This window comes from Heterodontus francisci, chromosome 17 (assembly GCF_036365525.1).
Source record: "Heterodontus francisci isolate sHetFra1 chromosome 17, sHetFra1.hap1, whole genome shotgun sequence".
In the NCBI taxonomy this organism is placed as follows: domain Eukaryota; kingdom Metazoa; phylum Chordata; class Chondrichthyes; order Heterodontiformes; family Heterodontidae; genus Heterodontus; species Heterodontus francisci.
This window is the reverse complement of record NC_090387.1, coordinates 46,572,407-46,706,720: the sequence shown is the minus strand read 5'-3', so window position 1 is coordinate 46,706,720 and position 134,314 is coordinate 46,572,407. Positions and strand designations below refer to the sequence as shown.

Below are 134,314 nucleotides of genomic sequence, written 5' to 3'. Positions count from 1 at the left end.
CTGGGAGCCAATGTAGGTCAGCGAGCACAGGCGCTATGGGTGAACAGAACTTGGTGTGAGTTAGGACACTGACAGCAAAGTTTTGGATGACTTCAAGTTTGCAGAAGGTAGAAGATGGGAGGCTGGCAAGAGTAGTAGACTCACCAACTTTAAGGGCATTTAAGTGGTCATTGGATAGACATATGGATGAAAATGGAATAGTGTAGGTCAGATGGTTTCACAGGTCGGCGCAACATCGAGGGCCTGCGCTGTGATGTTCTATGTTCTAAGTGCATTGGAATAGTCAAGTCTAGAGGTAACAAAGGCATGGATGAGGATTTCAGCAGCGGATGTGCTGAAGGATGGAATCAGGAGATGTTACAGAGGTGGAAATATATGGTCTCAGTGATGGCACAGGTATGTGGTTGGAAACTCATCTCTGGGTCAAGCACAACACCAAGATTGTGATCAGTCGGGTTCAGCTTCAGACAGTTGCCGGGGGCAGGGATGGAGTTGGTAGCTAGGAAATGGAGTTTGTGATGGGGCCTGAAGACAATGGCTTTGGCCTTCCCAATATTTAGTTGGAGGAAATTTCTGCTCATCCTGTACTGGATGTTGGACATGCAATCTAATAACTTAGAGACAGTGGAGGAGTCGAGAGAGTTGGTGGTGAGGTACGTCATCGTACATGTGGAAACTGATGCTGTATTTTTGGATGATGTCGCTGAGGGGCAGCATGCAAATTAGAAATAGGAGGGGGCCAAAGATAGATCCATGGGGGATACAAGAGGTAATAGGAGTGGGAAGAGAAACCATTGCAGGGGATTCTCTGGCTATGCCTAAATGGATAAGAATGAAACCAGGCAAATGTAGTCCCACTCAACTGGATGATGGTAGAGAGGCGTTGAGAAGGATGATGTGATCAACTGTGTCAAAGGCTGCAGACTGGTCGAGAAGGACAATAGGGGATTGTTTACCTTTGTCACGGTCACATAGGATGTCATTTGCATCTTTGATAAGAGCCCTTTTGGTACTGTCGCAAAGGAGGAAACCTGATTGGAGGGATTCAAACATGGAATTCTGGGAACATTCAGCACAGATTTGGCAATAGCATGTTCAAGGACTTTGGGGAGGAAAGGGAGGTTGGAGATGGGGTGGTTATTTGCAAGGACAGAGGGGTCAAGGGTTGGTTTTTGAGGAGAGGGGTGATGACGATAGATGTGAAGGTACCTGAGGAGAGAGAACTGATAACAACATCAGCTAACATGGAAGCCAGAAAGGGAAGTTGGGTGGTCGGCAGTTTCATGGAAATAGGGTTCAGGGAGCAGGAGTTGGGCCTCGTGGATGAGATGAGCTTGGAGAGGAATGCTACAACATTAGCATCTACCCAACAAAGTGGAAAATTACCCGGGTATGTCCTGTTCACAAAAAACAGGACAAATCCAATGCAGCCAATTACTGCCCATCAGTTTACTATTAATCATCAGCAAAGTGATGGAGGGTTTTGTGATAGACTACTTCCCACTTGCCTGGGTGAGTGCATCTTCAACAACATTTAAGAAACTCAACATCATCCAGGACAAAGCAACTGCTTGATTGGAATCACATCCACCCCTTAAAAAATCACTCCCTCCACCATCGCCGCACCATGGCTACAGTATGTACTATCTACTTCAACAATATCTTCCTAACCCATGACCTCTATCCCTGGAAGAAAAAAGGCAGCAGGCGCATGGGAACACCATCACCTGCAAGTTCCCCTCCAAGTCACACACCATGCTGACTTGGAAATATATTGCTATTAGTTCATCGTCACTGGGCCAAAATCCTGGAACTCCCTACTTAACAGTACTGTGGATGTAACTACAACATATGGATTGTAGCAGTTCATGAAGGCGGCTTACCACCACCTTCTCAAGGACAATTAAGGATGGGCAATATAAATGCTGGCCTAGCCAGTATCGTTCACATTCCATGACCGAGAAAGGAAACTGGACTAAAATGTAAGTTCAGGGTTAAGGCAGGGGAATCCTTACAGAAAGTTTGGCCTAGTGGGTTAGGGGAAAGGAGGGATGAACAGATGGTCTCAATCTTGGTGACAAAGAAGTCCATGAGCTCTTCGGACCTGTTGTTGGATGTGAGGGCGGAGGAGAGAGTGGAGAAGGGTTTGGAAGACTTTGCACTAGACAAAAGAAGTTGAGATTACCTTTGCATTCCAGGATGATTGTGGAACAGTGAACAGTTAGATGGAAGCAGGACACGATAGTGCTTTATGTGGTCCAGCCTGATCTGGCAGTGAATGGTTAAGCCTGTTGTTTGCCATATCTGTTCAGGCCTGCATCACTTGGATTTAAGGGAGAGGAGATGAGGGCCATTCCAGGAGGAACGGCCATGGTGAAAGAGAAAGGTACAAAGAAAATTTCAAAAGTATGCTCACAGCTTCTTAAAAATAATCTAATATAGCACTGGCCAATAACAAAAAACAATACTATAGATAATTCTGATGTGTTTTCAAAAATGTAATTATAAAATGCTGTAAGTATTGTTATGACCAGGTGAGAGGGGTCTAGGGGTTCCCTCTCAGCCTTTGCCTGGTTTAACCGTAACAGGGTTTTATTTTCTTAAAAACACCGTGTTTTAGCTCCCCCTTAGTGAATCCTTGTTCACCACTTTCCAATTGTAAGGCAAAGAAATCAATTCAGACAGGTTTTCTTAGATTTTTAACAAGAAAGGTAGAAGTTTATTAATGTTAAGCACTAATCCGGTTACCGACTACAAATATGCAACATGAACATGAACATTAGCATGCTTACGCGATAAACACACATGCAGATAGAGTTAACAGTTAGTTTAGTGTATGTTACCTGGGACCACTGCCCTCCCCCAGCCACACCTGCTCTTTGTTTTCTCAATGAAATTGATCCGGATGAAACTGACGAGAACAGCTGCCGATACTTTAATCTCCGATCCTGCTGTCTTCACAGTCCAGAGTGTCTGCAGCCACGGCATGCGGTAAGTCCATTGAGGTGAAGAAGGAGCTGCGGGACCCGAGAGAAGTCCTGTGAAAAGGTGCCCCGAACACCCAAAACATCCACGAACGGCCCCCCCGGCCGCAACTTCAAAGCGCCCGCGGGAGATGGCTCGGAGAGCATCTGCAGCGCACTGTCGGCAATGCTGCATGCCTTTATTTAAACCACTGCAAAAAAAAAAACCCTTAGCAAATGTAATCACCTCTAAGTCTGCCAAATGATGCTTCACCTCCCGAAGGACGTGGATGAGCTTTCCGGACGTCGATGGTGGGCACTGAGGAAATGGCTTATTACCTGCACCAGATTCCACCCCCCCTCCACCCCCCCTTCCACCCCCCCCCCCCCCCACCCCCGTCCCCTTCCCTGCTCCACCCTCTCAGCTCACCCCCTCACAACCCCGTCCCAGCCCGCCCCCCCCTCGCACCATCTTCACCCCGCACCCCCTTCCCCTGCACCCCCCCCCCCACCCCCTCCCTCTACCCCTCCCCCTTGCATCCCCTCCTCCCACCGGCACCATCCTACACCTGCGTAGAGGCCTCAACAACCCCACTGCCTTGTGGGCGTCTCGGGAGAGACCAAGGCTAAGGGAGTAAACCCTAACAGAAAATCCGGAGCGGAACCCCGTAGGCGGTCATGTGTCACCTTTGGCATGTTTCCGGCAGTTCCTGCAGCCATACTGGTGCCAAACGTCGTGTCCTGCACTCCTTTGGACCCCACCAGAAAGGCCGAGAGGGGGGTTTTGACGACTGGGCAACTCTCAACCTCCATAAATTTGCCCAGGCATGCGCCATGGAGAGGTCACTCCATAGTTGCCTCACAGCGACTGAAACAACACGGAAGGCAGCAGTTACGGGTTATAAGTCCAGATAAATTGGCGTAGAAACTGGGCGCCACGGGTTGCCTTTGTCGGTGGGAGAGGTCATTGCACCTCACTGGACAGCTACCGCCCGCCTCAAACCGGGCAGCCCCCGGTCAATAAGGTTCTGTCCCGCCACAGTCTGCCTGCTTCAATGGGTGCTTGGAGCTCAGGGTCATTGCCCGAAAGGTGGACTGATACACCGCACCAAACAACATGAAAAAAGGAAAGAAGGTACCAGCCCTTCGCTTTGCAAGCTGGAACGTCAGAACTATGTGTCCTGGCCTGTCGGAAGACCTTACACAAATCAACGATTCTCGGAAGACCGCCATCATTAACAACGAGCTCAGTAGACTCAATGTGGACATTGCAGCACTTCAGGAGACTCGCCTCCCCGCGAGTGGCTCTCTAGCAGAGCAAGACTACACCTTCTTCTGGCAGGGCAGGGATCCTGAAGAACCAAGACAGCATGGAGTGGGCTTCGCCATCAGAAACTCCTTGCTCAGCATGATAGAGCCTCCCTCAAATGGCTCGGAACGCATACTGTCCATCCGACTGCTCACCACCTCTGGTCCAGTACACCTACTCAGCATCTATGCTCCAACACTCTGTTCCGCACCTGAAGCTAAAGACCAGTTCTATGAACAACTCCATAACATCATTAGCAGCATCCCCAACACCGAACACCTATTCCTGCTGGGGGACTTTAATGCCAGGGTTGGGGCCGACCATGACTCATGGCCCTCCTGCCTTGGGCGCTATGGCGTTGGAAGGATGAATGAGAACGGGCAGAGACTGCTTGAGTTGTGTACCTATCATAACCTCTGCATCACCAACTCGTTCTTTCACACTAAACCCTGTCACCAGGTTTCATGGAGGCACCCAAGATCACGTCGTTGGCACCAGCTAGACCTCATTGTCACAAGGCGAGCCGCCTTAAACAGTGTTCAAATCACACGCAGCTTCCACAGTGCGGACTGCGACACCGACCACTCCCTGGTGTGCAGCAAGGTTAGACTCAGACCAAAGAAGTTGCATCATTCCAAGCAGAAGGGCCACCCGCGCATCAACACGAGCAGAATTTCTCACCCACAGCTGTTACAAAAATTTCTAAATTCACTTGTAACAGCCCTTCAAAACACTCCCACAGGGGATGCTGAGACCAAGTGGGCCCACATCAGAGACGCCATCTATGAGTCAGCTTTGACCACCTACGGCAAAAGTGCGAAGAGAAATGCAGACTGGTTTCAATCTCATAATGAAGAGCTGGAACCTGTCATAGCCGCTAAGCGCATTGCACTTTTGAACTACAAGAAAGCCCCCAGCGATTTAACATCCGCAGCACTTAAAGCAGCCAGAAGTACTGCACAAAGAACAGCTAGGCGTTGCGCAAACGACTACTGGCAACACCTATGCAGTCATATTCAGCTGGCCTCAGACACCGGAAACATCAGAGGAATGTATGATGGCATGAAGAGAGCTCTTGGGCCAACCATCAAGAAGATCACCCCCCTCAAATCTAAATCGGGGGACATAATCACTGACCAACGCAAACAGATGGACCGCTGGGTTGAGCACTACCTAGAACTGTACTCCAGGGAGAATGCTGTCACTGAGACTGCCCTCAATGCAGCCCAGCCTCTACCAGTCATGGATGAGCTGGACATACAGCCAACCAAATCGGAACTCAGTGATGCCATTGATTCCCTAGCCAGCGGAAAAGCCCCTGGGAAGGACAGCATTACCCCTGAAATAATCAAGAGTGCCAAGCCTGCTATACTCTCAGCACTACATGAACTGCTATGCCTGTGCTGGGACGAGGGAGCAGTACCCCAGGACATGCGCGATGCCAACATCATCACCCTCTATAAAAACAAAGGTGACCGCGGTGACTGCAACAACTACCGTGGAATCTCCCTGCTCAGCATAGTGGGGAAAGTCTTTGCTCGAGTCGCTCTGAACAGGCTCCAGAAGCTGGCCGAGCGCGTCTACCCTGAGGCACAGTGTGGCTTTCGTGCAGAGAGATCGACTATTGACATGCTGTTCTCCCTTCGTCAGATACAGGAGAAATGCCGTGAACAACAGATGCCCCTCTACATTGCTTTCATTGATCTCACCAAAGCCTTTGACCTCGTCAGCAGACGTGGTCTCTTCAGACTACTAGAAAAGATCGGATGTCCACCAAAGCTACTAAGTATCATCACCTCATTCCATGACAATATGAAAGGCACAATTCAACATGGTGGCTCCTCATCAGAGCCCTTTCCTATCCTGAGTGGTGTGAAACAGGGCTGTGTTCTCGCACCCACACTTTTTGGGATTTTCTTCTCCCTGCTGCTTTCACATGCGTTCAAATCCTCTGAAGAAGGAATTTTCCTCCACACAAGATCAGGGGGCAGGTTGTTCAACCTTGCCCGTCTAAGAGCGAAGTCCAAAGTACGGAAAGTCCTCATCAGAGAACTCCTCTTTGCTGACGATGCTGCTTTAACATCTCACACTGAAGAATGCCTGCAGAGTCTCATCGACAGGTTTGCGTCTGCCTGCAATGAATTTGGCCTAACCATCAGCCTCAAGAAAACGAACATCATGGGGCAGGATGTCAGAAATGCTCCATCCATCAATATTGGCGACCACGCTCTGGAAGTGGTTCAAGAGTTCACCTACCTAGGCTCAACTATCACCAGTAACCTGTCTCTAGATGCAGAAATCAACAAGCGCATGGGTAAGGCTTCCACTGCTATGTTCAGACTGGCCAAGAGAGTGTGGGAAAATGGCGCACTGACACGGAACACAAAAGTCCGAGTGTATCAGGCCTGTGTCCTCAGTACCTTGCTCTACGGCAGCGAGGCCTGGACAACGTATGCCAGCCAAGAGCGACGTCTCAATTCATTCCATCTTCGCTGCCTTCGGAGAATACTTGGCATCAGGTGGCAGGACTATATCTCCAACACAGAAGTCCTTGAAGCGGCCAACATCCCCAGCTTATACACACTACTGAGTCAGCGGCGCTTGAGATGGCTTGGCCATGTGAGCCGCATGGAAGATGGCAGGATCCCCAAAGACACATTGTACAGCGAGCTCGCCACTGGTATCAGACCCACCGGCCGTCCATGTCTCCGTTATAAAGACGTCTGCAAACGCGACATGAAATCGTGTGACATTGATCACAAGTCGTGGGAGTCAGTTGCCAGCATTCGCCAGAGCTGGCGGGCAGCCATAAAGACAGGGCTAAATTGTGGCGAGTCGAAGAGACTTAGTAGTTGGCAGGAAAAAAGACAGAGGCGCAAGGGGAGAGCCAACTGTGCAACAGCCCCAACAAACAAATTTCTCTGCAGCACCTGTGGAAGAGCCTGTCACTCCAGAATTGGCCTTTATAGCCACTCCAGGCGCTGCTTCACAAACCACTGACCACCTCCAGGCGCGTATCCATTGTCTCTCGAGATAAGGAGGCCCAAAAGAGATAGAGACAGAAAAAGTAGAAGGAATAAAGGGGAAAAGTTTGAGGCAATATCTGGTATTTACAGTCCTTTAAATTCAATGTGGAGTCTTTGGTTGCTGGGCAGTTCTGCTGTTGGTTGGGGCCCAGTTCACGTTTCAACTTGTTTTGATGTCGGAGTCTTTTCTCTCTTGAGGTGTACCTATCTTCTGTGGGTCCGACGGCTTGGGAGAAAGCAAGAGAGAGAGAGAGAGAGAGAGAGGCTTTCTTGTTCCAGCTTCCGTTTCCAACAGCCTTCTGCCGTTTCTCTGTGGCACAATTAAAAAAAAACCAGGTTGCCCAGCAGGTTAGTCATGTGACTAGCTGGTTTGACCACTTCTGTTTGTGGGTTCTGCCATCTTAGCAGTCATCCTGGAATGTCAGCGTCCTCACCTTCAATATCTGGTGATCAAAGTCCATTTTGGGTTAAGTGGACCATGGAATAGTCCTTTGTCTCCAGCATCTCTTAGTATGCTAATGCCCTTCCAGCCCAAATGTCTGGTGATTTTTTTAACAAGTTATTTCTTCACTCCAGCAACAGTTTAAAATCAATGTTCAAATGACAAAATTAATATGCCTCATTCTTGACAGGTGGGGGTCTGCATGACAGTATACAATGCAGTTTTTACAGGCCCAATATATTTGTTTTCATTTTCAGGATGTGGGCATCACAGGCAAGGCCAGCATTTATTCTTCATTCCTATTTGCCCTCGGTAAGGTGGTGGTGATGGGCCTTATTCTTGAACTGTTGCAATCTGCGTGGCAAAGGCCCTTACACAGTACTGTTAGTGGTGGGGAAAGTTCCAGAAAGTTGATATAGTAACAATGAAGAAATGTCAATGTATGCACGAATGAGACTGGTGTATGTCTTGGAGGGGAACTTGGAGATGATGGTGTTCCAGTGCACCTACTTGTCCTTCCAGGTGTTGGAGGTCATAGGTGTTGGAGGTGCTGTTGAAGAAGCCTTAGTGAGTTGCTGCAGTGCATTCTTTTGCTAGTACTCACTGCAGCCGTGGTACGCTGATAGTGGAGGGAGTGGATGTTTAAATCAGTGGATAGGGTACCAATGAAGTGGACTGCTTTGTCCTGAAAAATATCAATCTTCTTGACTGTTGTTGGAGCTGCAGCGATCTAGGCAAGTGGAGAGTATTGCATCATACTCCTGATATGTGCCTTATAGATGGTAAACAGACTTTGGGGAGTCAGATCGTGAGTCACTCATTGCAGAATGTCCAGCCTCTGACCTCCTCTAGCAGTCATGATATATATGTGACTGGTTCATTTCAGTTTGTGGTCCATAGTGAACCCTAAAATGTTGAAGGTGGGGGACTTGGTGATAGTAATGCCATTGAATGTCATGCTCAAAGGAAGTTATACTCACTCTTGTTGCAGATGGTCATTGTGAATGTTACTTATCATTTATCAGCCTGAGCCTGGATGTTGTTCAGGTCTTGCTGCCTGAGGTTATGGACTGCTTCAGTATTTGAGGAGCTACGAATGGACCAAACATTGTGAAAGGCCCTATTTCTGACCTTATGATGGATGGAAGGTCATTGACGAAATTAGCTGGGTCTAGGACGCTGCCTGGAGAAACTCTTGCAGCGATGTCCTGCGGCTATGATGGGTCTTCAATAACCACTGCCATCCTCCTTTGTGCCAGGTATTACTCCACCAACTGAAGAGCTTTTTCTCTGATTCCTGACTTCAATTTTACTCAGGCTCGTTGGTGCTCCTCCTGGCTCCACTAAAGCTTATCAAAAACAACATTACCTATTTGTTGGTGGTGGCTGGTAAGGCTGCAGCAAACTCCTGAAAACCTGCATGATGAATTTCTCCAAGGGGTCCTTGAAGAGTCATTTGGCCTCTTATTAACCTATGCAAGATGACTAATTTTTATATTAGGTAGCTGCCAGAGCTGCCCAAAGAATGGTGCTGACAAATTTGGGCGGCACAGTGGTGCAGTGGTTAGCACTGCAGCCTCACAGCTCCAGCGACCCGGGTTCAGTTCTGGGTACTGCCTGTGCGGAATTTGCAAGTTCTCCCTGTGTCTGCGTGGGTTTCCGCCGGGTGCTCCGGTTTCCTCCCACAGCCAAAGACTTGCAGGTTGATAGGTAAATTGGCCATTGTAAATTGCCCCTAGTGTAGGTAGGTGGTAGGAGAATGGTGGGGATGTGGTAGAGAATATGGGGTTAATGTAGGATTAGTATAAATGGGTGGTTGTTGGTCGGCATAGACTCAGTGGGCCGAAGGGCCTGTTTCAGTGCTGTATCTCTAAATAAAATTTTAAAAATAAATTTAACAGCCACTTAAATGCATGCGTAAATTAGGCATGAGTTGTCACACAGCTAAATTCGTCATTGTTACGCCCATTTTATGCCCATAAAATTGGTGCAAAGATGTACAATATTCCCTCACAATTCCCATCTAATCCTATACCTTTTTGGTACAGCAGATTCTAATGGCCATTAGATGTGTTGCTGGGTGATTTGCTCACTTTTCAGCTCATTGCACTGAATGACCTATTCCTGTAGACTCTATATAATTCTAAGTAATTTATTATTTACTGAAAGATATAATTGAACCTGCTCTAAGTTCCAGCTGAAGAAATTATTTATGTCCAAAGGTGTGATAGTAAATTCTGATTTTGCTCTACACTGTGACATCACAGAACATGTCATGGTGATTCTTGCAATGTGCCCACTCTTGACATTAAACAGTATGCTCTTGAGTTTAATTACCTCCCTGTAGCTATAATTATCATTGAAGATAGAAGTCTGGAAGGCATCAGATGGTTTTCTTCTCCCATTATTTTCAAACTTATTTCTTCTGTCAAAGTGGCACCTGCTTCATTTCTCTCTGAGTAATGATATACAATAGACAGCAGACTGCATAGTGTCCCTTATATCATCTCCTCTATACTTGTATTTGGGTGGGACAACTGCAGTATCAACATCACTGATATACATTATATGTTTTTCTATCTATTCATTTATAATTTCCCTTTGTGTTCCCTACTGTTGTCTTGGCAGCAATCTAAGCCAATGCTTTGTGCAATGTCTCTGGCTTCTGGGAAGGCAGTTTGGTCTGTGTTGCTATTAATGTTATTTTATAATTGGCTGACAAACTGTAATACTGGTCCTGCCAATTTTCCCACAAAATTGTCAAACTAATGATTGAGTAATATCAAGTTTGGCCAAGATTTTAGGTGGGGATTATGATCTCAGAATGGAGTCATCGGATCCACAGTTGAAGCTAGAAGGACACCCTAGTCTGCAATGCTTACCATCAATAAGCTTCTATTTTAATTGGACCAGTGTATTATAAGAAAAAAGTAAAACTGATATTGATCTGTTTGGAACCTCGTCAAAAACAATAATTTAATATTAGTTCCCCAATTTTGTCCAATTTTCACCCAAAACCGCTAACGCTTTTTGGAATATGGGGGGAATTTTACACATTGGTTTGGACTGGTGACATATGTGCAAACCCAGAATGAGCGGTTGGAAAATTCAAGGAGGGAAATGATTGCTCCAAAAAGTGCACCAGCAATGTGCTGCCCCTTACTTTCCAGCAGGGCTGCTGTGCTGATGTTAGTAGGGATTTGTAAAAATTAGGGTAAGCAATGGAAATAGCAGTTGGACTTCCATTCCCTATATAATTTGTTGCTGTATAAAACTTAAACACTCCCAAACTCACCTCGTGGTCTTTAGGATTGAGTTTCTTAATGTTGTGTTTAGCTGATTTCTGAGTGAGTGAGAGCTACTATTAATTTTACGTTATGGTTTGTTCTGTTATATTCTGTTCAGTGCATTGTTACTATTCTGCATTTCAGAAAGAAATTGTACATTTCCCTAACTTTTTCACCACAACCATTAGGGGAGTTTCACTGCCAATTAAAATTGAAACTAATACAATGACCTATCTTCTGGGGAATTCCTCTTGCCTCCATAAAGTTAGGGGAGAAGGAGGAGGTTCACAAGAATGAATAAAGTCTACTTGCATCTGTGGGGCACTGCATAGACTCTTTTCTTAATTCTTTCATGGGATGTGGGCATCACTGACAAGTCCAACATTTTTGGCCAACCCTAATTGCCCTTGATAACTGAATGGCTTGCTAGGCCATTTCAGAGAGCAGTTAAGAGTCAACCACATTGCTGTGCATCTGGAGTCACATGTAGGCCAGATCAGGTAAGGCCAAAAGATTTCCTTCCCTGAAGGACATTAGTGGAAAAGATGGGTTTTTGCAACAATCAATGATAGTTTTATGGCACAATTACTGAGACTAACTTTCAATGCCAGATTTTTGTTAATCAATTGAAATTATCGTTCAACATCCTGGGGTTTGTCATTTACCAGAAACCAAAGTGAAGTAGCCATATAAATACCGTAGCTACAAGAGCAGGTCAGAGGCTAGGAATCCTGCGGCGAGTAACTCACCTCCTGACTCCCCAAAGCCTGTCCACCATCTACAAGGCACAAGTCAGGAGTGTGATGGAATACTCTCCACTGACTGAATGGGTGCAGCTCCAACAACACTCAAGAAGCTTGACACCATCCAAGACAAAACAGCCTGCTTGATTGGCACCCCCATTCACAAACATTCACTCCCTCCACCACCGAAGCACAGTGGCAGCAGTCTGTACCATCTACAAGATGCACTGCAGCAATGCACCAAGGGTCTTTAGACAGCACCTTCCAAACCCATGACCTCTACCAACTAGAAGGACAAGGGCAGCAAATGCATGGGAACACCACCACCTGCAAATTCCCCTCCAAGTCACACACCATCCTGACTTGGAACTATATCGCCGTTCCTTCACTGTCTCTGGGTCAAAATCCTGGAACTCCCTTCCTAAAAGCACTGTGGGTGTACTACCCCACATGGACTGCAGCGGTTAAAGAAGCCAGCTCACCACCACCTTCTCAAGGGCAATTAGGGATGGGCAATAAATGCTAGCCTAGCCAGTGACGCCCACATCCCAGGAACAAATTAAAAAAAATTGAATTTATGAATTAAAATTCCACCAACTGCCAAGGCAGGATTTGAACCCATGTCCCCCCAGCATTGGCCTGGGTCTCTGGATTTCTAGTTTAGTAACATTACCACTACACCACCGTCACTGGTGGTTAGCAATTCGTCCAGAGCTACTTGGTCATGCTTTTTGCCTCCTACACATTATCAGAGAGCCTGTTGCCAGGATTGGTGCTTCCAGGAATGATGAGAAGGCTGGCCTCAAGGCCATGCACCTCATGCAGTTGCACAGCCATTTGGCTAACAATCAAATGGGGGCAAGTGCTCCACCACTCATCTGCAATGGGTTCTCTGGGCTGAATTTTACTGCGACGTGCGCTGTGAATGTGGCAGCTTTCTGACACAGAGGTGCTGCCACCAAGCCCCTCCCGATATTACGCGCGAGGGCTGTTTTAAATAGAGGGGGTGGAGCGGCCGCTCCTGATGACGTAGAGGGGGTGGCCGCCACATCCCTGACAATGGTGCCGGCACCACTGCGCAGGGGCCAGCGCCATTTTTAAAGGGCTTCAAGCCCTTAGCAAATATTTTACATTTTTAAAGCCATATTACATTTAATTTGTTTTTAATACCTAATTAGAAGATGGAAACCCTTTCCCAACCTCCTCCCCACAATGACCTTTTCATTACCCTCTATTCTGAAAAGTTATTTTATTCCCGACCTGAACTTTCCCCCGCAACCATCTCACATTTGCCCTTGAACGCCTTCCCACCATCCCCACAGGCAATCAAAAGTGTTTCCCTGATCCCCTACTCCCCCCACCCCACCCTAATAATTTGATAATTTTATTCCTCCCCCTTCCGGTGGAATATAAAATCGGCGTGGGACAGCTGCCTTCAGTAGGTGAGTAAATTTGCATTTCATTACTGCTCATTTTAATATTTAGATGAAGGCCCTGCCGCCAAGCGGCAGTGCGGGGAGTGGGGGGGCCACACCACAGTTCTCCCCCACCCCCACCGCTGCCAGTAATATCCGGCGGGACCTTCTCAACGTTGGGGGTTGAGGCGGGCCGCTCCCGGCAGAATTTTATGGGTCCCCCCGCCACATCCCCCGACATCGAGGGGCTCATTAAATTCAGCCCTTTGCGTTTCAGTTTTGCTTGGCTCTTCATTCCCACCCGTCCCTTCCCCAGTCTTGGAAAATCTGAAAAACAGCTAAAAGGAACTTTGTAACTTTATAAAGACAGAAGCAACATTTGTACCCAAATGCATTCACTTGCCCTTTAGTGTATATGCCCCCTTACATTTGACAGGCTGCCAAATTTTGACCGTTCTGCTTTAGACTAACTCCTTGTGTTGGTCTGGTAGTCTCATTATTGTAGTACTAGACTAGTTCATAATACCAGCATCACATGTTGTGACATTGAATTCGATAAATCTGATAAATTATGACCTACCCCCAGGAAATGACCACAAAAGCTGCTTATTTGTCTTAAAAACCCACTAGTTCACTCATATCCTTCTGGAAAGGGAATATGCCATTCCTACCTGGTATGGCCTACATACGACTCCAGTTACACACTATGCCCACATTCCCACTATGTCCCGGCTTCTTTTCTCTACTCCAAATCTTCTTCTTAAACCCCTTTTCCCTGTCTCAACAGCCCGCGAGACCATCCGATTAGCTGCCTCTGCCACGTCCCTCCCTTCCACTAGCCCAAACGTCCTCTAATGTTCCCCCCTGCCCTAGCCCTGAACTCACATCTTTCTCTAGTTTGTCTCCTATCTCCCCTTATGCCCTCTCTGAACTTATCTTGTTCATGAGATCCACCTCCTGCTCCCTTGATCCTATTGCCACTAAACTGCTGACCACCCAACTTCCCCTCCTGGTCCCCATGTTAGTCGGTACTGTTAACAGTTCTCTCTCTTCAAGTATTGTTCTTCAGGTGTTGTTCAGGGGCATTTTCAAGTTGGCAGGCTTCAGATGAACTACCAGAAAGATCAGTGCTAGGGCCTCAACTATTTACAATCAATATTAATGACTTAGACGAAGAGACCGAGAGTAATCTATCTAAGTTTGCTGATTATACAAAACTAGTTGGATATGTAAGCTGTGAGGAGGATACAGGAAGCTGCAAAGAGATATAGATGGGTTAAGTGAGTGGGCAACAAGGTGGCAGATGGAGTATAATTTGGGGAAGTGCAAGGTTATTCACTTTGGTAGTAAGAACAGAAAATGAGAAGATTTTTTTAAAGGTGTGAAACTTCTAAATGTTGATGTTCAGAGAGATTTGGGTATACTCATACATCAAAGACGAAAGGTTAGCATGCAGGTACAGTGAGCAATTAGGAAGGCAAGTGGCATGTTGGCCTTTATTGCAAGGGGATTGGGATACAAGAATAAGGAAATCTTGCTACAATTGTACAGGGTTTTGATGAGACCACACCTGGAGTACTGTGTGCAGCTTAAGTCTCCATATTTAAGGAAGGATATGCTTGCATTGGAGGCTGTACAGCAAAGGTTCACTGGATTGTTTCCTGGAATGAGAGGGTTGTCCTATGATGAGAGGCTGAGTAAATTGAGTCCATACTCTCTGGAGTTTAGAAGAATGAGAGGTGATCTCATTGAAACATATAAGATTCTGAAGGGGCTTGACAGGGTAGACACTGAGAGGTTGTTTCCCCAACTAGGGAGTTCAGAACAAGGGGACACAGTCTCATGATAAGGGTCGATCATTTAGGACTGAGATGAGGAGAAATAGCTTCACTTAAAGTGTTGTGAAACTTTGGAATTCTTCAGAGGATTGTAGATGCTCCATTGTTGAGCATATTTAAGGGTGGGATAAACAAATGTTTGGTCTCTCAGGGAATCAAGCGATATGGGAAGTGGACAGGAAAGTGAAGTTGATGCAGAAGGTTAGCCATCATCATATTGAATGGCCGAGCAGATTCGAGGGGCCATATAGTCTACTCCTGCTCCTATTCCTTATGTTGTTATGTTCTTCTATTCTCCCTCTGTCCTTAAATCTGCTGTCATCAGCCCTCTCCTCAAAAACCCAATCCTTGACCCCACTGTCCTTGCAAGCTACCATCCCATCTCCAATGTCCCTTTCCTTGAACATGTTGTCGCCTCGCAAATCCATTATCATCTTTCCTGGGACTCCATGTTTGAATCCCTCCAATCAGGTTTCTACCCCTGTCACAGCACCGAAACAGCTCTTATCAAAGTCACAAATGACAATCTAAGTGATTATGACAAAGGCAGCCTTTCCCTCCTTGTCCTTCTCTGCAGCCTTTGACACGGTTGACCAAACCAAGCTCCTCCAAAGCCTCTCCATTATCATCCAGCTGGGTGTGACTGATCTCACAAGGTTCCATTCTTATCTATTTAATCATAGCCAGAGAGTTCCTTATAATGGCTTCTCTTCCTCCTCCTGAACCATTATCTCTGGTGTCCCCCAAGCATCTATCCTTGGCCCCCTCCTATTTCTCATTTACATGCTGCCCTTTGGTAGCATCATCTGAAAGCACGGCATTAGTTTTCAGTTGTATGCTGATGACAGCCAGCTCCACCTCATCACCACTTCTCTTGACTCCTCCAATGTTGCTAAATTATCAGACTGCTTCTCCGAAATCCAGTGTTGGATGAGCAGAAACCTCCTCTAATAAATATTAGGAAGACTGAAGCCATGGTTTTTGGCCCCCGCTCCAAACTCCGTTCTCTAGCTATTGATTCAATCCCTCTCCTTGACAATAGTCTGAGATTAAGCAAGTCTAGTCACAACCTTGATGTCACATTTGAGCCCGAAATGAACTTCTGACCTCATATTCTCACCATCACTAAGATCGCCTATTTGCATCTCCATAACGTTGCCCAACTTTGCCGTGTCTCAGCTCAGCTGCTGCTTAAACCCTCATTTATGCCTTTGTTACCTCTAGACTTGACTATTCCAATGCACTTCCGGTTGGTCTCCCACATTCTACCCTCCATAAACATGAGGTCATCCAAAACTCTGCTGTCTGTATCTTAACTTGCAGTAAGGCCCGTTCACCTATCACCCCTGTGCTTGCTGACCTACATTGGCTCCCAGTCAAGCAACATCTTGATTTTAAAATTCTCATCCTTGTTTTCAATTCCCTCCATGGCCTCTCCCTATCTCTGTAGATATCAGCGCTTCTCTCATTCTGGTCTCTTGAGCACCCCGATTTTAATCACTCCACCATTGGTGGCCATGTCTTCAGTTGCCCTAAGCTCTGGAATATCCTCCCTACATCTCTGCCTCTCTACTTCGCTTTCCTCCTTAAAAACACTCCTTAAAACCTATCTCTTTGACCAAGCTTTTGGTTATCTGATCAAATATCACCTTGTGTGTCCCGGTGTCATATTTTGTTTTATAATACTCCTGTGAAGTGCCTTGGTTCATTTTAATAGACTAAAGGAATTATACAAATATAAGTTGTTGTTATTGTTAATTTCCTCAGAGCAACTAGGGATGGGCAACAAATATCGCCTTGTCAATGTTATCTATATCTCAAGAACTTTTTTAAAAAAAAGATCCAAGTTTTCAAATGAGCTCACTACTGAATATTGAAGGCAGACTGCTTACTGTACTCTAGCTAAGTCTGTGCCAATAGATGGCCAGAAAAGACTAAACTTAGCCAGGAGTGAAAAGTCAGCCCTCATGCTGGCTTGGGTGTGAATGTTTGTCGAACAGATTATTTGAACTGAGGAAAGACTGAATTTACAGTATTATCATCTTACAGTAATATAATTAACAAATATCATTATTGTGAAAATGATGTCATGCAAAGGTAAATATGCTCTATACAGTGCATAGTGTACTTTTCTATATCTATAAACTGAAATTACTCTTCTCTCAAATACCTGATGTTGTCTACCTCAGGTTCCTTTTATAACTCCCAACTTATTGTTGCTAATTTTCTCCTTTCTTGCAGCCACTGATACTTGGTTGGTTATGGGTTCACAGGTGCTGGTAGCTCTCTGACACCTTTCTTCAAGTGACCGCTCTTCATATCTGAGCTTCGGCAGTGAATGTTGGAAGTTTATCTGCCCATGGAGGACATCAAAGTTGAATGTGCATCTGTGTCACTGCAAGAATATACAATGGAGCAGGTTCACATCAGATTGAACTGTCTGACAATTCTTCATGGCAATTTATTTTAAAGTAAGTTTAAAAGGGGCAGGAGGAAGATTGGGAAAGCAATAATGATAGGGGATTCTATAGTTGGGATAACAGACAGGTGATTCTGCGGTTGCAGACGTGAATGCAGGATGTTGTCTCCCTGGTGCCAGGGTCAAGGTCAAGGGTCAGGGTCAAACTTTCATGTGGCTATCTGCACCTACAGCTCACCAACCTTATTTACCACACTCCGTGCATTCACATACATGCACAGTAAACCTAATTTAGATATTATTGCATTCCCTCTTACTCTGACCCCACCAAATACCTTACTATTTCTTACTCTAGTGCTATTTGTCTCTCACAATTCTTTGTACACCTTTTTTTCCCTCTCTAATGTTACCTCCTGGTTTCCATCCCCCTGCCAAGTTAGTTGAGACCCTCTCCATAAAACTAGCAAACAGCCACGCAACAGCATTAGTCCAGGCTCTGTTCAGGTGCAACCCTTCCAGCCTGTACATGTCCCATCTCCACCAACCAGTCATTAAGCGGATGAAAACCACTCTGTGGCGGTGGGGGAGGGGGGTGGGGGGGCAGAGTTAACAGCCAGCTGTTGTGGTCCATATCGGTACCAATGACATCGGTAGAAAAAGGGATGACGTCCTGCAGGCAGATTTTAGGGAGCTAGGAAAAAAGCTAGCAAGCAGGAGCTCAAAGGTAGTAATCTCTGGATTACTCCTGGTGCCACACCTGGGGAGACGGTGGCGTAGTGGTAATGTCACTGGACTAGTAATCCAGAGCCCAGGCTAATGCTCAGGGGACATGGGTTTGAATCCCACCACAGCAGATGGTGAGGTTTGAATTCAATTTATTAAATCTGGAATTGAAAAGCTAGTCTAATGATGACCATGTAAAAAAAAAATCTGGTTCGCTAATGTCCTTTAGGGAAGAAAATCTGCCATCCTTACCTGGTCTGGCCTACATGTGACTCCAGACCCACAGCAATGTGGTTCACTCTTAAATGCCCTCTGAAATGGCCTAGCAAGCCACTCAGGGCAATTAGGAATGGGCAATAAATGCTGACCTAGCCAGTGATGCCCACATCCCATGAATGAATTAAAAACAACTTTATAAATAGGATAAAGCAGATGAATGCATGGCTGGAACGATAGTGTTTGAGGAAGGACTTTAGATTCCTGGGACATTGGGACTGGTTCTGGTGGTGCTGGGACAAGTATATGCTGGAGAAGTTGCACCTGAACAGAGCTTGGACTAATGTTCTTGCGGGGCTGTTTGCAATGCTATTGGAGAGGGTCTCAACTAACTTGGCAGGGGGATGGAAACCAGGAGGTAACATTAGAGAGGGAAAAAAAGGTGTACAAAGAATTGTGGGAGACAAATAGCACTAAAGTAAGAAATAGTAAGGTATTAGGTGGGGTCAGAGTAAGAGGGAATGCAATAATATCTAAATTAGGTTTACTGTGCATGTATGTGAATGCACGGAGTGTGGTAAATAAGGTTGGTGAGCTGTAGGTGCAGATAGCCACATGGAAGTTTGATATTGTGGCAATAATGGAGACCTGGCTCAAAGGAGGGCAGGACTGGGTACTAAGTTTTCCTGTATACAAGGCATTCAGGAAAGATAGGGAAGGAAAGAAAGGAGGAGGTATTGTAGTATTGATAAAGGATAATATTACAGTGCTGGAGATAGAGGATCCCCTAGTGGGGTCAAAAATAGAACGTATTTGGTTACAGCTAAGAAACTATAGAGGTACCATTACACTACTGGGTGTATTCTCTAGGCCTTCAACTAGTGGGAAAGATATAGAGGAACAAATTTGCGGGGAAATTACAAAGAGGTACAAAGATTATTGAGTAATTCTAATGGGGGACTTTAATTATCCTAATGTTGGCATCCTTCCATCTATGAAAGATAATGGACATGCAGCAAACAATCCATTTAGATGGGGCGTCTTCTCTTGGTGCACCTTTGGTGATGGCTGTGAAGGCTAATCCTTGACAGGCAGGTTCTTCCACAAGTGTCACACATGAAGCTGCCAAGTGACACTGTGAGTTGTTTTTGGTGTTGGTACCTGTCGCCAAGCTGCTGTAGCCACTGGTCATCGCGCTGATGCACGCCAGTCCACTGGATATGTAACCATTTCCCTCTTTCACCAGCAAGTGCCTTCCAGCTGCAATAGTCGACATTTAGGGCCTTCATGTCACACTTGCAAGCATCCTTGAAGCTGAGTTATGGGTGCCCCACTGGTCGTCTGGCCCCGGCTACCTCATCATACAGAAGGTCCTTGGGTATGCAACCGTCTTCCATCCTGCGGATGTGTCCGCACTTAGGAGCTGTGCCTTTGAGAGGACTGCCATGTTTGTGATTTTGTCCTGACATAATGCACCGCAGACAGTGAAGATAGAAATTATTGAGCTTCTTTTCCTGCCAGCTGTAAGTCACCCATGTTTCACAGCCACACAGCAAGGTGCTGAGAACACAGGCCTTATAACCCATCAGCTTGGTCCGAAGGGTCAGCTTGGTGTTATCCCATGTGTGTTTTGTGAGTTGGCCAAAGGTGGTAGCTGCTTTCCCTATGTGTGTATTAAGCTCTGCATCAAGGGACAGATTGTCTGTCACCGTGGACCCAAGGTAGAAGAATTTGCTAACCACTTCCAGTGGGGCATTATTTAGTATGATCAGGGACAGAGATGCAACACCTTGACACATGACCACAGTTTTCTTGATGCTTATAGTCAAGGAGAGCAAGTTACAGGTATAGGAGAGACAGTCCATGAGTCTTTGTAGCTGAGTTTCCATGTGAGTGACTAATGCAGCATCATCAGCGTAGAGTTCTCTGACCAGGACATGATGTGTTTTTGGCTTCACTTTCAGCTTGATAAATTGTAGAACTTGCTGTCTGACCTAGTGTGCAAGTAGCCTCCTTCCATATCAGTAGGGAAGGCAAAGGTCAGGAGCATGGAGAATAAGATGTCAAACAGAGTGGGGGCTGGGACACAACCCTGTTTCACTCCATTCTTTACACCAAAACTGTCGGAAGTGGAGCCATCAAACTGTATAGTGCAGTGCATGTTGTGCATGTTATGCTGATATAGACTGGGATAGTAATAGTGTAAAGGGCAGAGAGGGGGAAGAGCTTCTAAAGTGTGTTCGGGAGAATGTTCTACATCAGTATGTTTTCATTCCAATCAGGAAGTAGGCATTGCTGGATCTGGTTCTAGGGAATGAGGTGGGACAAGCGGATCAAGTGTCAGTAGGAGAACATTTAGAGGACAGTGATCATAGTATCATAAGGTTTAAGTTAGCTATGGAAAAAGGCAAAGAGCAATTCAGAATAAAAATAATTAATTGGGGGAGGGCCAATTTCCATGGAATGAGAATGGATCTGGCCAAGGGGAAACTGTAATTGAACAATGGGCTGCCTTTAAAGAGGATAACTGGAAACATTTGAAACAGTTTGTGTAACAAGACAAAAATTATAACAATATATCAAAATATAATACAAAAATATATCAGTAACAGCCTAGTGACTGGTGCTGGAAATTAATAGACTTATTATGGTGCCAGAGTGCTTAAACTTCACTTGTGTGCCATGTGTTTGAAGTTTTCCGCTACTAACAGAGGGTGGATAATATTTACTTTATTTTTGCCAAGCTGAGTTTTCACAGCCATTTATTTTTGTACATCTTAACCTTTTGTATTTGAAACAAGGTTTATCAGGTTGAATCGTTTATACACAGCTGGTTTGGTGAGTTATATGTGAATGATTCTTATTCTCCATGAAATGCTGTCAGACCAGCATTAGGAGCTGCAACTGTGAATGCCAGACGTGTTCCTGCAGGAATGGCAGATTAGTTTGTTATGGTCAGAAAATTTGTAGTAATGTGTATACTTAAATTTGTCAGTGCATGCCTCCAAAAATGAGCAATTTCATTGTTAGCTATTGCCAGGTCATACTGGCTGTGTTATCAAGCCTGACCAGGCCGCAGCTCTCTGTCTGCTGATTGAGATATCCCTACTGCGGTGGTTTAGTTGACATATTGGTTGTTCTATATATAAAAAAAGTATTAGATTACACAGTGCTTCCAGATTCTATTTCCTTCCAGTCCTGAAATGTGCTCTGCCTGCAATGCAGTATATTTAATGTTTGCTTGCTCACTGTTTCATGACCTTATATTCCTTGGAGGGCACCGAGGCCCTGATATTAACAGAGAGGATGAAGGGAAGGCTGAATGCGGCTGAAGAACCTGGCGAGGCTGGGGATGTGGAGATCCTACTGATCTTAAAGGATGGACCTGATTTTTGTTTTTTTCCTCTGTTTTCTGCCCAGCAGCCAGCCAAATTGACAAGTTAGCTGGTGGCCAGAAGGGTACACCAGCAGCAGGGGGCTGCAGTCGGGGGCCTGTGGGAAAATCGGGAGAAGTGGAAGGTTGCCGATCGGGGCTTGAGGGGTGGGTTGGGAGGGGGGAGGTCTCTGATCGCAGGAGGGAGAGATAGAGAGATAGAGCATGATCGGCAGAGGGGAGGCCAAAGGCTTCCTTGAGGGGCCAGGGGAGCACTTTCCCATCTGTTGTTTGAGGGGCCCTTAATAATGAGGCAATGAGGTTCAAGTCTTGGGTATTGCTGGGAGTTGAAGCTAACATCCTAGACTTAAAAATGAATGGAGTTGATATATTTTTAATTGCAAATTTTTGCCGGTGTCTTTTTCCCCTGGGATTTCAATCCTGAACATTGACTACGAGAGCACACTGTTAACTTTGCCATCTTTGTGTTTGCTGCTAGTGATACTCCTTGGCTAGTTGGAATGAGATGCAACCTAATGTGGCCCATCTCTTGCTGATTTTTAGTATTCTGTGTTGGTACTGGACTCATCGCTTTGTGCTATAGCCTATTTAACAGCTGCAATTTGCAACCTGGGCAAGTGAGAATATGAATGTCAGCCAAGATGGTATTTAATTCATACTTGGATTCTTGAATCTGATTCTTCCCCACCAACTCCTCTGCTGAAAGTGCTACCTCATGATGAGATACAGTTCCATAATTACCACTGCCCTGTAGTACCTTGACCAATAGACCAGTTTCCACTTTTGAGTCAGGACAAGCTTTTTGATCATGGGGGCATCACATCCAAGTCCAAATCTATCCTCCTACAACTTCTATACATGCACCATTTTTCCAGCAAGAATCATAATGATTAACAACCTAAATCTTAGGTGAATTTTATCACTCTGAACGATGGGTTTTAGGCCAATAGTACTGCTCCCATTACTGCTGCAAGCGAAAAAAGCTGAGCATAGATGGGATTTTTTTTCCCTCTTTGTATGCCCAGTCACATTTGAGCCATTGGGGGAGTTCAAAGTCAGGATGGTGTGTGACTTGGAGGGGAATTTGCAGGTGGTGGTGTTCCCATGCATTTGCTGCCCTTGTCCTTCTAGTTGGTAGAGGCTGTGGGTTTGGAAGGTGCTGTCTAAGGAGCCTTGGTGCATTGCTGCAGTGCATCTTGTAGATGGTACACACTGCTGCCACTGTGCATTGGTGGTGGAGGGAGTGAATGTTTGTAGATGGGGTGCCAATCAAGCAGGCTGCTTTGTCCTGGATGGTGTCGAGCTTCTTGAGTGTTGTTGGAGCTGCACCCATCCAGGCAAGTGGAGAGTATTCCATCATACTCCTGACTTATGCCTTGTAGATGGTGGACAGGCTTTGGGGAGTCAGGAGGTGAGTTACTCGCCGCAGAAACCCTAGCCTCTGACCTCCTCTTGTAGCCACGGTATTTGTATGGCTACTACAGTTCAGTTTCTGGTCAATGGTAGCCCCTAGGATGTTGATAGTGGAGGATTCAGCGATGGTAATGCCGTTGAATGTCAAGGGGAGATGGTTAGATTCTCTCTTGTTGGAGATGGTCATTGCCTGGCACTTGTGTGGCGTGAATGTTACTTGCCACTTATCAGCCCAAGCCTGGATATTGTCCAAGTTTTGCTGCATTTCTACATGGACTGCTTCAGTATTTGAGGAGTCACGAATGATGCTGAACATTGTGCAATCATCAGTGAACATCCCCACTTCTGACCTTATGATTGAAGGTTGGTCATTGATGAAGCAGCTGAAGATGGTTGGGCCTAGGACACTACCTTGAGGAACTCCTGCAGTGATGTCCTGGAGCTGAGAAGATTGACCTCCAACAATTGGAGATTGACCTCCAACAATTGGACCTCCAACATATTGAGAGGAGTTATGGGGAGGTAGTCACACCTCAGGTAAAAGAAGTAGGTAGATGGATTACCGTCAGGGGAAGGAGAGGGAACCAGCAGGCAGTGCAGGGATCCCCTGTGGCCGTTTCCCTCAACAACAGGTATACCGTTTTGGATACTGTTGCGGGGGACGACTTACCAGGGGTAAGCAATGGGGTACAGGTATCTGGCACAGAGTCTGTCCCTGTTGCTCAGAAGGGAAGGGGGAAGAGGAGCAGAGCATTAGTCATTGGGGACTCCATAGTTAGGGGAACAGATAGGAGGTTCTGTGGGAACGAGAGAGACTCACGGTTGGTATGTTGCCTCCCAGGTGCCAGGGTTCGTGATGTCTCGGATCGTGTTTTTGGGATCCTTAAGGGGGAGGGGGAGCAGCCCCAAGTCGTGGTCCACATAGGCACCAACGACATAGGTAGGAAGAGAGATGGGGATTTAAGACAGAAATTCAGGGAGCTAGGGTGGAAGCTTAGAGCGAGAACAAACAGAGTTGTTATCTCTGGGTTGTTGCCCGTGCCACGTGATAGCGAAGCGAGGAATAGGGAGAGAGAGGAGTTGAACACGTGGCTGCAGAGATGGTGCAGGAGGGAGGGTTTTGGTTTCCTGGATAATTGGGGCTCTTTCTGGGGTAGGTGGGACCTCTACAAACAGGATGGTCTTCACCTGAACCAGAGGGGTACCAATATCCTGGGGGGGAAGATTTGCTAGTGCTCTTCGGGGGGGTTTAAACTAATTCAGCAGGGGAATGGGAACCTAAAATGTAGTGCCAGTGTACAGGATGTTGAGAGTAGTGAGGTCAGGGATAAGGTTATAAGGACGCAAGAGGGCACTGGCAAGCAAGAACCTGGTTTAAAGTGTGTCTACTTCAACGCCAGGAGCATCCGGAATAAGGTGGGTGAGCTTGCAGCATGGGTTGGTACCTGGGATCTCGATGTAGTGGCCATTTCGGAGACATGGGTAGAGCAGGGGCAGGAATGGATGTTGCAGGTTCCGGGATTTAGATGTTTCAGTAAGAACAGAGAAGATGGTAAAAGAGGGGGGGGTGTGGCATTGTTAATCAAGGAGAGTATTACAGCGACAGAAAGGACGTTTGAGGACTCGTCTACTGAGGTAGTATGGGCCGAGGTTAGAAACAGGAGAGGTGAGGTCACCCTGTTGGGACTCTTTTATAGACCTCCAAATAGTTCCAGAGATGTAGAGGAAAGGATAGCGAAGATGATTCTCGGCAGGGGCGAGAGTAACAGGGTAGTTGTTATGGGGGACTTTAACTTTCCAAATATCAACTGGAAATACTATAGTTCGAGTACTTTAGATGGGTCAGTTTTTGTCCAGTGTGTGCAGGAGGGTTTTCTGATACAGTATATAGACAGGCCAACCAGGGGCGATGCCACATTGGATTTGGTACTGGGTAATGAACCCGGCCAGGTGTTAGATTTAGATGTAGGTGAGCACTTTGGTGATAGTGATCACAATTCGGTTAGGTTTACCTTAGCGATGGGCAGGGACAGATATATACTGCAGGGCAAAAATTATAGCTGGGAGAAAGGAAATTATGATGCGATTAGGCAAGATTTAGGATGCGTAGGATGGGGAAGGAAACTGCAGCGGATGGGAACAATCGAAATGTGGAGCTTATTCAAGGAGCAGCTACTGTGTGTCCTTGATAAGTATGTACCTGTCAGGCAGGGAGGAAGTTGTCGAGCGAGGGAGCCGTGGTTTACTAAAGAAGTTGAAGCGCTTGTCAAGAGGAAGAAGAAGGCTTATGTTAGGATGAGACGTGAAGGCTCAGTTAGGGCGCTTGAGAGTTACAAGCTAGCCAGGAAGGATCTAAAGGGAGAGCTAAGAAGAGCAAGGAGAGGACACGAGAAGTCATTGGCGGATAGGATCAGGGAAAACCCTAAGGCTTTCTATAGGTATATCAGGAATAAAAGAATGACTAGAGTTAGATTAGGGCCAATCAAGGATAGTAGTGGGAAGTTGTGTGTGGAATCAGAGGAGATAGGGGAAGTGTTAAATGAATATTTTTCGTCAGTATTTACAGTAGAGAAAGAAAATGTTGTCGAGGAGAATACTGAGATTCAGGCTACTAGGCTAGATGGGATTGAAGTTCACAAGGAGGAGGTGTTATCAATTTTGGAAAGTGTGAAAATAGATAAGTCCCCTGGGCCAGATGGGATTTATCCTAGGATTCTCTGGGAAGCAAGGGAGGAGATTGCAGAGCCTTTGTCCTTGATCTTTATGTCGTCATTGTCGACAGGAATAGTGCCGGAAGACTGGAGGATAGCAAATGTTGTCCCCTTGTTCAAGAAGGGGAGTAGAGACAGCCCTGGTAATTATAGACCTGTGAGCCTTACTTCGGTTGTGGGTAAAATGTTGGAAAAGGTTATAAGAGACAGGATTTATAATCATCTTGAAAAGAATAAGTTCATTAGCGACAGTCAGCACGGTTTTGTGACGGGTAGGTAGTGCCTCACAAACCTTATTGAGTTTTTCGAGAAGGTGACCAAACAGGTGGATGAGGGTAAAGCAGTGGATGTGGTGTATATGGATTTCAGTAAGGCGTTTGATAAGGTTCCCCACGGTAGGCTATTGCAGAAAATACAGAAGTATGGGGTTGAAGGGGATTTAGAGCTTTGGATCAGAAATTGGCTAGCTGAAAGAAGACAAAGGGTGGTGGTTGATGGCAAATGTTCATCCTGGAGTTTAGTTACTAGTGGTGTACCACAAGGATCTGTTTTGGGGCCACTGCTGTTTGTCATTTTTATAAATGACCTGGAAGAGGGTGTAGAAGGGTGGGTTAGTAAATTTGCGGATGACACTAAGGTCGGTGGAGTTGTGGATAGTGCTGAAGGATGTTGTAGGGTACAGAGGGACATAGATAGGCTGCAGAGCTGGGCTGAGAGATGGCAAATGGAGTTTAATGCGGAAAAGTGCGAGGTGATTCACTTTGGAAGGAGTAACAGGAATGCAGAGTACTGGGCTAATGGGAAGATTCTTGGTAGTATAGATGAACAGAGAGATCTTGGTGTCCAGGTGCATAAATCCCTGAAGGTTGCTCCCCAGGTTAATAGGGCTGTTAAGAAGGCATATGGTGTGTTAGCTTTTATTAGTAGGGGGATCGAGTTTCGGAGCCACGAGGTCATGCTGCAGCTGTACAAAACTCTGGTGAGACCGCACCTGGAGTATTGCGTGCAGTTCTGGTCACCGCATTATAGGAAGGATGTGGAAGCTATGGAAAGGGTGCAGAAGAGATTTACTAGGATGTTGCCTGGTATGGAGGGAAGGTCTTACGAGGAAAGGCTGAGGGACTTGAGGTTGTTTTCGTTGGAGAGAAGGAGGAGGAGAGGTGAATTAATAGAGACATATAAGATAATCAGAGGGTTAGATAGGGTGGATAGTGAGAGTCTTTTTCCTCGGATGGTGATCGCAAACACGAGGGGACATAGCTTTAAGTTGAGGGGTGATAGATATAGGACAGATGTCAGAGGTAGTTTCTTTACTCAGAGAGTAGTAGGGGCGTGGAACGCCCTGCCTGCAGCAGTAGTAGACTCACCAACTTTAAGGGCATTTAAGTGGTCATTGGATAGACATATGGATGAAAATGGAATAGTGTAGGTCAGATGGTTTCACAGGTCGGCGCAACATCGAGGGCCGAAGGGCCTGTACTGCGCTGTAATGTTCTAATTCTAATTCTAACCACAACCATCTTCCTTTGCGCTAGGTATGACTCCAGCCAGCGGAGGGTTTCCCTCTGATACCCATTGACCTCAGTTTTGCTAGGGCTCCTTGATGCCATACTCAGTCAAATGCTGCCTTGATGTCAAGGGCAGTCACTCTCACCTCACCTCTTGAGTTCATCTCTTTTGTCCATGTTTGAACCATGACTGTAATAAGGCCAGGAGCTGAATGTCCTGGCAGAACCCAAACTGAGCATCACTGAGCAGGTTATTGCTAAGCAGGTGCCACTTAATGGCACTGTTGATGACACCTTCCATCACTTTACTGATGATTGAGAGTAGGCTAATAGGGCAGTAATTGGCCGGGTTGGACTTGTCCTGCTTTTTGTGTACGGGACATACCTGGGCAATTTTCCACATTGCCGAGTAGATGCCAGTGTTGTAGCTGTACTGGAACAGCTATGCTAGGGGCGCAGCAAGTTCTGGACCACAGGTCTTCAGTACTATTGCAGGAATATTGTCAGGGTCCATAGCCTTTGCAGTATCCAGTGCCTTCTGTCATTTCTTGATATCACGTGGAGTGAATCGAATTGGCTGAAGTCTGGCATCTGTGATGCTGGGGACTTCAGGAGGAGGTCGAGATGGATCATCAACTCGGCACTTCTGGCTGAAGATTGTTGCAAATGCTTCAGCCTTATCTTTCGCACTGATGTGCTGGGCTCCCCAATTATTGAGGATGGGGATATTTGTGGAGCCACCTCCTCCAGTTGGTTGTTTAATTGTCCACCACCATTCACAGCTGGATGTGGCAGGACTGCAGAGCTTAGATCTGATCCGTTAGTTATGGGATCGCTTAGCTCTGTCTATTGCATGCTGCTTATGCAGTTTGGCATGCAGATAGTCCTGTGTTGTAGCTTCACCAGGTTGACACCTCATTTTGAGGTATGCCTGGTGCTGCTCTTGGCATGCCCTCCTGCACTTTTCATTGAACAAGGGTTGGTCTCCTGGCTTGATGGTAATGGTAGAGTGGGGGATATGCTGGGCCATGAGGTTACAGGTTGTGGTTGCGTACAATTCTGCTCTGCTGATGGCCCATAGCACCTCATGGATACCCAGTTTTGCATTGCTGGATCTGTTTGAAATCTATACCATTTGGCACGGTGGTAGTACCACACAACACGAAGGACGGTATCCTCAATGTGAAGGCGGGACTTCGTCTCCACAAGGACTGTGCGGTGGTCACTCCTACCAATACTGTCATGGACAGATGCATCTGCGGCAGGCAGATTGGTGAGGACGAGGTGAAGTATATTTTTCCCTCTTGTTGGTTCCCTCACCACCTGCCGCATACCCAGTCTAGCAGCTATGTCCTTTAGGACTCGGCCAGCTCGGTCAGTAGTGGTGCTACCGAGCCACACTTGGTGATGGACATTGAAGTCCCCCACCCAGAGTACATTCTGTGCCCTTGCCACCTTCAGTGCTTCCTCCAAGTGCAGTTCAACATGAAGGCGTACTGACTCATCAGCTGAGGGAGAGCGGTAGGTGGTAATCAGCAGGAGGTTTCCTTGTCCATGTTTGACCTGATGCCATGAGACTTCATGGGGTCCAGAGTCGATGTTGAGGACTTCCAGGGCAACTCCCTCCCTACTGTATAACACTGTGCCACCACCTTTGCTGGGTCTGTCCTGCCGGTGGGACAGGACATACCCGGGAATGGTGATGGCAGTGTTTGGGACATTGTCTGTCAGGTATGATTCCGTGAGTATGACTATGTCAGGCTGTTGCTTGACTAGTCTGTGGGGCAGCTCTCCCAACTTTGGCACAAGCCCCCAGATATTAGTAAGGAGGACTTTGCAGGGTCGACAGGGCTCCGTTTGCCGTTGTTGTTTCTGGTGCCTAGGTCGATGCTGGGTGGTCCGTCCGGTTTTATTCCTTTTTATTGATTTTGTAGCGGTTAGATGCAGCTGAGTGGCTTGCTAGGCCATTTCAGAGGGCATGTAAGAGTCAACCACATTGCTGAGGGTCTGGAGTCATATGTAGGCCAGACCAGAATTGTCTAAAGTGCAACTGCATTTGCTGCAAAAAATGAAAGATTGCTTATCAGGTTAGACAATGGCATTGCTAATATCTACTATAATTAAGGGGATCTGGCTTTTTCGGGGATAATGGAATTTAGCAGATAATTGATTGTCTCCAAATTTAGTTATACATATGGGTCAGCACAGCCTTCATGGGAATGAAGACAAATGTAATAAAAATGCCATAAATTAACTTAATTTTTCTTGGCCTGTTGGGTAGATTTATGTCAGACAAAAGGAGGTTGGTGTTACTGGACTTCAGGCTTTGTTTTGCAAAAGTTCCAGTGGATATATGTTCCCTCATTACCCATTTTTCTGATTATCCACTAGTATTTTTGCCACTGACCACCTCCAGGCGCATATCCATTGTCTCTCGAGATAAGGAGGCCCAAAAGAAAAAGAAAGAACAATGCCTTAAATCCAGTTACACAACCTTCTTTTGTATGAATTTCTTAAGTGTTAACTCTGCAGAATTTAGTTTTGCGATTTGGTTTTATGATAATGTGGCAGAGAAACAGAGAAAACGAGTCAAACGGACCAGTTTTCCTAAAGAAAATGATGCTTGAAGGAATAAATCCCACTGAAAATATTGAAATTGTCTAAAAAGTGAGGGAGAAATGTATTATTTGTCGATTGAATAATGTCCATAGTATTAGTTAATGTTAATTTATAATAAATCCTTTTCAGCTGTATGATTGCATGTTAGAAATTCTGGATGTTCTTGTCTCAATAACAGCCCTAGTAATTAATGTAAAATATTGAAATGACATGCTTCCACTCTGCTGGTGGCTCATATTACAGTCATTCCTGGGGCAACAGAACCTGGGATTCAAATTTTTTACTGTCTCCCCTTCTCTAGTTACAGGCATTGTTTGCCATATTCTTATTGAGTGTCTGCTGCATTCTTTTGAAGTGGATTATCTTGCTTAAATCTGTATTTTATTCAGCTGTTTACTTTACAATCTCTAGGCCTAATGTATACCTTTGATGACCCTGTTCTTTAAATATGTTCTGGCAGATAATAAGTTCATATTAAATTACCATTTGCAAAGTTCAACAGCTTACCTGTATATTTTAAATTTCATTGACAAAATGAAGTTCCTCTCTTTTTCCTTCTGAACTGTTGAACTGCAAAGTGGAAACGGGATAGATTTTAACTATCAGGTGGCCAACTGGTGGCCTGTTGGCAATAGTGCTCCGGTGTGTTTTGTGGGTTGGGCCTTGATAACATATATATGTGGTGGGCTGTGGATGACAAAATGAAAGTTCCAATTCAGCTCATTGACTCTGAGCCGGCACAATATTGGACAGCCTGGATGTCAACCTGACCAGGAAAAAGGAAGGTCTGGAGATGGGAGAAGTTTGCAATTGTAGTAAAAAGGGGAGCCTGTGGTGGCAGCAATTACATTATTCTTGTGGAGCCTAGATGAGAACTCCTGCTCCTCCTAGCCCCACAAAAATAATTTTAGCAATTAGATTTTCAGGCCTCTTCTGTTGTTCTGGCAGGTTTTACTAAACAAAGCATCCACCCACTAGGCAGTTCAAATGGCATTGGTGTTCCACATACGTCATAGGATCCCCAATTTGCATAGATTAATGAGACTCTCACTTACTTCAGGGAAGCATCTCTGCTGCCTAGCAGAAGGTCCTGGGATAAATTGTGGTGGAGTGGGAACAGCTAGTAGGTCCATACCTTCATTTTAACTCTGATGTCGCCCCTTTTCCCCCAATGAGTAGATGCTGTAATCTGTTGGAAATGTGGTTTATTTAGGTTGTGAAACTTACAATTCTTTTTTGAACAATAGTTATGATTTGGATTTTTCTGCGTAATGTGCATTTGCTGCATAATTGTACATAGTGGTAATAGCATTCCCCTATACAGGCAGAATAGGTGCACTGGGGAGAGTCACCTGATGCTCTGAGAGAGCTGATTTTAAACACAACTGGCCTTCTAAGTTACCCTTGTTTCTCTTGCTGCCAACATGATAAAATGGGGAAAATCTCTAGTAAATTTGTTGTTCAGAGTTTCTGGCCCTAGTTTTGTTTTGCAAAATTGGTTCTGGAAGGTAAGCAGGAGGCTAGGCTGGAAGATAGTTAACGGATGAAAACTAGGGGCTGGATTTTACAGCAGGGAGCGGAAAATGCCTCCAGCAGAGGCCCGCCATGGGCCCTGATGCCAGGAAGGCCAGGCCCCATATTGCCGGCAGCAGCAAGGCCTCGTGGTGGACCCCTGCTGCTCAGTGACGGGAGCCAAATCTAAATATTTAAATAAATGTAAATTAATGAATAAATGTCTTACCCGCTCCTGCTGTCCAGAGATCTGAGGCGGGACATTTGTGGGGATGGGGGAGCAGGTAAATTTCTCTGTGTGGGGGGGGTGGTGAGTGGGGTCAAACTCATCCAATTGGTTTAGGGGATGGTGGGAAGGGATAAAGTGCATAGTTTGTGAACTTTGAGGGGGGAAGGTCAGGTGCACAAGGTAAATATTTCGGTGGGGAGAGGGCAAGGAATGAATTATATGGTTATTGGGGTGGTGGGAGAGGGGCTAGAAACATTTATTTAATTTTTCCAAATCAATTTCAAATCACAGTTTCTTTAAATATTACAATTGTAACGATAGGGCTCAAAGCCCTTTAAAAATGGCATCAGGCAGTGGGGCCTGACGCCATTGCTGGGGACGGACCATCCACCCCCTCCACATTCTTGCGATGGCTCCAAGACATGCGGTCCACACGGGCAGACCACCGTAGTTTACGTCAGCCACCAATTTCGGTGGCAGACATGTAAAATACAACCTTAGAAAGCCAGGACAAGTGGATCTCATTTTTCCAAAAAAGACCAATTGATTTAGTGAACTGGATTTGCCACAACTATCATAGGATTATTAATCTTCTTACCAACAGAATGGGAATACAATCATAAATTCCCTGCCTTAGCCACTATCTGTTGAATTCATAGTAGAGCAAGCATCTAGTCACTAATATCTTAGCAAGGCCTTGACTAATAGTATTGTGTAGTCATAGCCTAACTTTTCCATTATAACCAGAAAGGATCCTTCAAATGTCACACATTTAAGACCAGGAATTAACCCAAGCAAATTATTTGAACTTAAGTACCACAATGTGCTTTTTGATGGTGAAAGCAAGCTTAGACCACTCTTGCAGGAAGGAAATATCAGAGCTGTAGATATGAGTTGACGCACATAGGCCTGGCCATATTTAAGCAGAATTTTTGAAATGCCAAATAAAGTGCCTGATAAGATGAAATACTTGGTGCGTCACATTAGCCCCAATCAAGTAAACATTCATTATGGACTTGAAGACTGCTTACTGTCTGCCCTGTACAGGTTTATGAATACAAAAGGAATAATGGAAATGTTGTATAAAGACTCACAGTTGTATAGATCTATTCGTCTCAGTACTGGAGGATTTAATGTCTCTGACTATATAAAGAGATTTGCGGTAAGACCATCAAAGTTTACACTCAACTAAGAATGAATATAACAGAATAAATAAGCCTGTTAAAGAGAATCTAGTCTCTTATGCTGTATGAAAACCATTTAGAGGTGTAGAATGATACAATTACAATGTCTGATGATTAAGCCTTTACTTTTTTATTTGACTTTATTTGATAAAAGAGCCTCTGCTTAGTAATGCAGGTGGTTGATTTAGGATTATCCATTTGCACTGTTATATTGTAATTCCGTCATTAATAAAATGCCTTCACATATTGATTTAAAATAGAAATGATAAGGAACAAAATAAAACACGTTTTTGGCTTCAATCAATGAAACATAATAAAGGCAAACTAGACAAACAATATAGAATTAGGGTTTATTTTAGTAAAACTCAGCAAATAGCAATGAGATGGCCTGATCTATATATTCACCAGGGCCACTGCTAAATTGGCCCTGAAACCTTTTTAGGTGGTTGCCTGTAAGAAGCACAACATTGATTTAAATATTAAAATGAGGGCCATGCATCTGAATAAGGACCGTTTGCTAAATTTGTGCATGAAAGCTCCTGATTCTCTGGGTTTTAACCTCAAACAGGAAGTGGGTGCCTCACCAGTCGGGAAGCACGCCACAGAAGCACTATTTAAAGGAATACTCACATCCATAAGCTTCTGTAAAAGCAAAATACTGCGGATGCTGGAAATCTGAAACAAAAACAAGAAATGCTGGAATCACTCAGCAGGTCTGGCAGCATCTGTGGAAAGAGAAGCAGAGTTAACGTTTCGGGTCAGTGACCCTTCTTCGGAACTGACAAATATTAGAAAAGTCACAGATTATAAACAAGTGAGGTGGGGGTGGGGCAAGAGATAACAAAGGAGAAGGTGCAGATTGGACCAGGCCACATAGCTGACCAAAAGGTCACGGAGAAAAGGCAAACAATATGTTAATGGTGTGTTAAAAGACAAAGCATTAGTACAGATTAGGTGTGAATACACTGAATATTGAACAGCAGCAAGTGCAAACCTGAAGAAAAACAACCTGAAAAAAACAGTGGGTAAGCAAACTGAACAAACTAAGATGAAATGAAATAAATGCAAAAAAAGATTGTAAAAAATGTAAAAAAGAATGTAAAAAAAAGGAAGAAAAAAATAACTAAAAATGAAAGTAAAATGGGGGGCTGTCATGCTCTGAAATTATTGAACTCAATGTTCAGTCCGGCAGGCTGTAGTGTGCCTAATCGGTAGATGAGATGCTGTTCCTCGAGCTTGCGTTGATGTTCACTGGAACACTGCAGCAATCCCAGGACAGAGATGTGAGCATGAGAGCAGGGGGAAGTGTTGAAATGGCAAGCAACCGGAAGCTCAGGGTCCTGCTTGCGGACTGAGCGGAGATGTTCCGCAAAGCGGTCACCCAGTCTGCGCTTGGTCTCCCCAATGTAGAGGAGACCACACTGTGAGCAGCGAATACAGTATACTACATTGAAAGAAGTACAAGTAAATCGCTGCTTCACCTGAAAGGAGTGTTTGGGGCCTGGGATAGTGAGGAGAGAGGAGGTAAATGGGCAGGTATTACACCTCCTGCGATTGCAGGGGAAGGTGCCCTGGGACGGGGACGAGGTGGTGGGGGTAATGGAGGAGTGGACCAGGGTGTCGCGGAGGGAACGATCCCTTCGGAATGCTGACAGGGGAAGGGAGGGTAGTGGTAGTGGCATCACGCTGGAGGTGGCGAAAATGGCGGAGGATGATCCTTTGGATATGGAGGCTGGTGGGATGAAAAGTGAGGACAAGGGGAACCCTGTCACAGTTCTGGGAGGGAGGGGAAGGGGTGAGGGTAGAGGTGCGGGGAATGGGTCGGACACGGTTGAGGGCCCTGTCAACCACAGTGGGGGGAAATCCTCCGTTCTCTCAGGTCTAACCCCGACATGGTCATCAAATCTGCAGACAAGGGTGGTGCTGTTGTTGTATGGCGTACCGACCTCTACCTTGCAGAAGCTCAACGCCAACTCACGGACACTTCTTCCTACCTCCCTCTGGACCATGACCCCACCACCGAACATCAAGCCACCGTCCAAAGGACTGTCACTGACCTCATCTGCTCTGGAGTTCTTCCCTCTACGGCTTCCAACCTCATAGTCCCACAACCCCGGACAGCCCGCTTCTACCTCCTTCCCAAAATCCACAAACGGGACTGTCCCGGCAGACCCATTGTGTCAGCCTGCTCCTGCCCCACTGAACTTATTTCTTCCTATCTAGACTCTGTCTTTTCTCCGCTGGTCCAGTCTCTTCCCACCTACATCTGTGACTCTTCTGACGCCCTACGTCATTTTAACAATTTCCAGTTTCCTGGTCCCAACCGCCTCCTCTTCACTATGGACGTCCAATCGCTCTACACCTCCATCCCCCACCAGGATGGTTTGAGGGCTCTCCGCTTCTTCCTGGAACAGAGGCCCAACCAGTCCCCATCCACCACCACCCTCCTCCGCCTGGCTGAACTTGTTCTCACATTGAACAACTTCTCCTTCAACTCCATGCACTTCCTTCAAGTAAAAGGTGTCGCTATGGGTACCCGCATGGGTCCTAGTTATGCCTGTCTTTTTGTGGGATATGTCGAGCATTCTTTGTTCCAGTCCTACTCAGGCCCCCTCCCCCAACTCTTTTTCCGGTACATTGATGACTGTATCGGTGCCGTTTCCTGCTCCCGCCCCGAACTGGAAAACTTTATCAACTTTGCTTCCAATTTCCACCCTTCTCTCACCTTTACATGGTCCATCTCTGACACTTCCCTTCCCTTCCTCGACTTCTCTGTCTCCATCTCTGGGGATAGGTTGTCTACCAATATCCATTATAAGCCCACTGACTCCCACAGCTACCTCGACTACACTTCTTCACACCCTACCTCCTGTAAGGACTCCATTCCATTCTCCCAGTTTCTCCGTCTCCGACGCATCTGCTCTGATGATGCTACCTTCCATGACGGTGCTTCTGATATGACCTCCTTTTTCCCCCCACTGTGGTTGACAGGGCCCTCAACCGTGTCCGACCCATTCCCCGCACCTCTACCCTCACCCCTTCCCCTCCCTCCCAGAACCGTGACAGGGTTCCCCTTGTCCTCACTTTTCATCCCACCAGCCTCCATATTCCAAAGGATCATCCTCCGCCATTTTCGCCACCTCCAGCGTGATGCCACAACCAGTCGCATCTTCCCCTCCCTTCCCCTGTCAGCATTCCGAAGGGATCGTTCCCTCCGCGACACCCTGGTCCACTCCTCCATTACCCTCACCACCTCGTCCCCGTCCCAGGGCACCTTCCCCTGCAATCGCAGGAGGTGTAATACCTGCCCATTTACCTCCTCTCTCCTCACTATCCCAGGCCCCAAACACTCCTTTCAGGTGAAGCAGCGATTTACTTGTACTTCTTTCAATGTAGTACACTGTATTCGCTGCTCACAGTGTGGTCTCCTCTACATTGGGGAGACCAAGCGCAGACTGGGTGACCGCTTTGCGGAACATCTCCGCTCAGTCCGCAAGCAGGACCCTGAGCTTCCGGTTGCTGGCCATTTCAACACTTCCCCCTGCTCTCATGCTCACATCTCTGTCCTGGGATTGCTGCAGTGTTCCAGTGAACATCAACGCAAGCTCGAGGAACAGCATCTCATCTACCGATTAGGCACACTACAGCCTGCCGGACTGAACATTGAGTTCAATAATTTCAGAGCATGACAGCCCCCCATTTTACTTTCATTTTTAGTTATTTTTTCTTCCTTTTTTTACATTCATTTTTACATTTTTTACAATCTTTTTTTGCATTTATTTCATTTCATCTTAGTTTGTTCAGTTTGCTTACCCACTGTTTTTTTCAGGTTGTTTTTCTTCAGGTTTGCACTTGCTGCTGTTCAATATTCAGTGTATTCACACCTAATCTGTACTAATGCTTTGTCTTTTAACACACCATTAACATATTGTTTGCCTTTTCTCCGTGACCTTTTGGTCAGCTATGTGGCCTGGTCCAATCTGCACCTTCTCCTTTGTTATCTCTTGCCCCACCCCCACCTCACTTGTTTATAATCTGTGACTTTTCTAATATTTGTCAGTTCCGAAGAAGGGTCACTGACCCGAAACGTTAACTCTGCTTCTCTTTCCACAGATGCTGCCAGACCTGCTGAGTGATTCCAGCATTTCTTGTTTTTGTTCCATAAGCTTCTGTATTGGCTTGATATGCTGAGAGTGTTTTGGTGATTTCTGATGAATATCTGCCTCTCCCATGAAGCCAATGTCATTCTCATGGAACTGCATCTCAGCACTCTCAATCTGCATGAGAGTACAGGATTGCTAGGAATCCTGAGGCGAGTAACTCACCTCCTGACTCCCCAAAGCCTGTCCACCATCTACAAGGCATAAGTCAGTCGTGTTATGAAATATTCTCCACTTGCCTGGATGGGTGCAGCTCCAACAACACTCAAGAAGCTCGACACCATCCAGGACAAAGCAACCTGCTTGATTTGCACCCCATCTACAAACACCCACCAGTGGTTAGCACTGCAGCCTCACAGCTCCAGAGACCTAGGTTCGATTCTGAGTACTGCCTGTGTGGAGTTTGCAAGTTCTCCCTGTGACCACGTGGGTTTTCGCCGGGTGCTCCGGTTTCCTCCCACAGCCAAAGACTTTCAGGTGATAGGTAAATTGGCCATTGTAAATTGCCCCGAGTGTAGGTAGGTGGTAGGGAATATGGGATTACTGTAGGGTTAGTATAAATGGGTGGTTGTTGGTCGGCACAGACACGGTGGGCCGGAGGGCCTGTTTCAGTGCTGTATCTCTAAATAAATAAATAAAAATAAATTCACTCCCTGCCCCACCGACGCACAGTGGCAGCGGTGTGTACCATCTACAAGATGCACTGCAGCAATGCACCAAGGCTCCTTAGACAGCACCTTCCAAACCCGCGACCTCTACCAACTAGAAGGACAAGGGCAGCAAATGCATGGAAACACCACCACCTGCAAGTTCCCCTCCAAGTCACACACCATCCTGACTTGGCACTATATCGCCGATCCTTCACTGTCGCTGGGTCAAAATCCTGGAACTCCCTCCCTAAAAGCACTGTGGGTGTACTACCCCACATGGACTGCAGCGGTTAAAGAAGGCAGCTCACCACCACCTTCTCAAGGGCAATTGGGGATGGGCAATAAATGCTGGCCTAGCTAGCGACGCCCACATCCCATGAATGAATAAAAAAAAAGATATGATGCTGTAAAACTCCCTACCAATACTGTCCTGCATGCTTTGCAAACCAGAAGACATGCTGGAGTCCAGAGCCATGCCTGAGGTTCCATCAAAGCTGTCAGAGCTTCCATCGATGGTGCCTTCATTGTGATTCCCAATGCAGTGCTGATAGAGTTGGACATTCGCTCTATGGTTAACTGTATGGTGTGAATGCCATGCGAGAAGACCCCAGACAGATTGGTGTTGGACTCCTTCATTATCTCTGCCATTGCATGCTGGTAGGCTGATCTAGTGCAAGTAAAAGTTTTGCTTTAGAGCCACCAGTTCTTTTCTGTAGGTTGGTCTTTGAGGTCTTCATCTCTGCCTTCAGCTGCAGGTCTAGGCTGAGTGGTTTCCCTCCAGCAAATTGCTTCCTGGGATGTCCTTTCCATTTTCTCACTTGTGCTCGGTGAATCTTGCAGTGCAGACCTCGCTACATAAACCTCTAAACTATACAAGGTGCCACTCTCTGAGCTGCTGCTTGCTTGGGCATGATTGAGTGACCCTGGATATCCTGAAGCAATGTTCTGCTCTTCCTCCAGACCCATTGTGCCCTCTAGTGTCTCAGGATCTGAAGTGGAAGAGAGGGACAAAGGTTAGCAGTTAGTTACGAGGGTAAGCAGAGACAGATGAGTGACTGCTGAAAGTAGCAGCCCTTTGTCATGCAAACTGTGTGCGAGGGTACGATTTCAGTCGGTTGGGCAAGAGAACGAGTTGGCTAACAAATACTGTGGGACTTCTTCAAACTCTCCAGAAGTCACGATCATGATGCACCCCTGCCCACAATGCCCATGCAATCTGTACCAGAGGAGATAGGATGTGCATAGGTGCTGTGGCTGCCTGCTCCCTGCTATTGTGTGCTAGCTTCTCCTATAAGAAATAAGGGAGTGTGTTAGTGTTCACCTAGTGAGATGTTCTGAACATGTGCAAGTCAGGGTAGAATAGTCGCTAATGTGCAAAAGATGGCAGAGGTGTGAGAAGTTGAGGGAAGTGATAATGAAGACAGCAGTAGCAGAAGGAGGTAAAATGAGATGTGCAGCAGTGATTGGAGGAGAGGTGGAAGTCTGGAGAGGGAAAGGTTGTGAGTGCTGAGGCTACTGGTAATGCAGGATTAAGCAGAGAGTATTGAGAGATACAAATTAAGAGTCTTCCCTTAGTGTTCCTTCCCAGATCATTGAACCTTTCCTGCATTACAGCCAGGTTCTTGGAGCAATGTTTCTGCCACCTCTGGCCATTATTGCCTCAAAGCTAGCTGGGATACCTTCTTACCATCGGTTGGAAAGATGATGTCCTTCCTCCACCCAATCTTCTCCACAAGAATACCCCAAAGTTGCATCTGAAAAGTGGGAGCTCTTCCAGGATCTCTACTGCCTACCATTTCAGAGGAGTTCAGAATGAAGCTGATTGCAGCCATAGTGCAGCTCACCTTTAAGAGAGCTTGGCTGCTTCTAACTGACACCAATGACATCTGATATCCCACTCCTCCATTAGACAAGCTGTCAATAAAGAGTGTGAGTAGCACTGGTAGCTCACTTATTTCATGCTAAATGGGCAAAGGGACCAATTTAGCATGGTCCCCGAGTCCACATGAACCAGTACATCATTGGAGTGTGCTGAGCATTTTGCTTCCAGTTTCAGCCAATTACAAATTTAGGCTCCTGTATATCCTGTCAGTGCAGCACAGAAATCAACAAAGCCAAGGGAATGTTGAACCACTTAGCCATAAAAATGTCTTGAGAGGAAATAGTGACCAAAATGTACAGTGCTCTGATCAGACTACACCATGAGTACTGTGTTCAGTTCTGGTTGTTGAGAAACAAGACAAACATTCAACTACAATAAAAATAACTTGCATTTATGTCGTGTCTTTATCTTAGAAATACATCTCAAATTGTTTCACAAAGCTGTAATCAAAAAATGGATTTCAATCTGAAAAGGAAATGTCCGAGATGTGATCTGATAGACATATTATAAGATAATAATTGGTAAGGAAAGGGTTAATTGGAAATACCATTTAAAATCAAACTGTGGGAGTAGCACAAGGAGACACAGATTCAACGTAGTAAAAGGTACCTTTGGGACAGATATCAGGAGGTTCTTCTTCTTGCAAAGAATGGTCAACAAAAATGAACTTCCAGGCAGTTACTGCACACAGTGTGAATGTGTGGTGAGACCACTATTTTCTGTTGGTTTGGTAGAAGCTGCTGACTTGTAATTTGGGCGTGTCATACTATAGTTTGGTTTGGCAGTAGTGTTGTGCTGATTTGAACAAGTTTCAGCAAATCTTCTGACAATGATGTTTGGTGGTGAGAAGAAAGGAAATAATTGCAGAACTTGTGCAAAACTTCAGATCTGAGATCATGTTGTAACAGAATGCCACCGGGTACAATAATATGCATGTAAATAATGGTCCTGATGGGCTTTGTTACACAGCCAGGCACATGGTGCTGAAGCTGGCAGAGTTGCTGCTGAATAGCGAAAATGGAAGTACAAATATGGCCCTCAGGAACTAAATGCCTGTCATTTTTTATACAGTGTCCATTGTCTTATGTTAAAGATTTTAAAAAGTTATGAATGCTAGAAAATTTAAATAAAAATAAAATCTTGTTCGAAATGTTAGAAAGTGAAAAGATGGGTTCATGGTAGTTTTATCATAGTGCACTGTCAGCATGTAATGGAGATCCATCAATAATATATATAAAATCTTATGCTTGCATGCACTTCTTGTGCAAAATCTTACTTCCAGTTGTTGATATTTTTACCATGATAAATTCCTATGTTCACATTTGTAACAAAAACTGTCCCTAAAACAGCCAATGCAAATTTGTCATGATTACGCCCTTCCAGCAGTGGTTGTGCTTTAATGCATATTGTTGCATATCTTATGTGCATATCTTAGCATTGCATATCTTAGCTTCTCAAAATGTCCTGCAGAGAAACTACTTGGGGGTATAATTTCCTTAGAGCTTCTCCCGCTCTGTTATTGTTACTTCTGTGGAAACACTACTTACACATGTAAAAATGGGGTTTCTGCTGAAGTTATGGCAGTGGAGTGGGAGAAGTCCTGAGGAAATTCAGCCACCTGGGCTTCCAGCCAATTTTACTCTTCAAATTGCATTCCATTCTCTCAAAGTATGGTATAAAATAAGGACAGAATATATGATCTGAAAAATAGGGCCTAAATTGTCTTTGGGTGCCCTGCTCCAGTTTCTCCTGCCTTCAACACCCATTCATCTCTTCCTTTCCCATGTGCAATGCCTTTGGAGATTGACAATTAAAAATCTTGCAAAGGGCATTCACTTCCTGTCCACAAACCTTACTTCCTGTTGTTACGATTTTTTGTCATGTTACTGACTCAACATTGCCATTGTAAATTGCTATGTCAACCTTTTCCATTACATTTTGCTGTGTCAACTGTCACAATGTAGTGTGACGGAAACCACACCTGCCAAATGGAAACATATTAATTTTGTCAGATGGAACACTACTTGAACCCTTTCACTGGACATTGCACAGAACTTGTTTAAAAAAAAACCTCAGAGTTAGAAAGCTGAAACATGGCTACACATTTGCATTCTGAGAGACAGTTGAATAGAGAGACAATGGGAGTAATGATTCAATTAACAAGACCTGTGTGGGAAATCATGATACCCAACATTCTTTGTCTGTGTAAGAGCCAGAGCCCCATATCCCACCGAGTGTGACTGGAGAACTTTGAGAATCAACAACCCTCGCAGACGATGCTGTTTCAAACAAAGAGCTGGTCACGTGACTTACCTGCTGGCCAGACTGGGAACTGTTTGAATTGTGACTCACAGAAAGATTTTGGGCAGACTGCAATTTGAAGACAAAACAGAAGGAAGGTCTCTCCCTGTCTCTCTCTCTCGCTCAAGCAAAGTCCCAGGAACCCACAGAAGCAGCTTAAGCCTCAAGGCAGAGGACCTCTACAGCCTTCTAGTACCAGAGAAACAAGTTTAAAAGTGTGCACTGGGCCCCAGCGAGAACTGCAAGACCTCAACTCCAATCAGGGACTTTACATCCAAACCGAAAGACAGTAACTGAATTTTATTTATTGTCAACCCTACTTAAACTTCCCCCTTTAATTCTTTCTCCCACTCTGTATCTATTTGTGTGTGTGTTTATCTCGTATGCATGCTAGCGTGGTGGCATTGCGCATTTTTAGTAATTTTAACCGAGTTAAGGCTAACAAACTTACATCTTTCTTGTTTAAACCTAAGAAAACTTGTCTGGTTGGTTTATTTTGCAATTACAATTCGAGAGCAGTGAGCAAGGACTCATTGAGGTGTTAAGTTAAAAACACTGTTTTAAAAATTAAACCCTGTTACGGCAAAACCAGGAAAGGGCCAAGAGGGGAGCCTGAGACCCCTTCCTCACCCAGTTGTAACAGTAGTCAAAGGCTTTGGCCATTAGCTGGTTCCATGGAGGAAGTTTCTGAAGTGTATCTCCCAACTCCATCAACTCCTTGTATATAAAAAAAACTTCTAAAATTCAGCTGATCATGGGCAACATCATAGGAAACATTCTTGTAATAATAAGAAAAATATGGGGAAAAACCTGTGCATGCATGATTACTGTCAGCCTTGGCTGTATTGTGACACTCTTGTCTCTGAGTCATGAGGTAGTGCTTTCAAGTCCCATTCTAAGACTTGAGCAAATAATCTAGGCTAAAGCCTGGCTCGAGTATAAAGTTAAAACCTGACCTGGGCCAGACCCGACCACAGCCAACCCGAACTCAACCCGGGCACGAGTCCTTCAATTTTTTTTCATGCCCAACTCAACCCTAAAATGTCAAACATGTTATTGGTACAGAAAAAAAATCGCATCAAAACGTAGATTAAAAAGAAAACAATAAAAAACAAAACCCGACCACAGCCAATCTGAACCCGACCCAACCCGACCCGAGCCCGAATGCTGGACACAGAATATAGACCTGACCCAACCCGAACCTGACACATGTAGTCGGGTTTGGTCGGGTTCAGGTCGGGTAGCCAGGCTTTAACCTAGGCTGTCACATCAATATTGAAGGAGTACTGCAATGTTGGACGTGCTAATCTATGGATGAAACATTAAACTATGGCCTTGTCTGCCTATTCAGGTGGATGTAAGAAATTGCATGGCACAATTTGAAGTAGAGTAGGAAAGATCCCCTGGTATCCTAGCCAAAAATGAGGCCTCAATCAACGTCAGCAAAAAAGGATTAACTGGTCATTAATTTCAAACCGGTTTATGAGATCTTGCTATGCACAATATGGTTGCTGCATTTTTCCCACATGCAACAGTGACTACACTCCAAAATTGGTGCCACTGTATTGATTCAGGCACCAGGATACACTTACTTTATTAGCTTTAACCACCTAAGATGATCAATGGAGCACAGAGGCATGGGTGATGCAAGCTAAATCCACCACTAGTATCCAAAATCATGCTGAGGTAACCTTTGGATGGATCAGCAAATTTCTGCCAGCATTATTGCTCTCCAGCTTATAATGTCAACCTCCTAAAGGTCCATTGTGGAACAAGATATGTGGCACAGAACCAAAGCATATAGTACATTTTTTGTATGAATCCATGATGAAGTCAAAATGTGCAAAATTAAGTTTCCTTATTATGCTGATTACATTTTACTAAGTGCTGACAGGAAAAATAAGCTTATAAGGATTAAACACTGAAATTACTATTTTAGAAAAAAAATCTTTAAAAACGAAGATCTGCAGATGGAAGTGTAATGCAATAATTCAGATGAAATTTGTAGCAGAGGCAGAAAACAGAATGAAATCCCAAAGGGAATGTGGGCGCATGCCCTGAAATCTGTACCACTTGAGAGATATGCATGACACGGGCTTCCTGCTGTGGATGTGTCATTCTGAATCTCATGGTGCTTGATGTACTGCTTCCTCTGTACTGCTGGAAATTTACTACAGATAAAGATGGGAAAGGAAGGGATAGGGTTTAATGACGTATTCCACCATGGCACGAGTGGACAGGCAACAAACAGTCATGTTGTGAGCAATGAAATAAATTGGACATTGGACTGCAATGCATGTGGGTCATAGGTGTCACTTTCCTAAACATGTAGTGCTGTTGTAAGAAAAGGTATGACTCTAATGAGGAAATCAAGAAATTTAAAAAATTAACAAAGGGATAATTGTATTGAGACCAATTTATAGAAAAAACCCAAAAAGCCAATCTTCCATAATAATTGATTAGCTCTTTTGCACATAATATTCAGTGAGAACAGTTTGAAAAAATCCTTCTTGTACTAGAACTTTGAACTGCTTTATTATAGGAACTAATATATTACAGTCTCTGCCCTAGCACAGTGCTTCAGTACTGAGCATTAACAGTAAGTGGTGTAAAAGATGAGTTACATGGGCAGTGATTATTTTGCTGCCTGTGTAATCCATTAAATACTCCTGCAGCTCATAATGAAAAAAAAATCAAATGGTTGTGGGAAATGTACTCAAGCTCAGAAGAAGAAAGATGGACAGTTTAGCTTTAAATATGTCACACAGAGGGAGAGTGTGTGTTTGCCAAGTGCTCAGTCAGCTGGAATGGGCTGGTATGGTGTTTTCGCTTTTTAACATAAATTTAGGACACTCCATTCAGAATACAGATAGGAGCAGACTGCCATATTGTTATCAAAAAAATCTATGATCTTCCACGGGCTGGCGTTAAATGGCACAATGAAATTACAAATATTTTTAGGTAGCAGAAATCAATTGCATAATAGTGATAATATTTTAGTGAATGAAAGCTCCATTTCCAGATGTGACGTGCTCAGCCCTATGATTGATTATGGATTGCTGATTGCCAGATGTGTACCCAATAGCAGCTGAAAATTACAAGCATGATTTTAGTTTTTATTTTGCAACCTAAAATACTACCACCTAATTTTACTACATATTCTGGGTTGTACAGGCTGTTTATTTTCTTGGCTGAGTATAGCAATGCAGCTGTACTCATCCCTCTCCCTGGCAACCATCTGAGGCTGAGCAGACTGTTTGCAATCTCGGTGTCATATTTGACCCCGAGCCAGATCTGTCTGGACCATTTAAAACACTATCACATCCTGTTCTCGTCTGCTAAAACTGCTCACTATACTATATCTTGGAATGCAAAGATAACCCCCGGCTTCTTTTCTCTACGCAAACTGTCTTCTTAAACTTCTCTCCCGTGTCTGCTCCATCCTCACCTCCAACAAAAATAGTGAGAAGCTTAAAGACCTCTTTGTCACTAAGATCGAGACCATCTGATCAGTTGCCTCTGCTGCTTCCCTCCCTTTCACTAGCCCATCCTGCCAAACTTCCTCTAAAGGTCCCCCGTGCCCTAGTCCTGAACTCACATCTTTCTCTAGTTTCTCTCCTATCTCCCCTCATGCCCTCTCGAGCTCATCTTGTCCATGAGACTCACCCCCGGCTCCCACGACCCTGTTCCCACTAAACTGCTGACCGCCCAGCTTCCCTTCCTGGTCCCACGCTAGTTGATATTGTTAACAGTTCTCTCTCTTCGGTTTCTGTCCCCCTCTCCTTTTAATCTGCTGTCATTACTCCCCTCAACAAACCAACCTTAACACCACTGTCCTTGCAAACTACCACCCCATTTCCAACTTCCCTTTCCTCTCCAAAGTCCTTGAATGTGTTGTCGCCTCCCAAGTCACAGCCCATCTTTCCAGGAACTCCATGTTTGAATCTCTCCAATCAGATTTCACGCCCTGCCACAGTACCGAAACTGCTCTTATCAATGTCACACATGACATCCTAGGTGACTGTGACAAAGATCATCCTTGTCCTTCGCAATCTGTCTGCAGCCTTTGACACAGTTGATCATTACCATCCTCCTCTAATGCCTCTCCACTGTTGTCCAGCTGGTGGAACTGCACTCACTTGGTTTCATTCTTATCCAATCGTAGCCAGAGAATCACCTGCAATGGCTTCTCTTCCTGCTCTTGCACTGTTACCTCTTATGTCCCCCAAGGAACTATCCTTGGCCCTTGTACTATTACTTGTTCCTTTGATGTGTGATCTATTGTAAGACTCACAGGACTACAAGTAATATCCAAACAAAACATGGGTTTTATTATAACTTACTAGAACATATATATACACTTACTGCACAAGCACACCTACAGGTGTTGGTGTTGGGCTCCACCCACCGCAACTAACTGGTCATGTGTGATGTGACATCACTTCTTCTGGTGACCTTCAATTACAGCACTTAAGGTGGTCCTCTCTTAAAGTCATCCCACAAAAGCCCCCTCCTATTTCTCATCAGGTCCTGATTCCTCAGCGACATCATCCGAAAGCACAGTGTTACTTTTCACATGTATGTTGATGACACCCAACTCTACATCACCACCACTTTTCTCAACTGCTCCACTGATGCTAAATTATCATACTGATTACCAACATTCAGTGCTGGATGAGCAAAAATTTCCTCTAATTAAATATTGGGAAGACTGAAGCCATTGTTTTTTGTCCCCAATCCAAACTCCGTTCCCTAGCTTCCGACTCCTTACCCCTCCCTGGCAATAGTCTGAGATTAAGACAGTCTGTTCACAATCTTGATGTCACATTTGACTCCGCAATAAGCTTCCGACCTCATATTCATGCCATCATTAAGACTGCCTATTTCCACCTCCGTAACATCGCCCAACTTCACCCGTCTCAGCTCAGCTGCTGCTGAAACCCTCATTCATGCCTTCGTTACCTCGAGACTTGACTATTCCAAAGCATTCCTGGCTGTTCTCCCACATTCTACTCTCTGTAAACTTAAGATCATCCAATACTATGCTGCCTGTGTCTTAACTCACACCAGCTCCCATTCCCCTATCGCCTCTGTGCTTGCTGAGCTACATTGGCTCCCGGTCAAGCAACATTTTGATTTTAAAATTCTCATCCATGTTTTCAAATCCCTCCATGGCCTCGCCCATCCCTATCTCTGTCATCTCCTCCAGCCCCAGAAACCTTCAAGATAACTGCGCTCCTCTAATTCTGGTCTCTTGTGCATCCCTGATTTTAAACGCTCCACAATTGGTGGCCAGGTCTTCAGTTGCCTAGGCCCTAAGCTCTGGAATACCCTCCCTACACCTCTCCACCTCTCCAACTTGCTTTCCTCTTTTGAGACACTCCTTAAAACCTACCTCTTTGAACAAGCTTTTGTTCATCTGACCTAATATCTCACTTTGTGGCTTGGTGTTATACTGTGTTTTGTAATGCACCTGTAAAGCACGTTGGGAAGTTTTAAAGGTGCTATATAAATTTAAGTTGCTGTTGTTATTGAGATGAGCTTCAGACCACATGCTGTCATCGATATGAGGGCCATGGAGGGACATACAAGGGACATCAGGGAGAACCTAGGTTATGCATGTTTCAACCAACAATAAGTCACATCATCAAGGAATGTTGGGAGGAGAAACATAACAAATCCCCAGAGAAATTCGCTTTTGCATGTGGTCTTATTCTCACTGCAATCTTAACAAAGCATTGCTGCACTTTCATGTGATTGGCATGGGAAATCATCTATGGGCTACGACTAAAGCAAAACATTAGCAAGAGTGGATCAAATTTTGCATGAAATAAAAATGTATTAATAAATCTTTTCAATCATCACAATTTGTACATCACCTGTGCCACCTTTGTGCTCAAAACTCTTTCAATTTCCTTTTTCTAACACCACATCTAGATGCTACCCCGACATTAGCAGCTGAGGTGGAGGCAGTCTGCTCAGTGCGCTGCCCCCTTGCTGTGGATGACTGTGGCAGGCGTTCTCTGCAGAAACGGGGCCTTGATGGCTCCATCCTACTGGGGGTCTGCAGCAATGGTGCTTGAGTAACCCCCGTGTGCTCGCCTGCTGGAGGTAAGGGGGATATTGGGGGGGAGGACAAGACGCCATTTACCCTGGGGGTGTCCTGAGAGGAAGGCCCGGGGCAGCTGGCACACGCTCCTCCTCCATCTGTGTGCACGATGGCACCTGCCTGTCTCCTTAAGGGGAAGGAGTACCTGGTGGGAGGTCCTGATTCCTCGTCCCCCTCTCGCTTAGACTCTGCTGCATGGAGCCCATGGCAACAGCGATGGAGTACAAGTCAGATCGCATATGGCTCGAGTGGTCAACAAGACTTGCCACGGAGCTGACCAAACTCTCGACTGTAGAAGCCATATGCTCAAATGCCTGGGACATGGCAGACATCATGGCCGTGGACTCCTCCATGGTACGTGCAAAGCCATGCATGATCTCAGGCATCTCCGATACATTTTCCACATGACTTTGCTGCACATCCAGCAGACTTCTCGTGGTAGAAAACAGAGGATCATAATGAGCATGGGGCTGAGCAGGGGCCTGGTCCCCAGCAGTCCTCTGATTGTCAGGGGACCCGCTGGCACATGCTCCCTCAGCTGCTGGGACATGTCTGTGTCATGACCACCACCTTGTGACCCAGATTCTAATCTTAAACTCCCCGATGACCATGTGGATGTATCTGCGCTGGTGGCAGTGGAAGAAGAGGCGGGTGACAGTGCACCCCCTGGGGCATTGGCTTTTTCTTCCTACCCAGAGGAGGAGTCTTGGGCCACGTGGCATTCTGCTACTCGAGTGCGGGCGCCTGCAGTGCAGACTCAAACAGGCACTTTAAGCATGTGCTTCACATGAGTTCAAACAATTTCCTTCAGTTTCCACATATGGCTGCAAGTGCAGAGATGACACTTCATCCTTACGCCTTGTGGCTCCTGCCTCGCCATCTCCGCTCGCCCTGCCTCCCTCCTCTCTCGCGATCTCCTCCTCAGCCATGGTCAGCAGCCTTATTTCAGGGACCCCTCCTTCCGTCACGCTCATCCTGGTTGTGGCTTTGTTTATCCTGCAACAGATAGTGCAGAATTAATGACATAACAAATGATGCATCACAACTGTTGCATACATGCATCAATATCACTCATTCTGCATTGGCTTTCGCACGACACATCCAATCACATAAACAATGCCAATCTTCATCATTTAATAAATGGCACCAAGGATGCTCATGCATTCCACTGCATTCCTTGTGTACCCTCTGCCTTAAAGGCATGGAACAAGGAAGGAAAACAATGGAGCTGCTTCACCAGGAGCACTTACCCTCGCTGATCTGAGCAAGTCATTGATGCGTTTGTGGTATTGCACCCACAGTTCGAGACATCCTCTGCTACTCCATCCAGGCCATTTCAGTGCTGTATCTCTAAAACTAAACTAAAACCTTGGTTAGGCAGGAGGGTCTTCATACTCCATCTGCAGGGAAGAGGACCTTCTGCCTTTCCCTGACGGCCTGGAGGAGAACCTGCAGGGAGGCATCACTGAACCGTGGGGCAGGTCACTGCCTGCTGGCTGCCATTTGATTCACTCTGGCTGCAGGATAAATAAATGGTATCAACTTGGTGGTGACTTTCACAAAATAGGGGAGGTAAAAACATTTTGATTTAAGTAAAAGCTTCAATTTAAGTTAGTCTGAAGATACTTATATGAAAGGAAGGCTGCTGAACCTCGAGGCTGCAAGCACAGAATGTTTTATATCTGTGGCCATCATGGTGCTTGGGCAGTGACAGTGGGTTCCACCAATGAAAGGCCACCTCTGCCACATGTTCCACGTGTCCCTCATGTTTGTCTCTGCACGGCTCATTTACATACAAAATCGCATGTGAAACGGGAATTGTGGTGGAAGCTTCCGGTCCTGCCATTGAGAATGCTGCAGCAATCATAAGATTCCACCCCTGGAGTCTAGACTCAAGGACCTGGCAGCAGTGCCACAAGAAGTCTAATGATCTCACGTGGGTGGTCAAGGTCAGTGAATGCATCCTCACCTGACATCTCCTACCCTCTGCACCACCAATCGCTCACGTTGCTCAATGCACTACACCCAACATTCACCCAGCACCAGTCCCTGATACTCAGGAATCAACCAGATACTCCATCTCACCCTCATGCACCTTCCTGTGCTGCCAACCTCACACCAACCTCTTGCTGCCTCCACATACTGACAGCTATTCATCTGTGACCCGCACAATCCCCACCCACTGCACTGATATTCTTCCCTCTCTCTTGCATGGCATGGTGGCACACAATATAAGGGAACAGATCAGACTTGGTAGGAGACCAGGATGCCTGCATCTCCTGAGCCCTGTGGAGGAGAAGTTGCCCGCATCATGTCTGTAAAGGGATCCCTGGCATCCAGCATTCTCAAGAGCATAAAAAAAAGAAAGACTTTCATTTATATAGCACCTTTCATGACCATTGGATGTCTCAAAGCGTTGTGGAGCCAATCAAGTACTTTTCGAAGCGTAATCATTGTAATGCAGGAAACACAGCAGCCAGTATACACGCAACAAACTCCCACAAACAGCAGTGTGATAATGACCAGACAATCTGTTTTTGTCATGTTGATTGAGGGATTAATATTGGCCAGGACACCAGGGATAATTCCCCTGCTCTTCTTTGAAATAGTACCAAGAGATCCTTTACATCCACCCTAGCAAGGAAACAGGGCCTCAGTTCAACATCTCATCTGAAAGACAGCACCTCCAGCAGTACAATACTCCCCCAGTACTGCGCTGGAGTGTCAGCCTTGATTTTTGTGCTCACACTTGGAGTGGGACTCGAACCCAGAACCTTATGACTCAGAGGTGAGAGTGCTACCAACTGAGCCAAACTATTGAGGATAACTGTATGTGCCAACCTTATGCCCCTTCTCAACACCCACCGCACTCTCATTCTGCTATATGGTCTGATAAGCAAGCTGCTGATGGTGCAACCATGGACCTCCTACTTCCCAACCCCACTTCCTGCACACCATCCTTCCCCTTCGGAGCTCCTGCTATCAGACACCCAAGAACTGCCTCTTGCCCAGCCACAGCAGCTCAAGGAGGAAGAGAGAGAGCAACAGCACAGCACAGATGAAGAGGCTTCATCACTTGATCTCACAATCACAGCCACCAACTCAGATATTGGTACTGTACATAGCTTGGAGGTTGGTATGGAATTGGGATTAGCATGAGTTGAGTCATGCAGGTATGATTGGGTTGCAGGCAGGCCAGAGATAAAGGATGGTTCACTTGCCAGCTCATTGTAGGATGAGGTTGCAGACAAGTTCTGCTGCAGAAGACTCAGATGAGGACCTCAATCGGGTGCCATACAGGAGACTGTTGATGGGCATGCACTCTTAGATGCTGGTTGCATTGGCTGGCCTGTCACTGCCAAGGAGAATGGAAGAGTTTGGCTCTAAGTTGGCAGAGACTATCGCACAGAGATTGCCTTCTTTGCAGCCTCTGTTCCAGCTTCCTGTCGTGCTGCAGACTCAGAGGCGCAGCTACTGCTACCCTATACCTGTTGCAACCTTTGCCTCTATACCTCTCTCCCTTTAAGACCCTCCTTAAAGCCTATCTCTTTGACTAAGGTTTTGCTCATCTGTCCTTATATGGTTGTGTCAAATTCTGTTTGATAATGCGCCTGTGAAGCACCTTGGAACATCTTACTACGTTACCTGTGTTGTATAAATGCATGTTGTAGTTGGAGAGAACTACTGAATTCACCCTGAATTAGTAAAATATTTGCCTTGGACCTAACTTCTTTAGTTCAAAACCAAAGTCAAAAAGGAATGAGGTCTATTCCTTAAAATATTATGATTTGGGCGCAATTGATGATTTTGGCACAAATTATGCCCAACATTGTTCCCTTTACGTAAAGCATCTTTTTCCATAAGTTTCCACTCAAACTCATTTCCATAACACCAAATGCAAAATCTGCCATGAATCAGAGAAATTGGGCAGCATTTTAAAACTTATCTTTTAAAATGTTGCTATAAGGAATGTTCCTTGATATATATCGCATGGGAAAGGCGTCCGCTGCTATGTCCAGACTGGCCAAGAGGGTGTGGGAAAATGGCGCACTGACACAGAACACAAAAGTCCGAGTGTTTCAAGCCTGTGTCCTCAGTACCTTGCTCTACGGCAGTGAGGCCTGGACAACGTATGTCAGCCAAGAGCGACGTCTCAACTCATTCCATCTTCGCTGCCTCCGGAGAATCCTTGGCATCAGGTGGCAGGATCGTATCTTCAATGCAGACGTCCTCGATGCGGCCAACATCCCCAGCATACACAGCCTACTGAGCCAGTGGCACTTGAGATGGCTTGGCCATGTGAGCAGCATGGAAGATGGCAGGATCCCCAAGGACACATTGTACGGCAAGCTCATCACTGGTATTAGACCCACCTGTCGTCCACGTCTCCACTTTCAAGACGTCTGCAAACGCGACATGAAGTCCTGTGACATTGACCACAAGTCGTGGGAGTCAGTTGCTAGTGATCGCCAGAGCTGGCAAGCAGCCATAAAGGCGGGGCTAAAGAGTGGCGAGTCGAAGAGACTTAGCAGTTGGCAGGAAAAAAGACAGAAGTGCAAGGAGAGAGCCAACTGTGTAGCAGCCCCGACAACCAATTTTATCAGCAGCACCTGTGGAAGTCTGCCACTCTAGAATTGGCCTTTATAGCCACTCCAGGCACTGCTTCACAAACCACTGACCACCTCTAGGCACTTACCCATTGTCTCTCGAGACAAGGAGGCCAAAGAAAGAAGAAGAGGTAATTTGGTAAAGTTAGACTATTACAACTGAAAATGGGCTTATAACAAATATAAGCATTTTAAATTACAGTGTTTATCCACTACCTATACAAAACACAATTCTAAATGATTATAAATTAAATTAAAAAAGTAAGCAAGGCTATTTTCTAGTAGTCAATTCTCTTGTTTTTTTCCACAGAATTCATTCAGAATATTTCAAAATGTACCTATCAGTGTCCTTGTGCCCAAAACATCCAGCTTAATTTTTTGGAACCTCCTCAAACCCCTGCAAATGAGTGCAATTAGCGGAAACTTCCAATGGTGATTAATCCAGCCTAGGGGCGCGGCCAGTTTTGTGGGAGGGGCCATCTTCTCGCAAGATGTTTTTAAAACTAGTGCAAAAAATTGCAGAAACTCAATTAGCACTGAAAGGAACTTGTGCTTAAAATTCTGTGATCTTTTGTGAGGTTCTGCTAATTTTGGGGGAATTGCATCAGAAAAAAACAGCACAATTAAGTGAAGTCTCTACCCCATTGAGTTACCATAATTCTGGAATCAAAGTCATTGCATACTTACAACAATGTAATGCGTGTCAGAAGAAAACCTGTGTTTACTGATTTCACCTTGCCTGCCTGTGTTCAATGTATAAACGGTGGCATGGATTTACACTTGTAGTAGAGGCAGCTTTGGACCTTCTGACCCATTGTCTTCTCTGTCTACTTCGGTGAAAAATTCCATACTGAATACTACTTCAGAAAGTACGTACAGAGTAATTTCCAAGGACATCAGCCCCCTAATCAAACCCCACTTCGATCCCTCTGTCCTTGCAAACTGCTATCCCATCACCAACCTCCCATTTCTCCTCTAAATTCCTTTAACACATTGTTGCCTCCCATACCTGTGTCTATTTCTCCCACCATTCCCTGCTTTGCTCTCTCCAAGCTTTTGCCCGAAACCCAGCACCAAAATGGCCCAAATCAAAATCACGAATGATTGTCACCATGATGCATTATCTCTCCTCATATTGCTTGACCTCACTATAGCTTTTGACATTGTCAACCACACCATCATTTAACAATGCTTCTCCTTCATTGTCCAGCTCAGTGGCCCTGCCTTCACCTGATCCCACTTTTATCTACCCAATGGTAGCTACAGCTAGATCAAGGAAAATGCAGGTACATGCGCATCAATTCAATTGTTATTCGAGGAAGTGTTCTGCTATTTTGAATCCTACACAGTTACTTCCAGAGTTCCCCAAGGATTTATCATTGGCCCCCTCCTCTTTCCCATCAACATGTTGCTCCTTGGCAACATCTGGCGGAATCTTCTGCCCTTTGAAAATTTTCAGCTGTCAGGACCAGAGGTGCGCCGACAGGGGAAATCTCCTGGGAGGTGATCATTTAAGAGGTTTCCTCTGTGTTCGCCATCCTTAGGAGAGGTTCTCAAGGCGGGAGGCCCAATCAGAGGGGCCGGCAACTTTGGACGGACAGAAGCCCCACCGGGTGAGGTTAGCGCTGCCGAGGCAGGTAGGGGACCGTGAGGGTACCACAAAATGGAAGTGCCCTCAGAAGGCTGCCTAAGATTTAAAAATAAGGAAGGTCACAGCTCCTAGGGTCATCAATGTGAAGGGGAAACCCTTCCACAGGTATGGTCATAGCCCAGGCTGTGACCTTTGTATTCATGCAGCGAAATAATGGGGCCAGTGAGAGGAAGCACCGATGGCCATCCAGACTGCCGCTGAGGAGCTGCTTCCCAGTTGTTGCCACCCTCTGGACTCAGCAGTGGGCCTATCCAATGCCAGAAAAATCCAGGCAGCATCTGAAACTTGGCTCTAAGTGGGTCCTTAATTGACCTAATTGGCTACCCTCTGCTGCCATGTGGAAAGCTGCTTATGTTTTGCGCCCACCTCTGGCAAAAGCAGACGGAGATGGGAACGCATTGGGTAGCCGACCCGATGGCAACTTTCAAAATTTACACTCGCCTCTGCCTCCAAAGCTGCCTCTACTGGACTAGGAAGATTCCACTCATCCTTTGCAGATATGGAATCAATGTTCACATGATGGCACCCAGCTGTACTTTTCCACTTCCTCTCTTGACCTCTCCACTGTTTCTGTGTTGGTAGACTGTTGTCTGAAACATAGGCTTGATTGACCCAGAGCTTTCATCCAGCCAAGATCTAAGCTATTGACCTTTGCTCATGCCACAAACTGTGTAATAAAAACAGAAAACACTAGAAATACTTAGCAGGTCTGGCAGCATCTGTGGAGAGAGAAACAAGTTTCAGGTCTGTGACCTTTCATCACAAATGATGAAAAGCACAAACGCTATATCCTCACTTGCTACTGATTCTGTCCCTGGCACTATCTAAGGCTGAACTAAACTGTTCTCAACCTTGGGCTCCTATTTGATGCAAGCTGAGCTTCTGACCCATTGTCTTCCCCATCTACACCTCCATAGTGCTTCCTCCACCCCTACTGCTGCCACTGAAACCCTCATCCATGCCTTTGACACCTCCAGACTTGACTATTGCTCTTCTGGCTGATCTCCCATCTTCCACTGTCCATTAACTTCAATCCCATCCAAAATTCTGCTGTCTCTATCTTGTCCTGCACCAAGTTCCATTCACTCATAACCACTGTCCAGTACTTCAAATATAAAACTTTCATCTCTGCGTTTAAATTCCTTCATAGCTACACCTGCCTCTACCTCTCAATGCCATCCAAACTCTTTATTCCTCTGGCTCTGGCCTTTTGTGCGCCCTGCCTCACTGCCCTCTATAATTTGTGGACATGCATTCAAATCTAGACCCCATGTTCTGGAATTCTCTCTCTAAACCTATATACCTGTTCACTTCCCACTCTTTATTTAAGACTTTTCTTAAAACCCACCTCTTTAACCAACCTTTTGACCACTTCTTATTTCTCCTTCTCTGGTCAATGTTCATTTTTAAAATCTGCCTTTGTTAAATGCTGTGAGTTATTTTTTCTACATTTTATATAAATGCATATTCCTCCTCTTCCTTCTCCAACTTTACATCCTTTTCAGATATATGAACATAGTTTTTCACCTCAAATTCAGTCTAAGTTCCATGATCAAAGAATTAATTCAGTACTGTTCTGGTCTATTATTCAGTGGCCAGAAATTGGTTTTGGGAGCTCAGGGTCAATTCTATAACATGATCAGATTTTTCAATATTTCACTGCTATTTACAATTTTTTGGTTTGAATTAGTCACACAAATCTGCAGGAACAACTGTAACCACTGCAGTTGCTGCACAACACTGTCACTGGATCAAAATCCTGGAACCCCTTTCCTAACAGCACAATGGGTGTATCTGCACCAGATAGACTGCAGCGGTTCAAGAAGGCAGCTCACCATCACCTTCTCAAGGGCAGTTAGGGATGGGCGACAAATGCTGGCCTTAACAGCAACGCCCACAACCCATGAAACGAATAATAATACAATAATATTTTACTCAACTTCAACTTTATTCTTTTTTGAATGATATTACTTATATAAATAGCTCTAAAGCTATGTGTAAACTATGTGAATGTATTTGGCACATCCTTTAATCACTACAGGACCTGATCTTAATGCTCACACAAAGAATTAGATACAAATTGATGTACGTGTTTGTGGCCAGAGGATAGAATGTTGCAAAACCTAATTTAGCAACCATACTTAGTTCTGAAAATCACTTCAACATAAACTGCACCTACCCGCATTTTAAAACACTCTCCAAAGATAAAAGTTAAAGTGTACCAAGGGTTGCTGAAATGCTATTTGATAGCACAGTGTTTTAACTCATGAGGAGAAAAGTGACTTGATCAATCCCATTTTACAGCAGCAGATGTTTCAATGGTTAACCAAACAGAATCACTGAAGGAATAGTTTGTAGCCCAGATAATTCTCTTTCCATTTTTTTGACATAGGTTTACAGGGCTAGAGTTTCCACCCATTAACAGCATATACTGGAATTTCTAATATGCAGTCCCTTCTGGGAGGGCCAATTTAGAAATGTAATGTCCTGTATTTAGACAGATACATAAGTGTGATTTAAAACATCTGCACACTGTACAAGCAGAAGAACAGGATAATGTTCTATAATTTCAACTGCACACAACTGAAACAATGGACGAACTGAAAAAAAACTATTCTAAGAAAGATATTTAGGACAAAGGGAATCAATGACATCATGGATTCCTTTAAGTAAATATTGGTAACAGAAAGAACCATTGACACGGTGACCTCGATATTTACTTGGAGCTGCGAAGAGAGTGGTGGGGTGGGGGTGTTGGGGGGTGGGGGGCGGTGCATTGGAGGCATTTCCGAATGGAAAACTGGAAGTATGGGTTCGCCACACATTCTGATGAAATTATCTGCAGCATGTCTTTGAAGATTTTTCAACAACTTTCCTACCTGACAGTCAGCCAGATTGACAGACTGACTGCTTGTCGGGTGGGAAAGCAGATGCAGAGTGGATGCCAGGTAAGTCTGACATTTCTTTTGGGCCTCCTTATCTCGAGAGACAATGGATACGCGCCTGGAGGTGGTCAGTGGTTTGTGAAGCAGCGCCTGGAGTGGCTATAAAGGCCAATTCTGGAGTGACAGGCTCTTCCACAGGTGCTGCAGAGAAATTTGTTTGTTGGGGCTGTTGCACAGTTGGCTCTCCCCTTGCGCCTCTGTCTTTTTTCCTGCCAACTACTAAGTCTCTTCGACTCGCCACAATTTAGCCCTGTCTTTATGGCTGCCCGCCAGCTCTGGCGAATGCTGGCAACTGACTCCCACGACTTGTGATCAATGTCACACGATTTCATGTCGCGTTTGCAGACGTCTTTATAACGGAGACATGGACGGCCGGTGGGTCTGATACCAGTGGCGAGCTCGCTGTACAATGTGTCTTTGGGGATCCTGCCATCTTCCATGCGGCTCACATGGCCAAGCCATCTCAAGCGCCGCTGACTCAGTAGTGTGTATAAGCTGGGGATGTTGGCCGCTTCAAGGACTTCTGTGTTGGAGATATAGTCCTGCCACCTGATGCCAAGTATTCTCCGAAGGCAGCGAAGATGGAATGAATTGAGACGTCGCTCTTGGCTGGCATACGTTGTCCAGGCCTCGCTGCCGTAGAGCAAGGTACTGAGGACACAGGCCTGATACACTCGGACTTTTGTGTTCCGTGTCAGTGCACCAGGAGCATGTCAGAAATGCTCCATCCATCAATATTGGCGACCACGCTCTGGAAGTGGTTCAAGAGTTCACCTACCTAGGCTCAACTATCACCAGTAACCTGTCTCTAGATGCAGAAATCAACAAGCGCATGGGTAAGGCTTCCAGTCTGACATTACAGAGGATCTTATATGATGGGGGGAGGGGGTCATGTAGAGATCGGACATTGTGGGGGGTTGGGAATTATACCTCACAGGGGCGTGAGAGTCAGCTGACCACATGTATGGGGGGCGGGGGGGAGGTCAGCCAATTGCAAGGGACCGATCACGTGGAGGTTAGCCAATTACAAGCGACTGATCATGTGGAGGTCAGCCAATTGCAAGGGACTGATCGTGTGGAGGTTAGCCAATTACAAGTGACTGATCACGTGGAAGTCAGCCAATTGCAAGCGACTGATCGCACGGAGGTTAGCCAGTTGCAAGGGACCGATCATGTGGAGGTTAGCCAATTGCAAGTGATCGATTGCATGGAAGTTAGCTTGTTGGGCCTGGAGGAAGCATTCCTGGGTTCCTGTCCCGCAAGCAGTGGAATTATAGTACTTACTCATGGAACCAGCCCTTCTCACTTCTCTTTTATCTGGCAGATTCCTGAGGCCTAGGAATTCAGGTCTCCATTTGTTAGAACTAAAAATGCAGTTAAAATGGAAGCACACAGTCTCCCTAAAAGATTTCAGTGATGGTTGCCCGTGAAACCTCCACCCACCAACCCCACTGCTACTCCCCTCCCCCCGACCTGCCTCTGCCATAATCAGAAATTGTAAACGGGTAGGTGTTGGGTTTTGAGAATTACGTTTTTTTTACCTTCCTATCTGTTCCAATCTACCTGACCTTGCCCAATGGGCACGGGATCAGGTGGAATGTCAGTTTTTGCACTCTGCCCAATTTTATTCTCCACTGAGTTCCATGGAGAATAAAATTGGGTGGGTATACAACCAACACTGTACCTGATTCCATCAGTTTCCTGACAGGTGGGTTAGGTTAAAAATACCCTGTCTGTCTGTCCCCTTCTCAGGGGAAGCCCCAGAAATCCCAGTGCAACATAAAAGGGACTGTGTAGATGTGAAGTTTTAGCTAACTTGTGCAGCTATGTGCAGTCTATGCTTTCTCAAAAATGTAATTTGAAGTAGATTGAAGCGATGAATAACCAACAATCCTTGCAGATAATTGTGCATGGAATCACATTCGTTGAAAACAGAATTGATTGCGGCTGTGATGCTCTCCACAGCCGAAGTGCCTACCAATGCTCACTGCTTAGCCAGTACCTTCAGGGGAGGAAAGAGGGGACGGATTACCCAGTTTGGAAACATATCAGTAGTAATCTTCCTTTTCATTTGAGATACTGAAGTGGAGTGTCTAAGTTCAGTTAAATGTTTGAAGATTTTTGTTGTTATGTAAATCTAAATAAATACAAATGTACACAGCAGGTCACTAATACAGAGGACTGAAACTTGATGGTTCCTCTTAATCGCCTTGGGACCTTTCAAAGGATTTGCTTGCAGTGTGAACATTCAGATCACTCAGGCTGGAATGCAGGAGTCACGTGGTTTGGATTCTGCATTCTCAAAGTAAGATAAGAATGTTGACCTCTGAGTGTGTGACTAATTAAAGAACTGCATATATTGAATAGTCCCATTTTGAACAAGCTCACATCTTTGCCTTGCTACAGTTAGGTGTGAAATTCTTTTGCAATACTCCCTTTGGAGACCACAGTTTCTGTAGGCTGGGTTGACTGTCAATATAACGCAACAAAATAGATTAGCCTGCAATGTTGTACTTCTTGCCATTGAAGATTGGTATTATAGCAGTTAGAACAGTGAGAGTTAGGCCAGGCTAGGCCAGGTTAATTGCCGTTGGAGCAAGTTTAGTAATAAACTATCGTTTGCTAGAAAAAAGTTCCATTCCAACCAGCATTGTTTTTGCATATTCGTGTGTGTGTCAGTGAGCATTCTCGGTCATTTCAGTAAAATATTTTTCCAGTGACAGCAAGGCACTGCCTATGCCATGAATCAGAGTAATTCATAATAACATAGAGGGAGATAATATAATACAGAAGCTCCCCTGCTTCAGTACTATTCTTTCTGTTTTTAACAGCAATAAATTTAAATAAATTGTCTTTAACTTTACGTCCAATGTGCTCCTCTTTCTTGCGCTTTCATATGTTTGCTCCTCATCTCCTCATCAGGCTTTTCTTGCTGACTGAATCTGGATAGCAAGTGTCATAAACTAAACAATTAAGAAAATCATGGTAGCAATGCCCAATTCTATCATCACCCAGATGTCACACTCCACTCTTTCGACAGTGTTTTCGGGATGGTGATCAGGGGCTGTGGCCATTCATGGTGCTGATAGTAGTAAAAATTAATGACCATCAACATGACTCAGTCTGGCTTGTGTCCTCCTTTCTGCTACTCACAGCGGTAAACAAATTTCTCCAGCTGTTTGTTACATCTTAAGGGCCTTAATAATATTAAGTACTGAGATAAAAATGGGTTTGGCCATGGAAGCAATTATGGACAGCAGAGATCACATAACTGATGTAAGGCAAACATTGTAGGAAAGCACTGATTCACTGATGGTGCTTCGGAACATGTGGTTAACATGTTTGACAGATGGCGAACAATATGAACACCAACGTCCATTGGCACTGTGCTTGGGAGGAGGTCTCCCTAATTAATGAACGACATGATGTTCAATAAAGGAGGCCAAGAACAAAATCACTGATACTCAGAAAGTCATGGGCTGGGTTTTTTCCCTCGACGGACGGGAGCCATCCACTGACTAACAAGTTGGTGGCGAACCCGCTTCCGCCTGGCCTGATGACCCAACCTGTATTTTGCAGTTCCCCAGCCTTTAATTGTTCTGAGGCAGGACTTCCACCCGCTTGAGGAAGGAAGTCCCGCCAAATGGAGCTGCCGGCCAATCAGCAAGCTGCCAGCTCTTAGTCCCAGCAGTGCCACTGGGAGCAGTGGCCACAGCTGGGACTGCAGCCGAGCTTCACGAAGAAGATGTCGGGGAACCCCGGAACCAGGGTAAGTTTTTGTTGCCTCGCTGGGGGTGATCGGTCAGGGTTGTCGATTGGGGGTACGGGGGGCATGTTGGGTGTTGGGCGTGGTTGGGGCAACGGGGGCAGCCCTCCATCAGGCACAGGGTGCCCGATCATGAGGGTCCCCCCCCAGGCCGTCAGAGAGCCACCTTCTTTTGTCAGGCGGCTTTTTTCGGGCCTGAGCCGCCCGACTAACCATGGGTAAAATCCCCATGGCGGCGGGAGGAGGCCCTTGAGTGGCCGTTAACTGGCTGTTTCTCGCTGCCGCTGCCCTGTGGCGGAGAAGGGAGTGGGTCGGAAAAGGCTCCCCGAGCCTCCCGCTCCATTTTACACTCCCCCCACCCCCTGCCACCTTCCCGCTCTTTGGGGGGGGCATAGAATTCCGGATATGGAGTCAGTGAATAAATTACATACAATACTCGGTACTGTATCTTATGATCAAGGGGATCTCTGTCATGTCAAGTTAAGATTTATTTCTTGATCATTTTTCCACTGAAAAAAAATTGGGAAAAATTTTCATTAATTGTTGTGTTTCAGAATATAGATTTTTTCATGCAAGTTGAAAAAGGTTCTAAGAAACTCAGTAGTTAAAATGCTAATGAGTTAGCTTTGATGCTGTTTCACAGTTGACTTTAAATAATAAGCAATTTGTTCTATTGCCTCAACAGCTGTCAGCCATGGCTCAGTTCATAGCACTCTTGCCTTTGAGTTGGAAACAAACATGAGGATTTTATAATCAGGGCATTGCCCAATCAGAAGCCAATGTCAGTCAGTGGGCATGGGGATGCATGAGTGAATGGGAGTTGGTGTGAGTTAAGATACGTGCTTTTCCTTTGGAAGAGGAGCAGGAGAGGTTTCCCCAGTTTACAGGCCAATATTTATTCCCTAATCAATTTTTGATTACTAAAATATGTTTTATCTGGTCATTATCTCATTGCTGTTTCTGTAACTTTGCTGTGTGCAAATTGGCTGTCAATTGGAATCAAGTCCCACTCCAGGGGCTGGATTTTATGTCGGGCAGATGGAAGCTGCCCACTGACATCAAAGTCAGTGGGGAACCTGCTTACGCCCGGCCTGGGGATCCATCCCGTATTTTACGGGTCCCTGGGCTTTAATTGTATCGAGGCAGGACTTCCACCCACTTGAGGGAGGAAGTCCTGCCTCAATGAGCTGCCGGCCAATCATCGAGCCGGAAGCTCTTAGTCCCAGCAGCGCCACCGGGAGCGGTGACCACTGCTGGGACTGCAGCCCAGTCGAGAACATGGAGCCAGGAGTCCAGGTAAGTTTGGGTTGCCTCACCTGGCTAATCGGTTGTGCTCTGGCAAGGTAAGGATGGTTGTTTGGAGGTAAGGGGGTGCATCTTGGGTTCTGGGGGTAGTTGGGGAAGCGGGGGTGGCCCTCAATCGGGCACCCTGTGCCCATTTGGTCGGGCACCCCCTGGTGCACTGAGAGGCCATCAGGTTTCACTGGGCGGCCTTTCATGTCTTCTGGATGCCCACTTGCCACAGGTAAAATCCCCATGGAGGCGTGCGAAGGCCCTTAAATGGCCACTTAAGGGCCTTGATTGGGCTGGGGTAGGTGGCCCATTTCTCACACCCCACCGGCCCACGTAAATTGGAGGGGAGGCGGGAGCGGGTCAGGAAGACTCCCAGAGCCTCCTGCTCAATTTTATGCCACCCACCACCCGCCACCACCCCCCCCCCCCCCCACCACCATCCAGCTCGCTGGGGTGGCCAAAAATTCCAGCTCAAGACCTGAGTGCAAAAACTCAAGGCTGACATCCACTGTAGTACTGAGGGAGTGCTGCACTTTTGGAGGTGCTGTCTTTCCAATGTCCTCTAAGATAGACAAAAGAGATCCCATGGCATTATTTCAAAGAAGAGCAGGGGAATTATCCCCAGAGCCCTAGCCAAGATTTATCCCTCCACTAACATTACTTTTGTTTTATTCCATGAAGACAACTTGTACTGCTTGAACTAAGTAAATTTAATCATAACTGTTGCTCTGCATGTTTACTCAATGTAAAATAAAGCAGCTTAACAAATTATATCCAGCTTTATCTCATCAAATGTTTGCTAGGTCTGCCTTCGGGAAAGTTATAGAAGTACACGAGTGAAAGACTTGAATATGTGATCCAAGTCACAAGGAGGTATGATTGTTACGCTCTGTGTTCTGCTATTATGCAAGTAGAATTAGGGCAGTGTGAGTCAACTACCATGAAACTTAGAACATTATGATCGTGACTAACAGCATTGAACCCAAGAAGGTATATACAGCAGACCCACATTTATAACAATTCCTATCTTTGGTTAGTTTATAGAATTTGAAGTGGTATGTTTTTAGATTTTTCTCAGGTATTTCTTTCATGCTTGAAACTAACGCTATGAGTGACCCTTCTGTCCCTAGAAATGTGTCTCTGCCTTTGTACGCCCACTATCTGGTAATGTAGTGAGTCAAGAGGCCGAACAGAAATCCTTGTGACTGCATTTAGCTTACTAGATATATCACAAGCTCCCCATGACCTCCTAAACTTTTGAAAACAGTAGAATAAATATATATTAGACCATGGTTCAGCAATACCCCATGAACAGGTCTAATAAAAGTAACAAATAAGCAGTTGCAATGTGCAATACAGCAGATTGCAATAGTTTACTGAATATATTTATCCCTCTTTGAACATGGAAGCTAATAAAGGATGCAGTATTCACTAACATTCTTATTAATATTGGAACTGCAATAATATTTCTTAACAGTAACTTTATATGAGGTTGTTTGTCTTTTCCCTGTGCCTTTCTCTTGGCCTCAGGAGAATTGGTAAACTGGGAGCATAAGATATTTATATATAAGATATCTCTGACATTGGACCAAAAAGAAAAAAGAACCTGCATTTGTATAGTGCCTTTCGCAATCTCAGGATGTCCTAGAGCACTTTATAGCCAATTAAGTACTTTTGAAGTATAGTCACTGTTGTAATGCAACCAATTTGCACACAGCAAGGTCCCAGAAACAACAATGAGATAATGACCAGATAAAGCATATTTTTAGTAATATTGATTAAGGAAGAAATATTGGCCTGGAAACTGGGGAAATCTCTCCTGCTCCTCTTCCAAAGGAAAGCACATATCCTAACTCACACCAACTCCCATTCACTCATGCACCACCATGCTCACTGACCTATATTGGCTTCTGATTGGGCAATGCCTCAAATATAAAATTCTCATGTTTGTTTTCAAATCCTCCATGGCCTGGCCCCTTGCTATTTCTGCAATCTCACCCAGCCCTACAACCCTCTTAGCTCTCTGCACTCCTGCAGATCTGGCCTCATGCACATCCCCAATTTTCATTGCTCCACCATTGGCAGCTGTGCCTTCAGCTGCCTAGGCCCTAAGCTTTGGAATTCCATCCCCAAACCTCTCCATCTCTCTACCTCTCTCTCCTCCTTGAAGATGCTCCTTAAAACATACCTTTTTGACCAAGTTAACTGCCTTGATATCTCCTTACGTAGCTTGGTGTCAAATTTTGTTTGATAACACTCCTGTGCAGTGTTTTACTATGGTATATAAATATAAGTTGCTTTTGTTGTTGAAAACAAAATTGTGTCTTTCAAAATCAAAGCTGCCAATCATATTTAAAGATGCATTATGAAAATCAATGGACTACCCCTAGGATATCAGCAGAGCCCATTTCATAGAGCCATAGAATGGATTTGCACAGAAGAAGGCCATTTGGCCTGTCGTGTGCATGCCGGCTGTCTGCAAGAGCAACTCAGCTAGTCCCATTCCCCTGCCTATCCCCGTAGCCATGCTTATTTTATTCTTTTTAAGTGCTTATCCAATTCCCTTTTGAAAACCACGATTGAATCTGCCTCCACCACACTCTCAGGCAGTGCATCCCAGACCCTAAGCACTCGCTGCGCAAAGAAGGTTTTTCTTCATGTTGTCCGTTGTTCTTTCACCAACCACCTTAAATCAGTGTCCTAGCAAAAAAACCAACGCGACACAAGGAAAAACATTTTTATGCACCTGAGTGGTTAGGGTCTGGAAGTGAGTATAAGATCCAAATTTATCATCTGACTGAAAATCTCTTTTGTCAGCAAGTGCTTCTGATGCTATGAACCCAAATGCCTTTGGAATTAACCACTATTGGCATACGAAAGTCACAGATCTCATCCCAGACAGTTTGTCTCTGAAAATTGAAACACTGGCATAGTAAAATGCACAGTTCTTAGATTGGATTATTTCTTTAAGTGGACCTGGTTTTAACCCTGTAGATACTATAACAAAAAGACAAAATAGTATGTTTTGTCCAAGAAGCACCCTGTTACCAGAGCCAAAGATGATGAGTATAGTATGCCTTAAGGGATGAATTATGCTGTCATCACAAAAGCATTCCATATAAAAAGTCGCTCAGTTTTGAATAAATGAGCATCAAGGTTGTTAAAACTGGTCGCAGCAAGAAGTTAAGAATATCTTGTACATCAAATCTTGTAAAATTACGAGATATTTATGGACAAGGAAGGCCATTTGGCCCATCTAAATTCATCTATCCAAATGATCGTAGAGCCTCACATTGAATACCATTGTTGCTTAAACACTTCTAAAGTTTTCTCCCTCCTCAATTCTGTTTGGAAATCTACTCCATATGTTGATCACTTTCTATCAGAAGCAGAATGCCTCCATACCAGTTTAAATCTGTGTCCTTTGTCCTAGTCTCACAATTTAAAGTAAAATTCTATGTTTACCTTTTCTGTTTCCTATGCACCTCTAATATATCTCTTCTCAGACTTCTCTTGGCCAAGTCCAAGTTTCTCCAGTCTTTCCTCATAACCCAGACCTTATATGTGGCAGCGAAACATAATTTGAAAATTGTGGAAGTATAGCTATTCTTTGCAGAACTGCATGGCTTATTAAAATAATGGACAGAAAAATGGAACTGTGTGAGAAGCTACAAGATAGCTTTTGTAGATGTCAGACATTTATTTAAACATAGGCACCATATTATCTGTGATGTTACATGCTTTAGATTGATTTTATCATTATTCTGCTTGATGCATGGTACGGTGAGACACAGGGCTGGATTTTGTTCACCTCCTAATGTTGGGCTCCGTGATGGGGGTGGGGTGGGGGGTGGGGTGGTCAGAAGATCGGAGCAGCAGCGGCTCACCACAGAACCCGACGCCGGGATTGCCAGGCACGATCTTCCCGGCGGCGGGGAAGCTCCATGGCAGGCCTTCCACCGCTTCGCGATGGAACCCTGGTATAAATATTCAAATTAACTTTATGCATTCGTTTAAATCCAATTAGTACAACAGGCGGCACTCACGCGTCTTCACTTTCCCATCCAGGGAAAGCTGGCATCACCGAGGTGCGGAATGGGGGAGCTCTGCATTTGTAGTGTAGTTGGGGGGGATGGGGGGGGTGTGGTTTACTGGGTGAACTCTGCACTTAGTGCAGTTGTGGGGTGAAGGGGTCAACTCTGCAATTTCAGTGTAGTGGGGGGGAACAAGGCAAACATATATTTTTAGTGTATGGGGGGTGGTGGCAGAGGCAACTCTGCATTCTCTATGCAGGGCTGGCAGCCCTTTAAAAATGGCCGCAGCGTCTGCGCATAGACACGTAAGTGGGAGGGTTGGCCACCCTGCATGGTCTAATGAGCTGCTGGGCTCAAGATCGCGGCGGCGTGGCAGCACGCGGCCCGTGCATGTTGGCCGCCATTTTTACACCCGCTGCCACTCCTGGCTGTGGGAAAACAAAGTCCAGCCCACAATGTCAGGATATGGGTGGGAAGGAATGGTGGTACGCTCTGCTAAAAAGAAATTCTCCCAAGCAATGTTCCCTCTAAGCTGCACAGCCAAAACTTCCCACACAGGTTATACACAAGCCGGCCTCTTTAAGTTACTGTGCATGCATGGCCAGGTAAAAAAATTAAAAGGGCCCGCGCACTTAAAAAAAGATTACCTGCGCGCTTAAGAAAATCACCCATAGATCCAACAAAAAGGTAGAGGGGATGTTGCTCCCAAGCTATATCCTGGCAGGGGCTATCAAAGTTTGATGCAGTCTATGTTCCATCTCAACCGTTTGCTTTCTACACCTATGCAATAAATACAAACAAAGACACCTCCATTATTTATATTTCAGTTCAAGCTGCGAGCAAGCAATGACTGGTAAGTTTTAACAGAGCTCAGCAATGACTGATGCATTTTATTATAGATCAGCAATGGTTGGTGTATCATCATTGCAGCATATGCTCTCAGTGTGATTCTTGGTGGATTATATACCTCCATTTCTTGTGGTTCTTGGCTCACCTCATCGCGCAGGTGATCCCTTTATTCTGGGTTCTAATCAGCTGTAATGGTCAAGAACCAGATACTTCCTAGCCCTCCAAGCAGGCATTTTCAGGTCTTTGGAGGACAGGCTCAGTGCTGTGGAGGTGTTGTGTGACTGGTCAATCCTGGTCATGTTCCCAAACAGTGATAAATGCCTTTCAGCAATTGTGACACTAAAGGGAGGTTTGGGAGTATTGGCAACATGATCTTACCACCGGATCATAGCAGGTACGGGAAATACGTCACTGGTCCACTGCATCAATTTTTGCCTAGTCTACTTGTGAGACTGTCCAAGTCTCTGATGCATATAGGAGAATTAGAGTGATGCAAGGATGATACAGTGGGAAGTGATGATGACCAAATGTTGAAACTGGTAACCAAGTCATTGAGCCCTCTGCCTGTACCATAGTGCACCACATTTTTGCCAGCTTTCCTTTTGCAGATACAGCCAGATCATGAGGAGGTAGGAAGTAGGTGCTAACTGAACAGGGACTTTTAGAGATGCAGAACCATTGAGGGATTTTATTGGATATCAGGCACACATCCTTCATACCCACCTTAAACTTGGATAATAATTTAGTGAGTGAATCCTCTTATAGCAGACATTAATTAGAAAGCATTGATACTGGAGGCCCAGTGGAAGAAATGTTTCCTGATCCAGTTGTGCTGTTTGTTTAAATGAGAGTATAAGTTACTTTATTGTTTTAGGGACTGCTTAAATGTTTATCTTCTTTGAGAAATAGGCAATTATGTGTGATTTCAAAAGAGCTTTGAAAGTTAAATGTTATTCTGTCGAAGGTTATATTCAAATATGGAATTGGTATCAGTGTGACCATGAGGCTTGTTTTAAAGGAGCCTAATGGCAATGCTTAGAATACTGTTTAATATAACTTTATCCTACAACAGAGTTTGAAATGCTAAAGGCATGTGCCAGAAAAAAAAATTGATGCAATTGTCATCACAATCTATTTTTGTCTCATCTGACAGCTGGTATCAGGGCACTAGATGCATTACCATTTGAGAACATACATTCTCCATCAGTTGTAAATAGCTGCCTATATGAGTCAACTAATCCTTTGTACTCCAAGTCCTAAGCCTACAGTTGTGATTAATGGAACATCTTACAATACATTATTTTATATGTGTATACATTTATAACCTTAATAAATACAAGCGCCTTGCTTTGTCACTTTCACAGGTAGCATGTTTATCATCAGATTCTCAAGAAAAATATGCTAATCAGCCAGGAACATTTCTGTGACGTCAAAGGGAAAAGAAGAATTCAGATTACATCAAACAGGATGGGTTATTTAAAAATTGGTGAGGGGCAACAGTGACAGGAGAGTTCGAAGCTCAGATAGAATGACCAAATTAAAGCAGATACACAGTTCCCCTCTGATATTATCGTCAAGCAAAGAGATTGTTAGACAAAAAATATCTGGATGAACTGAATGGATTATTTTGTTTGAGAAGTTGTTCAAGAAGGGAAGAGGTGATATCGTAAGATCTGAGCCAATTTGTTTTGAACAGCTATTTTATTTCATATTCAATTTTGACAAAATGAGTAAGCAAGTTTCCCTGGCAACTTGTTTGGCCAAAATGTATGAAGGAAGTAGTCTTGACTCTCAAAATAAAAGTGGATCTGCTGGCCAAGTGAAGAAGCCGTCTGGTGCAAATCAAAGCAGTGTTGCAAATAATCTAAGTACAATGGACAGTAAACTGAATCTTCTTAATGAAAAAGTCGATCGAATAGTAAATTTTCAGGGACAAGTTCTTAAGAAATTGGAAGATATGTCTCAAGGAATGGGTGACTTAGAAAAGAACATTGCAATACTGAAAACGTTAAAAGACACAGATGAAGTAGTAGATGAGAAGAAAAGTGATGTTAAATGCCTGCAAAATACTGACTGCCTCAGTCACCCTGAGACAAAGCCTTTATTCATGGAACTGTTCAAACTAGTAACATCTGTACATCAAGATGCAGCAAAACAGAAAGAGAAATTAGACGGCATAGAAAAAAAGGTGTCTACTATGGATAAAACCGTTCACTTTGTGGGCGAAACCTTCAAAAATTCCCACATAGTACAGTTTATTCTGAAAGGAATTGTGCCTTGGAAAAAGGGAAGTCTAATAGAATCTTCAGAGGTCAGTCTTTCCAAATATACCAAAATTTAGCAAAAAAAGTTAGTGTTACAATAGGATTATAATTTTAATAATGACTGGAACAGGCGAAACTTTGAATGAAAGTCTATGTTAACAATTACCCATTCACCTTCTGCTTGCTAATTTTAAAAAAAATTGTAGCTCACCTGTGATGTAAAGTAGTAGAGGTACAGTGGAATCAAATCGGTGCAATGGTGTAAAATGGGACCCATTTTACACCATTGCACAAAATAAAAATTACCCCATAGTGTCTACATTTGCCATGCATTCATTTTTTATTCCTTCAAAATACATGTAAGAGCCAAAGGAAGCTTTTTATATGAAATGAATTGCTGTTACTTGTGCCATAATATGAGAGGTTTTTGCAACAACATTCATTTCATCTGTGTACTGTTTATACACTGCGCTGAACTGACTTAATTCTCCAGTGTTCTGCTAATACCAAAAGCAGAGCTTGAGGATGTAAACCAAAACTTTACCATGTTCCGTCAAAACTCAAGCATTTAAACCAACCCCTATTATAAGAAGAACAATAGGAAGTATTTATTTTTTATCACATCAAGGTCTTTTCTGCCTGCTTCTATGTTAGCAAAATATTCTGTTACAAGACAACTGTGGGACTGTGCATTCTTGGAGTGGTACAATTACTTTGTGACAATATTGCAATACATTTGTCTATTTTCTTTGTTAAATTTATGGTTTAGTTAAAATATTTCTGAGTTCTCCCACAGCTGTGTTGGAAACAGTGGTATTTTTTTGTTTGGTTTGGTTTCTTTGGTTTGTTATTGAATACAAAGTTTCACTGTAATTCTTCAAATTAAATGTAACCTGAAACTATCAAGTCTCATGATTGGAGATCTATATAACATGTTATATCATAACGATGCTTTGTGCATCTGAAAAGGGCTGAAATTCCTCTTCTATTTGTTTGTGATGAAAGCATGTGTCATGCGCAGCCAGTGGGAGGAGGGTAGTGGAAAGCCTGGATCTTTGATTTTGCATCAGCCTTGTCTTTTCCCATGGTGCATTGTTGGGTACAGGAAGTTTGAGCTACCCCCCAGTTTGGGGCATGATGGGACTGAGCCCTTGCAACTCTAGGAGCTTTGATGTATTGCACTTTTGGCGAGGGGGGGCCAATGCTGTTAGCCTTTAACAGCAGGAGCAAAGCATACTCCAGCAGACACACAGCCATTGGAAGTGCTATAAAAATTCCCAAACTGATCTCTTGATGTCATCGCTCCTTTCATTTTTGTAATTTTTGGTTTCCTGACATTGTGCCAGTGCTTGTTTCTTTGGAATGGGGTATTTATCTGACGACTGGTGGACTGCACCATTCGAAACAGTTGGTTGTCCTCCCAGCTTCCCAACCGTAGGAGTCTCCTGTCCCATATTAGCAAAATACACAGCAGAAAAATGCTAAATTAGTAACTTAGCAGCCAGCAAGTAAATGCAGATGCCACTTTCAAAAGCTTCACTAGTAGATTCACTGCCATAAAATCCTGACCCTCTGTGCTCCTAGTGTTTAATATACATTGCACTGGGAGAAGATCATCAGTTTGAGTGAGGGAATGGCAGAAAACTCAAGCAAGTCTCCTTTGTGTACTGGCATAATGTAGAAAAGAAAACACAGTATTGCCACCAATGCGCCCAGAGTGGAATTGTAGCTACTAAATTGCTGCTGCAGTTATGATGTAATTGATAGGGGCAGTGCCCAAACTTGGTGGTGGTAACAACCTGAATAAATGGAAATCATGATTAATTAATTTACTTAAATATATAGATCAATAGATATGTGTAGTACCTAGATTTTCTTTGGCTACTCAGTTGCAGAAACCAGTCATCGTTTTTAGAAGTCTCCACACTAAATTACTGAGAAACCCACTGTTCGAACTTTATGGTCATACTTTAGGTATTTTCAGAGGTACAGTAGTGCTTATCACTCCCGTAGTGGTCTCAGCATCTTATGTTTAGGGATGTGCCCATACTGCTCAATAGCTATACAATAATGTAATCCAGGGGTGTTAAAATATTGCATCCATGTGATTTGACCCAGAGATTTGTGTGTTTAGTACATTCCCCCATGTGCCTTTCCAAACATCTTGAAGGTGGACTAAGTAAGAGAAAGCTAGAGACAAATTCTTATGCTGCTTTATTTAATGGCACGTGAACATACACAGCAACAGTTAAGATCAGACTCACTTAATGTTTTCACATAATTCAAAATAATGAAAATACTATACTTACATATGTGGGCTGTCTTACATGACTTAGACAAATTAACTTCTAACTGCCCCCGCATGCTAAACCTCAGAGCATGGCCAAAGTTTGCCCTCACAGCTGCCTGTTGCAAAAACCTGAATGACTACCTGTGTCCTTGCCTCTATTTTTATCTTGTATTCATAGCCAGAAGGAGTGGCCTGCCAGACAATCACTGCCAAGCTGCTGGGTCCAAAGACCTCCCAGTATAATGGGTGTGAGGAACATAGGAATATTGCAAATAGGAGCAGGAGTAGGCCATTTGGCCCCTCGAGCCTGCTCTGCCATTCAACTAAATCATGGCTGATCTTCTACATCAACACCATTTTCCCGCACTAGCCCCATATCCCATAATATCTTTAATATCTAGAAATCTATCGATCTCTGTCTTGAATATACTCAATGACTGAGGTTCCACAGTCCTCTGGGGTAGAGAATTCCAAAGATTCACCACCCTCTGAGTGAAGAAACTCCTCCTCGTCTCAGTCCTAAATGGCCTACCTCTTAATCAGAGACTTTTTCCCATGGTTCTAGACCCTCCCAGGCAGGGAAGCATCCTTCTTGCATCTGTTGAGCCTTGTAAGAATTTTATATGCTTCAATGAGATCACCTCTCATTCTTCTAAACTGTAGAGAATATAGTCCCAATCTCTCTTCATAGGACAATCCCACCATCCCAGGGATAAGTCTATTGAACCTCTGTTGCACTCCCTCTATGGCAATTATATCCTTCCTTAGGTAAGGAGACCAAAACTGTACACAATACTCCAGGTGCGGTCTCACCAAGGCTCTATGCAACTGCAGCAAGACCTCTTTACTCCTGTACGCAAATCCTCTTGCAATAAAGGCCAACATACCATTTGCCTTCCTAATTGCTTGCTGCACCTGCATGTTAGCTTTCAGTGGACTTATGAACAAGGACATCAGGTTCCTTTGGACATCAACACTTCCCAATCTTTCACCATCTAAGAAATACTCTGCATTTCTGTTTTTCCTACCAAAGTGGACAACTTCACATTTTTGCACATTATATTCATTTGCCATGTTCTTTCCCACTCATTTAGCCTGTCTAAATCCCCTTGAAGCCTCTTTGTATCTTCCTCACAACTCACATTCCCATGTAGTTTTGTGTTAATAGCAAACTTAGAAATATTACATTTGATCCACACATCCAAATCATTGATATAGATTGTGAACAGCTGGTGTCCAAGCACTGATCCCTCTGGTACCCCACTAGCCACAGCCTGTCAACCTGAGAATGACCCATTTATTCCTACTCTCTGTTTTCCGTCTGTTAACCAATTCTCAATCCATGCCAGTATATTACCCCCAATCCCATGTGCTCTAATTTTGCTTACTGACCTCCTGGGTGAGACCTTATCAAAAGCCTTCTGAAAATCCAAATACACTGCATCCACTGGTTCCCCCTTACCTATTCTGCTAGTTACATCCTTAAAAAACTTGAACAAGTTTGTCAAACATGAATTCTCTTTCATAAATCCATGTTGACTCTGCCCAATCCTACCATTATTTTCTAAGTGTCCAGTTATTACATCCTTTATAATAGGTTCTAGCATTTTCCCACAACTGATGACAGGCTAACAGGTCTGTAGTTCCCCATTTTCTCTCTCCCTCCTTTCTGAAATAGTGGGGTTACATTTGCTACCGTCCAATCTGCAGGAACTGTTCCATTATAGAATTTTGGAAGATGACCACAAACACACCCTCTATCTTTACAGCCACCTCTTTCAATACTCTGGGATATAAATCATCAAGTCTAGGGGATTTATCAACTTTCAGTCCTATTAATTTCTCCTGTCCTACATTTTTACTAATAGTAATTTCTTTCAGTTCCTCTTTCTTGCTAGTCCCTTGGTTCTCTAGTATTCCTGGGAGATTTTTGTATCTTCTTCCATGAAGACAGAAACAAAGGGCTGCATTTTAAAAGCCTGCCGTCAATATAGTCAGCAGGTGGAAAAATTTGCGGCCCGCATGCACGGGGCCCACGTCGCGGAGCTGCTGTGATTCCAAATGCAGTGGCTCATTTGGATGGCCGTCCCTGGCAACAGCATCCGGCACCAATGTGCAGGCGCTGTTGCCATTTTTAAAGGGCTTACAGGCCTAACTGACCATTTAAATTTTTAAAGCAACATTACATTACACATTAATAAAAGATAATGAAATATTTTTCCATCCCCTAACACACCCCCCCAATGGCCTTACATTAAATTCATTGCCTGCTCACCGCCAAAATACTTACCTTGACGAAGTGACCTTCCACCCCCAAAGTTCTTAAACTTTAACCCTCAACAACTTCCCACCATACTCCCAACCAATCCGAGGAGTTTGACCCTGCTTAGCCCTTCCTGCACTGAGAAAAGTAACTCCTTCCCGTCCCCACAGGAGTTGTGTCTCATTTCCCCTAACGGGGATTCAAAGGTGTGGCATTGCCAGCCACCCAAATGAAGATTGGTGCAGCAAATAAGGAGGTGACGGGGCCTTCAGTAATTCAGGTAGGTACATTTATATAAATATGGAAATTGTGGTCCTGTTGCCAAGTGGCGGGGGGCTGGGGGGTGGGGGGGCGGAGGTGGTGCGCTGCCATGAGGCCTCTTCGTCTCCATTGAGATCGGGATGGGGCCTGCCGGTGTTGGAGTCAGTGGCGGGCCTAATCCATGGTGATCTTCATGCACCCCACCACCGTTCCCGGCATCAGAGACCCTTTAAAGTCCAGCCCAAAGTATTTGTTTAGTTTCTCTACCATTTCCTTATGCCCCACTATAAATTCTCCTTTTTCTGCCTGCAGTGAGCCCACATTTGTCTTTGCTGATCTTTTCTTTTTTCCATACCTATAGTTACAGTCCATTTTTAAGTTGCTTGCTAGTTCCAGGTACTATTTTCTCTTCCTTTATGAGTTTCTTGGTTATCCTTTGCTGAATTCTAAAATGCTCCCAATCCTCAGGCTTACAACTTTTTTTGGCAACTTTATAAGTCTCTTTCTTTGATCTATTACAATCTTTAACTTCTCTTGTTAGCCATGGTTGGATCACCTTTCCTGTTGGGTTTTTGTGCCTCAAAGGAATGTAAGCTTGTTGTAGACCATGTGTTAATTCTTTAAATGCCAGCCATTGCCTGTCTACCTTCATACCTTTTAATGTAGTTTCCCAATCTACTACAGCCAATTTGCCCCTCATACCTTAGTAGTTTCCTTTGTTTAGATTTAAGACCTAGTTTTGGATTGAATTATATAACTTTCAAACTTAATGTAAAATTCTATCATATTATGATCACTCTTCCCTAGGGTCTCCTTTACAATGAGATTATTAATTAGGCCTTTCTCACTGCACAATACTAGATCTAAAATAGCCCATTCTCTAGTTGGTTCCTCAACATACTGTTCTAAAAAAAATCAAGGGTGAAGGTGCTTATCAATTACCAAAACAAAGCTAACAAAATAGTCTTTGGGGAAAATTAGCATTTTAGTCATGTTCTAGATCAGTGTATTTAAATAAAAACTCTTGAGTACAGTTTGCTTTAAAAAATATAAAAGCAACCTTCTGTTACGAATCCTTTCTGTGATAAAACAGTCAAATGTGATGTCCAAATAAATAGTTTCTAATAACCTGAAAAGTCCTCAGAGCTTGCATGTAGGCTAGAAAGAGCCAAGACTTTAGAGGTCCTCAGGTATGCCCAGAGATTTACCAGAAAAATACATGCATGGAATGCTGGGTAAGTTTTCTGCTGTTTGTCCAGCTAGGCCCATCTTTGTTGGAGTTTTGGTTAAAAGCATAACCTGCAGTTGAATGGGAAGTATCCCAATCTCCAGTCACATGTCTAACCCTCCAGAATCCATCAGTGAGTCAGGCTAGATGGTCAATTGTCAACAGTCCCTGAAATACTGCAATCTTTTCTGGCTCTGGTATTGGACTAGTGAGTGTGCTACCAAGAATTGAGTTCTTTCCAATCTACCATTGGTGGGTGTGCCATTATGGAGCCAACCGAACCATAAAGAGAACACTTTTACTGTGGTATACATTGATCAAACTTATCACTGACTTAAGAAAAATAATCTATTGGTGATGAGGACAACAGCTTAATATTATGCAATGCTCCAATGAAGGGCCCTACCCAGAACTGTCTTTCTCTTTCAAATACTGACTGGCCTGTGCATTTCTGGAATTTTGTTTTATTTCTAATCACAAACCCTTGGGTTGAGAATACAGAGAATGGATGTGCCACTCAATAAATATTTTCAAGGGCGAAGTTGTCTAGGGAATGTAAAACAGATGATAACCCATACTTCACCTAACTTAGGAATGCACTGTCATCTAAATTATCACTGCAATTCACAATGACTTACAAATGGCAAGAGCATTTTACAAAGAACTGCACCTTTCCATGCTTCCATCATTCAGTGTTGAGCTATAATAGGTTGGGAACTGTCTTTGAAGCCAGTTAACAGTGAAATGTAACAGTTTATCCAGCTGTTTTCAAGTAGATACAACTCTGAGTCCCCCTGGAGAGCATGAATAAAACAGGTTGTGTATGTTGAATGAGCCACATACTGGGCATACGTTTTCAAGTAGCAGAATTAAAGATTGAGTGTCCTTTGTGGCCTGAAACCTAAACACAATTCTGTGTTATTTTCTGGGGAAAAAAGTTACAGAAAGTTGTAATGCTATATTATTTCAGTTGGTTTTGTCAGGCAAGCAGGGATTTCAGACATTTTATTCAGCTTGATTACAATGGAGCAAAATCAGAAGTAATATTGTAGATTTACCTTTCTCATTCCCAGGGCCCTACCAAATTCACCGCCAAATTTTACAAATTTCACAGTCATGACATTTTAAGAATTGTGAATTTCACGATTTCACTTATTTAAATCATAAATTTCACGGCGTAGCAACAAACCATGAAAATGATCTATTTAAAACAAAAAAAGACAAGGGAAGTTTCTGGTTTAAAATGGTATTTATTATATACTCAAAAACTATTGTGAAAAGCTGACTGTAAACAGGTCACATTCTTTACTCACTGAAGTCAGTATACCACCATCAGCGTGCAGAATTTGGCTTCCAAATTCTTTCGCTTGATGTGCTGCAGTAATGGTTGTGGCTGTTTTTAATTTGCTCATTCTGGCATTCTCACTTGTCTGTTAATACTTGAGACTGCTTCTCTCTGAACTGCACTGGAAGCCCTCCCTCATCTACCAATCAGTGTGTTGACCCTTGTGTCAATCACTAAAATGCGTAAAGTTCATAACATGCTCAGCAATCAGCGAGGTGAGCCTTGTGTCAATGAACAAAACATGCGATGTTCGCAAAATGGCTGATTTCATGGAGGACCTGAGATTTCACAGTCCGTGATGTATTTTTCACGGCCGTGAATTGGTAGGGTCCTACTTGTATACCTCTATACAGAACTTCTCAGATATCTCCATTCCCAGCTGAAAAATCTTCTCCAGGCTTCTCAGGTGCTAAATGGCCTCCTAAGCCTTCAATATGGCAGACAGGCATGCAGTGCAAGCACATTATGAGCTATAAGTGCACTGCAAGCCATATTGGAAAAAGGTCACAAAATTGGCGAGCAGTGCCTATGCGAGAAATAGGTGTCAGGCCATTTGCATGCGCTGCATGCAGGAAAACCAGGTCTATGCGTGACCCAACAGGTGGTTCTTAAAGGGATCGCTGCAGACCGCAACAAAATGGATGTTTCTAAAATGTACTTACCTGAATGTGGAGCCAGGAGAAGCAGGAGCTTGCCTCCTGACCCCACATTCAAAGAATGCAGTTCGCTGCCAGACACCGATCCAACCCTCACCCTCCACTCCCCACCCTGATCACCACCACTGCCCTCTCCAATTGACATTAATCCCCACCCACCCCCACCCATGACTGGCACCAATCACCACTGATTCACCAACACCCCAACCCTCAAATGCCACCAATTTCTCACCCTCAATTGCTGCTACCTTCTTCCAGGACCAAACCAGGAACAAAGAGTGGTGTTTTCCAAATTTCTATGTCTTTTAGTAATGACAAGTGGTGTCATAGTACAGAGTGATGTGCTTGTTATTGGTGCCAATTGGCAGCCCATATTCAATATGCAGATACTTCACACTTGTATATACTTCAGGTGATGATTTGTAAGCATCCATTCCCTAATACTTAGGAATATTTTGTATGCATGATCATGGGGGTGTCCAACCTGTTATCTCAGTGGACCAAACACCAAGTAGCCTTATTGTTAAATCAATGTTCCCATTCATTTCTGTATATTTCAGCTTTCAGATAACGAATCTTGGTGTTCCTTTTTAGGATTTAACCATCAATGAATCAAATTGCCCTTTCCTGAGTTCCAGGTCTATTATGTTAAAATGGGACAAAGCTGCAAGTGATAAATAATAGAACTAAGCTTCAAGAGCTAGTTTGCCAGAGCTCAGAAGCCACATGTGGGCTGGATTTTGTAGAGCTGGCGAGATTTACCGGACCAGGCCGAAAAGGTGGGGGGAATCCCACCTCAGCCTTTTTGAGCCCCAGGGCATGATCCTTCATTTTTTTGGAAGTGACGTTTCCAGCATGAGATCGCCATCCCTTTAAAGATGGGGATCCCGCCTCCGAGAGCTACCAGCCAATCATAGGGCCAACAGCTCAGCTGTGTCAGCAGCGCCACCAGGAGTGGTGGCCACTGCCTGTACTGCAGAGGCTTTGGATCCAAACCCAGTGCTGGAACCCCGGACTTCAGGTAAGTGAGGCGGGGTCACCGGGGCAGTCCAGAAGGCCCCAGCGAGGGAGGGGGGGGGGGGGGGGGCTGTGGGTAGGGGGAGTAGGTGTGAAGTCCGGGGGAGGGGGGTCCATGGAGGTAGAGGTTTTGCTGGCAGAAGTCCTCTGTGGGCCATAGATTGCCCATGGAGAACGGTCCCCTCAAGACCACGAGGAGGTGCCTCGTATTAATAGGCAGCAGGGGAAGAGGCCCTTAAGTAGCTGTCAATAGGCCACTTAAGGGCCTCAATTGGTCTCTGGGTGGGAGGGCCGTCGCCAGCCAAATCGCCTGACGATGGGGCAGCAACGAGCCCTCTGCACCACCCGCACCCCCACCCCAGCCTCCCGTTGTGATTCTATGGGCCTCCCCGCCTCTGACTCTGTCTTGGGGGGCCCATAAAATCCAGCCCATGGCCTCAGGGCTGGAAGTTTGGACACTATGCTTTACCACACAGTATAAATATCTAATAGAGAGATTGCATAGTACATACAGCATTTGAAAGATCTGGAAAGCTCTTTGTCTTTTTGTCATAAAGTATAAAGTTTATAATGACTGAAGCTTGCAGTTTTCCACAACAATCAATGAACACTGTTAAATTGATGATTACAGCATACTAATTTGTGAATTATTCTAAAATTGTTGCCTTTTTTGTATCACTTAGATGCCTGTGTGCTATTACCTTTTATGACTGTTTAAAATTTTCTAAAACTTTTTTGTTAACAGGCAAATAATAAAGCTGAAGAGAAAGGTGCCAAACCAAAGCGTGGATTTAGCAACAGAGGGGTCCAAGTACAGATAAACAGAGAAGTGTTTGAAGGTACAGAAAAATTACATATTTTCTGAGCAGCAGTGGTCACTCGTGAGTGTGCCTTGGCAATACATTTACAGAGTTACACCCCAATATATGTGTCTATCTGGTATGTTGGTATGTATATTAAACCAGAGTCATCACATGTGCTAGGGTTGTATCAGTTGTATCAGATCTGTTACAGTGTGTCGAGCAACCTTGTTCTGAACTAATTTGTATATTAGCATGGACCCATTACATATACTGAGTGATATTACTTGTACTATGCCTATATTACTGCTTGTATCAGGACATAAGAGCCACAGGTTCCCTGTGTAACCACTGAAGTTGTAATGTTGTGCTTTTAGATTGTTGTATTCCTCAGAAAAGTAGGGTACCTGCATTGTTTTTGTACTTGTTGACACTAAAATACAGGTTTGAGATTGATTTTACAACCTAAATTTCCTACTACACTATAAATGTGTCTGTCTTTATATGATGACTGTTTTCCAACACTTTTACCGACAGATCTTATACAATGTGTATTTAAATGTTCATAATTACTGCAGCAAGGAGACTACATCCAATAATGTCACTGATGCTACAGAAGCGTCTTAAAGAGAATTGTTAAGAAAAAACTTACATTCATATAAAACATTTCACATCTTCAGAAAATACCTAAAAACTCATCATATGCTATCCTATTAAAATGGCAAGCAATGACGTGCCAGGCTTGCCCATTTCCAACAAGCACTACTGTTACTACCTCAGTGAGATCATTAATGTGAAAAATACAAGATATGAACCCCCAGACCAATTAAAAAAATTGCACAAGATTTCACATTTTAAGACTTTTATAATAACAACTAAACAAAAAGATATCCCCATTAACTGAATAGTACTTTGTAAGTAGCTGATTTCCTAAATTACAAAGAAAGGTATTTACTTATTAAAATACTTGAAAACCTCACACCTCACTTACAAATTACAGAGTCCTCTTTGATGGCAAAATCCTTTGCAGTTGTAAGTCCCAAACTCCTCCCAGTTGCAATAGGTTGGATTTCCCAGACATTTTAAAAAATCAATGGCCTCTTCGCTCACTTGTCTGAACACTTTTGATCTGGACATCCATGAAAAAGGTAATTTTTGGTGATCATGTTGGGCTTTTACTTCTCTGCGAACTTTTAACTTTCAAAACAGGTTCAGGTCTTTGCAGCCTTTCACTGTCTCAGGTTTCCAAGAGCAGGGTTTTTTTTCTCTCTCTCTCTCTCTCGGCTGCCACCACTGGTTGCCTTCCTTATAGCCTCCTCTGAGGTTGCAATTGTTGGGTTTTCTTCTTACAGCCTGTCTGTCTTTAGCAAATCAGTTGAATTTATCTGGACTCAAAAGTCAATAGCTTGCTATCCTGTTCAATTATGCAAAGTCCAGAAGTCTGGTTTCACAGAGCCACCTGGGGCTTCCATTATTCCCAGGTTTTAACAGCTGCTTGGTACATTTGCATCTTCAGAATCACTGACTCCTTGTTTCTGACCCAAATGTCTGGGAGAATGAAACCCATTGTCGTTCATGTGTTCCCCTGCAGTCTCTATTTTTCAAAAAAAAGTCTTTGATCTTTGTTCTTTGTCGTCCTGGTAATCAAGATTTCTGTCTTGTCCTTTCGCAGAGTGGATGTGAGGTCACCTGACTTTCCAGACTCCATCTTAAACTTTTAAAAATCACAGTTTTTAAAACATAATCATGTTACAAAGTCCAGTGTTCATAACACCTTGCCCCTAAAAATAGAAAATTCATTATCGTAGTAATGATTTTGCTTACAAAATAATCACATATAACATTGTAAACATTTTCATTATTAACATTTTACACTTTACACAGGTAATAACAGTATTTTATGGTTTTGAGTTGTTTGCCTCCATTATACCCTTTATTTAAATTTTGGATGGAGCATCAACAATTGCATTGCTGTTTCCTGCAACATGTACAATCTTTAGGGTAAATGGTTGTAACATTAAACTCCACTGAAATTATCTGGCATTCTTGATTTTGAACTTCTCCAGAAATTGTAATGAATTATGTGTTGTGTATTGTGTTAACATAGATCAAGTGTTGTTGAAAGAAGTCTTGGGGTTCTTTGTAGGGCTAAAGAATAACTCATTTATTATATACAGTTATAACTATTTCCGCTCTCTACAAGCTTGTATAGCCAGCACACCTCGTGCTGCTTCTAGCTTCTTCCCAGCCAAATACCCATGTGACTATTACATCATCATCATCACTACAGTGGGAGGGGTTTGCTCTCACTGTCTCAACCTTAACCTTTCAGGCCCTTATACTACATTATGATCGGTGTAAACTGTTGTTTCCCCTTGGCCATTATTGATGTATACTTCAAAATGTTGAAGGGCCAATATGAGACCTCAAGCCTCCTTTTCAATAGTGGAGTACTACTTCTGGTACTTATTGAGTTTTCTAGAAAAATAACTGACTGGTCGTTTGATTCCAGTATCATCATCCTGGAGTAATATTGCTCCTACTCCTACATCACTGGCATCAACCTTAAAAGGCTTGCCAAAATTTGGTGTTACTAGAACAGCTTCATTTATTAAAATGGTCCTTAACTTTTCAAACACCATTTGACTGGATTCTGTCGACTGGATCTTGACGTCATTTTTGAATAAATTCGTCAGTGGAGTTACTACGGTACTGAAGTTAGGGACAAACTTTTGGTAGAACACACACATCCCGAGGAATAATAGTGTCTCCCTTTTTGTCTTGGGGAATGGGAAGTTTATTACTGCCTGAAATTTAGCTTCCCTAGGCAACACTTGACCTTGACCCACCACATGCCCAAAATAGGTGACCTTAGCCTTAGCAAACTCGCTCTTCGCTAAGTTTACTACAAAATTGGCTCCCTCTAAGCTTTAGAACAGAGCCTTTAAATGTTTAACATGGTCTTCCCAAGTGTCACTGTATACCAACAGATAATCAAGGTACGCAACACAATTGCTTAGTCCAGCAATCACCAAGTTAGTCAACCTTTGAAATGTGGCTGGTGCATTTTTCAGACCAAATGGCATGACTTTACAATGAAATAGGTTATCTGGGCTCATAAAGGGGGAAGTTTCTTTAGCTTGTTCAGTCAAGGGGATTTGCCAATAACTTTTCAGCAAATCAATCTTGCTAATAAAGACTGAATTCCCCACTTTGTCAATACAATCCTCAAGTCGTGGGATTGGATAACAGTCTGTTTTAGTTATTGCATTGACTTTCTGATAATAAATACAAAATCTTTTGGAACCATCTGGTTTTGGTCCTAGTACCACTGGTGAACTCTAGCTACTTTGACTAGGTTCAATTATATCATTCTTTAGCAGATATTGAACTTCCTCTCTGACCTGAGCCACTTTATCAGGATTGAGTTGAGAGGGTTCTGTTTAATGGGTGTAGCTGCTCCTACATCAATCCCATGAATAGCCAGAGGTATTTGACCTGGCTTATCTGCACATATTGCTTTAAACTCTTGTAGCAGATCCGCTATGTCCCTTTTATGCTGTTCAGAAAATGAGTGTAGAACTGTATCTAAATTTTCTAACAATTCTATGTTTGCCAGGTTCACTGTAGGGGGTTCAAACTGAGAGTTCTCAGTCTCTGCTCCTTCCTCCAGTCTATTGACAGTAACACTGTCCTTAATCTCCTCTTCTGTCATTTGACATACATTTACTGGCTGACAAGGTTCACAGTCAACATTCACGTGACACACTGTTTGGGGATGGATTTTATGTTTGTGGTGGGGGTCTCAGCCACTGGCTAATGCACGAGCGAAAGCCCTGAGTTGCCTCCTTTGGGGAAGGCCCACCGCATTACGTGCCAATTAAACACTTAAATGGACAGTGGCTGGCCAATCAGAGGCTGGCAGCTCTTTTACTGAGCAGCGCCACTGCAGAGGCAGTGGCTGCTGCTGGTACAGCATGCACCGGAGGCAAGGGACCCAGGCAAAAAGTGAGTCAGGGTTGGAGGAATTTTGTGGGGTGGGGTTGAGGGGAGGGGGTTGTTGAGGGTCAGCAGCAAGGGAAGTGGGGTGGCTCTCAGCGGGTTGTGAGGTCATCTGACTTTCCGGACTCCATCTTAAACTTTTAAAATGCATAATTTTTAAAACATAATCATGTTACAAAGTACATTATTCATAACAGCTACCCCTTAATATTCAACGACATTACCATTGTGGAATCCCCCACCGTCAATGTCTTGTAATTCACATTTGAGCAGAAACTCAACTGGACCAGCTACATAAAATGCTGTGGCTACAAGAGCACATCAGAGGCTGGGTACTCTGCAGTGAGTAGCTCACCCCCTGACTCTCCAAAGCCTTTCTATCACCTACAAGGCACAAGTCAATAGTGTGATGGAACACTCTCCACTTGCCTTATTATACCATAATTTACTTACAAGCAAGAACATTCCAAACATCTATTAACATCTGTGTCCTTGATTTAATGTTACATACTGAAGCAACAGTTAAAAGTGGCTTGGCTAGTACTGCTAACTCAACGTAAACCCACGTCCCACACAGCCTGTTAGAACACAACACTGCTGTCCTTTTCTCATTTGCTTAATTTATATACTTAAACATACCTATTTTATTTCCCTTCTCTTTGTTTTTTCATTCTAGCTATGGTTGGGTGAGATGACAAGAAGTGCACGATATATAAGTTTCCACATAGGATAACAAATCTAGCAGTGTAATCTTTACTATAACTTGGTAACTGCAACAGCGATGACATAATTGAGTTTTAAATGGGATTTTACAACATGATAGCCCTGTTTATTAATGTATTGAAATGTAATTTTTTCTTTGTTGAACATCCATACTCAGAAGGTAATGATTGTGAAGACATTCAAACCTATGGAAATGTCCAGAAATGTAAAGATGAGTGCACAAAGGCAGACAGCATCATTCTAATTGAACCAGAGGCAACATTTCATTTTGAAGGAAGAATCTCGCCGCATCAGCCCCCAGAGACAGCTGCCAAACACAAAGACCCTCCGGGGGCTCCAATGATGACAAATAAATCTGGTGGTGCCAGCAGAAAAAAGATCTCTGCTGCAACAAGAAGAGTGAAAGAAGTTCCTCAGGAAATTAAAGAATACACACAGAGTCGGAACTCAGCAGAAGACAACCTGAATGAAATGACTAAAACTAACGCAGACAATGAGGCATATAAAATGGAAGGAGTTGAAAGAAGTCAGGGAAAAGAGACTAATAAGACAAAACTGACTGCCATGACTGGAGCCCCTGAGGTCAGTCTGGCTGCTACTCGGTCAAAGCTTGATGGAAGCACCACATTACTTCTGGAAAGGTAACCTTTAAACTTCAATAACTCATCAATCTGTTCTGTATCCTTAGCTTTCAAACGTATGATTTTCTTCTATAGTTATATCATTGATCAATCCTATTTAGAATAGAAAATATCTATAAACAAATAGCATGGAACTGAACAGTTGGATTACGAATGCAAAGTTTGAACCAGTTACCCAAAGAAAGTGAATAACTTATTACAATTAATTTTGCTGCCTTAAAAAGAAAAATATCATTTATGAGCTACATTTTTCTTTTAAATTTTTTAAAAACAAATTACATCTCACATTTACTAGCCTGTTTTTATTTGGTTTCAAAATAAAACATTGTTGACCCTGTCTATCACAAGGTAACTACAGACAAGAATGGCCATTTGGCCCATTTTTTTCATCTACCCGAAAAGATTCTAAAATTCTCCTATTGTACCAGCTAGTTATTTCCTAAAAGTTTCTTGTATTTTTGTTTCCACTATTTTCCTGGAAGCCTATTCCACATGTTGATCACTCTTTGTGTAAAGAACAATTATGACAGTAATCATTATTTGCCTTTTGCTAATTTGAATCTATATCCCGGTTATGGCCATGTGGTGAGGGGTGTTGGTGGCTCCCACTGTTCAACTCCCTACTGACAGCAGCAAGTGTTTTTGTTATTAGGGTTTTAACCCCTTTGTGTTTAATTTGTCAAATAAACAGACAGTGACAGGATTTCTTGTAGGTTTAAAACAGAAGATTAATTATTTATTGAGCAATATGCCTTATCCCGAAATTGTCGCAACTGCACCCACTCACGCATTCACTCGCACACACACAAGAAGAGACTGAGAGGAAAAGAGATAAGTGGTTTGAAGTGAGGTAGGATTTCGGGGTTCATGGTAGACCTGTTGAATTCTCTCAGATGTCAAGTTCTCTTTAATTGCTGGCCTGAGGTGTTTGTAGATTTCTCTGTTGGTTGAAAGTTCCGTTTGAAGACAGGGGATCACTTCCAATTCTCTGCTGCACAAGTTGAAATGCAGAATTCACTGCTGGGCACCTTCCTTTTTGGCTTGCTGGATTTTCTCCCAGCTCTCAGCTGGATAAGCTTTGATGATGCTTTTTCCTGGGTCTCTGTTTCTCTCTCTCTCCAAAGAGCTACCTTTAAAGCTACTGCAGTGCATCTTGTAGCTCTCTCTTATCTTGCCTCTATTGGGAGACAGAGATATTCCTTCCTGTGGTGACTGACAATGGCCAAGAATGTGGCTACTTCACATCTTCTTTGTTTCAAGAAGAACCCATTCAAGTCAAAAATGTCTCTTGAAAGGTTGAGGATGGGTGTAATTGACACCTCTTAGCTTTGAATGTATGTTTTTGTTCTTGCGAGACAGTTTGAATAAATAAAGGCATTTTGTCCTTCGGTGGCCATTTTGAAACACATTGGCCACTTTTTAAAAAGAAAAGTCAATTTTTATAACTCTTCAGGTTGAGTTCTGGTATTTTCAATCACTGCACTTCACGTAAGATCACAGTCTTCTTGTCCAACTTTATTTTTCTTATTATTTTTCTTATTCATTCATGGGATGAAGGTGTCACTGGCAAGGTCAGCATTTATTGCCCATCTCTAATTGCCCTTAAGCAGGTGGTGGTGAGCCACCTTCTTGAACAGCTGCAGCCCGTGTGGTTTAGGTACACCCACCAATCTGTTTTGTCAGGAATTCCGGGATTTCGACCCAAAGACAATAAAGGAACGGTGATATATTTCCAAATCAGGATGCTGTGTGAATTTGAGGGGAACGTATGGGTGGTGGTGTTCCCATGCACTTGCTGCCATTGGCATTCTAGAGGGTAGAGGTCACTGGTTTGTGAGGTGCTATCGAAGAAAACTTGGTGAGTTACTGCAGTGCATCTTGTAGATGGTACACACTGCAGCCACATTGGGCTGTTGGTGGAGACAGTGAATGTTTAAGGCAATGGATGGGGTGTCAATCAAGCAAGCTGCTTTGTCCTGGATGGTGTTGAGTTTCTTGAGCATTGTTGGAGTTGCACTCATCTAGTAAAGTGGAGTGTATTCTAACACACTTTCCAACTTCTGCCTTGTATATGGCGGCAAGACTTTGGAGAGTAAGGAGGGGAGTTACTTGCCACAGAATACCCAGCTTCCGACTTGCTTTTGTAGCCATAGTATTTATGAGGCTGTTCCAGTTAAGTTTCTGGTCAATGGTGATTTTTTAGGATGTTGATGGTGGGGCTTCAATGAGGGGAATACTGTTGAAATCAAGAAGAGGTGTTTAGATTTTCTTTTGTTGAAGATGGTTATTGTCTGTCACTTATGTGGAATGAATGTTACTTGCCACTTATCAACCCAACCCTAAATGTTGTCCAGGCCTTGCTGAATGTGGGTACGGACTGCCTCATTATCTGAGGAGTTACAAATGGAACAGAACACTGTGCAATCATCAGCAAACATCCCTATTTCTTACCTTATGTTGGAAGGAATGTCATTGGCAAAGCAGCTGAAGATGTTTTGGCCTAGGGCACTGCTCTGGGGAACTCCTGCAGCAATGTCCTGGGGATGAGGCAATTAGCCTTCAACAACCACAACCATCTTTCATCGTGCTAGAAATGACTGCAGCCGGTGGAGAGTTTTTTTCCCTGATTCCCATCAATTTCAATTTTACTAAGACTTTTTGATGCTACACTTGGTCTAATACTGCCTTGATGTCAAGAGCAGCCACTCTAACCTCACCTCTGGAATTCAGCTCTTTTGTCAATGTTTGGATCAAGGCTGTAATGAGATCTGGAGCTGAGTGGACATGATGGAACTCAAACTGAGCATTAGTCAGCAGGTTATTGCTGAGTAAGTACCATTTGATAGCACTGTTGACGACACCTTCCATCACCTTTCTGATGATTGAGAGAAGGCTGATGGGTCGGTACTTGGCCAGATTGAATTTGCCCTGCTTATTGTGGACAGGACATACCTGGGAATTTTTTTGCTTTAATGGTAGATACCAGTGTTGTAGCTGTACTGGAACAGCTTGGCTAGAGGTGTGGTTAGTTCTGGAGCGTAAGTATTCAGCACTTCTGGGATATTGTCAAGGCCCATAGCCTTTGTCATCCTGTGCACTCAACCATTGCTTGATACCATGTGGAGTGAATCGAATTGGCTGAAGACTGGCTTCTGTGCTAGTGGGGATGTTAGTAGGAGCCAAGATGGATCCACATTTCAGCACTTCTGGCTAAAGATGATTATAAATGTCTCAGCCTTGTCTTTTGCACTGACCTGCTGTGCTCCCCGATCATTGAGAATTTGAATGTTCATGGAGCCTTCTCCTTCCATTAATTGTTTAACTGTCCACCACCATTCATGATTGGATGTGTCAGGACTGCAGAACTTTGATCTGATCCATTGGTTGTGGTATCGCTTAGCTCTGTCTTTGACATGCTGCTTCTGCTGTTTAGCATGCATGTAGTCCTGTGTTGTAGCTTCACCAAATTGGCACCTCATTTTTAGGTACACCTGGTGCTGCTCCTGCCATGTTCTTCTACACTTTTCATTCTACGAGTGTTGGTCCCTTCGCTTGACGGTAATGGTAAAATGAGCTTTATTCCGGGCCATGAGATTACAGATTGTGTTGGAACACAATTCTGCTCCTGCTGATGGCCCACAGCATCTCCTGGATAGCCAGTTCTGAGGTGCTACATCTGTTCTGAATCTATCCCATTTAGCTAAGTGGCAGTGTCACACAACACAATGGAGGATGTGCTCAGTGTGAAGACAGTACTTCATCTCCACAAGGATGTTGTGGTGGTCACTGCCACCAATACTATCATTGACAGGTGCATCTATGACAGGTAAACTGGTGACAGGAGGTCAAGTAAGTTTTTCTTCTTTGTGTTGGTTCTCTCACCACTTGCTGCAGGCCCAATATGGTAGTTATGTCCTTCACAACTCAGCTAATCTTTGCTGAAAAAGTGAAACAACTAATTATCATAGTTTCCTTATCCCCCGCTCTTCACCATTAAAGTCATTGGTGAGATCATGTTTACTTAATTAATACCACAGTGATTGCAACATGCAATTAAAGCTATGCAGATGGTTCTGGAGGGCTCAGAATCAGTATTTAGTGCTCAGCAGTTTGTCTGAGGATATTTTTTTTTAGTGATTTGTTCTAGGAATTTCATTGAGACCTTAATCCTCAATTAAATAATAAAAGAAAGTGCTTTGACAGCCAGTCACATTCTGAGTTCCTTCTGACTGATATTATTTTTATATTAACATTTATTGAACTTGAGTGCATGGATAGCATGGACAGCCTTGGTTAATAAAATCTGGCTAGGGATTGTATGCAGTTTGAAAGACAACCCTATGCATGCGAGTCCTTTCTTAATGTTTAGAGAGAGTTTAGAGAGATACAGCACTGAAACAGGCCCTTCGGCCCACCGAGTCTGTGCCGACCATCAACCACCCATTTATACTAATCCTAGTCTAATTCCATATTCTTACCACATCCCCACCTGTCCCTATATTTCCCTACCACCTACCTATACTAGGGACAATTGCTAATAGCCAATTTACCTATCAACCTGCAAGTCTTTGGCATGTGGGAGGAAACCGGAGTACCCGGAGGAAACCCACACAGACACAGGGAGAACTTGCAAACTCCACACAGGCAGTACCCAGAATTGAACCCGGGTCGCTGGAGCTGTGAGGCTGCGGTGCTAACCACTGCGCCACTGTGCCGCCCATATGTTGATGTATATATTTATGTTTCAGTACAAACTCATCAGCCAAATTAAACCCAACCTGTACATTCGTATTGTAACCTGTCCCCACATTATCAATTTGGGGCCATTTTTTCTAAATGTGCCCATTAATAACCTGTTGTTTCCTTCTGTCTTGGGCCCCATGCCCTTGGCTATGTATCAGAAATAGGCTGCACCATTCCCAATTCCTCACTATGCCTGCTGTGTCCCATTCCAATTATTTTCCAGCAAATTGTTGCATGAATTTGCCACTGAAGCAGCAGGAAGCACAATAGTTCCCAGTCAATGTCGCCATTGCAGGACACTCTAAGCCATTTTTTTCTTGTTGCAGACTGTCAACCTTATATTTCTCCTGTCTTCAGCCCTCAGGATCAACTCTGTGTCTCTTTTTCTGCACTACCTCAAGTGCTTAAATATCTCCCTTTGTCTCAGCAACCAGAACTAATATGATCAGACCTGAGCACTAGATAGTCTAGCCACAACATCCTTTGACTGGTTGTCTACAGCTTTAGACATGTAGCTCACACTCTTCAATATAAAGTGCCAGATATGGGACAGATTTGGTAGCAAAGAAATTGGATTATGTTACAGAAACATTTCCAATGCCATATAAATCAGATATTACAAATATTAGAAAGAGGAAACTGTCATCCTATGAGCCAAGTTACATGGAAACTTTGGTCTCAAGAGCAAACTATGGCATCACCTAGTCTCCATACATACATTCGTATATTTAGTGATTTAGAAACCTTGCCTTGTCAACATGCTTAACAGTGACTTAAAGCAACTGAAGCAACAGAAAAACTGCTGTTTAATTAATGCTGCAATTATTTCACAGGGCTTCTGACACAATACAGGGAATGCCATTGAGTCCCACTGAAAAGGCAAATCCAGAGGTAATAACCACCAAGGAGCTTGTGTCTGCAACATGTGAAGGGATGAAAGAACCCCATAAAAAATATAACGAACAGCAAAAACCCAAAGAAAACACACAACCTGTTATATTACAGAACACAGCACAAAACGAAAGACTCAGCAAATTATCCAAACCATCTGTAACCCATGAAAAAGTTTTAGAAAACATCAAAATGCAAACAGGCCAAAAAAGTGAGAAAAATGCTCAGAGCAGTCAAAATAAAGTAGAAAACAAGTGCAAATCAGAAATAGTTAGTATATCAAAGGATTCAAAAGGAATTCAGAAAGCAAGCAAAGAACCTGAGAAAATCACAGAAGTGAATGATTTGGCAAAGAGGGAAACAGATTCTACAAAGATCACAAACAAGGCAAAAGAAAACAAGGAACCCGTTGAGAAGCCAGAAGATCACATCATTATTGGTGAGTTGATATTTCATAATCCCATCATAATTTCCAACATCAAATATTTCACTTTCAACCATATTTGTAAAACTGTAATGTGATGCCAATTATAAAAGTTTTTCTTTTCTTTTCCAGATGATAGTCCACCACCTCCAGCCCCCTTCAGTCATCGCATAGTGACCACCAAGCAAATTCTTGTAACCTCCTCATACACAGTTCATTACAATGAGGTGCTGGGAGGGTAGGTTATTCTTCAGATCTTTCAATCATTTTGGTCAAATACTGATAAATAAAAACCTGAAGAATGGAGATAGCTATGAAGGTGTTTGATTATTGTGCAAATATTCACCATGTAGCATTGAGGAGTACAATCCTAGAATCTTCAATTTAAGAACATAAATGTAAATGATAGCAATAGTCATGTAGAAATGTACAATGTATTCCAAACCCATGATACTAAGTATAGGGCTTTTAAATAATTGGTCTAGAACAGCATCCAGTCAATCTTGTTCAGGCAATGACCTCAGCACACATCTATTCACTTTTCAGGAGGTCACATTGAAATCTTAATAATCATTTTCTGTTGTACACTTACAACTTGGATGTTTTGGATTATTGGTGCTTTAAAATTATTGTAATTTTATAATTTGTATTAATTATACTGGCATAAATTTACTGAGGTGCACAGAGTTTACACACAATTGCTTCTCTAGTACCTTGTGGGTAAATTGGCTGTGCACTGTCACACTGAAGAACACAGACCAGGCTCACTCTCTGGCTTGTGCTGACTGAACTGATGTCAGCCATGGAGGTTTGGGGATAGTGGATTGCTACAATTGGCTTCATCATCCTTGAGTTAGGAAGGAGACAAAAGGGTCAGGGTTCTATCTAGTAACCCCTGCTGGAAGTGCATATATGTAGATGTCAAGTGAAGACAAAATCAGGTTGGGCTATTATGCACCCATCCAACGCCCCCCCACCAACCCAATCTTAAAATAGTGCTGGCACCAGCTTCTACAATGGCCACTTGGATGAGGCATTGGAGGCCAGACAGCACCCATGGAACCTCACTCCAACAAGAACCAGTGCCTCCAGATAAGAAGGGTAGAAAAGTGGAGAAACGTGGGAAGACATCATTTATTCTGTTCATTTTTTTATTTTGTTACTGGGCACTGTACAGTATGTAATCCTGGTTGGAGCAATTGGCCTTTTCTGAGCACAGCAGAAATTTTAAATAAGCAGCTGTGCTTGCAATGTAACACTAGTATTCCACTGGCATCTTTTTTAGAAATAATCATTTCATACTTATGACAAATCAAACACACCGTATAGAGCCTACAATTACTTTAGTTGATTTAGTAATGTAGCTATGATGTGGATAAAAAGATTATGGAGCAATCTGGTATGATGATTTCCTGTAGTATGCAAATTAATTTTTCAATCTTGTATTTTTTTTAACGGCAGGGGTCGGTTTGGTCAAGTTATCAAATGTGCAGAAACATCAACAGGCCTCGAACTTGCTGCCAAAATAATTAAAGTAAAAGGGCCAAAGGACAGGGTAAATTCCTTACTTAAAATAACTTTGTCAATACAGCTTGTCACTTGCCTCATTTTGATTAACTGCAGTCACCTGGGGAGTGTTTCATGTTGAAAGCTTGGTGAATGACGTAGATGTAGCAGTGATTTACAATGTTTTTTTTACATTTCTTGCATGGCTTTCCTTAACTGAGCCCAGCCAGTACAATTGCCCACCAGGATCATAATCTGTAATGATTAATATCTGAGTGTTCATCCAGGCAGTTTTGTGTGCACCTTAAGTATATGTTCATGGTCCTTTGTGCTATACACGCCAATGCTCATTTTAGTTAAAACTTATTTTGATTATTATTAAATATTCACATTTGAAGTATCTTAAAAGTATTGCAGAGAGGCCACATGTAATATTAGTTCCCCTGCCTCGGTCAGTGCTATTCCATATTTGGTTACAAGTAGGTGCATGAAAGTAATATGGTTTGAATATTGCAATCATTTTCTGTTCCTTTGGGGAACTCCACTTGATGACATGGCTGAGATAAACAAATTGGCATATGAAGGGTAAACCCATCTTACTACTATCTGTTATATATATTGGTGCATTGTCATCGATGCCAATACAGTCATGCCCACTATAATCCTTTTTGGAATCCTGAATAAAAACTGCTGATGCATTTGCGGTTGCAGAATGGTTAGTGTACTGTACCAGTCTATGGAGAGTCTGTGAGAGGTGAACAGAGGAAGTGAAAGGACTTCAAATGATTTTCTTTTTTCATACATTTGCTTCCTCTTTTTCCTCTTCTTTCTTGGAGGCAGTGTACAGTTTCACAGGCTCTGCCAGCCCTTCACTACTTGACTGTGAGAAATATGGACAGCTGAAACTAATCTCTATCCTGGGCAATTAATGCCAAATTAAGGGCCTCATCCCACCACCACCACAATTAGCCAAGCAACAGGCAGCAGCACGGCAGGAAAAGCCATGTGGGCTGCTTGCTGGTTCCGGGGATTGGGGGGGGGTTGGGGGCGGTCCCTCGTTAAAAGGAATTTCGTGTCTGAATGAGTGACCCAGCATCGGGAAGGGCGGGGGGGCACTGAGAGCTACCCTCCTGCCTTTGCTGCTAACTACCCTACATACTGCTCCCCCATGACCCCCACCCCACGAGACCCCTCCTGCCCTGACCTACTGGTGGCCTGGGTCCAGCGCCGCTCCTGGGCGTTGTGTGGGTGTTCTTCTGCGGTGGCACTGCTCAGTTAAAGAGCTGCCGGCCTCTGATAGGTTGGCAGCTCTCAGTGGGCAGAACCTCCATCGCCGGGGTCTTTGATCCCGTAGAAGGCCCGCCACTATCCAGTTAAGTGCCTAATTGGCACTCGACCTGGTGGGGCGGGGGGTGGGGTTGCCTCCCACAGAAGAGGCGACGTGGGGTTCTTGGTGGGGTTTTTGCCGGACAGCGAGACACCCGTCACCCGGATAAAATCCCAGCCCTTATGTCCCTGCATGTACATTTTCCACCTCCTCCTAGCCTAGTGATTAATATTAGTGATCACACTGTTGCTCAGGCTGAGATCAGATAATTTAACACAGATGAAGAAATAAATCTGGGAAGTCGCTGGTCTGTATGTCTTTGTATCACACTACACAGTGCATTTGGGTAGATTTGAGTGTTGACAAAACTAATACATTCTCAAATCCTGCCGGACGCTCTTTTAATTAAGAAAGAAAAGATGCTCCCCTTATGGCTCAGTTGATTAGCGCTCTACCTAGCATGCAATTAAATAATACAAAGATTTTGGTATAAGCTGAGTCAGCTGAATTTAGCTACGGCAGCAGTAGGTGCACTACAATTGGTTTGGTGCTTGTGTCCTGGAAGGGAAAAATCAGCGAGGATTGCATTCCTGATCATTATCCAGTGTCTCCTCTTACACAGTGGCACACACTATAAAGTATTGGAGAATGGCTGACATCCAGGGAACTGGGCCCCAACATGAATCAGTGCCTTCAGGAAAGAAGGAAGAGGGAGTGAGGAAAGTAAAGTTAAAGTGTATATTCCTAGAATATCCTAACTTATTTCATGAGTAAGTTTATCAATTACTAAATAGTCTATTCTTACTTTGAATTCTCTTCTGATCTAGGAGGACATAAAAAATGAAATAACTGTCATGAATCAGTTAAGTCATGTCAACCTGATCCAGCTTTATGACGCCTTTGAAGCCAAGAACAATGTCACTTTGATTATGGAATAGTAAGTGGTTTTGATAGCTGCACAGAAAAATAGACTGGAATTTCCTGTAAAATTCTGAGACTTTGTGCACCACACTTTGAAGGCATTTGAACCCTGACCTTAGATTAAATTACTTATTGCTGCCTGTAATTATTTACAACACTAATACATCACCTGTGGTATCATGCGTACATAAATAAAAATATCGAATCGAGTACAGCTTAGCAGCTGACACAGCAATCGTTAATAAGGTTGTTTATGATTTCAGGCCTGAGATGTTCAGTGGTGGGAGGGAATGTAGAACTCTCAGAATGTTCCAAGAGTGCTTAAAAATTATCTCTGGTTTCAATAATAGGAATTTGAGTCTAAAACCGCTTCAAAATTAGTATCTTGCTGCTTGAAATCTGTTAGCTGCTGGTGCTGTCAATTGCTTCATTGGAAAGAATGTAATGTAATCCTCATTGATTGGACCACTGTCAAATTGCTCAATATATTGATAAACAGCTTGGTCAATGAAACATGGCAGAACCAATCAGAAAGCTCAGGAATTACCCTACATAATGATTAAGATATCTGCAAAATCAAAAACTAAATGATCAAATAGGTAGGCAAGGGTGAATTTTGCACAGCTCTCTTTCCGGCACTAAGCCTGACTCGTTTGGAGGACGGAGTGCAGAATTGCAAGTGAAAGTCAGTGTGCCCAATTCTGGATACTCAATACATGATTCTCCAGTCCTTGCTCCCGATTTAATTCACCTTATGTTTAATTCATATGTAAATTTTAGGGAGACTCAATTAGAAGACAGATTGGAGATTTAATTGCAATTTGCACACAATACTCTCTCTCACCCTCAGCAAAACAATCCCAATGCTACTAGAGAATTTATTTTTAAACATTTTAGTGATAAGACCACTTAGAAATAAGGCTCCAAGCTTAAGTTCCCAGGCTGTTTGCCACTCAAATCTCTCAGTTCTAGGTTTCACCACTCCATGAACTAGAGTGTCCCTTCAGTACTCCATTGTCGGGATGGTACAAAATTAAGGTTTCTCATTTCACAGTGCTTCAAAAATGACATACTGGTAGTCATGGAGTGGTGTAAGCAGTGACTGCAGATACATTTATAGCTCAGACCTGTCTACACTCAGGTGGCCGCCTTAGCACAGTTGGCGCATTCTTTCCTCTGAGTTAGAAGGTTGTAAGTTCAAGTCCCAAACCAGAGACTTGAGCACAAAGTTTAAACTGACATTTTGGTGCAACACTGAAGGTGTATGGCACTGACAGAGGTGAGATCTTTTTGATGAGACATTAAACCAAGGCCCCATCTTTCCTCTCAGGTAGACATAAAAGTTCCCACAGCACCAAATAAAGAATAAGTTGTCAGGGCAAGTGGTAGGTGAGAGAGAAGAGGGAAAATCGGAGTGACTTTCTTCACTATACAGTGCTCATAAAGCTCCCAAAGGCCAAACACTGAGAACAAATCTCTTGAAAGGGACTTTTACAAAATGTCTATTTGAAAGAAGAGAAAGCTAATTGAAGATGCTGTTAATTTAAATTACATCAGAACATTATGTTGATTGCAGTGTTGGAGGTGGAGAGTTGTTTGACCGAATTATTGATGAAAACTATAATCTGACAGAACTGGAGACGATCATCTTTATGAAGCAGATCTGTGAAGGTGTTCAATACTTACATCAACAGTACGTCCTTCACTTAGATCTTAAGGTATGTTTTATATCGACAGACACTCCTCCATTTCTAAATCCACCATTGAATGATCTTTTATTTAACCATCTTTGTTGATAAGTAAATTCATGATTACTGAACTTGAATTTTATTTTTAATTATCTGTCTTGTTGCTGTAAGCTAGTCATGGTTAATGGGCAATTTCTATAACTTAAAGGGTGTTGCACTATGTAAAGTGAGCTCAGCTTTTCGCACTTGAACTCTTCTGGACGATCTTTGTTTTTAACATTACCTTTTTCTATTAAAAATGTAATTCTGACATTAAAAATGAGTCATTTTAGCTGTCAATGCAATAAAGATAATTTCCTGAAAGGCAGATAGATCCACAGAATGGTAAGAAAAAGCTTTATACCATCCATTCATCGCACAGCAAGTTCATGAATTCATGTGGGTAATATGCTTCCTGAGGTAGGGAAAACCGACATTTAAGTCAGCCTAGGCTTCTTGCAAATAATCTGTTGTAGAGCAGCTTGGGTTTAGAAGTAGGCTGTGCATTTGGCCTCTTGGATGGAAAATGGGGGTGGGGGAGGTCATATAGCGAAAAAAGAAAAAAAAACCCTAATTTATCATTTTTAAAAATTTCTCGCAAAGTTGGATTGTGTTCGTGTTTTGAGTAGCCATGTGATACTTGACCAAAGCTACTGGCTTGAAACATCTGCATACAACAGTTTTCATGAAAATGCCTTCCTTGTGTCCACAGCCAGAAAATATTTTGTGTGTAGACAACAAAGGAAATCAGATCAAAATTATTGACTTTGGTCTGGCTAGAAGGTAAGAACTGCATTGGTTTAATTATAAATTATTTCATTCAAACATTCTTAAGTGAAATAAATCCAATTGCCAACATTAGCCTGGGTCATTGATAATCATAGTCATAATATGTAAAATAGTTGTTCAAAAATAAATCAATATTATAGATTTTACTAACACCTGTGAGGCTCATTATTCAGTTTATATTAGCACTGCCCAGAATGGGACTGAGCTGTATTGACCGAGATGGTCCCATGTTTGATCCTTGGTCTATATTGAATTAAGGTGGGCAATAGAAGCATTACAATTGGCATCAGTGCTTCTAAGTAAGACAGAAGAAAAATCAGGCAGGATTCCTGATCCCGATTGCCATCTAGTGACTAATACGGGAAAGTGCATTTGTACGACTGAGGACAGAATCAGGGTTGGCATTGATGCCGCTGCAGTCAAATAGCCTACCCACATTAGAGTCACAAATGAATAGCCATGGAGGAGGGGAGAAATAGAATAACATTTTCTGTATAATGTCTAAAGTTGAGGCTGATTTTAATTTTTTGCATGTTTAAAATTTCTATTTGATTCTTTAATGGTCTGCTGCAATTATGTTTTCACTCCCTGCCTCCAAGCAAAACTCCCAGTGGTGGCAAATATAAACAGCTTTCATCAGCACAATTTCAAATCAGGGTCCCCCACTTTGGGTCTGGTTGTGGGCAGGTTGACCTCTCGTAAAAGCACTTTCAGCATTGTTGACCTGTAGGGATCTTCTCTGACCGATGGGCAAAGCCTCTACCTCAATTCGTACATGCACTTTATTGTTAAAGTCAAAATTAAAGATTGTAACTTTGCAGTAATTGTTTCAAGTTGTTGCTGAACCTATCCCACTGTATCAAAGGGGCGATTTAGCAGAATGGAAACTTGCACATACAACTGAACTGCTTCCAATGACACAATTCAGGAATATAAAAGGGATTTAAATGTCAGATCCTTCATATTACAACTATCTTCATGGAAAAAAACTTCTTGGCATTTGCTTGCAAACCATAACATCAAAGATTTATCACAGCACTGAATTTGTTGTGATTTTGATGACGTATGGCTCTTCTGGCCTTTAAGCCTCAAGCAAAAAATATTCCAAACTTTACCATTAAGATACTACCCGTATAAATTTCATAAGCATTATTCAGTAATAAGGAATTGAAATCCAAATCCAGGTGATCATGCATCATTAGCAAATGCAATACCAGTTGTTATTGGAATTGTTTTATTTGATACGGTCGAACAAGTGGTCCAATATCACAGAGTGTTACTATTTCAATATCAGTGACAGGCAGGGGTAAAACTGGCAATATACACACAACTGATTAATTGAATTTGAAATTCTAATGATAAAAACACGAATGCTATAACTGAAACAAGTTTTGTTAAAGAGCAAAAGAAATCACCTTGTTTGCAATGTGTTTCCTTCCTCATGTCACTCACTCTTCTCCAGCTGAGTTAATGGAAATTATTCCAAGGCCTCTCCCATTGTCAATCTGTGGGCATGTTCCAGCAATACTTACTTTTTAATTTTACCTGCCTTTTTTGGCTTTAATCAGTTACAGCATAGCAGAATTCAGAATGTGATCTGTGGGAAATTGGGGCAGCAGCCTGGATCCGATCACTACGGCAGTGCAGTGTGGTGGAACACCAAGGTGTTTTTCTGTTTTCTTCAACTCTAGACTATTACCACAACATTGGGCTGCTTAGGGAACATTGGCACACTATGAATTATTAAAATACGCAGAGCAGATCTAACTTTTAACGGTCTCTGAAACAATTTTTTTCTTTTTTAGGTACAAGCCAAGAGAGAAACTGAAAGTTCATTTTGGTACCCCAGAATTCCTTGCTCCAGAAGTGGTGAATTATGATTATGTTTCATTCCCCACAGACATGTGGAGTGTGGGTGTCATCACCTATATGTTGTATGTATCCAGTGGTTTGCAGAGTATCTTTGATCTCAGATAGCTTACAGGGAGCATGTTCAGAAGTGACTTAAAGTTAAAATTGGTGAAACAGTCAATTTAACAGCAGAGACGGGGAAGGACAATTACATCCATACTGTCAGAACTGATAAGTTCTTGTCAGTATCTCCTTTAGCCATCTGTAGTTAGCTATTGTTCTGCCCTGAGAGGCAAACAGCATCTGGAATCCTGGCTATAAAAAGACTTTCTTTTGGATCCAAGATCCACATGACAGATGAGCTCACTGAACTTGCTCACTTAGGAGTGAGGCAAATTGCTTATTGTCACCCATCTTATTCGATGTCTTCATCTATGATATGTTGGATAAAATCACAAGGAGCAGTGCTGGATTCTCTGATTGCAGTACTCCTTTTCACAGAAACACCTGGGGAGCAACTGCACTCTATTCATCATCTTTATTTTATCTTCTATCTTAATCCCATCATAATCATTTATTTATCTATCTGAAATTTTAAGTTAAAAGTGAAGGATATTAAGTGCTTTAATTTCCTGGTTTGCTGTGTATGAATACTTGAATGTGATTGGTTCCTTATCTGCTTGCTGGCATTACTGCTGATGAATCCCCATGACTTGGCGTCAGCTTTAAACTGCCATCAGGAGAGGGGAAACCACACCACAGAGAATGCTAGATCTTTGTGCGCAGCTTTCTGAGGTTAGCGACAAGTGTCTTTGCTTCACCACCGATCATAAAATCCAGGCCGATGACGTTTCAATCAGTGACATGATTCATTGGAACAGTGGGGTATAGAAACACTGTTCATAAAGTCACTGGAAAGGAAATTTATGTATTAACAAAGGGTAACTAAAATATAGTAGTAAATGGTGCTGTACAGATACCTCCTTTTTTTAATGTTGAGGGGCATTGGGCAATTCAGTAGAATACAGAAACTTCACTTTTCTGGTGTGATGGAAGTCAGTTTTACTTTGTGTACCCACACTATTAATAGCATGTTTGCCACAGGTTCTGATTACAGTATAAGTCGATAATTCCTACTGCAAATTTTTATATAAATGAATGGTGCCAAGATTACAGTCAGGTTTTGCTAGCTTCTGTGGCAAACTGTAATTTTGTGATTCCAGTGTGGTTGCTATATAAGAGAAACCCTGTCGCTGTGGTTTGGGCTGTGTTACGTGCAATTGCAGCTTAAGTACAAAAATAGTACACTGCGAAGCCAGGAATGCAATCCCTCCTCAGTCATTCCATGCACCTGTGCACAAAAAAATGGCTTTGTTCCATGATAACAATTCAGCAGCTGCTAATGAAAGCATTGGGCCACCCAGTGGAACAACGTACAGATCTTCATGCGACGCTACCTCGCAGTGTTTGTTTATAATGAAAGTTGAGCGACTGGAGTGCTTCTTGAGCACTGCAGCCACATATTATGGGGAGCAGGTCTCAGGCCTTTTCACCCTATTATGCAGATGCTGCCATCCAATACGGATCAATGGGTGCCAGCAGTCACATTAATGGCTCCTGTGTGCGTTATTCAAAAGAAAAGTTGAAAAAATGGAGTAATGAGGAAAAAACAGTTCAAGTAAAAACAGAAATGCAAATTACTGCGGATGCTGGAAAACTGAAATAAAAACAATTCTGGAAATACTCAGCAGGTCTGTCAGCATCTGTGGAAAGAGAAACTGAGTAACCATTTCATGTCGATGACCTTTCATCAGAACTGGAAAACATCACTTGCTTATACATCTCTAAGGGGGGAGAGGTGGGGGAAAGAACAATAGGGAAGATCTGTGATAGTGTGGAAGGTAGGAGAAATTAAATGACAAAAGGGATGATAGTGAAAAGCAAAAGGAGATGGTAATGGGAATAAGAAACAAAATAGGGGTCTACAGGAGGTGTAAATGGGAAAAGTAGAATTATCACCAACAGCTGATGTCCGAAAAGCAAACAAAAAAAAAAGTCCTCTTCCCAACTGCCAGCCCACTAGTCCCCTTGCTGTTGTCTGCCAGCCAGCCAGCCAAAACTCTTGCTGCCCATGTAGAGATGGCACAGTCTGCAGTCAGACTTTCTAAGCCTAGACCTGCTCGACATCATTCTCCAAGGCCATCTGCAGTCTTCTCCACTGAAAATCATCAGTCTTCCACCAGCCAAAAGCATGTGAGCTGGAGCATTTACCTCCAAAATGGCACTGGCGATGTCACATCAGCTTTGCACACTGATTGACGTCATGATCTACCTGCACTGCATACTTCCCAGCAGCCATTCATGGCGGGCTGCTAACTCCCTCACCAATATGGTGTCCGCTGCAGCTTGCCCCAAGTGTGCGCGCACACCTCAGACACCATTTTGGTTCCCAAACTGCATTCATAGTAGCCAAATAATGGGTATAACTGATCCCAATTTCACGCCGTACCACCCTTTTGAGATGTTAAAATAAAGAAATTTGTTGATTCTATGCACATATAGATGACGAATGCCTACTTTTCTAGGGTGAGTGGCCTGTCCCCTTTTCTGGGTGATCATGACACCGAAACCATGAACAATATTATCAATGCAAACTGGGACTTTGATGCAGAAGGATTTGAAAATGTGTCTGAAGAAGCAAAAGAATTTATTTCGAACCTGCTTGTGAAAGAAAAGAGGTATGACAAATGAAATATAATTGTCCTTGCAGCGTTTTCCCTATTTTAAAGTTTATGAGGGACAAAATTCAAATGAGTACTATGTCTGAATCGCTTATAAGATATTTCAGATTATGTCAGTTCTATAGCTTCCAAGATAAATTTCTCCAGTTTCCATAGCTGCAAGTTTCCTGCCTATGACTGCTCCAAAAAGAAAAGTTACTAGAAAAACCTCTACTAAAGAAAATAGATAAATGTCTGGATACAAAGAACATTTCTTCATTTTGAAAACTTTGCCAATGATCACAGGAGTAGTAAGCCTCTCTTATAAATGCTGGCATGAAAACCCAACAGCAGATTAAATAGAAGCCCTGTGAAAAAAACAAGTTTCCCGCTCTATAATGTGGAAGAATAATCTGGTAGAGGTTGGTGATTTATGTTCAAAACATAAAAGAACTGGGTCTTTTCCCCTTTGTTTTTCTTATAATGGAACCAATTAATTTCTCCTGCACAAAGGGTACCTGTCAGCTATTTAAAAAGATTATTTCCCGTAGTTCATTTAATGTAACACAAGCACTGGCGGTTTATTTATCTGTTCATTATTTTGGAAATTTCAATTTTCCACTCATTCAATCAATAGGTGATGCATTTGTTAAAGAACCCTTTCAAAATTGCAGAAGTTGTTCAGCACTGAAACCAGACTGATAAAGAGGAATTTTAAATCTTTCCTCCCCCACCCCACCCCACCCCCACCATTGATTTGAAAGGAGTGGGCCTGCAGTAATAATGTACCCGCTCCATTTCACACTCTGCCACACCAATGCCTTGTTTCTGGCAGGAGCCTCATTAATAAATGGAAATGGAGATCCCATGATGGACATTGGCACAATGATGGCATTTTGATGAGCTCCTAAGCAGGGGAGTAGCCACAGCTCCCCAGCCAGAGCTATTATGAAGGCAGCAAGGTCATTTAAGGTAAATTTAAAAAAACCTTTCCTTAGTGGGGACAGAAGGAGGCATTCTCCTGATCATCTGGGCTTCCCTTTTCCTAGCTGTGAGAAGCTTAAACCACCCTTCCACCTGACTGTCAACAACCTTCTCTTGGTGCTGACAGGTGGCTTCTGGACCATACAATCCTCAACCACCTGCAGCCACTTTTTACCCAAAATGGATAGCAGCTGACAGTGGCATTCCACTGAGACCTGGCATTTTAAATCTTCCAGGTGCCTAATGAGGTCTCTTGCCTTGGATTGCTGACTACCCTTGCTGGGAGTTAAGATTGTCCCTCTATTCCAATTCTAGAAATACTAGGGATTAAACAACATTCATGTGTTTTTCTCCAATTCTACTTTCTAATAAACTTCATTAGAAGTGCAGAAAATCATTTTAACACTTATCATTTGAAAGGAAAGGTATTAAAAACTGCAGTTTGCAAAATTCAAGGCTGAGCATCACTTTGAGTATATCAATTTTAGCAGATGCAAAATATTTGAAGTCTTTTAAAAAATCAATGCAGACCTATTCAGTGTCAATCATATAGGAAGGAGGTTGGTGAAATATTAATAAATGCATTAATATCTTGTCTGAAAATCATATAATTAAAAAAAAAAATCTGCACACCAACCGTATTGTTATCCTTCTTGGACATGCTCCTTTTTTCAATGGGCCTAATGATCCTCTGCCTCATAATACACTGCATGCTCATCTACCTTTGCAGCAGTTCTTCCCAGTGTGAAGAAACTTCAGGCATTGCTTTGAAGGCCCTCTAATTTTGCCGAACTGTTAACCTTAACCATAACAGGATTAGTGTTTAAGGCAAGAGAATATTTGGCTACGTCATCTGCCATCAAGTCAACACTATCAGCAATCACTTAAACTTACTCCCAAGTTTCATGGTTAGCAGTATCCCTCAGTGGTTAGCCCAAAGGCCATTAGCCAATCTACCTTAGCAGTCATAATCAATGTCTTAACCAAAGGTTTAGCTGCTGATAAAACCAATGGCTAGAATTGAGTTACCAGAAGCACCCCTCGCAGATAAGAACAATATCCAGGGCATGGCCCAAATGAATTCATTGACCTATTCAGGTGAGTGCTCCCTGTATTTAAACTTGCTTCTATCTGCAAGAAAGTTCCTCGGCTACTGGTTGCTGAAATGAATGCTATGCAAATATGATTGTACTTGCAAGCAGATGATGTAAACTTTTCTATTCTCAATATCCTTGTAAATTTATAGAGGCCAAACTCCCCATTCTCAGTCCCAGCGTAGGCAGGCAAGGTGAATATACATTCTATGTCTGCAGCTGCTGCTTCTGGCAATGGTGGAATTCCACCCCTCCCACTCTTCATCATTTGGACAGTGCCTTCGATGTTAATGCTTCAGTAACCTTATGGCTTAAATATACTGATGATACAATTGTGCTAAAATCTTTTTTTATGTGATTAAAATGATGCTACATTTGAATTAAAAATCCAGAGGTTCATTCAAGAGATTTTGCAAATGTTGGTCACAAAAGATTGCAGACCAAATATGTAGGGGTTTATGATTTTGGCCAGTCTGCTGTACACTGGAAAAGATTTATAACTTCATGGTAGAATTTCTGAGTATAGCCTTTCTACAGAAATCAATGTATTGCTTTTCAAATGAAGCATTAGAATCTTTAACCGCATCTCCATTTTGCTGATTCTGAGGCACCAGAGTAGAAAGTGCTAATGTCAAAACCAGAGGAAGCACAAGTTAAACAAACCTAGATTTAATTCTGCAATGTTCTCTACAATACAAAACGGCAGTATATATTTGCTTCCAATACTAATACTACACATTTTCAACATTACTAGTAGCAGATTCAGTGCAGCACAGTGTCTGAAACACAGCTGGCTGAACAACTTACCAGAAAAAGCAAAGAAGTGTAGGGTTCGACTCAGATCTCAAGTGATGCTGCGAAAGTACATCGCACAGCGTTTATGGAAGGTAATATGTTGATTTGCTTTCATTTAAGTAATTTTATGTGTGTAATATTTAGTAAACCCTGTGCAACATGCTTACATGATTTTCAAATAATCCATTCATGGTTCCAATCTGAAACTACTGAGATTCCCTGTCTACAAGAAGCACCTAAAGCCAGTCCTGGACATGCTCATTTTACAGGTGGAGCTGGATTAATCTTCCACATATTAAAACTGTCAATAAGTATTGAGGATAAATGCTACCTTTGGGAACTTAACCGAAAGTAAGTTGCAGCAAGGAGCACCTTATACAGTTATATTATTACAACCATCTACAGTATTCAAAGACTTTCCTTGGAATGTTATAGAGAAGGGTTGTTGAGTTAAGGAATGGTGTCCACATTCTATGTTTTCTGCCCAACTTTCTTCTTCTTCTGAAGACAGGTGTACAGTTCCACAGGTGCTGGCAATCTCTAGAACCTCATCCAAGTGATTGTTCTTTGTGTGTGAGCTATGCACTGAATCTCATGGGGAACAGCACAGTCCACTCTAATCCTGTCTTTCCTTAATGTCAATACATTTGAACTTTCCAATAGGGATCACAGGAAAATTGTGTTTGTTTCTCCACTCTGGCCTGGGACACTGAGTGTTCCCACTTCTATCCCAGCCAAGATCAGCTGATTAATCCCATATTATGGATCAAACCCCATCTGTATGTCTTTTACAATACCAGGTGGGGTATCGGCCCAACGCAAACCTGGACAACTGTACTTCTCTTTCCAGATAATTGTACACATTTATAAAACAAGTGGATTGAAAATCATACAGTACGTTGAATCCAGAAATCCGACTCTATTATGACACAGCCCTGGATATAATTCGATAACAGCATGCTAATAGTGAAAGTCTTTTTGTAATGTGGTTTGCATTAGAATGTACTCCTTATATGGTTTCAAAGTCAGGAATTTTTGAAAATAATGAGATACTATGAAAGTACACCATTTCAGAATGATTAAATATCAAAATACCTGTAATGAAGTGTAACTTCTCATCCGATTACCATGACTACAATGAAGAGAAGCTGAGGAAAGGCCAGATACTTAAATGAAATTGTAGAGTGTATTGTCGCAGGATGAGTAAGAGACCTCATAGTAAAGGGGGAGAGGGAGGGGGAACGCTATTAATGTTTTTAAAGAGCATGCAAGCTAAACATTGCTTTTTCATTTATGGTTGCAGAAAAATTATTATGCAGTTGCTGCTGTAAACAGGCTCAGGAAACTTAACCAGCAGAAATATGCATAGCTTATGACTGAGATCCAAATACAGAAGAAATGGAGAGCCAACTGATAATTGAAAAATGCACCACGTTATCTTTCGAGAAGTGGACGGTCAATAAATTTAGTCTATTTTGTTGTTGCCTGCATCCAGATGCTGCACTTTAACCATTTTTGCTACTGTTCTTACTTTTATCAATCACTGTCGCCGTAATATTAACAAATGTTACACATTAACTGCAGAAACAAGGCAGGTTTCCCCCCTTAGAGACTTAACAACAGTATCTTTACCATACTAATGAAAGGCAGTCTCTATAGCTATTTCTTTGATTTCTACACAAAATCATAGCAGAAAATTACACAAGTGAAGCTTTTAACTGCTGACAAATATACACATTTGATATGTTGGTGAAGTGAGAATCGCTTAGTTTTTGGAACTCAATCTTACGTTTCATCCTACAATGTAGCATGTTGCAAATTGTTATAAATGTATTTCTAGCACATAGCAACAGATTTTGCCTGGTGTAAAGTGAAATGAAATCCCTTGAGGGATGAATCACAAGCAAACTAATTCTACATTAACTTTTTGATTTTTTTTCAAAGTTTCAACTTTATTATTTAAATATTTATTTTGATAAAAGGTATAGGGAGTCTTATACCTGATAATCAAAATGTTACTACTGTGAATGTCAAGCCATAGCTCTGAATCTCAAGATCCTTTTGTATTAGATCAAAGTGAGTATAAGGACTTCTGTTAATGACAAGTTTTTAAAAAGATTCCTTATCTTTAGTTAAAATTTGGTGAGTTGCTAATTTTATAACGTGTAACAACATTTCAGAAAATGTATTTCTGCCCAGTGTCTGAGGAACCTTCAGATGAAATTGCCAGTAACTTTGTGTTTGTGATCAGTACGATTTTCTGACCACAATATTGTAAGATCAATTATCCATTTGTCAAAAAAAGATAAAGGGTGCGATTTTTCAGGTATTATTACTGAGTTTTCAATAGTATCATTGGGCCACAGTTTCAATAAGGGCAAAACAATGCAGGCTTCATCAATCCAGCAGCAGCAAAAAAAAAAGGCACTGTTCCCCTGTCCACCTTTCAACCACAGCTTGAGCATGTCCTCAACCAGCCTGAACTCAGCCTTGTGAAATTACAGCAGTCATCTATAATAGTTTTTTAAAAAGCCATGAGGTCAATAGCATTGGTATTATCGATTAAAACACTTGACAAAAGAAAAGAAAAATAACAGCGGGTGATGAGTTACTAACTTATTCAAACGTAAAACCAAATATGCACTACACTGGAAAATTCCACATATGGTAACTTTAGTCACAAAAGATGTATCTTGTAAATAAAAGCACTGCAAGTAGTACAATAATAAATTAGACTATTGCAATATTCAAGGACTCTCAGCATTGCTGATTTTTGGTTGTGTTAGTAGTCACTGTTTACAATGTAGGACTATCATTCAACTTAATTGGTAACATCATACGTTAAAATTCTTCTCCTTACCACCCCTGTTGCACTCTTATTATTTATGGAGGTATGAGAGAAGCATTGTGGCTTGCCAGGTTTAGCTAACTCTGGTGAAAGTGCTTAATTTATAGTAGGGTTATTTAAGCTTGGTGAGGTTTTGCTGATATCTTCTGCAGGGAGCTGTAAGGGATACTAGAGTCACCTACAACTTTTTGATTTCTGCTGAAAATAAAGTACACAAACAGCATCATTTCCCTTTAGAAAATATCTTTATATGCCATACTGATAGAAGAGGGGAACTCCCAAATGTAATTCAGGAAAGTTGGCAGCAACAGGAAAAAGCCAAGACCAGCCCATCTGTACTCTGCACACTCTCCTTCAATCAAATATGTAGGTCTCAGAGTTCTTACAAAAGGCATGGGTGAACAAATGTACTTTCAGACTTAAGAACCCCTGCGGAAGTCCTGGATATGCCAGCTTCTGCATGCAAATGATAATTGGGGTTCCAAAGTCCTCAATAGATCAGGAGAGCAATGCCTTATGGGAGTCTCATGGCTGCTTGCTGTGCTCTGCACAATTTAGCAATTCAAAAGAACTGGAACTACAATCTCTGAAGACAGCCTGGCTGACTTTGAGGCAGAAGTATCTAGAATTCAACATTAGGAAACTGTTGATTCAGAGGAGGATATCGTCCCAGCTGTCAAGGAAATACATAGTCAGATTATGACATTCTCAGTGGATTAAAATCAATGACCTGAAATCACACCCATCACATCTACCCAGCATTCATGGCTGTTCCAATCTCTTCACATGAAAACAGCTGTCTTGGTGTTTAAGAAACCAGCCATGCCACTTCCATCCAACCAGATCTCAAGAAAACTAAATGAGCTTGGTGCTATTTGAGTAGGCCTCACAGGGGCTGTGTGTGTGAGGGTTGGTATGTGCTACTTTCCTGAGAGAGAACAGCTGAAGTGGTACCAAACACAGGTTCTTGGTTGCCATTGATCATTGGGAGGGCTGATTTAATGGCTCACAAGATCCTGAATGTCCCAAAACAGTGTCTTTTGTAACCTGGCCCCAACTGTTTGAAATATGGAATTCAGTATTCTCTCATCTCTGTCCCCAAGGCCTGGAGGCTGCACTCTTATGATTCTGAAGTGGAGGTACTGATATGTCCTAAGCCACTTTGGCAGAGGAAAAACATCCTTAGAATACAATGAAGCTGCTACATGCTTCACTGGCATCTGCAGAGAGCTTCCCTAATGTTGCCATACAAAGGCAATGGATTCCACGGTCACTCTTACTAACTGCTGCTAATCCTCAGCTCCTAAACACACGTGATACTTATCCTTCTTTACAAAACAGAATCCAAATCTGCTAGTTCGTCAGTCAAGGGCAGCATTCTTCAGTCTTTGTTCAGAAAGGGTGGGTCCCTTGTGCTCTGTAACTCGCCGAGTGCTAATTCTTCATCCCATTATCTCCCTCGGGTGAAAGTCTCAGACGATAATTGGAAATAGGGCTAGTGATGCTGAGAATAGATGGAAGACCAGTTAGCCCCCTCTCTATGCACTGAATGGTCTGTGGAAGGAGCGCAAAGGAGCTAAGAATTGGTGTGCAACACAGAGAGGAATCAGGTAGACAACATCATTCTGAAATGTTGTGGTTACTGAGTTCAGCAAAGTACTGCAGCAGATGCTGACTGCACTTTACAATGCTCACATATCTAATATGGAGTACCACCCTCCTCATGCCACTCTTCTCCCACCCCTACACAGCAGCTGCACTGCATGTTCCTCATTAGCGAGCTGCCTTGTGCTAGGGATCCACTCATCTATGGCTTGGCTCTCTTTTTGCACAAGAAAATGGCATATAATGCTCAAGAGTAACATTAAATGAGAACAGGAATTTGAAGGTATCTTCCAGGTTCCAATAGACATCTGATGTTACAGTGAGGATAAGTCTTAGAAGGACCCTATATGGAGTTATGAGAAACAGGTTCCAGATAGAAGTGCCATTGAGCCGCAGTGGACCATGTATGACGATTTACCAATCCATCAAAAAAAGTATATGAGGATGATGAATGGATTCGATAGTGCCAGAGTGAACAGTGGATGTTGTAGTTTTTAACCTTGCCTGCCCTCATCAGGTTATAGTACTTCCTCCAGTACTGGTTTGCCACCTTAAGTGTGAGCAAGGTGGTACTCACAGACACTGCCATTTCTCCCTACACAGTTCTTGCGACTCCCTTCACTGGCTTCCTCGCTTGCAAGTCTTCTCTTTCCATGCTCATGGTGCTTCAATAGCACCTCTAGGTCAATAGCCAAGAAATTAAGAACTCCAGAATTTGGTCTTTTTGCTGCTAGTGCCAGTTGTGTTGCCACAACACCCACAATTATAATACATAGCTAAGCTTGTCCATTCCAGCAGAATTAGCAACAGCCAGGTAGAAACCTGCCCTGCCCTCATCCGAATCTCTCCACAAGCTCCAAAGAAAGTCATGGCACATATGCACCAGCAACAATTTTATGGTCTTGAGCTGGTGAAAACTGTACTCACTGGCAGTTGCATTAACAGCCCCCATTTATTGGAGTGGATAGACATAGATTGCCAAAGAACTGTAGATACTCAATATTTTTGGACTGCAAAGTGATCACATTTTAACTTTCTTCAAGCCAGTACACAAGTGTTTTGTGTCTCACTGTTCAGCAAGTGTTTATTGCAGTGACATTTGTTTATAACATACTGTTCTACATTTTCAGATTAATTGATTACTCTTAGATTCAAAGCTTTGAAGCAGAAAGGTAAAAATATTTCACCCTTCTATATGCAACATACCTGAACATTTGAGGTTGCAACAGTAGTAGCATTGTGAAACTGCACACACATAGCTGCAATAGCAATACACAAAGATTAGCAAAGTGGCAATCCCCTATAGGCCTGGGTTTCCCATTTATTTAAATTACCATGATCGCTTAGTATAATTAACTCTGTAACCATCCATACAAGTTCACTCTGCTTCAACAGGCGGAAGTTATGCTTTTTTCTCCCCTCCCACCCCTTACTAAGAGTATGTATAGAAAGGAAGGGGAAATAAAAAGGGCAAGATGATAGCTTCTTCTGAGAATGGGAAACTTTACATACACGTTTAACAAATTAATTTAAAAAACAGCAAGTTTCTGTATAAATGGCTGTTCTAATTGTGAAAATTAAAATGTGAACTGCATGAAATTTATGCTTTGTAACTGAAAATGGAACACTTGTGGTTTCAACCATCCATACTACAGTACAAAACAGTGTGCATGACCTTCCATGAAGGCAAACTTAAATACTAAGGAATAGCAAAACCTGTTTTATTGGTAAACACATGCTGAGATATTGAAATACCTTACTTTTGAAATGTAACATTCACAAATAAACTATATCTCACACATTGTATAGTTGTTTTAATTTGACAGCAGATTTTGTTTCTCCATGTAATACAAATTCAGCTCAAAGGCTATGACAGTGACCTGGCTACCAACTGGGCATGAATGGGAGCTTAATATTCCAGGCCATAAAGTGTTCAGCTAGAACAGTGTAAAAAAAAGAGTAGCAGCAATATTTCTATAAAAAAAACAATATCACAGCAGTTCAAAGGAGGCCAATTAGGGTAAACAGCCAATAGATACCACACATCAGGAAAGGTATATAGGCCTTGGAGAGAGTACTGCAGATACACCAGAATGATACCAGGACTTAAAGGGCTAAATTAGGAGGACAGGTTTCATAATCTTGGTTTGTATTCCCTTGAATATAGTAGACTGGTGATCTAACGGAGATGTTAAGGTGATTAAGGGATTTTAGTGTAGATACAGAGAAGCTATTTCCTCCATAGGGGAATCAAGAGCAAAGGACATAATCTCATTAGAGCCAACCCATTCAGGAAGGGACACCAGAAAGCACCTGTTCACACACGTGGACCACAACTGGATGCTCTCCTCCCACTGCAAGTTCATCTCCAGCCCTGAGCAGATGTTCCAATCCCTGGCACCAGGCAGGCAACACAGCCTTCAGGACTCTCGCTCTTGGCTGCAGAGAACGGTGTCTATCCCCCTAACTATAGTGTCCTCTACATTCCTATTTATTTCCCCCACTTTCTGCACCATGGTCAGTTTGCTCATCCACCCTGCAGCCCTCACTTTCATCCACATAAGCTGAAAGAACCTCAAATCTGTCAGCCTACAAGGGCTGAGGCTCCTCTAATTCTTCCTTCTGGATCCCTTTACCTGCCTCACTCACGATCACACCCTCCTGTCCCTGACCACTGAGCAAATCAGAATATCCGATTCTATGGGGTCAAGTTTCTCCTCCTCATAGCTAGATTCATAATTCTGTCAACTATTAACAAAATCAGCTTTGTATACCAACCATCATTTAAAAAATGCATCAACATGTAAAAGACTTTATGCACATTTTTTTTTAAATAACCAAGCACTGGGAGGACCAAAATCACCAGTATTACATTAATGGATAGATTTCCAGAGTTCTCGCATGGTGAGATGCCCATCATGCCTGAACACTCAGAATTGCAGGCCCATGATTTCCTGATGTACTTTGCCCACTGAGCATACATTTGTGCATGAGGAATAGAAAATCTACCCTCAAGGCTAAAACTAGTCATTTTGACCAGACTCTGCATCTCTTGCAGCATTATGAAAGCCAGAAGTGATTCCTAAGCAGTGACAAGACATTTTAATATTTTGAAAATGTTAAAGTTAAAACATGGAATTTTACTTCAAATAATCAATAAATGATAAGTAAGCAATTTTAAAAAGGCATTGATGTACACAAAATGAATTAAAATTGCAAAACAAAAATAATCTCCTAAATAAAATGGTTTGAGGGTTTTTCATATGCTAGTCTATTTCCGTTTCTTCAGTGGTCACAAATCCCTCTTGCCTTCTGTTGTAGGCTGGGAAGGGTAGTAAAACTACTGTTTCGTTGCAAAGTTCATTTAAGTTATGTATCTCAATTGTTTCTGTAAGTAAAGTCAGGTTTTACATTTACAGACTGGGATACACTTTACGTTGAGGTCAAACTTTGAAAGCTAGGTTTCTAAAAATAACAGGAATCAAAGTTCTAATTTTACAGTAAATCAATTGTTCAACTGCATGGCATTTGAACATCAATATATCTTTCTTCTGTGCCCCCAAATAAGTTATACTGTATTAATCTTGAATGAACTTTGCAGTTTAAAAACAAACACAAAAGGATAAACTAAGAATTCATCTGCTTGAGTTTGGCTGCATTTTCTAGAATTCGCCTTTTCCAGTCTTCATAATCCTGTTCCTTTGCTGCTTTAGATTTAGGCTTTGCTCGTTTAGGTTCTGTTGCAACCTCTTCACCTGCTAATAATTAGAACAGCTTTACTTTTTTAAAAAAAAGACAAAATAAAGACAATTCAATTAGGTCTGTATCTTAACTTGATTCATTTGAATTAATGTTTCCCATTTTAACAGTTCAAAACCAGCAAGCTTCAGTAACGTGACAACACTGCTTGAAGAAAACAGATACTGGACAGAAGTGAAGTGAATTCTTCTTTCATAAGTTTGTTTTTTATGGCTCAAGACCCCATTTCAACTAGATTGAATTAGTAAACCAAATTTTAGATTAGATTAGAGATACAGCACTGAAACAGGCCCTTCGGCCCACCGAGTCTGTGCCGACCATCAACCACCCAGTTATATAATCCTACACTAATCCCATATTCCTAACAAACATCCCCACTTGATCCTATATTTCCCTACCACCTACCTATACTAGTGACAATTTATAAAGGCCAATTTACCTACCAACCTGCAAGTCTTTTGGCTTGTGGGAGGAAACCGGAGCACCCGGAGAAAACCCACGCAGACACAGGGAGAACTTGCAAACTCCACACAGGCAGTACCCGGAATCGAACCCGGGTCCCTGGAGCTGTGAGGCTGCGGTGCTAACCACTGCGCCACTGTGCTGCCCCACAGACTGTGGATCAAAAAAAAACACTATTCACGGATAGATATGCAGTATACAACACCACAGCAGAATTCAAGCTTCAAATACTTTGCGGCAAACATTTATTAACAGATGGTAGCATCATGAGTGACTCGCACCTTGATGAAAAGTCACTGCTATAGATATAGGCTGGGATTTTATCCAGGTGAAGGAGGCGCGTCCTCCTGCAAAAGCGCCAGCAAAAACCTCACGTCGCCCCTTCTGTGGCAGGCCTGCCAAATCAAATGCCAATTAGGCACTTAACTGGACAGCAGTGAGCCTTCAACAGGATCAAGGACCCCGGTGATGGAAGTCCCGCCCTCAGAGCTGCCAGCCAGAGGCTGGCAGCTCTCAAACTGTGCAGCACCACTGCACAGGTGGTGGCGCACCTTCCGAGGCCTAGGAAAGGTACTGGATGTAGGTCAGGGTGCGAGGGGTTGTGATCAGCAGCAAGGGGTGTCTCAGAGGGTCTCCTATTTCCCGATTCCTCGTTCAGGCACTAAATTCACATGCGTTCCTGCCCCGGAATTAATTGCACCCAATTACATGCTCTCCTCCTCCAAACCTGCTGGGGAGGAGAGCATAAAACGCTTTCCACCCCTCCATCACAAGCCCCTCCCCCCCCACCCACCCCAGGTGCGTGACGAAGATGTTTTTCAGTGAAATTTTTTTTTGTGGAGAAGGGGGAAAAGGAGCTTAAATAACAGATGAAATATTTAATACAAATGAATTGAAATAATGGGGTGGATTTTTTAATGCAATTAACTAACTTTTGCACAAATATTAAGAAAAAGCTAAACAAGTTCAAACCTTCCTCCTTTTCTAATAATTCCAACAATGTCCTCTGCCTCTTATTTGGTTTAGCTTGTTCAGTTGATTCATCTTTGAAAGTAATTCAGACAAAAATCGTTACTGAAACACACTGATAGTCATGTCCTCATTGATTGTGCTCTTTCAAAATTAATCTGACAAAGCAGGGTTAAAACTTACTGCAAATAAGTTGTCCAAACATTTCCATCTGATAGCAGAGTCGGTCAAAAATAGTCTTCTTCACACCAGATGCAGCAATGAGCTTGGGCTTATCAATCTTTATTTTCAAGCATCTAACAGGGCACCAGAATAAAAACATATATACAATGTATTTTGGTACCAATGATAAAACAACCATATTCCTACAGCTGAAAGATCATGATAGATCTTTTCACTGACCTCAAAATGTGAAGGAATTGACATTTTGCTTTTGGAAGGTGTTGCTTTAGTTTCAACCAGTATCCCTGCCCTTGGTTTATAAAAAACACAATGGTAGTGATTTCGAAGCATCCCACCTAGTGAAAATGGAGCAGGAGCAATTCGAAAATGGTGGGAAATAATTTACTGTGCTACTCTGGCAAAGTGTGGCTGCCTCCATCTTTTCCAGGGCCTACCGTCAAGTCAGGTGGTAGAACTTTAAGTATGAAAATCAAAGTCTCGTGATATGCATAGAACTCCTTTATATAAAAAAAAGAGTCATAACAGTACAGAAGGATGTCATTCAGCCCATCGAGCCCATGCCAGCTCTGTGTAAAGCAATCCAGTCAGTCAATCTCATTCCTCTGCTCTATCTCCATAGCCCTGCAAGTTTAGTTGATAGTCTCCACTTCCAACACCCTCACGGGCAGCATGACCTACCTTCTTCCAGCCCCAGGGCACTCTTTGCTCAACATCAACACATGGGCTGGCAGCCCTATGTCTATCTCAAAATGGGTCAGCCACTGTGGGCACTCCACTCAACAAAAAAACAAACATACTCCAACTGGACACTGGCACTTTAAATTAAAAGGAACCAAGCATCACATCACTTGGTGATGTGGAGCAATTAAACTGGTTTACACATACACTGGGTAACGTTGGTCATTGTTGGTACTGCAGGTAGGTAGAATACTTCATTAATACATCATAATTCAGAAGTGCAGAAATGACAGGATACTGTCACTAAAACCCATCACATTCTTGCAGTATCTATGTGAGCCATGTTAAATTGCTACTGAGAATTTTAAGCTGCAGTTTGTCTCTACACTAAATTCCTCTACACAGCAAACCAAATATCAGACAAAAACTTTTAAAAATATTTTGTACAATTCAACAAGCATTAGGCACATAAAGAGAATTAAGTCAGGATAACTTGTTACGACTGAGGCGGGAGGAGTGCATGGCTAATTCAGTCCCACTTCTCCACAGGTCACAACAGTCCTTTCACATCCAGTTGTGAATGGTGGTGGTCCATTTAACAAATAACTGGAGCAGACGGCTCCACAAATACCCCATCCTCAATGATGGGGGAGCCCAGTACATCAGTGCAAAAGATAAGGCTGAAGCATTTGCAATGATCTTCAGCCAGAAGTGCCAAATGGATGATCCATCTCTGCCTCCTCCTGAAGTCCCTAGCATCACAGATGCCAGTCTTCAGCCAATTCGATTCCTTCCACGATATCAAGAAACAAATGATGGCATTGGATACTGCAAAGGTTATGGGTCCCAACAACATTCCGGCAATAGTACTGAAGACTTGTGCTCCAGAACTTTCTGCACCCCTAGGCAAGCTGTTCCAGTACAGCTACAACACTGGCATCTACCTGGTAATGTGGAAAATTGCCCAGGTATGTCCTGTACACAAAGCAGGACAAATCCAACCTGGCCAATTACCACCCCATCAGTCTATTCTCGATTAATAAAGTGATGGAAGGCGTTGTCGACAGTGCTATCAAGCAGCACTTGCTTAGCTATACCTGCTCAGTGACACTCAGTTTAGGTTCCACCAGGGCCGCTAAACTCCTGACTTCATTACAGCCTTTGTTAAAACATGAACAAAAAAGAGCTGCACTCTAGGAGGTGAGTGAGAGTGACTGCCCTTGACATCAAGGTAGCATTTGACAGAGTATGGTATCGAGGAGCCCTAGCCAAACTGGAGTCGATGGGAATCAGGGGAAAACTCTCCACTGGTTGGAATCATACCCAACGCAAAAGGAAAGTGGTTGTGGTTGTGGGAGGTGAATCACCTCAGCTCCAGGACATCACTGCAGGAGTTCCTCAGGGTACTGTCCTCAGCCCAACTATCTTCAGCTGCTTCAATGACCTTCCTTCAATCATAAAAGGTCAGAAGTGGGGATGTTCGCTGATGTTCAAAGTTCACAATGTTCAGCACCACTTGCAGCTCCTCAGATATTGAAACAATCCGTGTAGAAATGCAGCAAGACCTGGATAATATCCAGGCTTAGGCTGACAAGTGTCAAGTAACATTTGCGCCACACAAGTGCCAGGCAGTGACTATCTTCAACAAGAGAGAATCTAACCATCTCCTTGACATTCAATGGCATTACCATCACTGAATCCCCAAGATCAACAGTCTAGGGGTTACCACTGACCAGAACTGAACTGGAGTAGCCATATAAATACTGTGGCTACAAGAGTAGATCAGAGGCTAGGAATCCTGCGGCGAGTAACTTACCTACCGACTCCCCAAAGCCTGTCCACAATCTACAAGGCACAAGTCAGGAGTGTGATGGAATAGTCTTCACATGCCTGGATTGGTGCAGCTCCAACAACACTCAAGAAGCTCGACACCATCCAGGACAAAGCAGCCCACTTGATTGGCACCACATTCACACCCTCCACTACCGACGCACAGTGGTAGCAGTGTACACCATCTACAAGATGCACTGCAGCAACGCACCAAGGCTCCTTAGACGGCACCTTCCAAACCCGCAACCTCTGCTACCAAGAAGGACAAAGGCAGCAAATGCATGGGAACACCACCACTGCAAGTTCCCCCTCCAAGTCACACACCATCCTGACTTGAAACTATATTGCCGTTCCTTCGCTGTCGTTGGGTCAAAATCGTGGAGCTCCCTTCCTAACAGCACTGTGGGTGTAACTACCTCACATGAACTGCAGCAGTTCAAGGCGGCAGCTCACCACCACCTTCTCAAGGGCAATTAGGAATGGGCAATAAATGCTGGCCTGGCCAGCGATGCCCACATCCCATGAATGAAAAAAAAAACTGTTGCCTAACCAACTTCCTCAGCCCTCTTGATTAAAAAACTGATCCAACATTTATTTAGCTTAGCTATAAATTCCTTTTTAACAAAAGAGTCACTTTCATAACATAGCCCAATATCTACTCACTTGCATGCAGTAAATAGAGCTGCAGTGGTGAAGAGGGGCTTTGAGAAATCAAGATCACCTTGCTGTGCTTCGGACAAACTGGCTTCATATCTGAAGGAGCAAAATAAATTTTAATTTACAAAATCAAACAGAAATAAGCAACTGTAAATCACAGCAAAGCCAGCAGAAACACATTGCTTTGAACATGCACCATCATTTAACGGAGATTTGAGACTCACTTGTCAGAGATTGATAACATTTTGGAACAAAGAAACTCAAACAATTTACTCTGGGACCTGATCATATAGATGCAAGCATCCTATGAAGCTAGGAAGAATTAGTGGAGAATCTGGATAGTTTTCTAAAATCTGGAGAGAAAAGAAACACTGCAGAGAACTGGAAAAGTGGTAATTATATCACTACTTTTTTTAAAAAAAGTAGATAAGCCAACAAATTAAAATGCCAATTCGTCTCAACTTCACGACTAGCAAACTTTTAGAATCTATACCATGGTATAAAATTACCAAGCATTCAAAAAAGCATGAATTAATTAGGACCAGCTTGCATTATTTCTAAATGGCACGTTGTCCTTGATGAACCTGATGTTATTTCTTCAAAGAATTCAAGGATAGATTAAGGAAATGCAGTAGTTGTGGCTTATTTATTTATTTTTATTTAGAGATACAGCACTGAAACAGGCCCTTCGGCCCACCGAGTCTGTGCCGACCATCAACCACCCATTTATACTAATCCTACACTAATCCCATATTCCTACCACATCCCCATCTGTCCCTATATTTCCCTACAACCTACCTATACTAGGGGCAATTTATATAATGGCCAATTTACCCATCAACCTGCAAGTCTTTGGCATGTGGGAGGAAAACAGAGCACCCGGGAGGAAACCCACGCAGACACAGGGAGAACTTGCAAACTCCACACAGGCAGTACCCACATTATATAGATTTTCAAAAGAATTTGATAAAAAGGTACCAGATGGCAAACTCATGGCATATGGAACTGAAGAGGCCATATGGATAGAGAGGGGAAAGCAAAAGGCAAGGTTAAAAGAAATGTTTTTATAGACTGTAAACATGTAGCGTGTGGTGTTCCACAAGTGTCTCGAGTTGGATTGCTCATTTACTTCAAACAAAAATGATGTGGATATAGGAGCTGAGGGAACAATATTGACATTTGTGGATGACATGAAATTGAGGGGGGGGGGGGGGGGGGAAAAAGATACAGAAATTTACAAAAAAGATTGTAAGACACGTTTTTCTACATGGAGTGATATGACACCACATGCTGATCTTGATAGAATAGGAAAGGAAATATGCCTTAAATGGTCAGATTTAAAATGGCATTGGAGGTATATGAAAATGAATATGTAGCAGAAAAGATGAAATGTAAACTTACTAGGGATGAGGGGGGGATAGTTGTGAACAGAAGAGAGAAGTTCAGGCCATTTTCCCCCCTACAATAATGGAACTGGTTCAGGAGTCACCTTATGGAACGCAACATGTCATCATTATTGTCTAACCAACCAGTAGAATCAAACAAGACGACACAAATTTAAGATTACAAAAGCAAAGCATTTCTATAGAGCTGTTCACATTCTCAGGACACACAAAGCACTTCACAACCATTGAATTATTTTTGAAATGTGGTATTCTGTAAGTGAATGCAATCACCAGTTTGCTTACAATGTCTGACAAAACAATGAAGGAGAAAATGCAGAATTAGTTAAGTGACAAATGTTGACTAAGCCACGAGAAGAAAATGCCTTGTCTTCTTCAAATAATGCCCTAGAATCTTTTATGTCTACCTTAGCAGGTAGATGAGGCTTCATTAGGATGTCTCATCTGAAAAACAGTAGCTCAGGACAGTGAGGCGGTGGCATAGTAGTAATATCACTGGATTAGCAACCCAAGGTCCAGGCTAATGCTCTGGGGACATAGGTTTGAATCCCACCACAGCATATGGTGAAATCTGAATTCAATTAATAAATCTGGAATTAAAATATCTAGTCAAATGGTGACCATGAAACCATTGTCAATTGTTGTAAAAACCCATCTGGTTGACTGAAGTCCTTTAGGGAAGGAAATCTGCCGTCTTTATCTGATCTGGCCTACATGCGACTCCAGACCCACAGCAATGTGGACTCTTAAATGCCCTCTGAAATGGCCTACAAGCCACTCAGTTGCATCAAACTGCTACGAACGTCTAACCATTGGAAAGAAAGCGGACAGACCACTCGGCATTGGACTAGGCACAGGAAACAACAGCAAACCAAGCCCTGTAAACCCTGGAAAGTCCTCTTTACTAACATCTGGGGGCTTGTGCCAACATTAGGAGAGCTGTCACACAGACTAGTCATGCAACAGCCTGATATAGTCATACTCACCAAATTATGCTTTACAGATAATGTCCCAGACACCACCATCCCTCATGACCAGAGGTGGCAGCACAGTGGTATACAGTTGGGAGGGAGTTGTCCTGGGAGTCCTCAACATTGACTCCAGATTCCATGAAACCTCATGCCATTCGGTCAAACATGGGCAAGGAAACCTCCCGCTGATTACCATCTATCGCACCCCCTCGGCTAATGAATCAGTGCTTCGCCACGTTGAGCAACTGGAAGAAGCAAGGGCACAGAATGTACTCTGGGTGGGGACTTCAATATCCATCACCAGTGGCTCGGTAGCACCACTACTGACCAAGTCCCAAGACTGGGTCTGCAGCAGGTGGTGAGGGAAAACCCATTGACCTCGTTCTCACCAATCTACCAGTCGCAGATGCATCTGTCCATGACCGTGTTGGTTGGAGTGATCACCGCACAGTCCTTGTGGAGTTGAAGTGCTGGATACATACCATTGTGTGGTGTGGCACTACCACCATGCTAAATGGGATAGATTTCGAACAGATATAGCAACTCAAAACTGGGCATCCATCAGCCGCAGCAGCAGAACTGCATTCAACCACAATCTGTAACCTCATGGCCTGGCATATTCCCCCACCTCCACCATTACCATCAAGCTGGGAGACCAACCCTGATTCAAAGAGGAGGGCATGCCAGGAGCAGCAACCGGCGTAACTAAAAATGAGGGATCAGGCTGGTGAAGTTACAATACAGGTCTACTTGCATGCGAAGCAGCATGCAATAGACAGGGCCAAGTGATCCCACAAGCAATGGATCAGATCTAAGCTCTGCAATCTGCCACATCTAGTTGTGAATGGTGGTGGATAAATAAACAACTAACAGGAGGAGGCGGCTCCACAAATATCCCCATCCTCAACAATGGGGGAGCCCAGCACATCAGTGCAAAACACAAGGCTGAAACATTTGCATCCATCTTCAGCCAGAAGTGCTGAGTGGATAATTAATCTTGGCCTCCTCCTGAGGTCCCCAGAATCACAGATGCCAGTGTTCAGCCAGATTCATGCCATGTGATATCAAGAAACAGCTGAAGGCACTGGATACCGAAAAGGCTATGGGCCCCAACAGTACTGAAGACTTGTGCTCCAGAACATGCCACACCCCTAGCCAAGCTGTTCCAGTACAGCTACAACCCTGACATCTATGCAGCAATGTGGAAAATTCCCTAGGTATGTCTTGTGCATAAAAAGCAGGGCAAATCCAACTCAGTCAATTACCTCCTGATCAGTCAGTAATGGAAGGGGGTCATCGACAGTGCTATCACGCAGCACTTGCTTAGCTATACCTGCTGAGTGACGCTCAGTTTGGGTTCCACCAGGGCCACTCAGCTCCTGACCGCATTATAGCCTTGGTCCAAACATGGATAAAAGAGCTAAACTCCAGGTGGTGAGGCGAGAGTGACTATCCTTGATATCAAGGCAGCATTTGACCGAGTATGGCATCGAGGAGCCCTAGCAAAACTGGAGTCAATGGGAATCAGGGTGAAAACTCTGTTGGTTGGAGTCATACCTAGCACAAAAGGAAGATAGTTCTGTTTGTTGGAGGTCAATCTCAGTCCCAGGAAATCACTGCAGGAGCTCCTCAGAGTAGTGTCCTAGACCCAACCATCTTCAGCTGCTTCATCAATAACCTTCCCTCCATCCTAAAAAGGTCAGAAATGGGGATGTTCGCTCATAACTACACAATGTTCAGCACCATTCGTTATTCCTCAGGTGGTGAAGCAGTACATGTCCAGACGCAGCAAGACCTGGACAACATCCAGGCTTGGACTGATAAGTGGCAAGTAACATTCGCTCCACACAAGTGTCAGGCAATGGCCCTCTCAAACAAGAGTGAATCTAAGCATCTCCCCTCAACGTTCAATGGCATCACCATCGCTGAATCCCCCAACATCCTGAGAGTTACCACTGACCAGAAACTGAACTGGACCAGCCACATGCTGTGGCTACAAGCGCAGATCAGAGGATGGGAATTCTGCAGTGAGTAACTCACCTCCCGACTCCCCAGTGTTTGTCAACCATCTATGAGGTTGAAGTCAGGAGGGATAGAATACTTGCCACTTGCCTGGATGGGTGCAGCTCCAACACTGAAGCTCCACACCACCCAGCAAAAAGCAGCCCGCTTGACTAGCACCCCATTCACCACCTTCAACATTCACCGCGCACAGTGGTAGAGGTGTGTACCATCTACAAGATGCACTCCAGCAAGGCTCCTTCAACAGCACCTTCCAAAGCTGCAACCTCTACCACCTAGACAGACAAGGGCAGCAGATGCATGGGAACACCATCAGCTGCAAGTTCCCCTCCAAGCCACACAACATCCTGATTTGGAAATATATTGTCGTTCCTTCACTGCCGCTGGGTCAAAATCCTGGAACTCCCTTCCTAACAGCACTGTTAGTGGACTTATACCCAAAGGACTGCAGCGGCTCAAGAAGGCAGCTCACCACCACCTTCTCAAGGACGAACAATAAGTGCTGGCCTAGCCAGTGACACTTACATCCCACGAATGGAAAAATTAAAAAATGTAAGTGAACTGTCATCTATTATGCGCTCACGTCCTACATTTGGTCTTGAATCCACATGGATGTGACCACTGAACCAAAGAATTAGTGGGGATGACTAAAAGAAATTCTCTATGGCATGTGGTTAGAATGTGGAATTCTTTGCCAAAACTATTGTTGAAAGGATTCATTAATTCTTTTAAAAGGATATGAAATAATTACTTGAAAATGAGGAATTTTGAAGTGTGCGGGGAGACAGTAGGAGTGGGATTATATGCGCAAGTGTATAGAAGTCATTGCTATATTTGATGACAAGAAGTTTCCAGCTAACAGCCTTAGAGCCACACGTGTCCCATTCCCGCCACCACCCCCCACTTCAACCTGCCCCCAAGCCCTGGAAATTTGACCCTAAAAGCTCAGTCCTATTTGCTCCTCTACTAGTACTTTAATACATGGGTATGAGCAGTGAGTTGGCCAAGGTAGATTGGGAAAGTAGATGAAAAGCTTATTGCAGTTAAGCATTGCAAACCATTAAAAAAAAAAAAATCATAATTCACAGCAAATATACATTACTTTAGGAATAAAAACCCCACAGGCAAAGTTGCCCAACCACGAAGTTAAAGACAGTATTAGATTAAAGGAAAAGGCATACAAGCAAAAAAAAAAAAGAGTAGCTAGCCCGAGGATTGGGAGGATTTTAGATTTCAAAGGTGGGCCAAGAAATTGATAATGGAAGAGAAAAATAGAAAAAGAAAATTAAACTAGTGAGACACAAAAACAGACAGATTTTAAAAACTTCTATAGGTATGTAAAAAGATTAGCAAAAGTAAATATGGAATATGGATCTCCTAGCGGCAGAGACAGGAGAAACTGCAATAGGGAATAAAGAAATGGCAGAGAAATTAAAGATATACTTTGGGCTGGATTTTGCCGATTGCCTCAACATCCTGACACCAGGGTCATTTCCAGATAACAAGACTTCTTCAGCGATCTTCCAATTATGCAGCCAATTTATATCAGGCTGCTGGGGGTGGGGAATCAATAGGACGGGACTGAGGGCCAGCAGGGAGCTGGAGCATGCCATTTGTAAAGGGGAGTCTGCAGCTTTCCTACTGGCTGCACGCAAAGAGGGGTGCAGTAGAAGGCAGTGAGTGGGGTGATGACAGGAATGCGAGAAAGTGTGCTCCACGCTTCCATGAAGCCAACCTAGTGTGCCTGCAGGCAGCACAAGAAAGGAGATAGGTACTATCCAGAGGACAGGAGGAGGATGCCAGCCAGCCTCACAAAAGGTGGCCGGCTGGAGGTGGCCGAAATAGTGAGCAGCTTTGGGATTGTGGCATAAACCTGGGTGTAGTGTTGGAATTGCTTCAAAATGACCTAGTGAGGGCTGGCAAGGTGAGTGACATGCATGATGGCAAGGTGACAAGCCTGCATGCATATGGCAGCCATGACATGTGCAGCGATGTGGACACCTCATGCACAGGGACTTAACAAGCACCCCTGTGTGCATCAGGACAGAGGGTAGTGTGACACCAGGGCCAATCATGAGCTCTAGATGCAGTGCCTAGCATGCAGCAAGCCTCCCAGTGGCACAATGATGGGCTTGGGAGTGGTGCAGCCTCATCAGCAGTGCAGGGGCAAGAGAGTTGCGTCACACTCGGTCATTGCAAGGAATGACCTAATTCAAGGGAGCAGAGATGGATGGGTGGTAGAGTGCCCTTTGTTACAATAATGCAGATGGAGGAGGCAGAGAGTTGCAGGGTGGCAGCAGGCCAGGCAGTCGCAGATGGGTGTGCAGCCCAGAGTCACATGCGATGGCACCATATGCAAATCCTTTGTTGTTTGTGTGGCCTCTGTGGTCCTTTGTAAACATATGAAACTCAGGAGCATCAACAGCCAGGAGAAAGGGGTTGCACAGTGATGTTGGTAACAGTGCTCACCTCTCCCACAGGGCCAGTGGTGAAGGTGGCGCAGCATAGGTCAGAGCCAGCAGACAGCTCAGAGGAAGCAGCATCATCTGAGGATGCATCGTCATTGTCCAGCGCACCCTCCACCAGCACAAATATTTACATCAATGGTGCATGAAGCTCAGTTAGAACAAGTGTCACCAGCTGGTGAGCACAGCACACACAAGCAGAGCCGGTGACGGGGGCAGTGACAGCTGCAGTCAGTCCCAGGAGTAAAGGACAGGCCCAGCAATATTCAGCTCCACGCAGATGTTGAGCCTTGGGGGAAATCAGAAAAGCGGCTGCTTATGGAGAAGCAGCAGGGAGTGTCTGGATATCGGTCAAAGTTCCCAGAGGCTGTTCACTCCAATGCACACACGATGGAGGAGTCCATCCTTGCCACGAGTAGCAGCATACTTCTGGTTTATGAACACATGGCTTCCACCATTCGGAGTGGCGACACTCGGAGAGCCACTTGCAACAGGCCATAGCGTACATGCAGGAGATGCACATGGGCCTCCAAAGTATCGTGCCCACCTAGAGTGGTGTTGAGCACTGGGTTGGAATGATGGCTGAGAGATGCATGGACCCATTGCAGGTGGAGGAGAGTTCCTGGTAAGCAGGGGAGTTCTGGTGGGCCATGAAAGTGTCGTGTAATGGATGTCTGAAAAAAAAAAAAAAAATCTGGCTCCACTCAAGGCTCCTGGCTTTGATGGCAGCCACTCGGCCCCTCTGACCATCACACGAATGCTGTTCTGCAACAAAGACTTCCACTACACAGATGCATGTGGCACAGCCTGTGTAACCCAGAGATCCTCTGCCATGGGCATCTAATGCACTGGAGCTGCAAGACCAGCAGGCTACCCCCACACCTGCTCCAGGTGTGAGAGGAGCACAACACAGAAGCACTCGAAAGTGAAGGTGTAAACACAATAGCCACACAATGGATATCTCAGCTTTGCCTTTATTTCACATATGGTACGGCGTGTTTCACTTGTGTACCTTCTTCTTCGGCAGTCACTCAGGATCAAGGATGCATTGCTTCCACTCAGGTTCGGAGATGGCTGATAAGTCCAATGTGTGATCTGTAGACTCTGCCATGAGGGGCAGGTGGTATGTGAAGGATCAGGCAGTTGAGTAGTTTGGAGGTTTGTGTGCTCCCTCTCATGCCTCTACTTCACCTAGGTACGTTCCCAATTAAGTCTGAGGTGTATGATGCCCTCCCAAATGCGGTTTCTCCATCTAGGATGGTCACGAGCCAGGGACTCAGTCGATGAAAATGTATGATCTCTTCAGGGATGCTTTGAGGACATCTCTAAAGATTTCCACTGTCCTCCTGGGTGGTTCCTGCCACGACTAAGTTCCAAGTAGGACAGCTGCTTCAGGATTCTGTTGAGGCATGTGAATGACGTATCACCCAAAACCAGCTCTGCTGGGTGGGACTAGTGCCCCGATGCTGGGCAGGTTGGCTTGGGAGAGGATGCTGCTGTTGGACTGCCTTTCTTGCCATTGGATTTGGAGGATCTTGCACAGGCACCTCTGGTGGTACTACTCCAGTGGAGGTGCCTGCTGCAGGTTGTCCAAACCGCCGAAGCATATTAGGAGTGCAGAGATCACTGTTGCCCAGTAAACCATGATCCTCCTCTCGGCTTTGGAAATCATGATCCTCAAATACCCTTTTCTTCAGGTCGGTCGAAGGCTGAGCTGGCATGTTGGATGTGACGATGAACCTCAGTCTATGTCCGCCTTCGCTGAGAGGAGGCTCCCAAAATATGGAAAATGTGTTTCACTTGTGCACCTAAACATATGTTTGATGCCTTACTTCAACATATCGTGTGATTCTTACAACCCCAGGGAGCCGTGACCAGATGTAGGGGCATGGAGATGGAGCCCATGAAAGAAGCGCTGGTACTGAAGGGCAAGGATGGATGATGGACATGGGATGGGCTCCCCAATGTTGTGCCACCGCATACCACCTGAGCATCATGAGAGGCATGTATCACCTCAGCTGAATCTAGTATGGATGAGGCCGTCGCAGGTTTCCCTTGCATGCATGTCAATGCTGGCCTCCATCAGTGCTTCCTGTGCCTGGTCATTGTCCACTGGCTGAATTTCCACTTCCACCTCAGAGGAGGGGGCACGCTCAAGAGAATCATCCAGTGCAGAGCATAGCAGACCACCACGAGAATCCATATTTTAGGGATCTGCCAGAGTGGTCTAAACATCTGAAGCACATTTTCAGTAGGCCAACTGCCTGCTCAACAGTCTCCCTTGTAGTTAGATGGCTGTAGTTGTAAGAATCCTCCTCCTTGATGTTGGGGTTCCGCAATGGTGAGCAGCCAGGTACGCAGTGGATACCCCATGCCACCCAGATCCATTCACAAAGGCTTTCCAGTGCAGTGAACTACTGAGGCACCTGGGACTGTCTCAGAATGAAGGAGTCATGGCAGCTTTCTGGGAACCTAGCACACACTTAGAGTCAGAGTGATACAGCACTGAAACAGGCCCTTCGGCCCAACAAGTCTGTGCCAACCATCAACCACCCATTTATACTAATCCTACATTAATCCCATACCCCTGACCACATCCCCATCTTCCCTCAATTCTCCTACCGCCTACCTACACTAGGGACAATTTACCCATCAACCTGCAAGTCTTTGGCTGTGGGAGGAAACCGGAGCACCCGGCGGAAACCCACGCGGTCACAGGGAGAACTTGCAAACTCCGCACAGGCAGTACCCAGAACCGAACCTGGGTCGCTGGAGCTGTGAGGCTGCGGTGCCAACCACTGCGCCACAGGATCCTTTTGCAGTGGTTGTACATGATCTGCACTTTTGAGGGAGTAGAACCTCTTCCTGTTCATGAAAGCACCTGGCTGCTCTGAGGCCATCTTGATAGCCACATGCATGCAGTCTATTAACCCCCAGAACCCAAGTGAATCCTGCCTTGGCTCAGACACCGATGGCCCTCTTGGCCTGACTTGCATTACCGGTTTGGAACCTTACATACTCCCCTGTCCTTGTGAACAAGGCAGCTGTCACCTACCTTGTGCAATGATGGGCAGCAGATTGAAAGATCCCACTAATGTCCCCAGCCAATGCCTGGAACGACCCAGTAACAAAAAAGTTGAATGCCACAGTCACCTTCACCACCACAGGCAACTCCGCCTCCAGCAAGCCACATAGGTCAGCACTGACCTGTCTTGATAAGCGGAGTCATCGGAGACACTGGTCTTCCGATAGGTCCATGAAGCTGAGCCGCTGTCTGTAGACCCGCTGTGCTGGGTAGTGCTCGCACTTTCCTGCCTTACTGCCCACAGGTGCGCATGCCAGCATAATGTCATGCTGCTGGTGCTCCTCTGCCCACTGGTGAAGTTCCTCTCTCTTTCCTCCTAACAGCAAGAGGTGATCTGAGTGCAGAGCACCCACTTCCCTTCACAGCTTTAACCCTCAACGGGTGTCAACCCCTTGGCTCGCCTGGCCTCGTTGCAGGGGTCCTGGGAAGAAAGCTTCCAGGTTCTCCAACAATAGAGAATCCAACCATCTCGCGTTGACGTTGAGTGGCATTACCAGCGCTGAATCCTCCACCGTCAACCTTCTGAGAGTTATCACTGGCCAGAAACTAAACTGGACCAGCCATACAAGTACTGTGGCTATAAGAGCAGATCAGAGGCTGGGAATTCTACGGCGAGTAACTCACCTCCTGACTCCCGAAAGCTGATGCAATATTCTCCACTTGCCTGGATGAGTGCAGCTCCAACATCAAGAAGCTCGACACCATCCCAGACAAAGCAACCCACTTAATTGGCACCCCATTCACTACCTCCAACATTCACTCTTCCACCACTGGTGCACAGTTGCAGCAGTGTGTACCATCTACAAGATGCACTGCAGCAACTCACCAAGGCTCCTTCAACAGCATCTTCCAAACCTCTACCACCTAGGACAAAGGCAGCAGATGCATGGGAACATCAGCATCTGCAAGTTGCCCTCCAAGCCAAACACCATCTTGACTCGAAACTATATTGCCGTTCCTTCACGGTTGTCACTGGGTAAAATCCTGGAACTCCCTTCCCAACAGCACTGTGGGTGTACCTACACCCCAAGGATTGCAGCAGTTCACAATCACCTTCTCAAGGGCAATTAGGGATGGGCAATAAATGCTGGCCTAGCCAGTGGTGCCCACATCCCATGAAAGAATTAAAAAAATATTGGCCCCCCACAAGTCATTTCAAACCACAATCCCTTTAAATTGCACTCCCTTCCAATAGCAATCATAAGCCTTCCTGCTTGGAAACACTGCACTTCTTATTGCCCATCAGTTACAGGAAACAATCACCTCCTGCTGTGCTCTTACATCTTTGTAGCTGGTGCGCCACTGAAGCTCCGTGCACCTTCAACAAAATTCCAAGTGCTGCGCAAAATCGCTGTTAATGACCCCCCCAACCACCAAACAGCTTCGACTGGATGTCAATCACCGGCCATGACCACAACCTGGTCAGGCTCCCCACCCCCCCCTTACCGGCCCCAGGGAAATCTGACTGGCAATGGAAAGGCTTTCGGGAGCGGTCCAGATGTGTTCCTCCACTATTTTCTTAACCCTACCCCCACCCACGCCTCCAACCTCCACGGGGCAGGGAAGTTTCAACCCTTTGAATGTCTCCACGGTAGAAGAAAAAAAACACATTCTGGAAATAGTGGAGAACCAAGGGTCTAGTGAGAATGAGGAACTTGAAAGAAATTAATACAAATAAAAACAAAACTTGAGAAATGAACAGGATTTTAAAAAATGTCCCCTGGATCAGATGGCCTACATCCTAGAGTTTTAAAAGAAGTGGTTACAGAGATAGCGGATGCATTGGTTTTGATCTTCCAGAATTCTCTAGATTCTAGAATAGTCCCCATGGATTGGAAGGTAGCAACGTAACTCCACTACTCAAGAAAGGAGGGAGAGAGTAAACAAGGAACTATAGGCCAGTTAGCACATCAGTAATAGACAAAATGCTAAATGATTGTTAGGACATAACAGGGCACTTAAAAAAAAAAAATTATATGATTGGGCACAGTCAACATGGATTTATGAAAGGGAAATCGTATATTGACAAATCTGTAGAATTTGAGGTTATATCTAGTAGGGTGCATAAGAGGGAACCACTGGATGTAGTGTATTTGGATTTTTTAAAAAAAAAATTCTTCAATAACGTGCTGCACAAGGTTATTACACAAAATTAGGGCTCATGGGATGAGGGGTAATATGCCAGCTCAGACAGATGACTGGTTAATGAACAGAGTAAGAACAAACAGGGTGTTTTTGGGTTGGCAAGCTGTAACTAGTGGAGCACCACAAGGATCAATGATTGCATCTCAGCTATTTACTGAGGTGGAGGGACCAAATATAATGTGTACAAGTTTGCTGACTATACACAATTAGATGGGAAAGTATTATGAGGAGGTCACAAGGAGGTTGCACAAGGATTTAGACAGGTTAAGTGAGTGGGCAAGAACCTGGTGGATGGAATATAATAGAGAAATGTGAAGTTATCCACTTCAGTAGGAAAAGTCAAAAAGCAGATTATTATTTTTGTTTTTAAATGGCAAGAGACTGGTAAATGTTGGTATTCAGGGCAGCCAAACATCCTTACACACAAATCAGAGGTTGAAGTGGAGGTACAGCAAGCAGTTAGGAAAGCAAATGGGATATTAGCCTTTATTACAAAGGGATTGAAGTGCAAGAGTAAAAATGTCACTGCAATTATACAGGGTTTTGGTGAGACAGTACACAGAGTACTGTGTACAGTTTTTGTCTGCTTACCCAAGGAAGGATATATTTGCCTTGGAGGGCATGCATCAGTAAATTTCAAACAGGGCCCCCTCCTCAAAAACCCATTTCAAGTCTTTCATCTATTCCTAGGACAAAGCTGAACTTTGAGTCTTGGTACTAGGACCTCATGATGCAACAATGAAATCTAATTTAGCTCTGACTCCTGTGCTTAGGTAAACAATATTAAGTGATTGTTACCTGCATGACTTTAGTAAATAATCCCTATTAAAAGTTATCTAGCTAAACAACAATGATCAACTTCTTTTGCGTACTAAATAGTGACGCACATTTTCTCCAACAGAGAAAGCAAGTCAGCAGACGCACAGCAAGCAGTGATCAAATTTAAAGGTGATCATCCACATCTTAAATAGATATTTTATGATTTAAATATCTATTTGAAGTAAACACCAGCATCAAGTGTAGTACAAGTTTACAAGCTTTGTAATTACAAGACAAAGTAATTAATTTCTTACAGGCCAACAGCCTGCTGGTTTTAGAAAATTGTGTAAAATGTTTAGAAGGAGGAGAATATTTACCTCTGCAGAATCTTGACTGATGCATCTACTGCCTCTGTGCAGCCATATTGAACTGCCAGGTCTCGAATTCCTAGCTGAGAGTGTAGACCAAGGATACTCTCTAAGGCTTTCAAATGGATCTGGTAAACCTTCTTGTTCAATCCAGATAGTCTTAGAACAAAATCCTTGAAAAAAAAAATACAATATAAATTACAAGCTACTTCTTCACAGCCACAGGAGGAAAAAAAAACAAACATACTGTTCTGCATGTGGTCTGTTCACCAAATTTGACAAAAGCAGAATTGGAAGCTAATTTAAACAGGTTAGTCATGGAGTCAACTTAAAATGTCCACTTCTTAGTCTTGTTTGATAAGCTTGCAACCCAGCAGTGAAACTACAATTGCACAAAAAAGAGTCAGTATAGTAACGACACATTCCCCTCCAATAGTCTTTTGTGTAAGGCATTAAAGTAAGCGCTTGCATGCTCTCTCAGGTGGATGTTATAGATCGTAAAGCACTAACTGAAGAAGAACATGTGAGTTATCCTGGTACCCCAGCCAATATTTACCCCTCAACTAACACTGAAAATAGATGATCTGGTCTTTAATTGCTGTTTGAGAGAGTTTGTTGTGTACAAATTGTTGAAATGTGGGAAACTCAGCAGCCAATCACTAGACTTCAAAAGTACTTCATTAGTTGTAAAATGCTTTGAGACTTTCCAAGGTCATTTTTTTTTAGTCGCCAATGGAGTATGTTCTTGTGAAATCACTAAGAACATTTTTCAAAACAAACTTTTTCCTGAGAATGCCCTGATGAATTATAATCCTGAGGAGTGTATGGGCATGCACATGAGGCCAGAATTGGAACGGCAGACATCAGAGGGTTGTGGGCTGGAGGAGATTAGAGTTTGGGATGAGCGAGACTGTGGAGAAATTTGGGAACAAGGGTGAGAATTTAAAAAAAGAAACACATTGCTTAACTGGAGTCAATGGAGGTCAGCGAGCACAGGGTGAACAGAACAAGTCAGGATACAGGTAGCAGAGTTTTGGATGACCTCATGTTTATGGAGGGTGGAAGTTGGGAGGCCAGCCAGGAGTGCAACGGAATAGTCAAATCTAGAGGCAATATAGGCAGGTATAAGGATTTCAGCAGATGAGCTGAGGCAAGGGCGGAATCAGGCAATGTAACAGAGGTTGAAATAGGCAGTCTTAGTGGTGCCATGGACATATGGTCAGAAGCTCATCGCGGGATTAAGTATGACACTAAAGTTGCGATCAGTCTGGTTCAGCCACAGGCACTTGCCAGGGAGAGGGATGGAGTCGTAGGCTAGGGCACGGAGTTTGTGGCAGGGACTGGAAACAATGGCTTTGTTTTTTCTATTATTTTAATTGGAGGAAACTCCGACACATCCAGGACTCCATGTCGGACAAGCAGTATGACAATGTAGAGACATGGAGTAAGACTACAGCGGTAGCAAGATGCTAGACCTCGCCAGTTATGGAGTAGCTTGTTGGTGCAATTTCTCTATGCACAGCTTCTAATACAACCTGCAATGTTCTGAAAATTTTAATTATTTAGGCTTACTTTGTCAACTGGATGTTTAAGAGAGGTTGCTGCAAGGTCAAGACAGATCACTGCCCTACTGTTGGCAGTCATGTGTGCAGAAAATCCAGTGCACTTCACCTCTGACAAGCGCAGGTACTCTTCCGCTTTCCTGAAACACAAGACAAGGCATGAAAAAGATTCCCTCACACCAAATGAATAAAAATGGAAGCAAAAACGTTCCATATCAAAGTTTGATATATACCTGTCTATGCAATAGAAATGTACAGCTTTTATTACAGAATTAGATAAAGAATGTTTAAATTTCACTGTTATAAGAAACTAAAATGCTTCAGGCTTATAAACAAAATTAAGGTCAATCTTTCAAGTAAACAGCCACAATAGGACACAGAATCTCCTGAAATTATGCAAGCACCAAAAAATCCAGCCTGTTCAGCACTGGAGGACATTCAGCCAACCCTGCCTGTGCCTACCAAATAGTTAATTGATAAGATTACAAATTTCAGGCACAATTTGATTTTAAAATTTCATGTAACAACTCCCACAGAAATATTAACGCCATAACTAAACATTCCATTTAAACAAAATAAAATCACAGAAAACTGTTCATTTTGAACCCAATCTCCACAAGTGTATTTATTTTCTTTTGAGAAAATGACCTCAAGCACCCTTTGAGTGTTAAGCCTGGAGAGCCAGATTGCACAACACCATGAGATAATGTAGGCACATGGCATCATGTAACAAGACAGCTATAGCATTGCTTACTGCACATGGAACACAACTGGGACTCTAACAAGTTATCAGGATATTTACTACAAGTCCCTATATTTAAAAAAAAAAAGCATTCTCATTAGATCTAATCATATGCACTACTGAAAAGATCCTAATGTATCTGGTGGGATGCAATTAACTTTTAAATACAAATCCATCTTATAATGTAAATTTTGTGCCATGTGTAAAATGCTGTTATTTTAACCTTACTACCATCTTTGAAGTACTGGTTTCAGCCTGCCATATTCACATACATCCACTGAGGGCCTTACTACAAGCTATAACCCGCTGAACAGACTATTGTGAATAATCATGGGGAAGCTAGATAAGTGCACACCTCAACAAGATGAAATCTATGCACCACCACTTATGTACACACATTGTCAGTTAAATAAATTGACAGAGGTGTGTTTACAAGGACATCACTCATCAATATAGTAAACAGCTCCAGACCCTGTTCACAAAATACAAACTGGATTTTATATAACATTTAAAGAGATCTCAGGGGAGACTGGCACTCAATGAATACAACTGGATGTAGAAGACATTCTAAGAGACAAAAGGAGTAAAATCTTCTAAATTAGTTTTAAGACTCCAAAGACAACAAATATGAAATTACCAATCGAGAACATGAAGGCAATCACTAAAAATAAACAGTTTTCCTTGAACAAAAATTGAAATTTCTGGTAAACGCTGGCTGATCAGCATCTGTAAAGAGAGAAGATAGGTTATGATGTTTTCTCAAAACATCATAACCTAACTACTGAAATAAAAACTAAAACTACTAGAAATACTCATATCAAATGTTTCTCTCAGCAGAGACTTGAGTGCAGAGCGCCAAGGTGGCCAGCACCAGCCTTACTGGAGCTGACATTGCAAGCTGTAGACATCGGGAGGCAGGGAAGGCGGGCAAAAAAGCAGTAGGAGGCTGGATTAATGTTCAAACACCAGGTTTAAGGCAAGGCCCGGAAGGAAGGAAGGAAGCGAATACGGAGGCTCCAACTGCTCCAAAGTGGCAACTACCAGATGTATTCAGGTCGGGTTCCTACACTTACCGGATAACTTTCCACGATTCGATCCTTAGTTTAACAGCCAGGTTTGCGAGCACTTCTCGCTCCATCTTCAAAGTTGCACCGTGTGCCCGCTCGCACCGACTAACGTTCCAAAACCCCGCGCTCCCGCTCGCACCGACTAACGTTCCAAAACCCCGCGCGCCCGCTCGCACCGACTAACGTTCCAAAACTCCGCGCGCCCGCTCGCACCGACTAACGTTCCAAAACTCCGCGCGCCCGCTCGCACCGACTAACGTTCCAAAACCCCGCG

General features: G+C 43.6%; 2 protein-coding genes across 6 annotated transcripts in view; one reads left to right on the top strand and one right to left on the bottom strand.

The window, feature by feature from the left end:
* Positions 1 to 12,864: 12,864 nt before the first annotated feature.
* mylk3 (myosin light chain kinase 3) lies at positions 12,865 to 106,789 on the top strand. Of its 2 annotated transcripts, none has more exons than XM_068049367.1 (15): positions 12,865 to 13,212; positions 17,265 to 17,494; positions 68,563 to 69,509; positions 79,268 to 79,361; positions 84,208 to 84,688; positions 90,265 to 90,761; positions 90,879 to 90,984; positions 92,208 to 92,301; positions 94,407 to 94,516; positions 96,077 to 96,218; positions 96,940 to 97,010; positions 98,822 to 98,950; positions 101,453 to 101,605; positions 104,420 to 104,552; positions 105,764 to 106,789. In XM_068049367.1, exons 3-15 carry the CDS (start codon positions 68,925 to 68,927, stop codon positions 105,827 to 105,829), a joined length of 2,661 nt encoding a protein of 886 aa, XP_067905468.1. In that variant the 5' UTR covers positions 12,865 to 13,212; positions 17,265 to 17,494; positions 68,563 to 68,924; the 3' UTR covers positions 105,830 to 106,789. The 2 variants fall into 2 exon arrangements, with proteins under 2 accessions (XP_067905468.1, XP_067905467.1); XM_068049366.1 differs by having other exon boundaries at positions 84,205 to 84,688.
* A 3,181-nt stretch (positions 106,790 to 109,970) lies between these two features.
* orc6 (origin recognition complex, subunit 6) overlaps positions 109,971 to 134,314 on the bottom strand; it is a 24,572-nt gene continuing 228 nt past the window's right edge. The window contains exons 1-7 of one of the 4 annotated variants that reach the window (XM_068049370.1): positions 134,047 to 134,314; positions 132,242 to 132,371; positions 130,679 to 130,842; positions 117,458 to 117,547; positions 114,287 to 114,399; positions 114,107 to 114,178; positions 109,971 to 112,671 (exon numbers count right to left, since the gene is read on the bottom strand). The exon at positions 134,047 to 134,314 is cut by the window's right edge and continues 141 nt beyond it. In XM_068049370.1, coding sequence (XP_067905471.1) covers positions 112,541 to 112,671; positions 114,107 to 114,178; positions 114,287 to 114,399; positions 117,458 to 117,547; positions 130,679 to 130,842; positions 132,242 to 132,371; positions 134,047 to 134,111 — 765 coding nt within the window. In that variant the 5' untranslated portion in view covers positions 134,112 to 134,314 and the 3' untranslated portion in view covers positions 109,971 to 112,540. The remainder of the gene's footprint in view (positions 112,672 to 114,106; positions 114,179 to 114,286; positions 114,400 to 117,457; positions 117,548 to 130,678; positions 130,843 to 132,241; positions 132,372 to 134,046) is intronic. The other 3 variants (XM_068049371.1, XM_068049368.1, XM_068049369.1) reach the window with 3 other exon arrangements.

Bases quoted from the DNA above. Each gene is read 5' to 3' on its own strand.
- mylk3 (XM_068049366.1), top strand. From the start codon at position 68,925: ATGAGTAAGCAAGTTTCCCTGGCAACTTGTTTGGCCAAAATGTATGAA. The intron at 90,762-90,878 runs GTGAGTTGATAT...TTTCTTTTCCAG, and splicing joins AGAAGATCACATCATTATTG to ATGATAGTCCACCACCTCCA. The intron at 96,219-96,939 runs GTATGTTTTATA...TTGTGTCCACAG, and splicing joins TCCTTCACTTAGATCTTAAG to CCAGAAAATATTTTGTGTGT.